Source organism: Seriola dumerili, unplaced genomic scaffold, assembly GCF_002260705.1.
Source record: "Seriola dumerili isolate Sdu_G_001 unplaced genomic scaffold, Sdu_1.0 BDQW01000110.1, whole genome shotgun sequence".
NCBI classification, from domain to species: Eukaryota; Metazoa; Chordata; class Actinopteri; order Carangiformes; family Carangidae; genus Seriola; species Seriola dumerili.
The window spans coordinates 8,872,458-8,990,277 of NW_019174365.1; the positions used below are offsets into that span (position 1 = coordinate 8,872,458).

Below are 117,820 nucleotides of genomic sequence, written 5' to 3' on the forward strand. Positions count from 1 at the left end.
AGAAATTGTAACTATTTTTACACGTAAAATATCTGGTTTTCCCACCACTGATGTCAGGTCTTTTTGAAACTAATTTTCTGAGTATATGGCTTTATTTTCTTGTATCAGTTTACTTTTGGCATTTGACTTAAGCAATTTATCAATTGTCTTCTAAGTTATCAATTTAAAAATCAACTACTAATATGCTACAGGTACACTTCCAACACTCCATTCAAGACATTTTTTGCTAACTGAAATATGCATTAAAGCCACTGGACATGCAACATGTATCTGTAGCCTTCTGGTATCCCTATAGAGAAAATTAAGCATGATCACGTTCCACATGTATGTGACCCAGAACGGAGTGACCAGAGAGATTTGGTCTACCTGTCTGCTTTAGTGAAGAGCAAGACATCCATTGCTATCTAGATTACTATCAAATTTGATGTATTAATAATCCCAGTAGGATGAAATGCATTATTTTGTGCCCACAACCTTTCCTGTGTTTCCATGCTGTCATGAGTTTTTCCTTCAACACTAACCTTAGGCCAAACTCATCTTGCAATATGGTGGATGATTGTGTGGATTCATGTTCTCCAAAATTTTAACCCTTTCTATTGACAGTTTTTCCAGGCCATAATGCCCATTTATGCAACTCAAAATTACAGACATTTCCTTTGATGCCACATTAAAATAGGCAACCTTGTACAAACTGGCTTACAGTGGGTGTTTAATGTCCTCACAAAATGAACATTGATTCTGAGGATTACATGGCATTGTGTTTACTTACCACCTTCATCCTCCCCAGTAAAATAAGAAAGTTATTTAATTACAGAAGCAATGCCTGAATGAGACAATTTATGAAGATGAACCCATAGGTTTCAGAGAGGTATACAATATATTGATAGACCAATATAAGTCTTTATTTATACAATGTTTTAGTGGGGGTTTGACATTTTATAAAGAATTTTTCCATGAAACTGATGAGTCTTAGCATTTTGCATATTTTCCCCTCTCTTCATGTTGCCATTTTCTGCTTTTATAAACATGCCCTTTTATTCTGACTCATGTGCATAGTACCAGCACTTTCCTCAAAATTGTCTGTTTTGCATTTCATGCTGCAAAGAGTTTTCCCAAAGACCTGAACAATTGTGAGAACTTTGTAGTCAGGTTTGCCATATCAGAATGTTACCAAGATATACTTAAAACTTTAATTTCAGCACCACATACAAAAAGTGTTTTAAGATGACAAGGTTGTACACCACTAGTAATCTCTCACATCTATATTTTAAGAAAGAAAACACCAACACTGTATCATAAAATGTTGCATTTATCTCAGTTCATCAGTCTTAAGTCTTTACAGCAATTCCTTATCCCTAGAAAGAAAAATAATTTGATTAGACATTTACAACAAAAAAGTTCACATTAGCAAAGTTTAGAGACTCACCTTTCCATCAAAACATCGCTCTTTACACGTCTTTTCTGCTGGCCTACAAACTTCTGCAGAGCACATGAAATAGATCTGCAGGGGGAAAGTCATTCACCATGAGGAAAATGGTTTGAAAAATTGTCAGAATCTTAGAAAAGGATATTTAAAACTAGAGCACAGACAAACATTTCTAGGCAAGTAGTACATATTACCATATTTTGAGACTCATTTTACCTTTAAAATAATTTCAGTGAAAAGTAAGCTTCCTCCAACTGTATGAATGTAAACACATCTGATGAAGTCACCTCACTTCTGTGTCAGGGCCCCTTTACTCATGCTCATTTGAGAAAGCCACAATGGCTTTCTCAAATGCACTGAGCCAAAACATTATGATCTCTCCTGCCCAACATGCAAGTTGGTCCTTCAAGGCACCTTGTGGTATCTAGTGCCATGAAGTTAGCAACAGATCCTTTACATTTAAGCACACACTACCCCACCCTCAGGATCACCTCACTACTGCTCAGCAGAGCACCCCATAAACCGTCGCCATTCAAAAGATGCTGTGATGCAGCTGCCTGGCCATAACAATTTTGCCCTTGTTGAAGTCAACCTGCACTGTTGTTGCAAGACGACATATCAGCTCAGTGTACGCTGACTCACTTCTTCATCGAGGTACTTGTTTGTCTTTTGATCCATAAACTGGAAAGCGTTGACCATGAAGCGCCTCTGGTGGCGATTTTTGGGAAGGTCACTGACTTTAAGGATGGACACATTTGGGTCATAAGGGTTGGCACACCTACAGAGGCAAACATAACTTACTGATAAGTCTACAGGGCAGGAATATGTTTTTAAATACACATGCAGCAGGTTCACATATTCATGCTTACCCTTCATAAACAAGCACCAGTGCATTCTTTGCAGAGCGAGGGTAAGCTAGACAGTAATTGACGAGAATTACAGCATCTGGTTTGGGAGACTTCAGGCGTAGTTCAAGATACACCGGCTTGCCAAGGAGCAGTCGCAAGGGCTGATGATAAGTGGGCAAGTAACTTGAATATGTCTGATCTGTTGGGATTATACAGACAAGCATACAAACATTCATTTAAAATTGATCAAAATGTAGCTATTTGAGAGCTACATGTGTACAATCCCACTTCAGCCAAATATTACACTTACTGCATTTGGTTTCAAAATAATGCATGAATACCAGACCTTTAGCAATTCTCAGTTGAACACCATATAAGCCATTGGCGATGACTGATGATGGCAAGGCAGAACTTGGGATCTTGACCATATAGCCAATGCTGGCCAGCGACTGGTGAGGAGTGCCCCCTTTGCTGTAGCGGCACTCAACCATGAGCCTACAAAAAAGACATGGGTTAAGAGCATTGTACTAATGTGTATTTATATAAAAAAGGCTTTAAAAAGCATCAGAGTTAAATGTACTGTTTTATCCCACTAACCTGAGTGGATCAGTTCTTGTAATTGCACCATACTTGAGGTTCAGAGCTTGGACAATAGTCTGCACCTCAGCCAGGTAAATCTTTGTATTGCCAACCTCCTGCAGAGAAAAGTCACTTATCTCATCAGGTGGTGACCTCAGTCTATGTTACACAGCATGTATGAAGTACTGCCTGAGGCAGTCACCAAAACAGCCAGTATGTGTAGATATGTTTTATACAGTATTACAAGACTTTTCAAAGAGAACTGTTACTGTTTTTAAGTACAAGACTTCTTCAAAAAGTCTTGTAATACTACAAGTGCCATGTAAGTGCCTCTTGGCACATGATTAAAAATAAATCTAGACACAACATGAATTGATTAACTTGTGACAGTTTTGTCACAATTGCAGGTCACAGTGAGAAGTCCTGTGTCAAAAATGTCATACAATAAAAGTCAACACATCTCTGCTGACAAGTTCAAAATACACACACGCTTTAAAAAAAAGGGGCTGCAGCATCACATTTTGTGACATTTCCCTTCTTTAAAACAAGCAATAGCAATTAAACCCAAGTCAACTGAGAGCCTGCAAGTCTGACAGTCACTACCCTTAACCCAGTTTTGGACATGAACAAGGTGAAGGTGAAGATATGAAGCAGTCCAGCTACAACCCGACATCACTTGAGCAGGAAAAGTGTCATTTTAGCTGAAACGCTGCATTGCAAAAAAGTCAAGCAGGGAGGACAACTTACATAAGCACGAGCTCCACATTCTGTAACTTTGAATTTATAGATGGCAACCTTGTCATTAACAATGACTGGTTTACAGTTTGTACCGGGAATAACAAGCTTGGCGGGGTCTACAGGGATGGATGCAGCGTCATAGCGAATGGCAAAAACAAAGTGTTGATCCCCTGTGCACTCTGAAGTAAGAAAGAGAAAAGTTATGAATACCAGAACTATCAGTTACCCAGTTTCTTGAATACAAAAGTTCTTATTAGAGGATCAACTAAGGAAAGTTCTTGAACAGAAACCTTACCATCCATTGGATAATAGCAGGCAGATGTAGAAGAATCCACACAGCACCCCATCTTTTGACAATCTGAGGAAGATATTCCTGACTGGCCACAAGTCAAGCGCTCCCCTGTCTGGACAGCGCAATCTGAAAAAAGAAACAAGTACAATATAAATAAATAAGTGAATTCCTTTTAAAAACAATCATCTAATTAGAAAAAGTGCCTGTCCAACCAACACAGTTCAGCCCTTCTCAAAAGATAGAGATACAAAGAAAATGCCTTGATCTTATTAAACATGATGTAGATACAGTTTGTAGTCAGCTCATTTGCCGTGTTCACACTCACTTTGTGCCTTTGATGGTCCAGTGGCTGGGTTAGTGCACTTTTGCTTGTGTTGGGGATTGTCACTGGAGCGAGGGAACAGGCCAGGGTCCATATTCAGACTTTCCTCACAAGATGCAGTAGTAACTTGTGTCTGACCGAGCTCATCGATGTACAACAACTGCAGGCTGTAGCTGTCAGTCTGAAATCATTTCAAACAGCTTTTGCATAAGATGAACTGAATTCCAGGTAAGCAAACAAAACTACATTGAGTACAATTACATGTTCTTGTCATTTTAGGATTTAAAAAAAAAAAAAAAAAGTAAATTAAGGCAATTACTTTTCAGTAACTTACATGTTTCACATGGCACCCAGTGAAGGGTACAGTCAAAGTGTTCTTGAGAGGGTTCACTTCATAACCACAAGACTCAGGAGCATCAATGACAGACAGCACATCCTTTGTGCCTGAAGGAGGCAAATAAAGCATAGTAAGTAGAGAACATAAATTCAGCAAAATTAAAGACTTGACCTCAAGTAAGCAGAAAAGTCAAAGCACATACCCAAAACTTTAACTTCACTTAAATAATCTGTTGGCAGAGTAATCTGGAAGCCAGCCTCACTGCAAACAATAGCTAGCCCAGAAGAACTTGGACTGGCACTGCTAGTCCAGCTCCTTGGAGGGGCATCTACAAATTCCATCTGGAATCCACCATCTGCTCCACTGGCCCAATGTCTGGGTCCAAAATCGCCACTCTCCACCTGGAATCCATGGTCAGCAAAAGGGTCAAATTTGTCACTAGTGGCAGCACCTTCAACTTCAGGAAGTGCATCTTCAGGAATTTCTTCTTCACTGTCAAACTCATTGCGGTTATCTGGAGAGGAGCGGGAGAGAGTGTAGGCAATGTCAAAGATTACTTGAGTCAAAAGACCTCCCCATGGAGGCCTTACTAATACAAATAAATAAATAAATAAATAAATAAATATATATATATATATATATATATATACATACATATATATACACACATATACACACTTATATCTGGACCTGAAACAGCCATTATGAAACTAAAACTTTATGATTAATGTAAAAATCTGTGGTCCTACATGTTTTAATTGTTTTATGGAAACTCATTTGAGTATTTTTCTTTTTAAAAGCATGTTACATTACACTCTAAATGAGAGTTTATTGTAGCTGTTAAATGCATCCAGTTGTTTTAAGCATATGATTAAATAAAATGGTGAAAACTGACCACACAATCAGTGCCCTGCTCAGAAGTCAATGCTAATTAAAGATCCGAGATAAAAAAGGCAGTTGGGCTGGTTTAGTTCTGACTACGTAAGGGTAAATGTTATAATATAGTGTATGAGCAGCACAAGTAAAGAGACAAAGTCAGTGAACAGACTGGGTAAAGGACAGCAATGACAGCTTTTTACCTGGCGGCGTAAAGCTAACAGCTTCGCCCCACTGCCCCGTTTCGTAGAAACTGAAGAGCTGAGTGTCGTTGATCGGATACCAGCCCCGGCCTGAAGCCAACAGCAGAGTCCCGGACAGGACCACCAGAAACTCGACCCTGATCCCAGCCATGGATCCAAGCGAAAGCCCTTCGGCAGCTGCTGTACACCGGATAAAGACGCCGCCCGTGACCCCGTAGAAATAGTGGTTTGTTAATTAGTTGCACCTGCAAGCAGCCAATTGAGGCGCTTATTAACGTCTCACTTACGTACATGCAAACCGCCCACGTGTGGTGAGGGAGAGGGCTGGGGAAAAAAAGATAAGCTCGGTGTCATGCTTCTTAGAAAACTTTTTAAAATTTTATGGTTCAAGTGTATGCCATTAATTAGATGTACAACAATTTTGTGGCCTAAATGCATAAAATACAAATTAGACTCAGTTTAGTTTGCAAATATATTTTTGGACACTTTGATACACCCATAGGATCTAATGCAATCAGCTCTTAGGCTTATAATGGTCAGTTTTGGTTAAAACCTTTCCTAGGGGTGTTAATTCAACTATATGTTTATTATTAAGGTTATAGTTAGTGGTAGTGTTGTACGAGGCTGCATCATATTGAAATGGGTTTCCAATATTCTTCCTAAATGTCCTTCCTGGGCAAGACGGTAAAAACTTCAACATATTGCAGTCCGGTTCAACACCACTGCAAACTACAACTTCAATAATAAAACAAACGGCTACATCAATACCTCTCTGACAGTGTCATTAAAAACTGAACATTATTGTCAACTGACTGAGCCGACACTGGACTGCATTAGATTTTACAGGTGGACCTAATAAAGTGGCCACTGAGTCTGTTTTTCAGATATTACTTCTGAATAATTCAGGATTTCAAGATGTAAAGTCACAACATCACATATTCATATTCTTCAAAAGATCTCCAAAAGTAGAATCAGTGCCTCTTGTGGTTGTGTTAAAAGCATAATATTACAAGCTTTATACAGATAGGGTTTATCACACAGATGTTGTCTTGCACTACCTCAGACTGGTCAGTCAGTGTATATGGTGTCTATGGATTATTTCCCGTGACTCAATTTCATATCACAACAAAATGAGTAAAGGCAGCCACCTTTTCCCCACTGATTAAAAACAACAAACAATATCTGTAGAGATTTTACAGAACATCACAGGATTATTACTGGGTTTTTGTGTCAATTATAAAGTTATTTGATAATAAAGCCATAAATCAAACCCTTTCTCATTTTACCCCCTTGAAAAATATATTTTTAAAAGACGTAGAAATATGTTGGTGTGGCCAAAGACTTTATTGCATATATTTCAAGTACACAAACAGCCATGTATTCTACAACTGCACCACAGGTCAAATAAACAGACTATTAAACAGTCTTCATCGTTTGAAACACATTAGGTTTTTCTTTCTTTAAGTCTTATTCTCCAGAGCCAAGAAAAAAAAGAAACAATATAATCAAAAACCTGACAAAGAGAAAATCACTTGTAGGCATTTGCTTTATGTTTGGGCAAAAAGTTGAAATTCTTCGGTACAGGACCCAGAAGCATTTCACTGGAGAAAGGAAAGGGTAAAAAGTTATAATCATAAAACACATTATTTAACTCTTTAATCTTAATGCAGCTTGATACTGAATAGTGTTCTTTTCTTTGTTTTCTGCTCACCTAATCCTGACCCAGTCCCCAACGTTTTGACTCGCCATCAGTGACTCCAGGTAGTTTCTGCCCATGTAGTACGGAGGTCGCTCATTGATTTTCTGAGGCACTCGCTCCAACAAGCCCACAGGAATATATCTGACGAACAGAGAGAGAGAGAGAGATGGTGGAGGAGAGAGAAACATCATCCTCAATTTCTCTCCAATCCACTTTTCAGTAGGTATTCAGTGTGAATCACCAGATTATATTTGATGGTTTTGTTGTTACAGTTTAGAATTTAAGATGCACTGAAAAATACACGCTTTTTGACCTAATTCACTAAAATGGAGCTGTGACAGAAGATCATCCCATCTTCTACTTCTGATGAACACTTTTCCACCACAAAAACTGACAAAGTGAAACTTGTGAGATAAATGCTATTTCCATTATATTCTATTTCAATCTCACCGAGTTTGTAATCGGTTTACGGTATAGTAGTTTTTATATTTTCAGTCAAATCTTGCTGTCACATGCATATGTAGTCACTTTGTGTAGCTTTTAATTCTTAGGAAAAACTGAATTTATGCCCTCTTGACCCATTATCCCCTTCATTCATGAATATCATTTGTTTTGAGTACAAACTTCTGTCCTTCTCTCATTGCGAACGTATCCATAGCAACATAATGCAATTAAGAAAAAGAAATACCAACATTTAAAACCTGCTATGTAAATGCTGTATTACCACAGCATATGAGAAACAGTAATGAATATTGCTCGTTTATACTAGAAGAAAATACAATGTATTGAAGTGCACGGTGGTGCCCACCTGCACATGAAGGACAGCCACTCCAGCATGAAGGTGCGGGTCTTCTCCACGCCTCGAGTGTCGGAGCCCCAGTGCTCCAGACCGAAGTTGGTGAAATCCCTGAGGATGTCCAGTCGCTCACTGGACGAGATGTCCCAGTGTCTGCTCTCCTTTATCTCAGTGAAGATCCAAGGCTTAATGAGAGCACCCCTGAGGAGACGAATGTAAGAACATGCATAACTGGCTGAACCTTTTATTTGATTTTCAAATTAAAGTTCAAGTTCACCACAAAGACAATTGGGATCTGTAATATGGAGTAAATCCTCTTGTCGGGATTCGATTCGGATTTAAAGTAAGAAAGCACAAGAATCGCATTGATAATGATGCACAGCAAATAGCAAATAACAATAATAGCAAATAAATAGGGAGAGGAAAAAATAAAAAATAAGATGGATGGAAGGCAGCGACATGTAAGCCTTCAAGGGTCTGACAATGTATTATTTTATTACGATTTATTATTTATAATATATTTATATGATTTTGTGTATTATTTTCTGTGTACCTTGCAATCATTATACCAGAAACTCCGGTCTCTCTCGCTTTCATGGCATCTTCATAGGACAGAATGTCTCCATTTCCTGGAACAATAAAAACAGGTCACCTTAATTCACCTCATCACCCGCGATAAGTTATTCTTCAATAGCCTGTCAAAGATATTACAACTGTGAGATTGTGTAACTGTATAACTGGATTTTTTTCCCCCATATTAGAGGGGGTTGTTTTTCTAGTATTCGTCTCCTTAAAAACATTTTCCCCCCTTCATCAGCTCTTTTTACAAACTCTTTACAAATCCACATACCAAAAAGTGGGACAGGACTAGCCAGCTCGGAGCAGGTGGTGATATAATCCCAGTCAGCTAATTTGGTGTAGCGCTGCTCTCTGGATCGGCCATGCAACTGCAAGAAAACCACAGCATCAGCTCTATATCATCACAATCTGATGCTGGCACCATGTTTTATTCATTTGAAGATATGAAAATAACAGAGGAGGGACGAGAAACAAAAAAAATTATGCATGACTGACAACAGACAAGGTGCTTGGAAACAGACCTCACGGTGGAATCAGTTTGACAAGGACGCTCGTTTAATAAGAGTGACAAAAAAAATGAGAAATGGAAAGTCATCTTAGATAAACAATCATATCAAGTGTTCTTTAACATTACATTTTAAATTGTGCTCTAATTTGTTGATCGATGTGAGTGAAATTGACAGTGTGCTTCAATATACAGGTCACTGTCAATGAATAAAATGATTCAATATTTTATACACCCAGGGGTGCCCCCGTCCACACGGGCTTACAAGACACTACTCGAAATGAGACTCTTTCATGTTTTTCCACACTTCTGCTGTGACTGTATTAAATATGATTTTCAACGCATGAAGTTAGTAGATACGGTTTCACGCCGCTCAAACCCATCTCTCCTTTTACAGCTGCAATAATGCTTCACATTTATTAATGTTTCTGCTACTAAAACACTTACGGTGATCATGGAGACACCCCATTTTTTCATCTCTGGGATGAGTTTGTGTGCTATGTTGCTCTTCTCCTGAACACCAGTGCGGATCTTGACTGTTAAAGGGACATCAAGGACCTTCAGGAAGAGACACTTGTGTTTTCACTCAGGCTTTGTAATCCAAGACAAAGAAGCACTGTTTTCAAGGTACAGCTGCTATATATTGTCCAATTGTTTTGAATAAATACTAGTATGTCCAACAATAAATCAGAGACTTACACAGTTCATTCCTTTGACTATCTGTTCAAACTTTCTGGTGCGTGTCATCAAGCCGCAGCCTCCGCCCTGATGAGAAAGAGCAAACAAACACCATCTGTCAATGAGTGTTATATCGATGTTGTCAAATGTCTTTGCTTTGCACACTGTATCATAACACACAAAAATTCATCTGAGCTCAGAGGTACCATCATGGTACCGTGTTTGTTCACCAACCTTATTTACTCAGTAAAGGTAACAGTGGGTTTACAATGGCTATGTTTTTTATGTCTGTTTATTGCAGGGACTACCAACCTCTTTTCACTTCATTTTCACATTTGAAGCTTATCCTTTGGATTATAAAAGTGGTTCTGATTTTAAGCTTTAAGGTGGGCCCTTATGTGACCACAGATGACACTAGTTATTGATTAAAAATTTAGCATTACTATGCTAAAAGAAATTCCTTCTAAATATAAAAGTTGATAGGCTGACAGTAGTGTTTGATACAACTTTACAGAGAATGATTGTCATCCTCTTGCCCATGGTGATTGATAATCAAACCAAAGTAGAAGTCTCTGTGGTTTAGATATAGATGAAACTAAATAAACCAGGAAGGTTTGGCAATATCGATTAGAATATCTCCCACACTGTGGTCCATGTGTGTAAAGTTTTTAAAAAAAATTTACACTGCAGGGAGGAAAACATGAAAACCAAACTGGAAGTGTCCATAAATGTGATTGGGGCAACCTGATTAGATAAGAGCTTACCTTCTTGTAGACAAGATCAATGGGGCATCCAGAGTTGATGTCCACAAAGTCAACATCAGTGTTGTTGTTGATAAGCTCTGCACACCTTGTCATGGTGTCGGGGAAGCAGCCCTCCACCTGGAGACACAATATGGATTTCAGATCTGAGACAATCTTCACTCTCAGAGAAACACACTGCCAAATACCACAAGCCGTGTTTATAACCACAACATGAGCAGAGTCGTTCAACAACATCTTTTATGATGACCTCACCTGGACGCCAAAAAGATCTTCACTTTCATGCCTCTTGAGGAGGGCCCACTCTGACTGCTGCCCCTGCAGCAGGTTTGTGCACATGGCCATCTCCCCACAGGTGATGTCTGCACCAAAACGCTTGCACACGCGACGGAAAGGCAGATTTCCACACTGAGGAAAGAGCGGGAAGCTTTTAGTCAGTCCAAAAGCTCATTTAATATAACTTGTTCTCTTAGTAGTCTATCTAACCTGTTTGTTTTTAATTATACATCAAATCAAATGCCCTGCACTTCACTTAAAAATAATAAAATTAATATATTAAAAATAATAAAATGATTGTAAGTTGACACAGTTTTGAATCATTTAACCTATTAACACAGACAATTCAGTCTGGCAGTACTTACAGTTGTTAGAGGAGCAAGGTAGAGCTTGTCTTGAAAGTCCACCTTGAACACAGAAACACAAAAACATACTCCTTATCCATGAACCCACACTAGTGCACCGATTTTATCTCTCTTAAATATTCATCAGTATCAGCTGGCTTTTACCAATTTGAAATTCATTTATTTAGCAAGAAAAATGATTACACAATATCCCTTGTCATATTTAAAATTAGTCACCAAACTACTTATAAAAAATGTAATTTTGGAGGGGAGACAGTTGGTTGAAGATGTACCTGTTTCTTTTCACATGGGCGCAACTTGATGACATCTGCATCAGTCAGTGGGCCAACAGTCTTCACTGGAGGCTGTTTGTCAGGGCTGGACTGCAGCTTGTCACAAAAAAAACATGTAAAAAATAATTGCAAACCCCCATGCGACACTCTACATTTACCTTCATTAGCTGACTGACAGACTGGGAATAAGAGGTAGTGCTCCGAGTAGATGCTTGTACCTGTGTCTCTGCTTCAGTAGACAATAGCTGCTCCCCGACTGTTGGATTTGGAGATACTTCAGCTACACAAGCTTTACCTGTGTGTGTGTATGTGTGTGGGTGTCAAAGAACTGAATTATAAAACCAAATTCATTCAAATTTCACATTTCACACATGGCTGCATTCATTAAATAGGTCTGTGTTTGGAAATATAGGGTATTTAGAAAGTAAACAGAAAGCACGTTTCAATGAGCAGCAACACTGGGTGACTAAGTAGGACTCATACATGCCATTCAACACCTGCTCAACTCAAAAGCAGTAGAAATGCCATGCTTGTTGCTCAACTACAATTAAGTGAACTGATTAAATGAAAGACTCACTGCAGAGACACTTCATATGCACTGCTGATTGCTGCACTTGTGCCAGTGTACATCTAAACCACTTAACAGACTCCTTATAAGACAAAAGAATATGACTGACAGATTCATGCTTAAGAAGGAGCAAAAACCCTGGCAGAATACTAATATTCCTGGGGGGTAGTAGTGTCTCCAATAGATCATGCTGATGTGTGATATATTCAAGTAAATCTATCTAAAACCACTTGAGCCCTCTTACCGTTCCCTTGCTGCTCTTTCTTGTCTCTGTTGTTTGAAAGTGTTTTCAGGTACTCTTCTGACTTTTTGAAGGCCACCGAGCGCTTCCTCAGACGATTCTGGAGGTCTTTACTCAAGCTGTTCTTCACCGGGTTCCTGCCTTCACGAGCCTTAACTAGATCTGTGTTCTCCATGGTTTTGAAGTCAGGTGTCGTGTGCGCCTTGGCGAAGCGGCAGGAGAGACCATAAGCACACTTTCCAAACGTGCCGTAGAGGTAGCAGCTTTGCCCGATGTCAGCAGGCTTAGAGGCCATGTACTCAGCGACGTCATGATGAAAGTGGCATTTGTCTCCAAAGGGACATTCCCTATTGGCCTACATGGACGGGAGAAGTTATGACATGAGCTGTCAGCTGACATAGTGATCGGAGAGCATGTACCGTATATGGCATTTGTGAATGGTCAATTAAAGCTGCATACCTGAATGACTGAGAGACACAGTCGCTTTTCATCATATGCAGTAGGCTTAGTGTGCGGTCTTGACTTATTTTGTCCTCGAAGGCGTTTACCATCTTGCTTCCCCGCCTTAGTCCTTTCTTCAGTGTCTAGTTTGAGCTTTTTAGCCTCTGGTTCCTCCACACAGATCTCCTTTGCCTCCTCAGTTGTGTCATTATCACTGGCCTTTTCTCCTTTTGAGCCCTGCCACTCAGAGTCAATAAACCCATGAAATTTTTCTTTGGTTGTCAGGAATCTGCAATGAAGAAAAAGAAGAAGAAATGAAATCATCCTTCTGTTTCATAGTATGATATGCAACATACCTGAAGAAAGTAGTTCTGTCCCAGTTTTGTTATACACGGTAATTCTAAGCAATTTTTAGTGTGAAGGGTGCTCACACCGGAAAAGAGTTCAGGGAGGAGTAAGAATGAATTCACATCGTATTTAGTCAAATTTGCCCACTTCTATCTATCATTACAAATTACTCTGTTAATGGTAAAATTACTTAAACTGTTACTGATACAAACCAGCCTGTCCTTGTAAAACTTCTGCAAGATATAAATCCATACTGTGTGCAATAAGTTAAGTGCTTTCAGTAAAGACTGTTCAGCCTTTTTGCTGACAGTGTAGTTGTCTTTGCTTCATCAGACAAAGCAGCAGGCAGTGTGAAAGGGTTAGGGGAGGGGGCATCACCTCCAAGTTTGAGTCTGTGCTACTGGGAATAAAGGTGGACTGCTCTATTCAGATTGAGAGCTAGTTGCTGCCCCAACAAGTATCTGAGTATTGTTTACCAGTGAGGACAAGAGCAAGAGACTGGTGTGGTGATACTAGCGCTATAATGGGCATTCGTGTCGAAGTCATGATAAGTAGTAGTAGTGTTTCTCATGTTTGAAGTGATTTCCACCAGTTTCAAGTGCAACTCATGCGATTCTCATAGGTGCCACACATGGCAAGCTGCTTACTGTGGTCTAATGGCAGCTTGACCCTTCACAGCCACATCTGTCCCCTTTTCCTTGTCCTCCGCTGATTTTTCCATCACACCTTCCCCACAGTCCTTGCTCTGAAACACACACGGATACATCAGCTGATCACTGTGGATCAAAATGCAGCACGACAGTAATAATCATCTCCTGATCCTGAGCTGTGAGTATGTCTCGTTCACATTTAACCAGCATATCCTCATAATCAGAATCAGCTATTTTAGGCCAAGTATGTTGTGCATATAAGGAATCTGGCTCTCAATGTACTTGAACACAGTACAAATAATATCATTAAGATGTACATGGACATACAACAAAACTGAACAAAGCTAAATAAGCATATAGATTTGAAAAAAATAAATATATGTATAATTATATGAACATAAACATTTGACAATTGTGTAATCCTGCTGCATCATGTCTCTTACTCGGTTCTGGTAGATTTAACTGTAATCTGTGATCTGAATTAACTTTATCTATGCTCCATTTAACTTCCACATAAATTGGCTGTATGGTCAAATGCAACAATCCATATTAGCAGAGGTACTTACCTTTTACTCATAGGGTTGTCAGGGAAAAACTGCTACTGTGGCATATTTAGCTGCAACGGTGAAATAAACGGACTAATCCAGACTCTGCTAACAAGCTAACAGCTAACGGGGGGCAGCTGACGCTTGCGACACCCTGGACAACAACAGATGTAACTTTATGCTGTTTAAAGGTAACTTGTCAAAAAAAATAAAGTGGACATAAATAAAGTTAAGTTTCACTGCACTTCTGTTTCTCACCCTGAGACGCACAGCAACAATCCAGCAGCGTGAGGAAAAGGTTGTGCAACTGTTGGGCGAGGTCCGTGGTGAACTGGCCGGCGAATATTGGTTCCGCAGAGTACAGTACATATTCCCCAGCCTTCAGACTAAACTATTGAATAATAGATTAAAATATTAAATCATTTTAATGGACGACTGTAGTCAATGGATGGAAACGGATAAAATTACCCCTATTATTTGGATATGTATAATATATATATTTAATTTTCAAAATGGTACACAATCATCTTCTATATTGCAAACAATACCTCACGTTTATATAAGTACATCAAAAGAACAGGAAGTATGGGTGAAACATGTAGTCAGATGTTATGTCTTTGTTTGGACATCACTTTTATTTCAAGATTGCATCTACACATGAATTCAGCTTTCCAACATGTACAGTCATTTACAAACATTTGAACGAGAAAAAAAAATATTCTTACAGCAATGCATACGCATATTGAGTGGGAGGGATTTTTTAGCAGCTGTCATTGTTTCAAAGAGAACATTGTTGTCAATTAACTACTCGATAGTAGAGCTAAAACAGTTAACAGTCTATTAATTGATCAATCAGTCAACATAAAGTCAAGTGACACTTGTTTTGATACTCTATTTGTTGAAGTAATTTTTCTAAAATGCCAAACATTCACAACTTCCATCCAAATGGTGAGGATTTGCTATTTTCTTTATCCTATGTGATTTTAAAATGAATATCTTTGGATTCTGGATGGCTAATTGGACAAAACCAGCAATTTGTCACCATGGGCCGTAGAAAACGTGTGATTGCCATGTTCACTATTTTCTGACATTTTAGAAACCAAACAATTAATCAAGAAAATCCTTTAGCAGATTAATGGATAATGAATTTAGTTCCAGTCCAACAAGATAGAGTGTATTAAAGAATTCCAAAAAAGCAGTCAGAAATGATACTTTAGTGACAAGACAAATTAATAAATGTTGAAACCAGAAGACATGATCATCCTGAAGCTGAAGCTAAAGTAAAAGCAGCCCCCAACTTTGTCTGACATTACAAGCAACTACATTCATTCATCTGGTGAGGCACGAAGTTTTTCTATCTTTGCAAGAAACCGCTTTTTGCTAGAGTCCAGGATGTTGATGCCATTCTTCTGGAAGTCATATCCCACTCTCTTCAGCTCCTCTAGTCGCCCCATAATGTTCTGTGTGCTGTAGTCCAAAACCTTGGGCTTCTCCAGTATCTGCTTCATTGTTATTCCTCCTCTCAGGAGACAGTCCAGTTTAGAGCTCAATGTGCTTGGCCCAATGTACAGAACCATTGGATAGCTACTGATTAGTTTTTTGATGTCAGCTTTCTGACAACCGAGTGACATCATCTTCTGCTGAAGGCTGTTAAAATTATTTTTCAGATACTCATTTGAAAGGTCCAGAATCTCCGCTCCAGGGCCTTTCAAAAGAGCCAGCAGTTCTGAGTCGCTAAACTTAAGAGATGCTCTCAGGTTATCAATGTTTGTCCTGACTCTCTTGGTGCTTCGGATGAGAATGTAAAGGTTTCTGGATATGACAGCTTTGACAAACTGCTCTGGGTTCTTCCCACCAAGCTCTGCACAGATGTCTTCCAGACACTCCACCATCTGCCTGTTGAGCTCTAAACTGTTGGAGAATGTCCGTGGCGCTGTGGTCAGCAGCCGGTGGAGGTCTTTGGCGTCCAGTCCCAGTGAGGACAGAAAAACTATGTTTTTCTCCAAGTTCCCATTATCACTGGACCTGAAGAAAGATTCAGGCGAGCGTTCCAGGATGGTCACAATTTCTGAATCCATCTTGAAGATGTTTCTCCACAGCTCCCAGCGCTGTTCCAAGTGTGCAATCGAGCGAGTGATGGCGCGGGGATAACGGGATATGATGCTGGCGATTATTTTGCGGTTGACACCTTTGCCTTGCAGAAACTGAAAAAGGCCCGTCTCGTTGGTAAAGGCTTTCCGAAGCACCCCAGGCTGGCGCTGGCGTGCCATCTTCACATCAACTCCCATGAGATTTAGGTTCTCCAGCAGAGACTGATTGTCTGGGTTCACCTGAGGCTTCGGCTCATCGCTTCCTGTAGGAGCACTGCAAAGCCTCCTGGGAAGGCATGTTGCTCTCAACTGTACTTTAATGAGCCCAAAGCTGTGCTGCAACGTCACTGATCGATGGAGGCTGATGACAGCCCTCAATCCAGGTACCACTGCCATTTTCAATGAGGGCTACACTGTAACATCACCGCCAGTGTCGGTGGAGCTAAAGGAGGAAAAATAAACACGGCATATTTAATAACACAGAAGTCAAGTCAAAATAACAAAAGAACTCAAACTCAACAAGACTAACTGGTAATAATGAGGACCTCATTTAACCAGCTATGACCCGAGTGTTGCAGTAGTGGTACTCAGATCCTTTACCTTTACAGATGCTTTAAATAAAAGTAGCCGTACCACATTAAAGAAATCCTCAATTTTAAGTCAAAATTAAATTTAGTAAAACCACAGAAAGTATTATCAGTATAATGTCCTTTACTGAGAGTCAGTGGTATACAGGATTTTATGTATGGTACATCTATATTATTAATTATGGGAGTAAGTCTTGATGCATTAACATGTCTGCAGCATTTTAAATGTGATCGCTGGTTGAGCTGGAGATAATTTGAACTTCGAATAATGCAACATATTTGAACTGCTGATGTATTTGAACTCTGAGTCTGCACGGTAACTCATGACTACAGCTGTCAGATAAATATAACGGAGTAAAAAGCGTGAAATAACGAAGTATAAATTGAAAGTTGTCAAGCTTAGCACCTCAAAATTGCACTTCAGCGTGTGGTTCTTGCCCCCACTGCGACGCCCGATGTGAAATTCAAACTCAAAATGTTACTTGCAATACCTTTTAATGATGACTGAATGTAAAGTCTTGGCCAACCAGAGCAGCTTTTATCGCGTACGATTAACTGTCAATTTATCAATGCAGGAAGCCCGTTTGCAGAAATTGAACAAAACCACAGCACATACCATATACACACACATATATATATATATAGTCGTCTGGCTCCTCACAGTCGTCTACTTCCAAGTCGGTGAAAGGGGCATGTTTGCCTTGACAGACCAGAGCGGAAACGTGAAATTTGACCCCCAACGTGAAGTTTGTCGCTAATTACCGCCATCTAGCGTTATGGAGTTAAGAAGGGGTTTCATTTCCAACCACTAGAGAGAGGAAAAGGGCTTAAATGTAGAGGCTACACGTTTCTACCTGAGACTATGACGTAACCATAAACTGATGATAAAAATCTGAAACATTTGGATTAAGATGCCGTTTGAATCGATGGGTTATTTTTTGACACTGATCACATTCATTTTGTTGTGTCCATTCAGGTCAATACATCACAGTGATGAAGTTGGAGCTATTTAAGCAGGATTTTAGAAATTATAGTCCCACTTTGTTGATTAGCCAAATTAATAAATTAAATTTATAAGTAGTATTAATTAAATCAACCAATTCAAGTGTTTAATAATGTTTTCTGTACATTGAATCTCTACGATGGATGCTATGAATGTTCAATGCCAGGGTAATGTGTATGTCATTAGAGGAATTCCCGAAACAATATAAAGGGCAAGACCTCTGTGTTTTCAGTGGTAGCCACAACCCTGTGTAAACCCTGTGTTAATTTGCACAGAATGTACACTGTAAATACATATTCAGTCACTTACAAAACCCTCAGAGTGCAATGGCTTTTTTTAGTCCATTATCACACTTGGCAAGTTTAATGCTTTGCACAATGACAAAAAGAACAAACTTGTAGAGTAGCCTAAATTAGACTGCGGGTTACAGGCATTAAAACCAAATTTTGTGCCAGACATTATCATACAGCAGATGTTATTGTATGCCCATGGGATACAAGAGACCATTTACCATGTGTTGTGGCTCACAGCATGACAGTGACAAACCTGCTGACCCATTACCATCTCTATAACGATGAGTCCCACCACTTATGAATATTTTAATACAACACAGTGATACCGTCATTATGCAAATTAATTTTCACTTCGCTGCTGTAAGATTGTGTATTGGACAAATCAGCTCCGTCCATGACAGGCTGAAAAGAGTCAATTTTGTTTTGTCTCAGTCATCAACAGGACACCATTTATTTTCCATTTATTCATGCAGTTACATTTTTCTCACACTTGTCCAAAGCACTTTTGACCGTATTTGCATAATGATGTGATTGGGAGGAACTCTTATGGCCTACGCTGCTGCCTGGTTAAATAATTTTTAGTATAGGGCAAATGATGAGAGGGGAGAAGTGGAAGAGACAGAGAAAGTTGCAGTTGAATTTGATCGTACATTAACGAGAGGGAGCGAATCAGAGCCCATGGCCACTCTAACTAAACCTAATGCAGTCTAATAAAGCCAGTCATTTCTGTGTCGTGCCAAACATTTGGCCCGTGCCACATGGTATCAGTTCATCTACTGCAACATTATATGCAAGTCTATATTCTTTCAAATATTTATGTCAGAAATTTAAAGTACATTTTACACCGAAGAGGAAAAGAAAAAACATAAATGCTGCAAAAGTTCATCATATAATGAGTTTTTTTCTCATCTCAAAGGCTTTCTCGAAATAACTGGTCAACTTAATGATTCTACTGTGAACAGCCAACTCAGTCTTAATGCATTATCCAAATATACAAAATCAATTCCTGTTTTTATCTTTGCTTTATGTTGAAACCTTAGATGGCTGTTGATTCAAATTTATAGTGTTTAGGGGCATTTGCTTAAAATCCTGGTCAAATGTGGAAGTTGTTTTGGAACGATAAGGCTGCCATTCTCTCTGTTGCAGACACCCATCTCATTTCAAACAGTGTTTATACTGCTAATGACTTAAAAGTAAAGTAAAAGGCTGTCAATTCAACTGATTTTAACCCTGCAAGAAATGATTGTTTGGAGTACTGGGGGCAGCAGAGATCAGGACGGGGAAAAAAAATTGAGCTAAATTGGTGAGTTATTTTCTGTTGTTAAATAGGAGCCGTGGCTGCCATCAGACTGACTTCCACTCTCCCACAGAGGAGTCATGCAAAGCTCCGTTGGTTGGATGGACGCCATGGTATCGGCTGTCAAGGGCAGCAGCTGAGACCAGGCCTCAGCCCCAGGTGTCACCGCTGAGCTTCAAGCTTGTGCTGTGGCCTGGAGGAGCAAGTCCTTTCCTGATGCACAGTTCACTGCTGTTGTGTTTTTAATATTACATGTTATCCTGTCCTGATCCATTTGTTGGGGTCTACTTGGTAAAGTTTCTTGGTTAACTGCTGACACAGGACTCCTACGGTGAATCAATAATTCAGAAACTGACGAAGCTTTCCAATGCTCAGTGGTTCCTGCAGACTTTGTTGCACAAACAGCGAGTGCTCACAGGTGGGCTCAAACAGGTAAGAATGTCCAAAAGAAGATGGGTGGAATTCAAGATCTGCCAGACGATAAGCTGTTCAGCTCCTGTCAGCCGAAGACACAGAGCATCCTCTCCTGCTGCTGCTGCTGCTGCTGGTATGTTTCCAATCAGCAATTTAAGAAGCAGAATAGAAAGCTTCACATTTTGGGAACTTGTGAATTTAGCAGGTTTTCTTTGAGAATTTCATATTTTATAGAAATCATGTTGAGCCACAAGGAAGCAGAATACTTTAATTTAAAGATGTTTGGACAATAACCAGGGCTTTTTAAAATTGAGGACAATTTTTTTTTTTTTCTGTGAATGTAGTTGTTTGTAACAACCTGAGAGGGACTTTACATCCTACAAGTACACATTGCATGAGCTGTGTGTATTATAGACTGAAGATCTTTAATTTGTTTTTAGTAAAAAAAAAAAACCCAACAAAACAATTAAAACAAAGATGCACAAATTAAGTAAACAAGACAGAAAAATTACAACAGCCTTTCTGAAATCCTGCTATGGCCCTGTTTTCTGAATTGCAGCCCACATCACCCATTATTTCAGTGATTAATATAAAAGAATGAATTTATGAAAACAATTCAGTCAGAGTGTCAGTCTAGTTTATCACTGCTGTATACTGTAAACTGTGTCCTGGAAATGTCTGCAGAGCAAATTCAAGGCAAACCTTTCGCTTACAACAAGTGACAATGCATCATCATATCCTGTTTTAATTATATGTGAACTATTTGAAGACTCAGATCACTTCCACATGGAGTCTGTAAGTAAAATATTGGTCATCCTTTCCTTTATCACCCCCCATCTGTCCTAGAAACTGATGCCAGGCTCTCATGTTACCTGCTGTCCCTTTCAGCCGAGACAGCTCAAATGTTTCCTCTTTAAGGAAGTAAATTGCACTATTGTGTGAAACATACCCAGAATAACCCAGTCAACTGTTGTGCTGCAAAATATGAGGTGATGGATGAAGCCTATATTAGGAGAAAACACAGCTTTGAAATGAAAATATTTGGTGTTTAGTCTCAACTGGGACAGCTCAGACAACCTCTCCTCCTGTTACCATAGAAACTGTGCAGACGTTTTAAGCAGAATTCAGGCTGAATATAATACAGGAAAATTTATGACATTATGAAAATGGTAATAAGATATGTTGATTATTGATGATCATTAACAAAATTGCTGTACATCAACTATGACATGTAGGGATTCTGCCATGCCTGTAACTCTATAAAGATTTTACACACAGTATTATGAGCTTTTTTAACATGGTGGATTGTTATACATTAAACTACTTAATAGTATGTAAAGTGGTTATAATTAGTTCTGCTCTTACAGTTCATTCAGAAAGTGTTCAGACCCCTTTAATTTTTTCAAATTTATTATAAAGGAAAAAATGAAATATCGCATTGGCATAAGTATTCAGACCCTGGAAACCTTCATTGCAGCAGATATTTATGTAGACTTTCCCAGATATTTGCCTCAACGGAGTCCTGTCTCTGAGTTCTGCAGAGAGTTTCTCCTCATGGCTTGGTTTTTGCTCTGATAAACCTTTATATAGACAGGTGTGTCTATAGTACATCCATGGCACAAACATACTTGGAAAGCAAATTCCGACATTTATTACGGATCCTGAAGGCACCATTAGTGGAATGACAGTGGGCGTGGCCGTGAAGGCACCTACACGACGTCATCATAGTTGAGTCTCATGTTTACGTGGAAAACATGGCGGCGGACTACCAACAAGGAGACAGCAGCCAGTAAAAAGCGGGTGGAAGTCTCTGACAGCGAGCTTTGAGCCGGACAGACATTTAACCGCTGGCTTAATAGTTTTCTCTCGCTGATATTTCGTATGAAGCAGCTTCCGTCTTGTTTTCGCCACAGGGACAGAGGTGATGGAAGACGAGGAGAGGCAAAAGAAGCTGGAGGCCGGCAAAGCAAAGGTAGGACTCTCTGTCTCTGGTGTTAGCTTAATTCAGTAACACTGCTATTACGGCTGCAAAGTAGTAACTTCATGTTGTTGACAACTTATTTTCTCACAGCTGGGACTGTCAGCTGTTTTCTTACCACTCCCCCCCCCCTTCCCTTCATAACCCCCTCTCAGCTGTCAGTCCCAGCAAACATGCGCCCCGCTCTGACAGCCGGCGGCTGGCTTGCTACAGCTAGCCACAACCTCCTTTGTCATGCTGCATGTCTGAAACGTTACTCCAGTGCTGCCTATTACTTTTCTGAAAGTGACGTGTAGGAGTCTGCACGCAATGCTAACTTAATCTCAAGTCAAGCCGCCACATCGTTGTCAAAGGCTTATAAACCCCAGCTAAAGTGAGACTGACAGGCTGGTGGAACAGGATTTACAGGACATATCCCCACTAGCTAGAACAAACATTGCCCCACATGCCAGACTTGTGCTACCATTGGCGTTATCAATAAGCAGCATCAAGATTTAGGTCAGGACAACCCCCCTCACACCTTTTCACCCTCCTAGCCATCCACCAACTCATGCTACAGAGTAGGGTAATGATGGCTCTGATGTTGCCTTGTAAACCTGGATTTTTATTTTGTCACAGAAATTTGCGTTGTTTGGTCTAATAAATGACAATGAAATAAATGGCAGACTGCTCTGTCTGAGCTATGCACTTATACTGTAGCTTTGACTAGTGAGGTGTTGCATGACCTTGCAGCAGTGTTATTGATAATTGTGTAATCAAACATCATGGGTATGAATTATTCCGAGCAGTGTGTGATGTGCAGACCTCCTTTTGGTCATATAATAGATAGATATACCTTATTATAATACACCCTGAAGACATGTGGCTAATAGGATCAAGCATGTGTACAGCAGAGAGGGGAATTAAATAAAAAATGTTATGATCAGTGTAAAATCTAATTATTCAAGAATTAATCGTGATCACTTTATTTTAACACAAGTACTTGTCACCACTGTTATTAACTATTTCTTACTCTCCAAATTACAAATTTTGTCCAGCAGTGATTTTCTATAAACCTCATGCATTCACAGACATTATAATAAGAGTTGGTGTTGAAACTCCTGACTTCAAAAGGTGCTACAGTCCACTGCAGAGAAGCATCTAATATGCTGTGTCAGGTGTGTCATTTGGTCTCTCCTGGATTCACAGCGGTCCTGGTGCTCTGGCTTTTAGGTTTGCACAGTGGGAGAGACCTTAAGAAAGACCATCTCCCTGGTTATGGCTTTGGCATTTTGGTTTATAAAAGGCCCCTCTGTACTGCAGGGGGATTTCACCGCTGTTTTCTTCACAGCACCGTGTCACCATGTTGTCACATGCAAAGGAGAAACTACACAAGTAATTTAGCTGAATAACACGTTGATAATGGCTTGCAGGGATATCCAAGACATTATTTTTTATTCTCGGCTCCCAAACTCTGGCTGGATCCTGCAAATTTAGATTTAATCCAAGCTGTCATATGATGGAGTCAATTAGCAAGCAATGGGAGTGTTTGGATGATGATGTGAGATCACCTTCTTTAGCTCTTCCAAAATTTAAGAAAACTTGTTTAAAATCTAAAATAAATAATGAGTCTGCATCTTCTGCCTCAAATTCTTTTTTTTCTTTTTTCTCTTTTTTCTTTTTCTTTTTTTTTTTTTTTACAGAAATTGATTTTGGTGATATTTCAGAAGAAATATGACTTTTGTAGAACAGCTGCTGTGATTGTTTGATAAACAGAAGCCAAATCTACTGACAGTGACTGGGTGTTTTTTGTTTCAGGTGTAGGAAGCGTCCATGTCAATGCCTTGAGTGAAGTTAAAACTGTCAGACATCTATTGTATAGCGTGCTTGAAATGATGTCTGTCCCAAGCAAGTGCCTATTGAGTCACACCAGACAATGAGCAAAACACAAATTGTGGGCTGGTGTTTACAAGCTATTGTTCCAAGACATTAGCTGCAGATGTATTGTTCTTTTCACTTTTCTCTTGGAACGTATTGACAAGTGCCTTACCGGCTCCCCTGAGTTTTTGGAGACTCTGCTCTTTAAAAGCACCCATCACTGCAATGATGATGGGTGTAAGATGGTGTAAGATTTTGTGTTAAGTCAAAAGAACTCACAGGCTCCGATACCGTATGGTACCTTTTACAATCACCAAGGGGGGAAGTTTGTGACTTTGACACTCTCTCGTCTTGATATTTTTTCACCAATATGCTTGACATGCTTGCTTCACTAAGTATGAAGTCACTGTATAATGCCACTCATAGGAAGAAAATGTGTAAAATTGTCTGCGTAGTCCAGTGCAGTTACATTTTATCAAGAGAGGCGTTTCATCTGAATGACTGTCACAAGTTAAGGTTGAGATGTTTGCTTATTTTTGTCTATAGATCAGTCTGTCACACTCTGTATGTTGAGCAGCGCTGATATTTAATGTCACTTCGGGGATTAAAGTGGGCCTGTCCATTTGCTGTTGCTGCATTTTCAGGCTCAGAGGGAGGGCACTGCAGTGTTTGCTTGATTTGGCCCAAGGGATGCAGACATGACTCACGGAGAATTGCATGCTTATTTGCTGCTTCTCTGATGTGTCTACCGGGCACAGATAAAAAATATGTTAGTATAGCTTCTGCCATTATGATCATGGGTTGATGTGCTTACTTTGTATCTATGCAGAATTGCCTATCCTCCTGCAAAATGAGGATATGATAATATCTGATGTGTAATATGTAATGCTTCTGTAATGCTTCTGACAACCAACTGTGATGCTGAAAAGACACTTACTGACATTACTTACGAACCAAATTGCAATATGTTATAGCCTCAAACAAACATTTTTATAGTAATACAAGTAGATTTTCTCAGGGTTTCCAAATAGCCTAAAGGTCAGTGTCACTGTCGGACACCGTTAGAGGTTTTGAGGACAGCAAAGGTACAAGTTGATCTACTTAGCTGAGGCCTGAATAGTTAATCCTTCAAGTGACTAAGCATGAACATACTCTGCATCACTCTATGTGATGAATGGACTATGACCATCTTGGCTTATTAACTGGCTTGAATGATGGAGAGTTTTACTTTTGGGCTACAGTCTTTATCACCTGTAATGCAACAACAAAACACTGAATACTTCTGAAACCCTTATTTTGGCATTCTGTGCTGCTTGAGAAGGGATTGCCAGGTGATTAATTGAATGTGATGGTCTAACAGCTGCCCAGTTTTAATTAGCTACAGCCTGGATGATGACTGAACTGAATTTTCTGTGCAGTTCTATAAACAGTCCTGATGACTGAGGGGAGCACTTTACCCTCCTTTGATATTTACAAAGTCTTGTAAAATATTGTAACAGCCAGCATCTTGCAGAGAGCTCTATATGCAGGAAAGTATGGATGTAATCTGAAGATGCTGTTGCTCGCCATAACTGATAACTAATGTACTTAAATCATACCATGTAAGAGGCTGTCTGGGCTTTACTATCAGTATGAGAGAAAATGTTTTCAAATCAGAACTTGTATCTGTTTGCACAAAATAGCTCATTCATAATAGCTTAAAGCCAATAGTTTGCTTTGTTCAGATTTAACTCCTGGGACCAGAATGGTTTTTACAGTTTTTTCAGTCTTTCGTTTTGGTTTATTCGGTCACGCACTACAATTTTTATGCCCGTCTGGTTTGTCAGTTCATAAGCTTGAAAGTGTTCAGTCATGACTGTGTTCCAGATCAGCTGCAGTTTGTTATGGATGGAAATGTATAATGTAATTTGAACAAACTACAATGGCTGAGGGTGAGGACATGTGAAAATCATCTTATAGCCTAGATTTGAACCCAGTTACTGAGCCTGGAACTAGATCATTTTAATAGAGAAAATATTTTGTGATTCATGATTCATGCCAGTGCTGTGCTGTTGTACAGGAAAAGGCAAGTTTTGTTCTCTAAAAGACCCATCAAACAGGGATGAAAATAAGAGAGAGAGAGATAGAGAGAGATAGAGAGAGATAGAGAGAGAGAGAGAGAGAGAGAGAGAGAGAGTTTCTGTCTTTGTTCTACTACCAGTGAAGGTGTGCCTGTAATGCACTGCTTTTTGCAGCTTAGAGGAGCAGCCTTCTCTAGAGACATTTCTTTGTTGCTTGCTGGACTCTGTCGTCTCTGGGGTTGGGAAGGAGACTGTGGCTCCTGTCATTAGGAGGATGATGGTGCACAGGCACCTCAATAATCCTCTGCAGAAGCTGTTAGGATACCTGACAATGATTGTCGCTTGGAGTTCATGACAAAGCAAAGGCATGTAAGATCGTGAAAAAGAGTTTATTTTAGGGAGAAACAAAGGTGAATTGTGGGTCTGCTAAGGAACTTCCAGTTGTTTCAACAATGAAAACAAAAATCTCTAAAAGTTAATCAGGGAGACTTATCGTGATTTTTAGATTACAAAACAACCTCCTCTGCTGTGCACGTGTTTCTGCATTGCATTGCTTCAATGTAATGTACACAGTGCCTTTTTTTGTTTTTCTTCTTTTTGTTTTTTTTTTTCCTTGTTACCAAGTTTAACTCACCATTTATTGGCAACATGCAGTAGGGCTGCACAATATGCAAAAAAAAAATCGGGATTATTTTTGACAAATATTGCTATTCTGATAATGCACAATTCTAGTGGGAATTGTAATTTTTGCTTTTTATTTTCACAGAAAAAATATTTTAAAAAACGACTGTACCAAACCTCAGTGCCCCTTACATCTGGAAAATGTGATTTGTAGGCCGAGGAATCTCTGTACCACAACGTACCATTTATAATGGTACACATTTTACCTTCATCAAAAAATTAGAGCGCTTGTGATTTGGATATTGCATTTGGCCATAATATAATTTTGATATTTTATTGATTCTTTGTTCAGCCCAAATATGCACAGAATTATTGCTGTTACAGGATATAAACCAGATGTAGCTCCACCTGCTGTGTAGACGATGAACCAGGTGGGGCCAACGCAGCTTCAGTTGCTGTTGCTTTGTTTTCAGGACTATCAGCTATTGTTAATGTGTTAACTGGAATGTGTGTGTAAAATGGAGGATATAGGCCCTCACATAGCTGGGTGTTGACTAACACAGTGCTGCTGGCTCTGTCATTGGCACATGACATGACATGGGAGGCTGTGAGCTTCCCTTCTGGGCACCAGACTGCAGGGACATTTTTTAGCAGCATCTTATAGCAGAAATCATAAAATAAACTATAGAACTTCTGTAGTCATTTACTACATTTACAAATAAATTGACATTTATTTGTAAGTTACACTTGTAAACAGTATATGACATAAGCCTCACATGTACTAAACTACTTGCTTTAAAGAGACTTTCTAGAGATAGAGATAGATTTTCTTCTGGGAAGATCATTAACTTTTTGTATGTCACCAAATCATAAAGACTTAAGAGTTATTGATGTTGACTTGTTATTGGTCATCTTTGTAAAGCTGTCATATATTTTTATACTTCTTTTTAGAACATTTTAAATAAGGTTTCTTCTACATATGTAAGTGGGCGATATGGATGGAATCCTCTATGACGGTATGTGTAATTAAAAAATGTCTATCAAATCGACTGAAAAACTGTTTGTGGATAAAATAATCAGACAGTAATATGTGTTTTAATCCAATCCAACAGATTAAAAACTGTATACAAATCCAGTATTGTCATTGATCAGTCCTGGTCATTGATTACAACAAAGCCCATAATCGCCTAATACACCCAGCGTCAATGAAGGGATAGCTGCTGTGGTATTAACCTTATGGTAGAATTTATTTCATGGAAGACATATTTATACAGTCCAGTGATATTATTGTAACATTTCCAACCCTCTTACTGTGTGCTTGTATAATATTCTTCTGTAAAACAGATTTTCCTTATGGTTCTATAATGTCTGTCTAAAGCATAGTATTTAGATTTACATCTGTTTTCAATATGTCAGTCACAACATTGATTTTTGTTGCCCCACCACTTCCATTAACACTAGATTGTCATTACTATTTAGTGGATCTCACAACCTGAGAAAAATCAAACACAGTTTAGTGGATGTTGTTGATGCTGTCAGTCAGCTACTATTAGACACATAAAAAAACAAATAGCCAGTTTATAAAATAAGCTTGTGTAAATGTTTTCAGACAGCAGATGGTGATACACCTACGTAGTCTCTGTTTCCCAGATGGTGATACAGCTACACAGGCTCCCTTCCTCCATATGCTCAGCCAGCGCTCTGGTGTGCCCAGCCAAATAGGGCAGCTATGATAAGCAGCTCAACGAAAGGCCGGGGGTTCCCTAGACTTCTCCGAAACTCAGGGTGATTTTTGCTGGCAGGACCACCGCATATCAAACATTCCTGCTTGTGTGTCATTCTGATTCAGTCAGAAATAAAGGACAGCCTTGTTCTTGTAACATTAAAGCATTGAGTCCCCATTCTGTAAGTCTGCCATCCATTCACATCTCACTCTGTGTGCCCGGGTACTAGATAGATAAAGCTCTTCTGAAAATGCAGATAGGTGGGTATATTTGGACCAGGGGTGGAGCATGTGTGGAGGTGCAGAGGCACAGATCAAGAGCCCTTTGAGCTTTTTAGCCGTGAGTTGTAGGAGGGGGGACGTGATCACTACGCCCACTCTCAGCTCTGTCGTGTCGATCTCTAACCTTTTGTGCAGCATCACCAAACCAGACCTGTCAAAAAGTGCTTGCTTTTGTGCTGGCTTTGCTGCTACAGGAGTGGGGTTTGGTCAGTTTTCAAGCTGAAATGACTCTGATTCTGATGCCAGCTTCTCACATGTCAGGATTTGATTGTTTTGTGATCAGTAAACCGAATATCTTTGGGTATTCAAATAAAACAAGTTATCAGAATACCACCTTCACCCTGGGCTGTGAAAAATTTTAAGGCATTGTTATATTGTTTTTATGTCAAAATAATTGTTGTGCAGCCTTACAGCAAAGTTATTTAAAGTCTGTATACAGTAGTTGACTATACTTAACGGTGGACTCTTGTTAACAGAGCTTCTGTTCACATTCATTGTTTACTGAAATGCATTGTGCGTATCCTTGGGGCCTTACAAAAGTGATCAACACTTTACCTTTCCAAGAAAACATTTGAAAAGCAAATTTTTCAAACATGCTTAAACCTTACTTGCAGTCTTTTTTCCCACATTTTCTGGCATATATCAGTGTTTCTTGGCATATTATCTCCACCTGTGGATCAGTGGAATAGCGTGAAACCAACGGTAGGACATGCATGTAGTTTAAGTCTATGATGTCTGTATTGGGGTAAAGAGGCATTTTCCAGACAGGTGAGCAGGCATTAGCACGGTATCCTTGACAACAGCCTATCTATATCGATGGCAGTCCATGCAGCACCTGCGGTATGACACCTGCAGCCCTGCTGTCTGCCCTGTTTGGCTGACTCTGCCACCTCTTTTCTGTCACCCGTTGCTCATACATAATGGATATCTGTAGTACTAAGAGAGAGAGGGAGAGGGAGAGAGGGAGGGAGAGGGAGAAGGAGAGTGAGTGATACCTCATGGCTAATTGGAAATTAGATTAGTGCTGTACATTTGCTCATATGACACCTCGTAATTATATAAGTGTGTGTGAGTTGGTTGAGGAGGTTGATACGTTTTTTTTAAGCAATAACTAGATGTGAAAAGACATTTCAACATGACACCAACAATGACACTGGAGAAAAAATACAGTATGGAAGTTTCCTTGAAAGAACTTGGTGCTAATTAAAGGAAAATAGAGACAGTATTCAATTAGTAAACTTCCACTATGTGACGACATCCTACACTTCGACATATACGAGGAATGAAGTTTCATATGATACATGAATAATGGAATTAAATTTACTTAAGTGGAGCCATCCTTTTTAAGCAAAAACATATTATGCCAATAACTTGCACCACATTACATAGTCTTTTTTCTTCATGGAAACTTGGATTACAGATCTGTAAAACAAAACATCACATTAACTTTTATCTTTTCAATTTGGATAGAAGAAAAACTGAGATCCAGTGGTTAACTTCACTTTCTGAGTTTCTGTTTGGAGGAAGAATTGTAGACTGTGATTGAGACAGACCGACCAGCCAGTCTGACACTATTGTGGAGAAAATGGAAGATTTATATGAGCTCTAATCCCAAATATGAATCCACAGTAAACACGAGCACTCTCTTTTTCGATTGATATGAAGTGGAGATCGGTACTTCTTCTCCCCAAATAAGTTATTTCTGTCATAAATTTGTGGAAATAAAATTCTAAACAGAAAACAATAGACATCAGTGTTCAAGGCTTTTTTGGTGATGAGTAAAGCAAAGAATCAAATTTTGAAAATGGTAAAGATAATACAACGTGTTATTGGCTGTTTAGACAGATTGTTGACATAGTTTAAAAATGTAATCCCTTTAGTCAGGATTAGCACCTGGCACAGCAAGAGGCATGTGTCGGGTCATATGGACACAGGGAGGGAGGATTCACTCTGAACAAGGAAGACGCCTTTTGGGGCACACAATGTTTCGCTTGAATTTCGCCAAACTGTGCAGACTCAGAGTAGGTTGATATTCGTTGAGTTTGAGTTTTTTTTATTTATTAGAAGTATTAGCTATGGAGGCAGACTAATGAGTTGTGAATCAGGCTAAAGCGGGTGATTATTTCCCTGAAGTCTGAGCATTAGGGTCAGATAAACAACTATCTGGAGGCAACGACTGAGAATGTAGACTAGAGTAATACTTAAAAGGATGGTTGCTGAAGTGTTTGCTAATGCATTTTTACTTCCAAGGACCTTTGAAGTATAAATTGTAATTTTTATCTTTAACGCTTCTTGTTTCCTTCTACCCACTCCAGCTGGCTGAGTACCGCCAGAGAAAAGCTCACGCCGACTCCCAGAAGAAACAGAAAAAGAAGAAGAAAAAGAAGACAGGGGAGGACTCGGAGGGGGATACGCAGGGAAGGGTGGAGGTCCAGCCGGATCAATCTGTGGGAGGAGAGGAGGTCTCAGGCGGAGGGCGAGATGGGTTACAAGAAGGAAATAAAGCCCCACCCACCACGGAGTTTACCTTCGCTAGAACACTGCGGAGTGGAGAGACTGTCAAGCACGACCAGACCTACACCATAGAGGTAGACACTTAACACTTGTTGTTGGAAATATTGACACATACTGAGTTCACATCTATTAATTTCCTTTTAACAAATATTATAGACTTGAACCATATCTTTGTGTTGCTGGACAAACTGTTCAAATCAGGGATCTGTGGCACCAAAAATGACATTTCATAGTTGAGAAAAGCTGCAGTTAATGAACTGCAACTGGACTGGTTGGCAGAAGGCGGTAATTCTATTTTATCAAGATTTAAACAAAGCGATATTGGTGGTTACAAATTTGTTAAGCCAAATACGGTCAATCTTAAGTGCATAAAAGACATTTTGTAACAATGTGACAATTTAAATTTTGTCACGTTATTTTAAGGAATTAATTACTAAATTATGGCTTCACTATGTTCTGCTAGTTTTTGACGACACCTTGAATTATATTCATTCATTTAGTGTCTAAATGCTTTTGCTGGTGGAGCTTTACTGAAAAATACTGATGGGAAGAAGTGACTTTTATGTCTCACCATTAGTGAATCCCTCTACATGCGTGTTCTCGTGCCACAACATTTTTTTTCAGTGATTTGTAAGTCACACAAAGTTGCACTAAATGTATGATATTTATTTATATATCTATCATTAATTGCATTTATGTTGCATTGATGCATTGATTGTTTTTTGGACATGGCTTTTTTTTTAGATTGCAGCAGTTAGATTGCAGTGTTACTTCTATCTTTGATGCTGCACTTCATTTTATTCATGTCATGTCTGATCCTCCTGCACCTAGAAAGTCTGGCTCATCTTATGGCTGTAGTTTTTTATTATTAATGTGTACTTAGCTTATAGGTTATAGTTTTGTTCCTGTTGTCTCCTGGGACGTAAAGAGCCACTGAAAATGTTTATTGAGTTTATTGAATGCAAAGAGTCCAGGTGGAAATGGAGCATTGCAGCTTTATTTGTATTGCGTTACTGAGTAATGATGCTTTGGCGACAGTTCAATGAAGAAGATCTTTTCTCCCTCACTTCTCTTTCTATTGGAAATTCTAGCTATTTTCCTGCTTTTCTGCTTCAATCTGCTTTGTCACTTCTTCTTTCCCATGCTATTAAAATCTCTTTCATTCATTTCTAACGTCACCATATCTGGCCAATGATCTGTCTGCCTACCGTCCTTGAGCCAATCAGGCCTCAGAGGCTGTTCTTTGAATGTCACAGTGTTTCTGTCAGACCTACAAGTGTCTGTTGGTAACCGCAATAAACGTCATTATACACTTTCAATCAACAAAGATTTTAATGAATATCCCCTTAAAGTTTGCTCATTAACGAATTGTGACCAACAAATGTGGATTAAGTGGGGCAGTTGAATAAATTGCCTCTGGTCTCTGGTGAACAGGATGCAACAGGAACAAATTGCCTTTCTGCACTGCAGTTTTGTTTTAAAACATACACGATACAATATGTCTACAGTGAGCTAATTTAGATTTGATTTGGTTGACTTATATGTTAATAATATTTACATTAATCTTTGAGCCAGACTCCAGCAGAGATACTTTGGTTTTTACACATTATGTTGGTGTATTGCTGCTTTCTGGCCATTTTTGTATAAAATACACTCTGTAGCATTGTTGGGTGTAAAGTTTGAAATATTCCAAACTTGTGAAAGTTTTAGTTGTTCTTGGGTTTTGGATGAACTTTCAGCAGCTTAGTTCTCCCTTTGCATAATACATGACTGACAGATAACTTCATCAAGCATGCTTTTTGAACCTTAACACATATTTTTTTGATGCATTCTGTGAATTAAATTCATATCCACAAATACTGCTGTAGCCCCCTTCTAAGCCCTGTTCTTGTGATTTAAAAAATGGTCAGTCAAATAAATCTTTTCCTTCATAAAAACCTTAGAAATTCTGATTCGTATTTGGTCTGTAAGCTTTGCTAACATGCGCAACCTTCAAACCTGAAATGAATTCATTAGATAAATGGAAAAGCTGGAGCCTGGACATTCAGAGGCTCTATAATGGTTCTGATAAATAAATAAATATTCAGGCAGTTACATCGTGTAGAAAATCAGCCATCTAAAAGCGAGACCTGAGAGCTCTTACACATTTTTTTTAATCATCATTCGAGCCCTCTCAGTCTCTTTTTATTGGCACTGCGCAGCCTCTCTTTCCCTGAACCCACTGTACATTTGATGCAGTACATGCCTGCAAAACTACCAGTCGCCATGGAAACAGACAATTGCCTTTAAACAGGCTGAGATGCGTCAGTCCGTACGACCAATTCCTGTGGCCTTGCAACACTTTTCAGCAGACCTTAAGGTTGATTGAATGTTTGAATGTTTGGCTGCATAGCAAGTTTTTTTTTTTTTTTTGTTTTTCTTACCTTGGGAGCAAACCTCATCTGCTGTGTTACGAAAGACTGTCAGACACGCTGTATTTTTCTGCTACACGGACGGGACCTGTTATGCATCAATAACCAATGAAAGTTGTGAATATTAAGAGACCATACAAGGCGGCATGTGTGAATTAATTATGCAAATAAATTGTTTAACCGCTTAAAATTAAATGGTTGGTTTCCCCTCTGTCTTTGTTATTTTTCTCACAACAATTTTTTGTTCTCATCCCAGACAAAACGGTCACGGTGCTTGGTTCTCCGCTTCTTTCTTTGAGCATGAAAGGGTTGCTGTGGAAACACAACAGCATCAAAGTTTTCCGTACTGTCAATACAGTCTTTCACAGTCCTCTGAAAGAGATAAGAATTGAAAGTACAAGTGTGTGGACTCATTGATGCCTGCTAGACATCAGAATTTGCAAGTAAAATTTCCATCAAGCTCTCTTATCAAAGAGGTTATAATAAAATGAAAACATATTTGGGATAGGGTTCAATAGTATTTTATCACATTTAGATACAGTTTCTAATTCACTTATTGAATGTGAATCTTTTCAAATCCCTTATCAAACATTTGTTTTATGTTTCAACATTTGCAAGTAACTAAAGGCTGAAATAACTACAACTTTAAGATGTCTCATCAACTTCAGTTGGCTGAGAGGGCAGAAACTCTGCAGATTTTAATGGCAGCCGAATTAATGTTCAGAAACTAGACACACAACCAGAGAAGGAAATGAGCAGCATCATTTATGAAATTCTCTTTAAATGTATCTGGCACATTTAATTAACAGCTGCAGCTACTCAGTCCAAATACGCAAATACAAATAAGCTACCAATGTGTTTTTCCGATGCTCATTGTGAATAAAAAAAGAGTGAAAGATAAAAAGGTCTGATAAGAGATTTGTTACCGTCAGAGCTTAATGAATCTGGGTACTTCGCTGACTGGAAACTGGATCCAAAATGGATGAGACTGTCAGAGCCAATCCCGAGTCATGTCACGTTACTGGACCAATAATCTACTTTGTGCACTTTGCTGCTAACAGTTTGGGGTGACGTTCAAGTTCCGCGCAATCAATCAAAGCAAAACCTGTGGTTTTTGTTCTGTTCCGGCCCGCACACAGTTTCAATTTATGACCTAAGAACTGCCCTGAAAATAGATTTCAGTGATGGCCGTCATCAGTCTGTGGGAGTGAAAACTGAGCTGTGTGGCAGAAGTAGGTTAGACCCACATTTGAATGCAGAGTGCTTTCTGAAGTAGACTGAACATTTTAGTATGTGCATTTTATATTGCATTTGAAGGTATCTGGAAATGTTAGGACCCTTTTTCATTTCACAATAAGAGACCCCACAACTTAAACTGTATTCAACTGGAATTAAGTGTTTATTTGTGGTTATTGTGATGCAGTAATTTGCCTAGTGTTATGATTTAAATCACTTATGTTATATGGCTATAATAATCTCTTAGTTTTTTTATGCACAGTATTAATGAAATTGCTTTACTTTTGTTTGTTGCAGCCGGAGAGTGAAGTGTCCACTACTGCTGAAGATTATTCCTCAGAGGTGAGATTACTCCTCTCAAAATGTATATCATCACCATTTCTTCAATTTCATGGTAACTCAAATTGTTTTTCACACTGCCAAGTTTACATTAGTGCGCACTAAGCACCACTGCGTACGGCTGCTTATGTGGCTGTGTGTGTCATAGGGGATTTATGGGCTGCGGCTCACTTTCTGTTTTGGAAAATCCTTATTATGAAGCACCCAATGGGGCTGTTTGAAAACTGACTGCCAGAGGATGTGGTTTGCAGAGTTTCACGGACTGAGGAAGATTTAGCATGCGGCTAATTACCTGTCCTTAGTTGTCAAAGTTTTCCATTATTTACATATAGCTTGTTAATTAGTTAGGCGGCATGTTCCTGCTGTTTTCTTTGGAAATGGTGCTGGAGACTGGAAACAAGCGTGGAAGGAAGCAGGTCACTCAGTCAGTCAGTTTCATGACTTATCTCGTCATCAGTATGCGCTGAGTCGGACCGCTTCACAGGTGATAACATGATCATGTGCTGAGAGGATTTGTATTTGGTGCAAAAGTGACTTTTCCTGTTCTTGAACTGTGTCCCCGCCGGCTGCTGTGCACCCCCTCTGACTGTGAGCCAGTCAAATAAAACAGTTGGTGTCAGTATCAGTGGGACAATTCAAAAGCAGCATCATCTGAAATTCTTAAAACTGTTCTTATTTGCTGCTGTTCTGTTGCCTAATGACACTTGACATCGCTGGTTAAAACATTGAAAAAAATTGTTTTTAAAGTAAGAAAATCTAAAACAGCAGTAGGATGATTTAAATATGATTCTATACTTTCAGTAAAACCAACATTTAATAATATTTTTAAAGAAAAATCATCATACAAATCATCAGACTGCCCGGAGATGATTTCTGAAATTATGTGGGCTTTTTCACCGCAGTTCTAAAACCTTAACGTTTCACTGACAGCATTGTGACTTAACAGGTAAATGGGTGCCATGATGTGATGACAGAGAATCTAATGATGTCTTCGAAGGATTTTATCTGGGTACAGTAATCCGATCATGCAGTTCTTTTGGCTCTGCTTTTGGCTTTGCTAGAAAACCGTCTGACTGCTGGATTTGACTCTCTGCTTGCTTAACATTTTAGTCTTCTGCACAAATTTTCTGTAACCCACTAACCATGCCTGTTTTAAGCTGCACTTAACTTGACTATATATACCTACAAACTGCACATGTTAGGTATTTGAAATGTATGGTGTGGGGAAAGGAGAGAAAATTCTCATTTTGGAAGCACAAATGACTGAGGAGTTCAGGGTTTAACGGGGCTTTGTGACATTTTAGAGGTGTAAATTATCTCTCAAATGACGTGAGGGTGAATGATGGAAAAGAAGGGAGAGGACAGTGAAGTGCTTGAAGGAGAGAGGAGAGGAGGTGTTAAACAAAGACCGCCTTTCTTTAGATTCACTGAGGGGATATTCGAAAAGAAGAGTAAGGATGACAGTGAGGTGTCAGGGACGAGTATTAGAGCATTAACCAATACAGAACTGATCTATATGGCTGAATATTGTTTGAAATATATTAGTGCTGCCATAACTCACCATAACATATATGTTTTACATATCATTCATTATTCAAATGAAATTAATGAAATGGTTTTTATTTCTTTGTGTGGGATGAAATCTAGAAATTATTACCAATGTGATCAGCATACTACAGCTTTGCAAATCTGATCTTTTGGCATCTTTTAAAGAGAAAATGTGATACAGTGATATGAAACCACTTCTGCCCCCTTTGTATTTTTATTAAACTTTGCCAATTTGGGACATTGAGTTTGGTCAGACACTGTTTTGGGTTCTAATGGTAGTGAAAAGAAATCTAAGGGATAGAATTACAGCCATAGTTGAACAATGTTGAACTTGGAAGTTTTACCTGTACTGAGGTTATGGTCCTATAAAAAGTGTTATTTTCATTTACAACTATTCTTATTTTTCTTGCAAGAAAGAAATACCAAAGGTAGACATCACTTTGTCTCTGATTTCTGAGTTATTTTGAGAACCCACAGAAATCAGATCTTATTTATTGCCAGCAATCTGTAAAATTCAAGAAACCTTGGAGAGATAAACACATTTTAAAAGCCTTAAAGCCAGACCAACTACTTCATTTGTTTTCCAGCCAGAATTTCCAGGTGTTTAGGTGAATTGAATTTCCTTGCAGGACTTATAAGCATAACATACAACATTGACAGACTCTACTAAACTGCTTTGGGTTATTGGTGTCAGCATTGCATTTTCACAACTTTCCGCGTCTGTAAAGTTGATTTTGCCCACAGCAGTTCCCTGCAACAAAACAAACAAAACCTTTTTAAACAGGAACAGTTGGTAACATCAATATATTTACTACATATTCCTTCATGTGGCTCCTGGCTCTTGTAACTAACTGCTGTTGCTCTGGGGTGGTGACTAAGTGCTAAGCTCACTCCTGAAACCTCATCCTGTATCCTTTATCAAAACCTTGTAAATGCTATGCTAGCTCTTACTGTTTCTTTCCTGTTCAGGAGGAGGTGGAGCCTCTGCAACAGGTGACAAAGCGAGGTACGATGCAGGATATGGAGGATGCACTCGCCGCCAAGACCCAGGCAGTGGAGGAGCTCAGTCGAGAGCTTGAGGAGATCAGGGCTGCCTTTGGTACAGAAGGAGTGCAGCAGGTAGATATTTCATTAAAGTTTACAGTTTTGCCATTTCTTCTGCAATTTTACTTAATCCCATTTTGCTTTAATAGCTGCAGGACTTTGAAGCTGCCCTGAAGCAGCGAGATGGCATCATCACCCAGCTCACAGCCAACCTTCAGCAGGCTCGTGAAGAGAAAGACGAAATCATGAAAGAATTCCTGGAGCTGACAGAACAAAGCCAAAAACTGCATATTCAGTTCCAGCAGGTGGGAAATCAGAAAGCCTTTTTTTTTTTTTTTTGGCCTAAATTATTATGCTATATTCCTCTATTCTATCCTTTCTACACAACAATTATTATTTTGCAGCTTGTTATACCCCTGTCCAATTAGCAATTAATCTGTTTGTCGGGGCGAGCTTGTACATATTATAAACAGGAAGTAAAATGTTTTTTCTTTATTTTTCCAAATTCTGACTGCCTTCCACTGATTAATAATCACAGCTGCAGGCAGGCGAGACACTGAGGAATACCAGCCACAGCAGCACAGCAGCAGATCTTCTGCAGGCCAGGCAGCAGCTCGTCCAGTACCAACAGCAGCTGGAGGAAATGAACATGGAGGTCAGAAAGCACCAGGAGAGGAGCAGCGAACAGCTGGAGCACATCAGCCAGCTCCAGCACAAACTCAGCGAGATCGAGATGGTGAGAAGTTGCCTAGAGTGTTTGATTGTCACAGATGTGTTTGAGACATTTATTCCAATTAAGTTCAAGAGGTCACGGTCAAGTTCTGAATGTTACCTTTTGCTTTCGTTGTAGTCAGGAAGCACATCAGAGGAGTCATTTACACAAAGGATAAGCAAAAAGGACCTGCTGATTGCTGAACAAGAAAAAGTCATTGTGAGTCAGGAGCAGTCGCTGACGGAGTTAAGAACAGCAGAACAGTCTTTAGCACAAACACTGAAAGAGAAAAGTGTGATAATTTCGGAGCAAACTGCAATAATCACAGAACATGAGCGGTCACTGACCCTCCTCAGAGAGGAACTTGCTCATGTGGGAAGGACTACAGATGAGAATATCATCCACCATTCAGATGACAAAGACCTGATCATAGCAGAGCAAGAGAGAGTCATTTCAGAGCGGGACTGCTCTGTCACACAGCTCGAGGATGAGCTTGAGTCCTCTGAAAAACGCCTGCGCGACCTCCAGCAGCGAATGGCTGCAAGAGAATCAGAGCTTGAAAGATGCCTGGATGATTTGGAAATCACTAAGTCTGACTTAGAAAGCTCTAAAAGTGAAATGGAAAGTTGTAAATTAGAACTGGAGAAAGAGCGGGTAGAGTTAGAAAATTGTAAGGGTGAACTCACAACTTCCAGACAGAAAGAGCGAATGTCCTCTAATGAAATCATGCAGCTCATGGGCACGGTGGAGGACCTGCAGAAACGCTGTCACCAGGGCAGCCTGTCTGAGAGTGACACCATCCAAAAAATGCAGGAAGAGAGTGTAAGGAAGCTCGAACTTCTCAGGGCAGAGCTGGATGAGATGTACGGCCAGCAAATTGTTCAGATGAAGCACGAGCTTAATTTGCAAAATGCAGCAAAAGTGGAGCAAATGATTGAGCAACATAGTGCTGAGCTTGAGCTTCTAAAAGCACAACTGTCTCAAAGCTCCACTGCTGAAGTGGACAGTCTCAATGCTAAGATTAAGGAGCTTCAGGAGACATTAGAGCAATCCCAAGCAATGCACGATAAAACCATACATGAGCTAAGCCAGGTCGACCAGGAAAAGTTGAACCTGCAGGTTAGGGTTGAGGATCTTCTGCAAGATCTTCATTCTGCTAAAGAAAAAGTGGAGCTGGTCTCCCACAGTCTTATCTCTCAGGAAAACCAACAAGATGAACTGCAGCGTCTCCAGGAGACAATTGACAATCTGAAGAGCGAATTGGCTGCTGCTCAAGAAGCTGCACAAGAGGCAGAAACAAAACACGAATCAGAAGTAACCAATTACAAGATCAAGTTGGAGATGCTCGAAAGGGAGAAAGATGCTGTGCTGGACCGCATGGCTGAGTCGCAGGAAGCAGAGCTGGAACGACTGAGGACTCAGCTTCTGTTTAGCCACGAGGAAGAGCTCACCCATCTGCGGGAAGAATTGCAGAGGGAGGGCTTCCTGAACACAGAAAACCTTCTCAATGAAGCTGCCATCAAACACGAGAGAGCGTCGGATGAACTGCGCTTTATTTACGAAGAAGAACTGCATTTGTTACGAGGAGAAAAGGCGAGTTTTGCCACAGAGCGAGATGAGCTTTTGCACCAGATTCTTGGCCTGAAAGAAGATCTAAACCTAGCTTTGCACAGCTCCAAAGCAGATGAGCTTGTCCAGCAGCTACAAGAGCTTCAGGTGGAGCTCGAGGAACTTAGAAAGGGAGGAGAAGAACGAGCTAGAATGGAAAACGAAATTCAGGCATTACTGAAGAAGACAGAAGTGCTTGAAAAACAGACAAAGGAGAAAGAACAGTGTTGGGAGAACCAATGCCAAGAACAGGAATTAGAAAAGAAGACGTTAATTGAATCTAATAACACTTTGAAAGAAGAGTTAGACTCAAAAATTATGAAAATTGAGACAGTCACAGCAGAGAAGAATCAAATACAGCAACAAGTAGATGAGCTTAGAGAGGAAATTGAAAAGCAGAGAACTACTTTCTCTTTTGCTGAGAAGAATTTTGATGTGAATTATCAGGAGCTGAAGGAGGAGTACATGTGTCTCATTGAGGCAAAGACACAGTTAGAAGAGAGGACACTGAAGGAGACACTTGAGTTTGAAGCAAAAATTGCCAGCCTTCAGTCACAGATTCAAGAGCTGGAGGAGAGCAGCAGAGATATCAAAATGGAGGACGCAGATACAGATAGCAAAGCTTTGCTAGAAAAAGATACTACTGAGCTAATGGAGAAACTTAATGTTACTTTGAGTGAGAAGGACAGCCTGGCCGGGAGGCTTTCTGAAGTTACAGAGCAACTGATGTTCACAGAGAGCAAAGTGGGACAGCTGGAAGAAGAGCTGGTGGAAGTGAAAAAAGAAAACACAAAGGTCATCGCCCAAAATGAAAGCCTAGGGAAAGAACTGGACAAGAAACAGCAGATTATGAGAGAGCAGACAAGGGGGCAGGATGCCCAGAGAAAAGCTAAGCTCAAGAAAGAAGAGCAAGCTGTTGAGCCAGTTTGTTCTTTTGAGGATCATCACCCTCAGATTCAATCTCTGCACGAGGAGATAAAGGCTCTTCAGTCCCTCTTACGGGCAGCTGAAGCCGAGAGAGACGGCATCCGACAGACCCTGGAGCTCCAGAGGCTTTCACAGACTCCATCTCCAGCAGCAGTCCAGTCCTCGGGGGAGGGACCTGTTGAAGGACGATCCTCCCCGCAAAAGTCCACAGCCTCAGGGTCAAGCAGGCGCAAGAGACGGCAGAGGTCGAAGCAGGAGCGCAAACTGAGCACTCCTCTGACAGAAAGCAGAGAAGAAAGACAAAGGGAGGAGGAAGAGGAGGCAGTGGCAGAGGAAGAGAGAGCTACAAGTGCCGCAGAGCAGGAGATGCAGCCTCAGATGGAGAGCCAGGTTATGTCATGTTCACAGGAGAGGGCCAGCAAGGAGGACTCCACTGACGGGTACCAGGGAGACGGAGACCACACCAACAAACGGGTAGGCACTCGCATGCATCTATTGCATCACTCTTCACTAAAACGTCTTTTCTCTGGCTTTTTTTTTTTTTTTTTTTAAGTCTGACGAAATTACATGTTTGATTGATTCAAGGGCTTTTCAAAAACTGTGCTTGTCAGAAGAAAGCGCAGTTCAAATTGCATGTATCACACTGACAGTTAATGCTGTGATGTCTGATATTGTTATTAGCCTCATTAGAAATGGTGTGCACTGCATTCACAGCCAGATCTAGCTTTAACATTGAGAGAGAATATGACTGAGGTATTTCAGCACTGACATGTTTTCTCTCTAGTGACAAACAGTCATGATTGCAAATTGCCTGAGTGTCTGCAGGCTTGCTCTCAAAGGTAGCGTTGAGCAGCACAGTCAGACTAGTGTGTTAATAGATAGCCATATTTTTTTTTTAAGTTCGTGGAGACCATTCAGGGACATTAAGCAGAGCTATTGCGGGGAGAATAATGTAAAAGAGAAATTGTACACATAGTACAGCCTGCATATAGTGGTGAAGTGTCAAGACTATCGATATTCTGCTCATTTCTACTTTTAAAGGGGCTTTATACAATATGTATGCTTTGCTTTTGTTTGATGCTGCTCTTCCTCAGTCTGAATGTTAACATTGGTTTTAAAAAGGACTGAAAATAAAAAATAGAAGAAAAAAAAGAAAAAGAAGGAAAACAATCACCCACAGTTTTCTGTTAGCTTTGAATCATTGCCGTTGTGTAGAAATGTGTACATTCTAGTTTCTTTCCATCCTGCAGGGAGTGAAGGGTTTGAGGTGAGAAGCCATTTTACCCCAGTCACTTCTGTGTCTGTGTCTCAGTTACACCAAGCAAAAGATAGTTTACAGTGTCTGTCTGCCATTTCACATCCGTGGTTCATATTGTCTTTTGTCACCTCCTGGGTTGGAACACTACACATGGGCCACGATCTTATTTTCAATGTCCTTGACCAAAAACACCTAAAATGCAAGTTTTGAAGTCTTTTAAAATAATTTGAACATTTGCTTTTGATGCTTAGTGACTTAGGAAAATGACATTTTTTTTAGATATGTCTTTGATGTTCCCTTTAAGACGTTCTACATTTGTATAGTCAACACCAGAACTTAGACCAGGTGTTTTTTTAAATGAAGTTCTGTGTATAGTCACACACACATTGACCAACTTCATGTAAAGCTGACACAAGGGCTTCATAAACAACACTCTGGAGAAATCCTTCATGCTGAAACAGAATTGCAACAAAGGTAAAATAGACAATGATCAGAATCTTTTTATTAAAAAATATAGTGGATAGTTTTACTAACAATTTAATTTCTGCACTTACCATAGAGTTCCTCTCCCCTCCCTCTCAGGAAGTGATACATAATGGCTCATCTTGTCTTTCTGTCCATTGACATCATATTTGTCTGCATCTGCACTGGGATAATATTTCAGACAGTTTAAAAAAAAAAAAAAAAACTACATTACTTTTCTTCTGCTTGCTTATGTAGGTGAGCAGACATGGGATGGGCGGCCACCACACAGAGCCTGTCGTGTGTCATGGAGCAGAGGGAGAAGCAGAGACCACTGAGCATGTAAATGCCACTTAAGCTCACATCCTGCCCTTTGCTTTGCAGTGTCACTAGTTGCTTTGATACAGCACATCATACAGTATAAAGGTCAATGGATAGGTGCTCACACAGCTGAAATACAACAGGCCTCATATGGCAACAGTTTTGTATTCTCACCCTAAATCTCTTATTTTTGTGAGGTCTTCACAAAAGAGCTTTTCTTCTTCTTAACCGTGCTAATTTGTCAGAAAATGCTCGTTTCAGCCTGATCATGAAGAGGTTTACTTTAATGAGATTTGATCATTTGCATTATCACTCAAATCACACAAATTAGAACAGTAAAACAAACAACTGTGAAGCTTCAAGTCCTGCAGTCACAAATAAACAGAGGAAAACATAACAACTTGAGCCGTGTCACCAGTCGTGTTAGATGACTCAAAACAATTACAGCTGCCAGTGAAGTGTCATCAGAGCATAGCTGTACTGTGACAGAGATGAAGGAGCAGTAGTTTTACATGAAGTAAAATGCTGAAAACATCTTTCGAAAGCAAAGCAGTCCATGACATTACACTGTTGGTGCAATGGAAGATGATCTTCGACAGCGCCCTGAGGCGGCCGTCAGAGTGACAGAAATGTGTTTGCAACGACTGAACAGTATAAGTTGCTGTACCAAAATATACCAACAAAATCTAAAAACCCGCTGAAATGTAACAGTAAATTGACAGGGTGAACACAATATTTATTTTACCATAAGTTTTTTTTTTAATCAATGTATTTTATTTGACTTAATTTTGACATCATATTAAACACCAAATTAATTAATATTTAGACAGTTTATCATATGACAAGTGTTTTTCCAGCTGTGGAGAAAGGCACAGTATCTGCAACAACTTGTACAACAGGTTTGCACCGCTTGTGAATATCATTTGTACCTAAGAAAAGTTTAGAACGGAGAAACTGCAGAATTTTCTTTAATCTCTCGATGTGCCACTTAAGAACAAAAGTGTTTTGTAAGAGAAGTTGTTTTTTATGGGTTGTAGTAGTCACGGTTATGTTTCTTAGTAAACTTGTACAGCTTTCACCATGGAAAGCAATTCTGTTTTTTATTGTTGTTGGTGTGTATGTCTGTGTGTAGCAGCGGCACATCATAACCCGGCTGCAGTCTGCGTGTTATCTGCATGTTTTTAAGCAGCAGCATCTGAGTGGTCGCAGCTTTGAAAGGCCTCTCTTCACTACACCGTCAGATGTAGCACGGATGAGGATATTGTATCATAACAAAGCAGTTTAAATACAGCCTAATTAAAATGTAGAGTGCACTTTAAAAACATGTGACATCAAAGGTAACAGAATCGTAATTTCATAATTGTGTAACCCTAACGAATCTGCGCTAATGCATAATGCATAATTAGAGAAAGAGGCCTCAACGTGTGCCTTTTGTTCTAGTTTAAAGAAGTGGTAATAGCCAATCTCTCATCCTGGAAACAGATGGCTGCTCTGTCGTAGAAACAGGATTATGTTATTTAATCATTTAGCTTCTCTGATTAGCAAATGGATGCATCATGCTGTGTACTTTAATTTGTAATCAATTATAAGTGATGTGTATAACTCTTCAGTCTCAACAGCATTTTCTTTTTGCCGTTCAGTTTTGTCTGGTTGACCGCTTTTAGGAATATTAAGACAAATGCTCAAACATAAAATCAAATTATATACATGGAAAAGGCTGTTCATTATTGTGTACATTATTCCAACCCTGTTAATGTGATGGTGTCTTCGTGTGTTAAGGGTGAGTGCAAGCTGCAGATGGAGGCCCAGCGCATCAGCCTGTCTCAGATCCACGCCGCCCAGCTCGAACTGCTGCAGGAGGAGACGGACTCCTGCACACACTCTCTGGAGATGAAACTGCAAAAGCGGAAAGATCACGGTGACCTGGGTGAGCAGATGCGTCGTTGTTTGCCTTTGTGTGCATCTGTGTTTGTAGGAAAGCAGCAGTCCCCTCAGGAGCTTTGATCACTCATTCGTGAGGGAGCAGGATTTTGGTGTGCTGGTATACATTGCAATGTTTTTGTATTTGTTTGTTAGAGATGGCTGTGTATTTGTCCGAGAAACACTCAGAACATTTGAAACATTTAATTAAATGTGTCTTATTTTCTGTTTTTTTTTAACAGATGAGCCAAAAATGTTCAAATATCAGAATATGTTACAAATTGTGTCAGAGGAATGCAGTGAGATCATTCAGGTAATTATTGAATACAAATACTGTAGTTTCCTGAATAGATTTCATTAATATGTGTTTCCACATTACTATAACATGCAACCATGTCTCTTTCAGTCTTTTCGAAAGATGTTTGGTGAAGACTTTTTGGAGAGTGTTGATGTGGGCCAGCTGCCTCCTTCAGAGGAAAGACCAGAAACTAGTGAATCCACCCCCATTGTACTGGAGGCCAGAGGTCAATTTTCTTTTTAAAATTAAAAAATTTAAAAAACTGTGGGCGAGTGTAAAATGTCTAAATGTCTGTATATGCACTGTATATCTGTATATAACTCTGTATATTCAAAACCTAGCAACATATTCATATTCATCATCCATAATCAAATAAAAGAGAAGAATCTAAGATGGGGTTAATTAGAATTTCATCTGATAATATACATTGCTTTCTCTTATTGTAGAGCTGTACAGAGACCTTCAGCAGGTGAGGGAGAGGATCGAGCAGGAACATCAGCGACTGTCACAGCTCCAGACTTTGCTGAGAGCTGATGGGAACAAGGTAAGATATGTTGACTGAGTCTTTTGAACGAACAGAGAGGTTGACAGTGTTAACAGAGACACACTAACTGTTCTGTCTGTGTCTCAGATGATGGAATTGCAGATGGCGTACGATGACCTGAAGAGCAGCAGTGAGAAGGAGATCTCTGACCTGCGTGTGCAGGTTGCCACCTTAAGCCCCTCCTCAAGCAAAGGTAAACCTGGAGTTAAACCCACTCATGAAAAATCTAAAGCAAATAATTAAGACTTTAATGTGGAGAGACAGTGGTAAGAAACCTTCACACCCTGCATGTGGATATACTGTAAAACATATACCTGTAAATAGCAAATATCTGTTAACTTTGTAATTGGTTTAAAAAAAAAAAAAAAGACATTCTTGTTGTTGTCGTCTGTGCCCTCATGTCTTACTATATGGAGCTGTGGCCTTTTGCCACGACAGAGGCGCATTTTTCTAGGAAGGAAACTTAAAGTTCCACGTGATTGATTCTAGTCTAAGCTATCCAGTTGAGTATCGTGAATTTGACATTTCACCTCTGTATCGGTCAGATCCAGAGGAGCAGGCTGGTGCACCATCTCCCTCCATAACCAAGGAATTACAGAGGCTGAAGGTTGAGGCTCAGGAGAAGCAGCTGCAGCTGGAGGAGAGTCACAGACAAGAGATGGAGCATCTCAGAGCTCACTACCAGCAGCAGGCCACAGAGACAGAGGAGCGTTACGCCACTGAGCTCTTCATGCTGCAGCAGCGACTGCAGGAGGTCACAGGCTCTGAGACGCACTACAGGTGAAGACACATGACAGATTCTCACAGTTGTCAAAGTTTTCAGACTTAGCAAAGTGCCTTTGTAGAGCAAACCTTACATAGACAATAATTAGGGACTACATTTGAGAAATAAACGTTAACTACAAGAAAAATAAAAGTTTTACTTTCTCTAACGTACATTTTACTATTACATTGCTTTACCACAGAAACCTTTTCAAACTCAAAGTTTCAAAATCCTCATCTCTGTGATGTTTTAACAAATTAAGAGAATATAGCTTTATATTTGTTCCAGCATATCCATTAATTTCTGTAAGTAAGTAGTAAGTCAAAAAATATCCACGGGGGGTGTCGAGTGGCGCAGTGGGTTGAGCAGGCGCCCCATAAGTGGAGGCTACAGTCCTCGCTGCAATCGTCCCCAGTTCGAATCCCGTATCGGACGGCCCTTTACTGCATGTCATTCCCCCTCTCTCTGCCTCCCCATTTCCTGTCCCTCTTTACTATACTATCCAATAAAGGCATAAAAAGCTGTTTGGGAAGAGAAAATGATGGTCGGATAAATTTAACTTAGTATGGTAAACAATTTAGTTTGACTTTCTCTTCCACTGGTTTTTTTCTCTCTCCCATTTACTGTTTTCTTTGAATTAGAAGAACTCATGTTAGCAGTTGTTCACTTGGTTGATTTTTGTAGTGCATGTGTCAGAGGAGTCTAAGCAGACTGAGCTACATGACTTCCTCCAGATCACCTCTAATACAAGCTGGTCTGCACATGCTGTGTAGCACGTGGAAGCTCCCTGACCCAGTTACATTGACAACAACTAATGAAATATTCACTAGGTTGTTTAAAGTGTTATTCATGCCTTTTGTTAGCCCACTAACCTATAAAAGTACCTCTCAGCCATTCCAGATGGCTTTCTGAGGGAAGTGATCAGTGAACCACAGACGTGCTGCATAGGAGACAAGATGAATGAAGCACTACGAAGCACTCAGCAGGAAACTGAATTTGTTTTTTAATGAACTTAAGGTTCACACTGAAATGGCAAAAGTATCAGGTATTTGCTGTGAGGTTTATGTATAAACCACAGGCTGTATATAAAGATGTATAAAGGTCTCCATTTATAGTTTTCAGTATAAACATGTGTATCACACATGGCTTATTACACAGGATATATTCCTTCCTCAGTGCCAAGGAGAAGCTGAGTCCCACTATTGCAATGAAAACTGAGATGCTGCTGCCCTCCACTGTTTGATTTTGTAGATACAGTTACTACTGTGGTTTTCTCAAAACTTTTCTGTCCAACAACCCCGGCTGTGTTCAAGAAAAAGATTCCCAGGCATACAGTAAAATATGGAATCCAATTACAAATATCCAGATACGTTATATGTATATACAGTATAATGTAATATGTTTGTCCACTTACATGGGTTTTGGAGTGTTGGTTGGACAAAATAAGGAATTTGATAATTTGGATTTTAAATTATAATGGGAAATATTCTCTATTTTCAGATATTTTATATACATGTTAATCCTTTAGTCTAGAAATTAATTTGCAGATTAATTGATAATGTAAATAATCATTAGTTGCAGCCCAAATTATGTCATCACTTCAGTTTGTGTTTACTTTAAACTTTTGGAATTTGTATATAATTTTTATATTGTCTTATAAATGTTTTGTTGTTGTTTCTAAGCCAAATTTATTAACTATCAAATGGTATCACAGATAAATATTTAGCTTTAAGTGCTCACAATTGGAAAGCATGTGAGCTTTAGCAAGTTTTGAGTTTTGCACCCGACTCATATGAAAGTAGGTGGGATAGTCTCCGTCGTCATATTGCTGTAGAATTTGTTGGTAGCGACAACCCTGGGTGCATTTATTATTAGTAATACCAGAAACAGTGCCCCCAGTAAGCTGCTTCATGGTCCTTTATAGATTCATTCTTACCTGTAATATAAAACAATTTTGGATACTAGGATATATTTTTTTCTAGAGAGGAGTAAGAAATAACAATCTGTGTCAAACTTTTCAACTTCAATGAGATCCACAGAACAATTCATTTTGACATTGCGTTTTGTCTTTCAGCCTGTCCACAGTTTCAGAGTCCAGCTCTGAGAGGACGGAGGAGCACAGCGAGGAACTAAAGGTTTGGCTCCTACATTTTTGCCCTCATTTAAATCTCCCATGTCAGATGCATCACATCTTAGTATGAGCTAAAACGTGTACATGCATTAAGACGCTATGACAGTAAGGGTGGATGGGAGGGGGCAGTTGCAGCCTTTAGGCTAAAACATGTCCTGAATCCCCAGCTTTGCTCCAGAAGCAGCATCGTGAGTGGACCTATATCTAATGATTAAAAGGGTTGGATGTTACATAACCCGGCACTTTAGCGTGTTACTCATGAACCAAGCGGACTTACTCTAGTTTTGCGGCTGCATTAAAGGAGGATTCTGTCTTGCGTGAAGGAACTGCACTTCATTTAATCCATCTCTCACTCGCATCACACCAACCTCCATCCTTCCTTAGTTTCCGACCTCAAAACTCCACATCCTATGTGTGTGAGGCTCTGACATCCTCATGCCGAGATCAGACAGGAAGATAGTGGGAGATTGAGAAGCGCACAGGAGGAGCGAGAACCGGAGTGGAACTGAAAAAACTGGGCATGATACTCTTTAAGAGATTGTATGTTTGGGTTGGAAAAGTTAAACTTGAGGCGAGTGCTAGCCAAGAAGCTGAGTGACTGTGAAACAGACAAGACAGGGATTCATCATGAGACAGAGCAGTAGTGTCTTAGGGGAAAATATAGCTGTAATGTAATGCAAGACATCTCTTTATCGCGCTATCATCCCTGAGGTCGGAGAGAACAAAATGGTGTATTTATCAGTGGTCAAAGGGTGGGTGGGGTTTGGCTACAGTAAGGAAGACCTGTTTATTTCAGGAACAGTCTTGAGGAACTTTTATTGTCCATAACTTCATATCTTGTTATCTGCCTCATTTTGAAAGACTACAGTCTCCTCTTATTTGGTACATTAATTTTTTTAACTCTTCCTCTCCTCCTCTTTTCTGCTTTCTTCTCTCTTCACAGGACCTGGGTGAAGAGGAATTGTCAGAGGGAGGTGTGGAGTTGCGTTGGGCTGCCAGGTCTGCAGGCCTGACGGCACAGCTGCAGGCACTGAGGAAAGCGCTCTATCACAAGTATCTCCAAGAAGTCGCTGCACTCAAAGAACAGCACAGCAGCGAGCTGAGGAGACTGAGAGAAGAAAAGGGTCAGGAGGGGAAAAGAGAGGAGCGCCAGGAAGGGAGCGGAGAGAAAGAGCAGGATCTCAACGGTATCATCGGCGCTGGAAGCTCCACTGAAAGCCTCGGGGCTGCAGGGCAGGTCGTGTTGGAAGAGAAACAACACTGGCAGAGAGTAGAGGAGGAAGTTGCCAAAGTAGGTGGCCATGCATTTTATATTTTCATGCAACTGTTCTCTGTATTGCCATTATCAATAGAACTGTAGACACTAGACAGTTGTATTATTTTATTGATGTGAAAAGACACATTTGGAGCTGAAACAAACAGTAGACCAATTGGTTAATCATTTAAGACATTTTATTAAACAAAAATGGCCAAAATTAAATTGTTGTAGCTTCTTAAATACAAATATTTTCTGATTTTCTTGGTCTTGTGAGACAGTAAACAAAATATCTTTGGGTGTTAGACTGTTGGTCGGACAAAACAAAACTTCTACAGATGTCATCTCTGCTTTATGGAGTTTCATTTTCACTTTTTTTCTGACGTTTTGAAGACCACAAGTTAAAGAAAACAATCAGCAGAATATTAGCAGATAATGAAGGTAATTATTGCAGCTATAGTTATAGTAGAAACCTGAGAGGTTACTCACAAAGAGAAAGAAAGATCTACAGAGTCATTCTGAAAAATATGAAATGTGATCCTCCATTATGTCACATTATAGAGTCCTTAAAAACTTTTATATCTGTGTTTTCTGACAGGCCATTGTTCAGATGTCAGTGGAGTTTGCACAGCAGACTGAGCTGGCTCGAATCAGCAAGCGTGCCTGCCAGGCGAGCACCTCCATGCAGACCCAGCTAGATGAAGAGGAGGTGGAGGAGAGGGAGAACGAGGAGCGGACTTCCAGAGCTTCTCTCAGCCCAGGAGCCTGGCTGGAGGAGGTGGAGAGGGAGAGGCTGGAAAGGGAGCTGGAAGAGAGGAACGCAGAGATCCGAAAGCTAAAGGAGGAGCTTCAGAAAACTGAAACGGCACCTGAGCAGGTCAGTGTCACTCACTAACTGAGCTGTCAGAACAAAGACTTGATTTACTTTCACCACACTTACTGCCATGTCACTGATTTTTAGATACACTGTCAGTGCAGTGCAGGTGTTGCATCGATTGGACTGAATCTATATACTGTATCATTGATTATGTATGCTCGAGCTGTGATTAATGTTGTTTTCTCTGTTTTTTACCTACTCACTGTGACTTTGTGTCCGTAAGCTACAGTCAGTAAATGTGGTTGAGGCTGTTTTATCTTGCCTTGAGAGCCTGGACCCTGTAGAACAAGACACACACTGTTACTCTCCTGTTTAAGTAGGGAACAGCATCATTATTCTTTCGCTCTTCTATACTTACCTTTATACAATAATCATAATCTTTTAATAATCACACATGAACATAACCAGTTTTAGAGTAAAAACTTCCTCAGAGTCTCTCACAACAGTTTATTGATTAGACAGGGGGAATATTTGTTTATGCACTTCACTCAAAAAAGAATATTTTACACTCTAGATCATGCATACTTTCATCATCTATCTACTTCACATGACCTGATTTCATCATGTTGATTTGGGATTTTCTTTTTTTAAGGCACTGCTCATTTCTTGAAGAGCTAATCCCAGGGCCTGTCAGCCTTTCACTAACCATTTATTGCATGATTAGGCTTTAACTGCGATAGCAGTGGCTGTCAGGTTCAGTATTCTGCGTGAGATCAGTTGCTCCAACACACTCTAGGTGGTGATTCAGATTCATGATAATTTAGTAAAACAACGGTGTAAAGATCCTGTTATTGGTTTAGATTCATTTTAATGATGAGAAAAATATTTTGTCCCAGCTGAGATGTGTACATGCACTATGTTATTCCCTCCTAAATTCTCCAAAATTATGTAATTTCTACAAAAACAAGCACCACCTGACACCTACTGTGGAGTTGATCCACAGAAAATAAAAAGGTTGATAAAGGTGACTTAAAAGGCTAGAAGAATCTGTTGTTAAGAAATCTCCAGTATACAACTTTTTGGACAAACCTCTAATGTTCTCTAATGTAAAAAAATATATAAGGTAGGTCTAATTTCTAACAGTGAAGCTTTGCTTTACAAGTTCACAAAACAAGATGAAAAATCAATTGATGATAGCATGTGGTTTCTATGTATGCACCTTAATGCATAATTAATGTCTTGCAAGCACTTCTACTTTGCCCAGTTTGTTTTCTTCTCGTTTTGGTTGGTTGGTCAATACACTTTTTGACTTCAGTACCACAGTCATATAAATTCAAATCTGTTAAAATATATCATTTTTTCATTGTATCATATTAATGTGTGTAAGGTGGGGAACATGCAGTATAAAAAATTTAACTAACACAATTTACCTTAAACCACAGACCTAAAAGATCAGTCCAGAGTTGAATCAAGGCCTCTCTGACATGTAAACATGTCTGTCTGAAAGTCATGTTTACACCATACTAAATGTTCAGTGCTGAATGTTGTCTATTAGCAAAAACTATAAAAGTGTCACTGAAAACATGTGCATTCATCTGTCTTTGATTGAAACCAGTGCCAGTCTCGGTCATCTGCAGTCTCTGCACTGTGGTCGTGTCTGTGAGACTGGAGCTGCATTTCTGCCTTTTCCCCAGGAGGTGGAGTCACTGTGTCTCAGGTGCACCTGTTGCCATAGCAGCACAAAGATAGTAGTGTTTCTCTGGGCTCCAAGGGAGTTAGAAGTGCGTCTTTGTGTGTGTCTGTGTCCTCGTAAAAGGGCAGTGTGTTTTCTACATGTGCCTTATTTGAATTCACTTTTACTATTGGTCCCACATTCAGCCACACTGTCCACTGCAGTGGAGAGTTTTCAGAGGTCAGTTTATCCAACTGCAACTTTGCAATGACAGGGCTGCTGTCTGTGTTCTCTCTCCTGCCTGTCCAGGCCATTAAGAAGAGAGAAGATGATCAGGAGGAAGAAGAAGATCCAGGCGGGCCGGGAATAAAGCAGGCTTATGAACACAAATCGTCTTCATCGCAGGATGATGGAGAGTCGTCTGACACTGAAAGGTAGTATTGCATTCATCCTGCTCTCTAATCATCTAACAATCAAATCAGCTTTGTGCACATAGAAAAGTTGTTCCTTTATGATAACATGCCGCATGTTTCCTTGTTTTATTTCTGTTCATAAATCAGAAAATATTAATACTGATTTCCAATTGAAGCCATAGTAGGCTCGGTTTTGATTGTGTTACAAATGAATTGTTACTATAACCTCAAGCACTTCTATATCTTTTCTGAGCTACACTTCAGGTATTTAATTTTGGTTGGTATTAACTACATGTTTTCTCTTGTTTTCAGAAACCTGTTGCGTAAGGCCAACGAGAAGCTTAGTCAGGTGCTGGTTGATGTCCTGAAGACAACAGCAGCAGCAGAGGAAACTATGGGCCTCCACATGCAAAGTCTGCGTGATGCTTCCGGTGCAGGGCAGCAGGCTGCACCGCCCCACTCCACTTCACAGAGAGCAACCTGCCAGAGAGTTAACACACAGCCCGTCAGACCTTATACTGCAGGCACGTATCTTAAAGGTTTAGAAATAATTTTGGTAAATGCTGATCTCCCTATCCCAGCAGCAGGTTCAAAAGCCCATCTGTCAATAGAAAGACCTCGGTTTGTGCACTGTACTATAGTTGTTTGTGTGTTACAGTTTTTTAAAAAGCAAAACATCAGAAAATAAGAGTGTAAAGTTTACAAAATTTAATTATGACAACACTTACCTTACAGAATCTCAGTATAGGTCATGAGCTGCTGCAATAGGCCATCGTCAGACTGACCCCAAATCCAGTTTATGACATTTTATAGAGTAGAGCTTAGAATCAGTTTGCATTTATTAAGTCTGTATACCAAAAACATGTGCAAACCAACCCAAGTACTACAAATCTGCTTGAAACCACATTTATTTGGTTTCTCAAATTAGATAGTCACTGTGAGAGAGAGACAGGAAAGTCAGGGAGAGAGAGAGGGGATGACATGCAGCAAAGGGCCACGGGTCGGATTCGAACCCATATCCGCTGTGGTACACGCTCTACCAGGTGAGCCACTGAGGCGCCCCACCTCCCCTGTTGTCTGTTGTACCATGACAACATCATGTTGTTGCATGACCAAAGAGTTAATCCTCCTCTCTTTTTTCATATGGCCTGGAGTTTTTTTTTTTCAGTTTCTATATAGAAAACACACACTTAGTGTATGTGTTTACTCGTGTACAGTTGTCATGCACAAAGTCAACGTGATCACATAATGTGCAAATTGCTGCAAGGACAGTTAGTCCTGTAATTCAGATCTCAGAAAAATATCAAATTCGCCTGCAGTCTGAATTGTTCATTATAAGTGAATGTGGTGACTCCATGGCAGCTACAGACAACAAAGTCTCATGACAACAGTCTAATCCTTTGACAAAATAGTAGCTATGGATTAATTGACCAACCTGCTATTAGGCTCTTTCTTTTTTTTTAAAGTAAAATAAAAAATTCTGAAAATGTGTGACTAAGAAACTCATATCAGCTTCATTCTGGCCTTAACCAGTTCCATGCTTTCTGTTACGTGCATTACAGTATTGCATTATTAACTAGATTTCAGTTTAAATTTAGGTTAAACAAATGTAGTCCCAGTCACCATATGGGACAGATGCCATTGAAATTACACTCATTTAACTGCCATCCATTGTTTTTTTATATGCATTTTCTTAAAAGCCTGCTTTTCCACTGTGCTGCACATGCTACACACTGCTGTAGATATCACTCATAAATTAGTAATCCTATGACCCCAGGCAGATTGTCACAGCTGGTCTTATCACGTGCTTGCATGCAAATTATGGTTGAAATTACATAACTGCATGAGAATTTGTATGTATAGTGGTTGCGTTTATCTAATCATGTTTTGTATGTAAATAACTTTTAAAGTGGGTTAAGCAGCAGTATTACAGTAAAATACACAAAAGCACCAAATACAGAGGGGCAATTGAGAGTTTGAACCATAACCAAACCTCCTGCTGTCATGATATTCCTCTGAAAATGTCAACATGAAGTTACAGAGTCAAATTACTGAAAGTGAATGACGTCATGTGAACTAGCTTAAAGGCAGTCGTGTGAACGTGGTGTACCCATTTGACCTGAATGATGTATGCACCTACACCCTTACTGTGGTTTTTATTTTTCATCTTAAAATAACTATTAGTGACAAAATATCTGAGTGGAGTTTTGCATTAAATCTCAGCTCTGTGTGTGATGCATTTCTGCTCTCTGTTCCTCTGGTCACACCAGGTCACAGTGCAGAAAGTTGGCATAGCAGTGATACCAGCGCAGACGATATGAGTTTGTGGTCTGGGGAGACGGAGGCTCATGAGAGTCTGGAGGTGTCCCAACAGATGATGGACAGTCTGCTGCTGGGGGCGGGGACACAGTTAGAGAACGAGGAATATCTAATGGGCATCAGCAGCCGACTCCAAACGGCTCTGGAGAAGATGTTGATGACCATCACCGACACCACCAACCAGGTACAAACCAAACGTTGTTGGCTAAGTGGTCTGGGATTCGTGTTGTTTGCTTCCATTCTCTGCACTGATTGGCTAGCTCACCTCATTTTTCTTGCCTTAATGCAAATAGCACTTTCTGCTGGCCAAGAAACTTTCATTGTTTTAACCTGAGAAGATAAATTATTCTGTTTTACAAAAATAATTAGTAATTATTTTTTCTGAAATATTCTTTCATATTTTTGCAAACAAGTAGCCAAATCTGAAATATCAAAAAAATGAGCATGAGTTAGCCTTGTCCCAGAGCTTTGAATTGCTGCTCACATATCAGATTTGTTTAGTGATTCACTCAATAAAAGACAGTAAAAGTATCCATTATAAAATATAAATATACATTTATATCAAAACAATTATGAAATAAATAAATGTAAGTTAAAGAAAATTAATGAAGTTAAACGAAAATTCATAAATTCAGTCTGATTGGTTGGCTAGGCATGATATATACAAAAGAAATTAACTGTTTATAGTAGAACTTTCTGGGAAATACATCTAATTGCTTTTTTGCAGAGAAGATTGATACCGCTCTCAGGTGTTTACAGTAAATAAGTAGCTGGAAGCCAGAAGAAGCCAGAAGCTGGTTAGCTTAGCTTAGCATAAAGACTAGAACAGGGAATGAAACAGCTATCTTGGCTCCGCCTGAGGGTAATCCACTTAAACACACATCTAAAGCTGACTGGTTAACACATCTTGTTTGTTTAACCCATACAAGCGGCCAGCAGTATCAATCGTCTTGTCCTGCAAATAAGCATAACTCCCAAATTGTCAAACTATTCATTTAAAAAACTTATTTTGCTCGTTTTAACTTTCCTGATTTACATAGATTAGATAATATTAGAAGAAATTGAGTAAACCAGACGAAGAATTCTAACCAGACATCTGAAGCCACCTTTATATACTTGACACTTTTTTAATACTCGTCACTACAGATGGTTCAATAACCGTCCCTAGTTTAAAACCCCTGGTCAGGTGAAGTGGATTTTTTAGCGAGTTGAGGTTTCAGATGGATTTGTCATGAACGATCCTCTGTGTGTGTGTGTTTGTGCCTAAAAGTTACCAATAAACAGAAAGCTCTAGTGACACATTTAGCTTTTGTCAAAACATTTAAATGCCCACACTCAACACAGTTAACCCCCTATGTGGGTTTCTACGCCCGTTCATGGAGGTATAATGGGGATGAGGTTGCAGAATGTGGCCGGCAACAAAGTTGGCCTGTCTAGAATTCACACACAAAAGAGCTGCCTCATTCCCAGTGGTTGCCTGTAGATACGAGTTGTATTTGCACTGTGCTTTTGTTTGGCTGACCAGCCTATCATAGTCCAGTGAGACAGAACAACTCCACCCCCCCTCAGGCTGTCTATGTAGCGGTGTCAGGCCACAGAGACAGAGCCAGTTTAAGTAGGCCATTGAATGTGTTACTGTAACTCACTGCACAGCGCATCTTCCCGTTGGCTGAAATACACGCATTATTCACGCTGAGATGGGTTTTATCTTGGTGATCTAAAAATAGCTTTAAAGAAATTTCGAGCCGAGCAACACAACATCATTGTCCCTGCATCCATCTGCACTCCAGAGTGCATGTTGGTTGAATGTTGTATTCTATCCAATCATTTTGCATATTTGGGTTTTTAAAGGCTTAATTCAACACATTATCACTACAATAAACCCACACTTTACCTTTTGCTTGGGCATCGTTTCTTTTGCAGTAGATGATAATCAAACTAATTGATTTTGTCAGTTTGTCATTTTTAGAATTATTACATATTATAGCATTGCATTTCATCCACAATTAACATTTTTATACCAGTGACACAGTCACTGAAATCTTGATCTGTGTTTGTGTTACTAAAGAATAGTGCTGAAATAATAAGTTGATTTACTGGCAACAGTTTTGATAACTGATTCATTGTTGAAGCAGTTTTTTTAAGGTAAACGAAAAATGGCAATCTTCTGTGATAGTAAACTGGATATCTTTGAGTTTTGGACCGTTGCCAGGATAAAACAAGAAATTTACATATGACAACATGGATTCAGGGAAAATATCTTATAATTCTTAAATAAAGATTAAAATTTTCAAAAGAGACTTGAAAATGAAAATATTTGTTGTTTGCAGCATCAGTAAGGAACCATCTAGTTTTTACAAGCTGCTTACATGTAACACAGTTTACATCTCTTCCAAGTAAACACAATTAACATCACAATAAACTTGTAATCAACAAAACCACTAATGGTTTATTCAATGATTTTCCTGCTGCTATAGATCCAGTGTACATTAGTCTGTCAGTGAGCCGTGCTGGATCATCATGTCTGGACCGTGAAGCAGCGTCGTGAACAGAGATTGATGTAACGAGCCGCTCAGGAATGTTAAGTGTCTTTGTTGAACTCCTGCTGTAAATTATTTGCTCGGGGAAGGTGTTTACTCACTCATTGCTCACCACCCATAATGCCTTTGAGACGCTTCAGTGAGAGGAGGAAATTGTTCATGTGCGAGTTATGACGGCTGACATGCCAAACAGTAGGTGGGACCGAGAGGCAAAATATTAGAACACTTTAATTGCTTCTTTTTATGGCGATGTAGGGAGGGAATCCGGTTTGACAACTTTTTGTGGAGAGGGTGTGTATTGTCTCTGGTTATTTGTGTCTATGGGGAGGCTGAGTGAGATCTATTTGCAAATCTACCTGGCCCACTGGATTGAAGCCACGCCTGCTTCCCTCCCACTTTTGCTGAACAGTATCCTGCTGTGTGCGATCAGTATAGGAAGTGGAAGAAAGATCCTCCTGTCTGAGTGGGGAAAAGTGACCTGAAAGTCTGGGATTTAACCTTTTTTTTTTTTTTTTTTTTTTAAAGCACATGGGTAGACAGAGGCAAAGTGAGTGTAACAGAGTGACGTACGTAAACCTCGCCTGACAGGAAAGCTATCTGGCATCAGTGAGTAATGTGGTGTGAGCGAGAGGCGTGTGTGGAGAGGGAATGACAGTCCTAGAAGGAAGTAGGAAGGAAAGAGTGAGCGGCTGTCATTTCAACCTCTGCTGGCTGCCGATTGGACTAAACAATTAAAAGGGGCCTCTGGGAGGCTTCCCTGCAGGTCGGGGTTGCTACGGTGGCATAGTATTGTTAATGAATCTCCAGAGAGAGAGCGAAAGAGAGAGAGAGAGAGAGAGAGCTGGAGCAGTCGCGGGGGAGTGAGGTTTACAGAGCGGCATGATATGGTTTTACTCTGAAGAAAGAAGGTCAGAAATAACACAGAGCGAAGGCTGGAGATCTTCAAAGAGGACATGAAGAGGAGAAAAGCTTGCCTTTGTGTTGACATACCTACTGCGGTCATGTTCAGGAATGCCCTTTAAGCTACCGGACCAAGCTGTGGTTTCCACCTGCTGTGGAAGATGACACTTTTTGGTAGAACTATAGAAATTCTCACAGTTGCTGGATGATTTTTTTGTCTCAATATTTACCTGGAACTTGTTCTACCTCAACCAGGCAGCATGTGATTGACGTGAATGTCACTCTCTCCAAATGTTGTTTACTCTTCTTGCGTGTGTGGCAAACACATAGAAACTGTTGCTTGGAGCTATTCATAACGGTCTCTCACTGCTTCATTCCCCACTGGACTTTATTGTCATTTGCGGTTGCACAGCTGAGCCTGTCGGATCATGGCAAATTGAAACGTCTTTTGATGACTCCAGAAAAAGAGCCTCAACGTAACAAAACAAGCTTGGAAGTTCTCCCTTCATTCGTCCATCCTTTACCATGGATTCCTACCGCTCTTACTGGAACTCCAGCATGCACAGCAGCACGTGGTTGGAGGGGGAGGATCAGGATGTGTACGAGGTGGAATCTCGTGTACCCCTTCCCCGACCTTTCCCGGTCTGCAGCACCTTGAACGAGAAAAATGCTGTGGTGGTGCAGACACAGATCTCGCATGTCAATCACAGGACTAATGGTCACTTGCTTAAGGTTATCTCCAAAATCTCCTTGCCCACTCCTCCTTATACAGTAAGTTTTTCAGCTTTAACGCACGACTGTACAGTTTTTAAATTATACATATAGAGGTTTATGCAATTTTAAATAGTCTCGGGGCATGTACTGTTGATTCATATCTTATGGGCAAATTTCCTTACTGCCTTTTTTTTATACAGTTCATGTCTACACATGCAGATGTGATGCAAGATAAATGTTATTCCAAGCAGGAACTTTCTGTGCTGCTTTTGAATCGGTAGGTGAAAGATTGTATGACTTCTATGTGGCAGGATCACTTTACCACTTCCTGCTTCCCGTAATGTTACAGTAAGACCTTTGCTCATGGAGATATGCAAATCTATGGAAAGTAACTGAAATGAACGTGGGCACGCTGGCAGTTAATTGCATAATGATGTCTTTATAGGAGTTTGTCAAGGAAAAGATGCCTTCTGTCACCTGACCAGACAATCGACATAGAAATGTGATGTAATTATCTCAGTGTATTTGTCACATTTGCACACACCTTGTTTTGTTATTGACTTTTGTACCAGTTGCCTAACAGTGATAGCGCACATATGTTGGAGACTGACTGAAAAACATTGCACATTATATATAGAGACAATGAACTGTGTTGTCAAGTCATTTGCAGAAGTGGTATATTCTTAAAGGTGACAACAAAATGCTTTTCTAACTAAGTTAAAAATAAATTGCTTGAGATGATTTATCAATTTTACTTTTCAGCTGCAAATCTTTTAAATGAATCAAACAAAATCTCCCTCTTTCATTGAGTTGACAAAGTCTGTTTTCAAAATGGGCTTGATAATTTGCTTGAAATCAATATCTACTGTATGTATAGACAGCGTCATTTCTGTTATCTGGATATATCACTATATGGCAATTGTATGCAGAATCACATGTAAAATAATCAAATGGATATTGACAGCAATGTGCTGTTTCACTGGTACATTATGTGAAACCAAACCTTCCATATATAAAACAAAAACTAATTTCAGAATTGTTTATTTCCAAATTATAACATGATGTGATCATATCATCAACAGGTAAGTGCAGCTGTACTCCAGACAGTGGATGTCATAATTAGCCCTTTCAGATGATAAACAGATATCTTGTTTGTCACTTCCGTAACGTTGAAGAACCTGCAGTTTTAAAAAAGAATGGTGGAAACTGAAGCAGCAGATACTAGACATCCTGGCTTTCAGTTCCTAGTATGGGTTAAGCTCCAAAAGCAATCAAATTCCACTTCCATTATTGCAGATTGATAGCATCTCTGATTGGCCTTCCTGCCTCCTAAATGCCTGTCTCATACATTATAACTCTGATGACACCATTAGCTGTGAATAGGTGGAGCCGCTTTAGGGCAAGAGGTTAAGATTAAAAACAGTAGAAATTAATGTCTGCTCAGAATATTTAATGCAAAAAAACATTCCCTCCAAACTATTCTGCTTGTGTGACACCATCTCTTTCCCCTCAGCTTGAACATGCCCGGATGACCCAGACCGAGCTGATGCGGGAGTCCTTCCGCCACAACCAGGAGATGAGTGAGCTGCTGCAGAAGCAGGAGGAGCTGCAGGAGAGAGTGTCCGAGGAGGCCCGGGCACGGGAGCAGCTGGCTCTGGAGCTTCACCGTGCTGAGGGTGAGTGGTTTTTTTTTTAGTGTTTTTTTTTTTTTTTTTTCGAGTCTCTTTTTTAAACATGAAAAAACTCAGTTGCATCAGTTTTAGTTTTATTTGAATGTTGATCGGTTTTTATGTGCTCCAGGACGTTTAGCACGGCAGCAGCGTTGAAAGTTCATAGGCCTTCTCAAAGACAAGCAGTCTCTTTATAGCAGGAAATGCAATTTCACTCACAATTTCTCTGTGGATACTAATTGGTGATCTGATAACAGAACTGATTACAGAAAACAGAGAGTGCTGCGTTAGAGAGCATAAGGACCTGAAGAGAAAATACATGTGTGCATGTGTTTGGCGGAGGGAGTGGGGGTGTTACTGGGAGTGAGGGGATCAGCTGTTTGAAAGGGAGAGTAAAGGAGTGTGAAGACCATCTGTGGTGAGAAATCGACAAATGGTAATTAGTGTTTGCTAGTCTGTCTCTGGTTTGTGTTTGAGCAATTGATTATATCTGCATGACAACTACATTTTTGTGTATGGAAGTGAATGTATTGCTGTGGGAACAGAGAAAAATCCTCAAAACAATGACAGTAGGATTTTTTGCAACTTGAGAATTTTTTTTTTTTTTTTTTTTTTGGGGGGGGGCATGCTGTCCCATCCATGTCAGAGACAGCTGGTCCATGAGGGTCAACTGTTACAACCACATCCACTCACACACACACCAAACCCAGTCCACAAGGCTGTTTTCAAGCCTTCTTTAGTAAGTGTACAGTCCAGCAGTCACTTCTTGATCTATGGCTTTTTGGACACACTGAACGATGGTGAGTTCATAGCTATTTCTAATCTTATATTGTTTTTTATTTGGGAAGGATCCTGTTACAATGGTTGTTTTATGGATATCCAACAGAGGTGCTGAAGAATAGCAAATATTTGCCATCATAGAAAAGCTTTATAGTTTTATAGGGCTGACCATCAAAGCCTGAGACCATGTGGCAAACTGTGGAAAATAAAACCAAGAACAACATTAAAGAGATTAAGGCTGTAACAGTTATGTTTATTATCAATTAATTTGCTGATTATTTTCTTGATTATTCATTTAGTCTACAAAACATCAAGAAATGTAGACAGATTTATTGTCAAAGTAAAGCAGCCAAACCTCAGATTTTAGAAGCTGAAACCAGAAACTATTTAACATTTTTGCCTGGAAAATGACTGAAACACAATTTTCAAAATAGTTGCTGATGACTGATCTGGCAGTCGACTGATTGACTCACAGTTGCAGCTTTAACAGAGAAAGAAATGCCACACAGCAAAGAGTTACAGAGCAGCTGTTCCTATATGGTCATGTGGCATGCCTCTTCTTCATTAAGGGAGTGTTTGAAATCTGCTAAGCTGTCTGGTGGACATCTATTTAGGCAAATGCCAATGAATTGAAAGACAAATATTTCTTCTTCTATTGTGTGGATGATACGCGCAGAGGTAAAAGATCAGGGTGTGGCCTTTTCAAACTGGTTTTGAGTTAACCCAAGTGACAGGCTCAACCTGGATGATGTGCTGATTGATGGAACGTATAACATTTCAGTGAATGAGAAGTCTGCCTTTGAACCAGGGAAAAGGTCAAGTGAGATGGCTGTAATGTCGTGATGATGTGTTTTTGTAGAATGAGGAGAGCTCTGTGTGTTTGGTTGGACAATGTGTTTATTTAGCCAGTAATCATGTGCATCTGATAGCTGTGTGTCATGGAGGGATCCCTCCTTAGGCAAACTTTACACACAGCTTTGGTTCCTGCTCACATGTCTGAAATAGAATGATCCCCTGACAGCACAGGTGACATTTACCTTCTGACTCTTTCAGTTTAAAGTCAGATAGGGAGCTCTTTGAGCACACACGAGCTACAAACACGCAGATTCAAGTCAGAAAATATATATATAATATAGATTGTACCTCAGAACTGGCCTCATTCTACACAAAAGTTGCAATTACCGTAAATGAATAAATGGTTTCTGACCAGTCTGTTAGTGTGTGAATACCTCCTCTCCTGTATCTATGAATTGAATGCCATCCTGGTGCATAATGCTTGTTGACCTGTGATAGAGCAGTACAGTAATCATAGAGCTTTGCATTGTGTTTACAGCTCAGTCTCGTACTTCATGTCAAGCAAAATGGGTCAGACACGCTCACTTGTGTTCATCTCTGCGTTTGTATGCATGTTTGTGTGCCTCTGTGTGTTTCTGTGTTTTTGTTTGCCTTTGTGTTGTTGGTAACCTTGGATTTTGTATCCCGCTGTTAAGTGTTCATTCATCTGGATGGCTGCCTTATGAGCATCTGTGTGTACGTGTGTGACTGAAGCTTGACAACAAGGTTTAACCTAATTCCTCTAAATTCTCTTGCTGAGTGATTGCAAGAATGGGGCTGAACGAAAGATGCAAAAACTTTAGAAAGGGGCTGAAATACTCAGAATTTCCCTTTTTATAACCGTCCCCCTCCCCCTTTGTCTACATTCAGGTCTGATCGATGGCTACACAGGTGAACGGGCTGCATTGGAGGAGCAGTTGCGACAGAAGGAAGAGCTCCAGCTGAGCCTCGAGCAAGAGCTGCAGGTGAGGCATTCCAGCTGCAGAGAGGAGGAAAATTAATTACCTTGTTTAAGAGACGGCACATGACCTGACTATGTTGAGAGTCGATTTCTGTATTTTGCCTCTAGCATGGCAGAGTAGTGACTCACGTGTAAGTACAATAACTTCAGGCTGAATTCAGTCTCTGCCAGAAGAAAAAAAAACATAGAATGTGTTTATCTAAAATAAAATCTGGGTCATGAGGTAGTTTTGTTTCTCTTTAGAGTCATATTCATGTATCGTCTACATCTATACTCTACATATTTCATATTGTCAGTAAATCTCATTAAAAGACCAAAACCTACTAACAAGTATTTTCTGTGAAGCCCAAGTCAAATATAGCTTTGCAAGAAAATTTGTTTTGTTTTTTGTGGGACACATTTTGATATAGGCATTATCTCCTGTGCTCTAGCTGAATTATTCTTTTTCCCTGCAGGTTACAAGTAGCCGGCTGCACGAGTTGGAGCAGGAGAGGCTTCAGATGCAGGAGGAGCGGGAGCTGCTGTCACGGCAACAGGACGCTATGAGGGAGCACGCCGGGCCCCGTGAGCTTCGTACGTATCCTAGAACTCCCTTAACGAAGGCGGGAAGAAATTGATATGGAGTTTTAAGTAACCTACAGTATTCACATGTAGTTATTATCCTCATGGTTGAAAGGAAAACATTTGGAGATTAATTTATTCAACATGTTCTGAACATTAAGTGCAAGTGTACATTTTGTTGCCTTGTAGACATCATAGTTAGTCGATCATAAAGAAAAACGGTAGTAGTAAATGAGGAGACAAAAGTAGAAGATCTCCAGAGAACCACAAAGGAGCTGAGGTTTTGAAGAGTACAGTACAGAAGTTGTCATTGTTCCAGCTCCTATTTCAAAGTACTGTATTATCTTATATATTATACTTATATTATATATATATAAGTATTGTGTATGTCATATTGACAGTATACACTTCTATATCTGCATCTATACTGGTTTCAGGGAAAGATGTAAAACACTCATATTGATTTCCTCTGTAGATCTTGTATTGCTGTGGCCCAATAAAAGTGATTAAAAAAGTTTATGAGCATGAAATAAATGGGCAGCATTATCAGTGACAGGGTTAAAGACCAAGGGTCAAAAAGTCGCTAAAATGTTTATTTTGTTGAATGTTGAAAGTAGCAATGCTGAGGAAACTCTTCGGGCTTATCTACATTTCTTAAACACTTGCTGCTGGTTCTTGTGACACAAGTCATAAATTTACAGGTACTTTCCAGGAAGAGCTCTGGAAGCATTAAGCTTGACAAGCTGTATCTGCTAATTTTGCACTATATAACTCCTGTATTATCAAAAAGGTATTCCATGAGTTAATTCACTGATGAAATGGTGAGTATTCTGTATTGAAGGGTATAAACCAGATTGGGCTTTTTCAGGAACCTTTTCCTTTCACAGCATCCTCTCTGCAGAAAAGCACTGCCAGTCTATCTTCACCTTTCTTTCTCCTTTTTTCTAAGAGTTGTCCTGTTCATGACAAAAAAAACAAGAGCATGTTAAACTCCTGTGCTTTCTTATTCTCCTGTAGGCCTAGTTGAAGCTGCAATGGTTGCAGCACCTGAAGCAGGTGTGTCAACTTTGAGCATGGCTCAGTCATATCTATATGTTCTTTTAATTGTCTACTGTAGCTGAGTGACAGTATATTTCTCTAACCCTAATCCAGCAACTCACCAACAAAGCTTGGAGCTTGCTTGCTATGGGCTCACAAACTCACTCAGTTCAATCACTAACCTTCGCTTCAGCTTTTCATTTTGATTGATTTTTGTCCTGGTTTGTCATTTTTAATGTCTTGGAGTCAGTGTTAGCACTCATTTTAGCATGATGAAATGAAAGTAATCTTCAGACATTTATATGTAGTCATTATTTCCTAACTGTCAACCATCTTCACTCTGAGTTAAAGTATCTTTATTTATATTTTAGATCTGTAGATGCTGTGTTTACAGCATTTCTTTGAGTGAGATGATTGGCCGTTCAGGAAGTCCTTCTCCCCTGCCTGTAAATGCTTATTGGGCATGGATATTGCAATGTCTGGACTGTCCACGTGTCTGATCTGTCATTTGCACTCTCTCACCTTGTTACTTTTGCACTAATCCTGCGGGGTTTGGTCCTGGGTGAACCGGCGGGGGTTGTTCACTGGTGACAGCAGGAGGGCAAAGAGGCACCATGATGGGTGGTCATTTTTGGTAACGGGGCATTATGTTGGGAAGCTGACTGAGATGTTAGAAGAGTCTGACGTTAGCCATTTATTCAGATGGTGCGAAGTTATAAAAGTAACCACAGATAATGAAATCAAAGGCTTTTCAAAGAGAAAGTTGACTATTCTTTTGCATGGGAAAGGTGATCACCGTGGCAAAAAGCAAAATTAGCATTAAATCTAATCACAATGCTCACAGACTTCAGACTCTTCAGATCCATCTCAGCATCCTGTTAATAACTGAAATCAAACCTAAATGACTAAATAGCTCAGTTCAACCACCTTTGGTTGCCAGGCAGTGACAGCTAACCTCTCCTCCTTCCTCCATCGTGTCCTGTAGACCTGCTGGAGGAGACGGAGAAGCTGATGAAAGAGAAGGTGGAGGTCCAGCGGCAGGCAGAGAAGGAGAACTCTGACCTCCTGAAGCAGGTGAAGCTGCTGGAAGCAGAGCTGGAGGAACAGGTCAACAGGGTGATCGAGCTGGAGCACGCTCAGAGGACAGAGAGCGGAGACCAGCAACAGCAGATCCAAGCTCTGGAGAAACAGCTGGAGAAGAACAGGAAGTTCCTTGACGTAAGTGACTAACAAAATGAGCTCCACTGTCTGAGGCAGTTTAATTAAATGTTCTAAAGTCTGTGATATCTTTGGTTTTAGATGGATTTTATAGACTAAAAGATTAATTAATAGTGAAAATGAAAGTTAGTTGCAGCCCTTGTTCTGAATATGTTTCCTCTTTGAGGAAAGTTGTGCAAAGTTTATTTTTGTTCTCGTCCACTTGCATCTTATTGTCCCTCATCAGTCAAATGCAAATAACCAAAGAGGCATGAAACAACTTAAATCTATTTTAAAGCTACATACCTTATAAGGTGTATACTGTAATAATGATGAGTGTTTCTCGTGACACACCTCTGATCATTTACTGACACCTTCATAGTCCATCAACAGGTTTAGATAGAAAGGTTATTTTACTTTTTTGACAGTTGACTGTAGGACTGATTTATATTATATTTTATTGGTCAATAAAAGCTTAGCGTTCACTTGCAGGTGGATAACTTGACACAGGGATAAGGCTGCGGCAGGGCTAGCTGTTAACAGCAGATTTAGGCTCAGCCTAGTGGGCCTATCCAAAGCTAAACTGATGGTTTTCATGTTTTTTTTGCGGGGCCTCTCTTGTATTTGTCTAATGAGTTTTGTTCCCATCATCATAAATAGGCCACTTGGCCAGGAGTTGGCATGTGATTGAGTGGATGTGGTTTGAATGTAGATTCCTTTTATTCTGCTCTGCTGTTTTCTGTTATGCTCAAATATTAGATAAGCACATTTGTGAACATGTGATTTTCTGATTATTTAATTAATTATTCATTATTTGGCCCTTCCTTAATCATCGATATAGACACAAACAGTCTTATGTTTCTGCTGTATGCAGTAAAAATGGAAATTTTGATTTCATTTGTGTTTCTATTTTGACAGCTAAAGGTGCAGCATGTTTTTCTGTTTCGTTAATGTACTCATCTTTTTGTGATCAGTTATCGAGGCCTGACAAACCCCATTACTGATCATGTAAATATTTCTTGGGCATTTCATTTTAAGGTCGTCTCCATCTGAGGTTTTACTGGAAAGAAACTTAGTTTTGCCTACATTTGTGGAACTGCTGGCACCTGGATATACCGCTCCTGCCATGTAGTTACATGGGAAGTGTTTTTTTTATAGAAGTCATCAACAGGACAGTATTTCAGTGTATGAGATTAGTCAACTAAAGGTCAATCTACAAATTCTACAAAACTCAAAACATGTTTGTATCTTCTCAACTACAGCTGCTCTTAGAGTCTGACGGTCTCTCTATAACTCTTAATGATGAATTATTTCCTAGTTATGTTATCATCTGCAGGAAAGCAGCATTTACTAACAGTTAAACTCATCTAGCTCGGCCATCAGGCGGCCCTTAAAGCGTACTACTTACTTCAGCTCAGATTTGTGTAGTAAAACATAGACTAGATAGCGGGGAAGAAATACTGAACACATAAACGCCTCCAATCACTAAAAAAATGTTTTTCGAGTAGTTCTTTAACCAGGACTCCAACTTCCCAACAGGTGGATTCAAAATAGAAATTCTTATAACTGTATTCATATAAAAAATATGTATCCCTCTTAGTTTGATACCTTTTTTTTGGTATTCATCATTATTAATTTGACTGTTCTGTCTTTGTTTTGGTGTCCAGGAACAAGCTGTGGACCGAGAACATGAAAGGGACTTCTTCCAGCAGGAGATCCAGAAACTGGAGCAGCAGCTGAAGAATCCGCAGAAGCTTCAGACCGGCTCTGAGCAAAGAAACCAAGAGGTAACAGGAGAAAGCTCTGTGTTCCTCCAGGGGAACAGGCAGTAATAGAGATGTTCATTTTCTGAGCGTAACATTGTTATGGCTACAACACTAAGCTCAGAGTCGCACAGCAGAACAATAGAGCTGGTAGAATTACCTGTGCTGCCTCGAAAGTGATACCAAATAGTGGGAGTGTTACGCAGGGGAAAGAGTGAGATTAATGTTTGTCCTTGTGAACTTTTGTAAGTTGTGTAATAGCGGGTTGTATTTCCATGATCATCAAATACACAAAACACTGGGAGTGAGGTCTAAGACTTGCTAATGTTTATGCAGCTTTTACTCAAATACAAGATTTTGTCTAAAATAAAGCCAGGTGTCTGCATCAGGTGCATTTTGACACAAGGACAATTCAGTTACATCATATGAAATGTGACTGACTCTGATGTCAGGTTTCAGAAGTGAATACTCATGTCAGTTCATGTGACAGTTTACAGGCTAAATTCAAATAATTTTGCTTAAAGCTGCACTAATTGATATTTTTATATGAACAATGGATCAAGTGACTGTGTGATATGAAAGGGGTTGTTTGTAGAGATGAATCACCCAACTCAACGTTTTGGTTTTACTGTCCACAGCTTTCCTGTTTTCTCACAGCGCTCACCTCATTTCTAACCTCAACAGACAGCTGTTTTTTTCTGATAAAAACTCTGTACAGTACCTGCTGAGATTCAAACAGCCGATACACAATGTTAACGACTAACCCTTGAACACCTTTAGAGCCAGATTATTTAGTTAGTTAGAAAACAAAAAGAGCTAAAAGAGAATGAATATTGGGCGGAGATTTGACCAGAAACACGATCAACTTCTGTTTACATCTTGTTCCACAGGTTTTAACCCTGCCTTATTAAAGTTGTCAGCATGGTCACCAAATCACAGAATGATATTTCATCGGTCTCATTCCTCACAGCAGTAACATCCACTGTGCCTGCATTGCTTTTGCTGTTCTGCTCAAGTAGTCATCATTATTTACTGTCACGTTTTTTCTTTTTCTTTTTATCCAAATCACCATCTAGCCACTAGTTCTCTCTGGGCAACGAGAAATGTAATGTTGATCGACGCTGTCATGTCGTGGAATTGCAGCACATTTGAAGCGTCAATTATGTCCTCAAACCAATCGATTAGATCCTTGCCCACCACACCAAAGTAATTTGCTTGTAAGGATTTCACCCTGTTTATAGTCAAGGCGTCTGGTTTGTAATAAAGACAAGAAACTGTGAGATTCAAATGATTCTCCTTTAGATAATATAAAAGAGCACAGTCATCTTTGGAAAATCAGCTGTTCTGGTTTATGGGCCCTCAGTGCATTTCACTTGCCTGATCTGAAACATCACATGACAAGATAAGTCAGTTATTCGTTCAGGGGATAATGACTGATGCTTGATGTCAAAATGTTCTGTCCTTTCATACGATACTGAAAAGTGAAGTATCCTTATATTGCCCCTGCTATTGGTCTTTGACCTGCCTGATGAGAGCAGCATAAAGATCAGAGTGACCAGTTCATTCCCTATTAAGTCAGATATAGACGTGAATAATATCATTTTTGATTGCAGCTTTAACTAGCTATTCGTTCTATGGCTTTCTTGTGTTTGAAGCATAAATTTTATACCCCAGTTGCACCTCTGCTTCAAACTCACAGGCTAATTCCCCTGAGATAACCTCTACCACTTCTATAATTCCCAGAGACTCATGCCACATTTTTATCACTAAGTGCTTTTTTACCCCCCTTTTGCCCTTGAACTCTCCATCCGCTGATCCCTTATGCCTCTGCCTTTTCTCTCCCGTGGCTATTGCAGGTGGACGGAGTAACCTTTAAGGTATTGCTTCTAGCTTCATGTAGAAGTCTCCCCCAGAGAGCAATTAGTGCATTTTAGTAACCCTGCCCATCCCTGTCACGATAAATGACTTGTCCATCTCTGTTACCCCCTTCTTTCGCCGTTCTCCAGTTTGGTCCTTCTCTACTGTATGTCTTTGTCTGGAAGTGTCTGAGCCTCAAACCACCGTCCTTTTCTCACTCTTATCCATCCCCTTGTCTCTCACACAAATGTTTCCATGTAAAAAGAGTAAAATGGTAAAAACAAAGTAAAGTAATCTTAAATTCAAGCTTGGTTTTTGTCAAAATTTTGCATAGTTGAATTCCTAAACTTTTTAATGAAATTTTGAATGTGACAAAGTTTTAGTTCAATATGAAAATTAACAATTCAAAGATATAATCTGTAAAACTAGCTACTTGGCTTGCTTTAACATTAACATTAGCAGTGCTTTTGTAGATTTTTCCTATCTATTCCTCAGATGCCATTTTCAAATATTCAAAAATGAGCAGACCTCTTGCAAGGTTTTTTTTTTTTTTTTTTTTTTCTGAATGTCATGAAAGAAATTGGATAGAAAAACACACTTGTGTTGGCTATATTTTCATCCATAAATGGACCAACAGGGAGTTTTTGGTAAAATAAAGCTTAAAGAAATGTAAATAACCTATTCTGTGCGGAAGTACTCACATGATGAGTCCATCCTTCATTCTAGTCATATTAATATTTGATTAAGTGCTGTATTTCATGTGGCTTACTACAGTTTCATCTTGATTTGAATAGAATCTCAGTTTTCTGTGGCACAAGGTCCATAAAAATGCATTTTATAAATGTCAGTCAGTCCTTGATAAAGCAACATCATCTTCTTGGTTAATTGCAGCAGGGGGGCAGTTTACCATTTAGGTACTGTTTCTGCAAAAAGGACATATCATTATCGTTTCCCAGATCTTAGTACATCCTAAAGGAATCCTCCTCCTGTTGACCCCTCTTCCTCCCCCTCTTCCTCCCCCTCATTGATCTGCTGCTGTTTTCCCGTCTCACAGGTGGATCAGTTACCTGCCAGTCGCCCTCCTGGTTACTGTACTGCTCTGTGGCTTGTGTCCTCCTGAATGAAATTTCTCTCTCCCTTCTGTCCCTGCACCTCTTTTCTCTCCCACCCCCTCCTTTCTCAGGTGGATCAGCTGACATCCCAGCTAGCTGCACATGTACCAGCTATGCTGTAGCAAGTGAACGAATCTCACTGAACGATCACCCCTCTCTCTCCCTCTCCCTCGTCTCTCTCTTTCTCCTCCTCTCGCTACCAGGTGGACCAGCTGACCTCCCAGCTGAAGGAGAAGGCGGATTGGTGCAGTGAGCTGCTGCTCAGCTCAGAGCAGCTGCGTCGTGAGTTGGGAGAGCGCGACGAAGAGATTGACAAGCTGGAGAGCCGCATCCGCGAGCTGGAGCAGGCCCTGCTGGCCAGCGCTGAGTCCCTGGAGAAGGTTAGGAAGGGGAGGGGAGGGGGGGAGGGGGGGATGAAGGATGTTCTTGAGATTAAAGCAGAGACAGCCAAAGAGACAAACCTGAACAGTAGCTGTGAAGCATCGCAGACAATGTGTGTGTATGTGAGAGCATGTAGAGGAGGTGACAGCTAGTGGAGGAACAGGAGGGAGGAGGGACAGGACGCACAAGAGGGAGAACAATGTGTGGGTGGGTCTACTTCAGCTGCCTCGGCAGTTTGCTGTGATGACACTGAGCTATGGCTAGCAACTGTCAAGATTGCCCCCCAGTGTTCGTGGAGGGCTGTGGTGAGTGAACAAAAAGAGCAGCGTAGGAAGTGTTCCTGTTTGCTGTGCTGCTGCTCTGTTGACAAATTGAGTTTCTTTGGCACGATGCAGGATACAATACAATGTTCAGCCTCCTTAAAAATCTATTTGATTACAAGACGTTGCTTTTTCATGTCTTTCTGCACACGTTGTAAATAACTGACCTAAATAGTTGTGTGTCTCTTTTTCTGTGTGCGTGTGTTCGGCAGGTTGAACAAAAGAAGCAGCATGCATCCATCACCGAGACCAGACACTCCACACTGGAGGCTCAGTTGCAGACAGAGAGAGAAGCTCTGGAGCGGAAAGAGAAGGAGGTAGAATGATGTTCAGTTTGTTCTCTGAGGTTTTTCAAAGCAGCCAACCTGCTTAGATCTTTGCTAGTGAAGAGTTTCCTTTAAGTGGATATTCATAAACATTATTATTATTATTTTAAACACTGACACTCATAATGTGCATTTACACATCCTTTGTTTTTGGAAAGTAGTACATTCACGATGATGTGTTTAAAAAATGAAAACAATTGTAATTATCCGGCAAAAGCATTTTTTGCCAATATATTTACAGGTGGCACCTGGATTTCTATTAAAGTTTTAGTAAACCAAGTATTTTCCTTTATGATGCAAAAGACTAGAGCAATAATGTGTTTCCCTGTCGCCTCAGATCGGTAACCTGGAGGAGCAGCTGGAGCAGTTCAGAGAGGAGCTGGAGAACAAGAGCGAGGAGGTGCAGCAGCTTCAGATGCAGCTGGAGATCCAGAGGAAGGAGATCAGCAGCCAGCAGCAGTACCTAGAAACAAGGGACAGCATGCTCCAGGTGAACAGACATCCTGTTGCTCAGATGTTTAAATGTTTATGTTTAAATTGAAATGTGAAGTCTGGCTGTACGATGACAGTGGTTAGCACTGTCAGACAGACAGTGACATACTGTATCAAACGACTGTACTCTTAACACTTTTACTGTTTAATCTAATGTGTCATAGTTTACAAACTGTTCTACTAAAGAGCGAATGATAAACCATTGGTCACTGGTGACTTTAAAACTGTTGACCAGTGTGATATTGTCAGATAAGCTTGTCTTGTACAGCAGAAGTTTTGGCTTAATCATGACACTAAAACTGTTCCCAGCAGATGTAAACAGATATATAACGCTGTTATTTCTATATCACATTAATATTTCTGCTCACAAACTGCAAATTGATTCTTCTTCAGATGGTCTGTTTTTTTATTAGATAAGATATTGGCTCTCTGTTGCTAATTTTAGTTTGCACATTTTTAGGATTTATTACCCATCGTTCTGCCATGTGTGATGCAAGAGTGCCGCTGCAACACATTTCTTCTATGACTCAGTTTTTGAACTTTCAGTAGTCCACCACAAGGCTGAGTCTGAGTGGACTTTTCGCGTGACGTGTTTATTAATAGCCATCACATTATAATCTCTGACTTTTGAAGGTGATGGAGGAGAAGGACAGGGAAATAGCACTTCTTAATGAACAGATCACTAAGCTTCAACACATGGAAACAGCTTCCGATAACAAGGTAACACAATATGTGTATACGAAATAGAACCAAAGTCTATTTCGAATACGCATAGCTCCGTGGTAGTGCATCATTGTGTGTGTTCTCTGGTTTCCTCTTCGCTTTTACTTGTGTTGGCTTCCATTTTTTTTTTTTTTTTTCCATTTTAATGTTTTTTGTTGGGTTGTTTTTTTTGTTTTCTGCTTGTTTTGTCTCGGTAAGTAGATCCACAGCACCATCTTTTGTTGTGAGGTGATCATTTGCTCGTGTGAGGTGGCTTATTAAACCTCTGAGTCTCTGTTATGTGACACAGAAATTTTATTAAAAAAATGCCAGTAAAAACTACATCAAAGGCCTAAAGAGTCTCTCTAAGCACAGCAGGGACTCAGAGGCTTAACCTAGCTGGATAGCCATGGACTCGTCAAATTTGATATTTTCACGGTTTAATAATGTCTGTTTTACTCTGTAGGAAATTGATGAGAGGGATGAGCTGATAAAAGACCTGGAGTCCCAGGTAGAGTGCCTCAGGAGTGAACAAGAGCGCTTGAAGAGGAATAATGAGGAGGAGTTTGACCAACTGAATGCAGTCATAGATAAACTTCAGCAGGAACTGGCCAATATCGAGCAAAAACAGGTCGCAGAGGAAGATGAGGATGACAAGGGTGAGCCGGAGAGCGGTGAATGGGGGCCAGGTAAAGAGGAGTACGATGAAATGAAGCAGAGGATGGACCTTGCCACCAAAGAGCTCGATACACTGAAAACGGAGCACAGTAAACTGTTGGAGACATATCTGCGCTTGAAAGAGAGCGCCGAAGCTTTAGCTGAAACAGAGAAAATGGATGGTTCAGAGGGAGATCTTGAAGAAGCTCTCAGAGAGAAAACTGCAGGACTCGTAGTCATGCAGGCCCAAGTACAAGCTCTAGAGCAGAGCGCAACAAACAGGGTGGAGGAGTTAGGGGTCCGTATCCAGGAGCTTGAAGACTTGGTCGCTGAAAGAGACAGTGAGTTAAGTCGCTGTCGCCTCCTTGTGGAGCAAACGCAAAGCTATGTAGATGGTCTCCAACAGAAGGTCTCCAGTCTGGAGGAAAATCTGAGGGAGAAAGTGGCTGAGGTGCTGGTGAGCCAAGCCACCCTGGAGGCCTTCCAGCAGCAGCAGCAGCAGCAGCAGCAGCAGACACAAGGAACCAAAGAAAGCCAGGACCTGCAGAGAGATGCAGAGCCACATGTGCACGGCTTTGGCGACTTTGGTATTCCCCAAATGGATTTCAGTGGACTGGGTCAAGCAGGACACGTTCCCACTGGAAAGGTTGTCCATCTGACCCAGAGGCTTCGGGAGCTGGAGGTGGGACTCAGTGGGATGCAGAAAGACCAGGAGCTCCAGAAGCAGCTGCTCTCCAGCTCTGAGGAGGAGGTGCTGGAGTACGAGAGGAGGCTGGCTGTGCTCATGGACCTGCTCAGTCAGATGAAGGCCAGGAGTCACCAGATTACTTCACCAGCTGTGGAGGTAAGAGTTCAGCCACTAAGTGTGAAAATACTTAGAGCTTTTAAGCTCAGCCAAGAAATAGTCACGCGCATAACCTCCCATTAAACCACAAATTGTTGTTTTTACTCTTCAGAATCAGTTAGTTTGTGAGCTTCAGAGAAGATTTTGTTACTTTTGGACAGTCGTTAATGCCAAAATAAGCTTGGTCGCTGGTTGTAGCTCCATCTTTGGCAAACAGACATTATTCTGATACTGATCTTCTCATATAACAACTCAGCAGAAAAGTGAATAAGCATTTTTCCCAAAATGTCAAACTATTCCTCTAAAGAGCATCGAGATGACTGTCACTGAAAATGTGCAAATTTGGCTTTGACTTTTCAGCACAACTGTACTTTTTTGTGTACAAATGTGTTTGTACTACACATACTCAGATTTAACTGTCATTTACTGAAGTGTTTTTATTTTAATCGAATTGTTGTTAATGTGTGAAATGTTACTACTTGTATTGAAACTGTCACCAACCATTCAAGTTTCAATCCCTGTTCCAGATTGGACTTTAAAAGGTTATTATTATAAAGGTGATTATTAATTTAAAAAAGAGTGTAAATGAATCTTGTCGGTACCAGGAAGAAGGATGCTTAATCAGTTTCACATGTAGTAAATCCAGGAAACATTAAGGTGTTGTTGAAAATGACAAAAAAGGTCGCAGAAAAAGAAGACAATCTTCAGACACTCTTAGGCAGAGCAAGGAGAAAAGTTTAAAAACCTTTATTTACTCAGGCATACAGAGTTCAAATGCCAGCTGGTTTTGGTTTTCTTCATCAGAACAGATTTAGTACTTTACAAAGACAATACACTGGAATTAAACATAAAACTTGTGGCCACAGTGACGCACTGCACTGAGGTCTTGAAATAAAAAGAAGAATTTAAAGTTGAGTGCAATACTTGTCTTCTTTTCCTATGTGTGCACGATGTGATTAACACCAAATCTATGAACTGAATGGACTCGATATTGGAGCACATTTGTGAATTTTCCCTGCACTCAGCTTAACTACCAAAATACCCAGTGTAGTCGTTCTGATTAAGCATCAGACAGTGAATTGTTGTCTCTCGCACAATACAGCTCTGATAGGTTTGGATCTTTGTGAACTTTTTATCAGGCCTCCTCTGCTGATTACCAGCCGTCTGTGTCGGAGCTGCTTCAGGAGTTGCAGGAGGTTAAAGATGAGACCTCGGCCACCAAAGAGCAGCTTGACAGCTTCAAGGAGAGCAGCAGCAGACTCCAGGAGGAGCTGCAAGTACGTGACATTAAACAGCTTCTCAGTGTTCATACTTATTGTGAGTGTATGTCTGATGCTTGGTGGTGATCAGCTGTTTTTCTTTCTAGGAAAAAACGGCAACAATAGAGAGACTACAGGAGCAACTTCAAAAGGTAAAAAATATGATCCTACACAGTTCACATTTTTTATAACCCAGTATTTTCTCAGAGGCAGGCTTGCTTACTGGCCGTCTAACACTACATCCTGGTCACCTTAGGTATCATCTAGTGGCAGTGAGGAGGTCAAGCTGTCTGAGCTTCAACGGGAACTCATGGAGGCTCAAGATGAAGCAGCAGCCACCAAAGAGGAGCTTAACAGCAGCAGGGAGAGCCTGGAGAAGCTACAGGAGCTGCTGCAGGTACAGAGCCAGGTGGACATACAGTCATGTCCTGCCTCTGGTGCTGAGTTCTGTGAAATCCACCTGAAGAGCCCTCATTGCTGACAAAAACATATTTTTAGGGAGAATATTTCAGGGAAACTGCTCACCCGGCCCTGTCCAGAGGTGACCAAATCCAAAATCTCTCCAGCATCTCTAAAGCTCATTGTTTACCCCACTAACATTAACGTGTTAATTAGTGAGTTTAAAAGGTTCTGGTAGGTGGATTTTCCTTCAAACAGAGCCGGGTTAGATGTTTCCTCCTTTTTCCAGCCTCTCTACTAAGCTAAGCTGACCAGCTGCTGGCCGTAGCTTCATATTTATCATACCTGTATCGTAAAAATGTTGTTTCATCTGTGCTAAAGTAAAATATTAGTTCAGCAACCATGTATATGTATGAAAGTATTTATTTATACACAGTTTACTGACATAAAATTGTGTTTTTAAAGGAGCGGGAAATGACCATTGCCCACCTTAAAGGAGAACTTTTCCAAGTAAGTCAGAAGTGTTAGAACTTAATTTTTTGCTTTGTAATTTGATGATGGACAGTATTATCAGTGTATTTACATTTCTATAGAATTGATTAGATTGTTATCTTTCGTGATACCTGGCTGTATATATAGTGTTTGACTGCCTGCCTGACTGTTCACCAGGTAAAATCTGATGAAGAACGAGCCGACAGGACAGAGCTTCTCCAGGAGCTCCAGGAGGTCAAAAAGGATGCGGAGTCCACCAAAGAAGAACTCAACAGCTACAGGCAGCATAATGAGAAACTGCAGGAGGAGCTCCAAGTCCGTGAAGTCTCCATTTCTGAACTCAAAGAGGAACTCCAGGAGTTGAGAAAGAACGTGGATACCACCAAAGAAGAGCTCAACAGCCACAGGCAGCACAATGAGAAACTCCAGGACGCGCTGCACGTCCGCGAACTGTCCATTTCCAAGCTCAAAGACGAGCTGCAGGAGGTACAAACAGCTTTGATGAAGGCAGCAGACTCTGGTCCTCCATCTCCATCTCCTTCTCCCTCTCCTTCTCCGTCTCCTCAGCCTCAGTCCTCCGCCACCGCCCAGCCCAAGAAAAAGGGAGCCAAACAGCCGGCTGGTAAGGGAAGCAGTGCCAAAGATAAACCATCTCTGTCCAGGAAAAACTCCGCTGCTTCCAGCCAGTCCTCCAACAAATCTCGCAGCTCGCGGCTGAACAGCAGCTCCGAACAGCAACACATGGCTGTAACAGACTCGTTCACACAGACCGAACCTTTCCAAATGTCTGATCTCAGTCCAGAAAGCAAGTCTGCCACCAAAGAGGAGATGGAGGAGGTGATCGGAGAGTTTCAGGAGAAGATCGTGCAGATGCAGGAACTCCACGCCGCAGAAATCCTGGACATGGAGGCTCGGCATATTTCGGAGAGCGAGAACCTGCGGAGGGACACACATGCCCTGGAGGACGAGTGTAAAGCCCTCAAAGCTGTCATTGACAAGCTGCGCTCTACTGAGGTGAGGACAGGAAACAGGAAGGAAGGTGTTTGATAATATTAATGCTGTATACTGTAAGTCAGTTTAGTGTAAGAGAAGTTGCAGATCATTCTGTCTTGTTGACATTATGGAATCTGAAGCCGTTTTTTTGAACTGGTGCGTTTTTCATTTCCTTTCATTCATCACCACAAGGAAACTTCTTCAGACATCTTCACATTGCTAATTTGTTCCAACCAAAAGCCCAAAACCCAAAGATATTCAATATAAAACAGAGAAAAAGTAGCAAAACTTCACATTTGAGAGGATGAAACCAGAATATTTAACATTTAATCAACTAACAATAAATCAATTATCCAGACTGTTACAGATGAAACATCTGTCAATCAGCTGAGCAGTACATTGTTTTAGCTGTGATGAGCTTAAATGCTAACTACCTACTACGTGCAGAGGAGTGTTGCAGTCATCTGTAATACAGAGAAAGAATTATTTGAATCATGTTTCATCCTTTTCAGGCCGCTGCATCAAGACAAGACCGTCCTACGCCACAGTTCAAAGATGGATACACCAGTGGTAAGATACAGCACATTCATAACTCCTGTGACCTTCTGTTAACATTCATGTTTCAAGTGTTTCAAAACTGTTTTTGTCTTTCATTTTTGTTAGTTAAGGATACACTAAAACTAACTGATGAAATATTAATTCCAGCATTCTTTGTGTGTTTCTGGGGTTTTGCTTCAGTAAACAATTGCTGCTGTTAGTTTATGTGGCATTAGAGTTCAGGTTGGGATTTTGTTTTATACTACAACAGTGTTCCCTCAAGAGTATTGTTCTTTCAATTCCCCTTTGATAATAAATCATCAGTTCAAGTTTGTCATGACGTCTCCTATTAATTTCACACGTGAGCAGTGATGATAATTTCCTTGCTGTGATGCTGCACCAGTGCCATGTGAAAACAGTGAGCCTTATATCGTTAGGCAATTGTGAATGCTCTGTAGTCATTAACCATTGTCAGTATTTCTACTTCAAGAGAATTTTTGTGCTCTTGCAGACAGCAGCTCCGACTACAGCCAGCGGACTGGATATGACCTCCCGAGCTTGCAGCAGGAGTTCAGGACGACTCCAGAGGGCGCCAGGAGAGAAACTGATGATCCACTGCCTGACCGGATCAAGGTACAGCCTCCACTTATTAAGGGCCTAGAGCTCTGAAAAATACATTAATGCAGCTGCAGCTGATACCCATTATTCTTACGTCATTGACTGCTGTGGCTGCATTAGGTGAGGCTGACCATATGTGTGTGGTGTGTGATCTGTTTCTCAAGAGTAATTATGTATTCGTGTTGCCTCCTGTATTTGTAAGCATTACTTAAATATGTCTCAGAGGGGTTTTATTTTTTCATTTTTCTCCCGAACTAGAAAAGAATGAAGGCAAACATTTCTGTGTGGTGTTTGTGTTTTTAGATGTTGCTCCGTGAGGTGCACCAGGAGGGCATGCAGGTGCTTTCTCTGTCAGAGCTTCCCCTCTCTGAAGGCGAGCCGGGCGGCCAGTTCAACATCCAAGGCTGGGTGAAGGAAAGAGATGCTTTGCTCGCAACCGTGGAGTCTCTCAAAGGCCTCATCACTCAGATGCAGACACACAGAGAAACACAGGTAGAGGAAACCTGCTGAGAGCCTTCACAAAGCATGACAAGATTTACTCAAATCTCAACCAGTCAGAAACCTAAGAGTTTAAAGTGGCAAGGGTGATTCAGATGTCGAGCTGTCATACTTGTCATTTGAAACGGATGAGTCTCCCTCTGTTTGTGCGCTCATGTGTTGATCCTTGTGTCTCTGACTTGCTGCAGATGTCTGGGAGTGCGGACTGGCGTGCGGCGCTCCTGGATGCAGTAAGGCAGGTGTTTCTGAGGGAACGAAGCGTGCTGAAGAACGCCCTCTACAGCCAGCTGGATCTACTGGACACCAGTGACGCCATCATTTACCTCAATCAGCTGGAGCGCAGACTGGCTGAACAGGTCAGTCACAACGACTGTAAAAAAAGAAAACATTTGTGTTGTAGGAGGTGAGGTAAAATGTAGGAACCAGAGTTTTTGGTGAATGATTCATACGAGGGACTAAAAGTCAAGATTCCTGTTTCTTGTATCCTCTGCTGCTTTGATTTTGACCATGTTTTAACGTAACTGTCACAAGGCCCCCGACTTTATGGAAGTGCAGTACAAAATCAGGGGAGTACCAACTGATGTACATATAAATTGAGAGTAAATGCGCTTTTTAAATGCAACTGAAGGAACAAGACATTCATCTGTTATCTGTTTGCACTAACACATCAGGAGTTAAAAAGTATGTGAACTATGACATTTCATGTTTCTAGAACTATTTATGAACATTAACACCACTTGATGATCTGCCATGATGTGATTTGAATCCAGAGACAGCCTTCTCATGTCGTTCCTCTCCTCTGTTGTTATTTAAAACCTGTCCGTAAGTTGTTGTTTTTGCGATCCTGATACAGGACGCCCACCACAGGGAAGCGATGGGTTCACTCCTCACTGCAGAGAGATCCAGTCTCATCTCTGAGATTCATCAGCTGCGAGGTCAACTAGAGCAACTCCATCAAGGTGAACCTGTTAAAAAAGTGTTCATTGCTCATTATTGCATCAGCTCCACTGAAACATCACACAACCTAATTAACACAGATTTCAGTTTTTTAATTTGACTGAAATCCCATATGTCCTCGTACGTCCTGTGACTGATGTTTTTCTAATTGTCGTCATTCAGGCGTCCAGCCTGCAGTGTCTATGGCTGCTGAATGCAGTGTGAAGGAGCAGAGGGAGGGAGGAGGAGCAGATGGAGCGGCGGAGGCTGACAGGCTGCTGGTGGAGGAGCTGAAGGGTGAACTGTCCCAGACTAAACTAGAGCTGGAGACGACGCTTAAGACTCAGCACAAACACCTGAAAGAGCTGGACACTCTGAGGTTAGACATGATGTTTGCTCACAGATATGTATCCAACACACCTGGATACATTTCAGTAACTGTGAGGGTAAAAATACTTAATAAGACGGAGGCATTTTAACAAGGTATTTCAATGATCGGAGACTTCATAATAACAGTATTTGAAATACTTTGACAGATGTTTAAACACTGTATTTTTAGGTTGTTTGGAAACTTTCTGTGTAGAGCTATAGATAGAAAACATGAGGTGAGATTCGACAAAGTTCCCAGGCCTGAACTGAACCAGGGATGTTGCAGTTATATGGTCTGCAGATTGCCCTCTGCATTGACACTTCCAATCACAGCTGTTTCATTTGACGGACCCAGGTTAAACAAACCTAAGATCATTGTCTATGACTAAAACATCGAGTAGCTCTCCACTCATTAAGATTTTCTTTGTCTACAGGGCAGAGGTATCGAAAAAGGCTGCAGAGGTGGATGCATTCAATGACCAGCTGACAGAGGAGAGGAAGAGAAACAGAGATCTTCAGTGGGCCATGGAGAAGGAGAAATGTCGAACTGGAAGAACTGAGGAGAGTAAGCAAGAAGAGCTGGAGGTAAGAACGGAGTAATCACAGGGGGCACTTTTTAGGATATTTTAGTGTTACCTCAACCATCTCAACTTTCTCACTGTTATATTAAGAAGTTGTATTTCTTATTTTTCTGTCAGGACCTCCACCTCAGTCTGGAGGAGCAGAAGAGCCGTGTGGCCCAGCTGACCGTGAGCCTGGACCAGGAGCGCCAGGCTTTGTTCCAGCTCTCCCAGCAGGCTGAGCAGGAACGTCTGAGTCTCCACAGACGACTCCAGGAGCTCCAGGTCCAGCTGGAAACAGAGCGAGCCAAGGCCCAGGAGATGAGCACTGCGCTGGGGAGAGAGAGGGAGCTACGGACGGGCGTCTCTTCTGGCAGTGAGGAGCCAGTTGAGGAGAGGAAGAGGCTGGAAGAGGAAGGGAGTGTGCTGCGAAGACTGCAGAGGGAGCTGGATGACAAGCATGCACAGGTGGGATATTTGTGGTTTTCTGTACTCTACTGAATTTGCTCCAAACGACCACAAGACAAAGATATAAATGTTGATTAATTGCATTATTGTCAAAAACGTGCTTTTGCTGAGTTTTAAGGGTCACTACCAAAAAAAGGTTTGGAAAAACTGCTAAAATATATTTGTGAAGACCAACTGATATAGTAGAAGTTTAATTGTTTAACATAAAACTTCCTCACAAAATATTTCTGTTAGGGTAGAATAAATCTAACCTTTGTTTGTATTATTAAAAAAATATTTTGCCCAGAAAAACAGTGGTATTTTGACTGAATGAATAAAAAAGTACTTGCAAAAATAGTAGTATATGCCAGACTCACATGCAGCTTTGTAATAGCTGGTGATTTGTTCATACTGCTAACTTTAACATGGAGGACAGATTATATTTGTTTCTTGCAAATACAAGCCTAAAAAGTTACACTTGTACCCTGAATATGATCCACAAAGGTATTTAAATATTTGTTTGATATTCCACCTTAATCCTACATTATTAAGTAACAAACATCTGATTTTTCTTCCTCAGGTGGTGCATCTCCTCAGCCAGGTGGAGGCCGAGAAGCTTGAAGTGGTGCGAAAAGAGGAGGAGATGACTTTGGCAAGTCAGAGGTCGAGACGGGACCAGGAGACGCTGCTGGAGGCTCGGGCTCAGCTGGAGAGCCTGGAAGTACGAATGTCAGCGACCCAGGAGCAGCTGGAGAGAGAGGTGGAGAGGAGGAAAAGCCTGGAGGAAGAGAAGGAGAGACTGGAGGAGAAGTTAACCCGAGCAGGACAAAGGGAAGGGAGCGGACCTCAGCAGGCTGACAGCCACAGTGTAAGTATCACGGAATCACATCATTTTATATATAGTAATATATATAGTTATAGTAATTCTTAAATAGTGCTTTTTTCATCTCGTTTCATGACCCCATATTGTGTTTATCCAAGCAGCAGGCGGCATGGCACAGTGAGTCCACCGACCGCACCAAAGACTGGGTGTTCCAGCAGAAGACTGGAAATGTTCTGTCTGCCAGCTCCAGTCCGTCCTCCCACCAGGAGGTGTCTCCAGCAGGTCACACCAGTGGACCACATCATGGTCCTTGGCGCACAGTCGACAAGATCGTGGGCAAACTCCACCTCATTTCCTCGAAGATCTGCAGCATGGCGAACAAAACTACTGGCAGGTAAATAAAGTGGCTATGATCAGTATTTTTATATTAACAGTGGATCACGTCACTACTTGTTTGTGAAAGGGGTCGCTTGTAGTGAATTATCACCCAGCTCTCAGCTCAGTTGTTCCTCTTAGCATCTTTCAGCTCATTGTTTCAGTTTTATGGCCCTCAGCTGTACTATTTAGGTTTCACTCTGGCCACATCAGCATCTGTTTCAGCAGGTGTTTGCAATGAAAAAGCTTTAATAAATCTACTCTACCTGATCAGGACCAAACAGCAGAGTTAGAGAAGTTAGTGATTAGCTGGTGAGCTTAGTGCAGCATTTAACAGCCAGATGTTTTTCTCAGGAGTTGGTCGAGTTGAGTCCTAAAACAGAGCTAAAAGGAGAGTGAATATTGGACTTACATTTGTCTAGTAGCCTGAAACACAATATCATGCAAGTTATGCAAGTTCATTATATCAACCTAAAAGTTGATAATATGTCAATGTGGCCAAAACAATCTGTTATAACATTAATGCAAATGAGTTAATATCACATTCTTAAAGCTGCTTCATGGCAGCTATCTAACAGTTTGTACAAGTTTATGCGCAACATCAACAAACAGACACAATCCATAAATGCATCATGACATGGAGACCTTTTCTAATGCAGCCTGTAAATTAGCTGTTCATTAACTTGTATATGTTCCTTACAGGCTGACTGCAGAGGTCGACAGTGAAGAGCTGGCCTGGGTGCAGTCCAGTGTCGATGAAGTCATCACTATGCTGCAGCAGTCCCCAGGTCTACCCTCCGTCCCCGAGGTCAGTCAATGTTTTTTTTTTTTTTTGGTTTTAATGGTATCACTTTTACACACTAATTCTGGATTGTCTGACTGCGCAAGACCAAACTAACAAACAAATATGAGGCAGAGATTATTTCACTCACTCAAACAATGAGCAGATGAGCTTGAGTCGACTGTTGATGTTTGTTTTCCAAACATTTGACATCTGTTGTGGTTCACATGTGATTGTGATTGCTTGTCAATCCCCTGTGTGTTTTTTCCCCAGAGCGTGTCCCCGCTGGCAGGAGGCTCCTCCAGCTCCTCCAACTCCCTGACGGAGCGGCTGCTGAGGCAGAACGCCGAGCTGACAGGGTTCGTCAGCCGTCTGACCGAAGAGAAGAACGATCTGAGGAACCACACGCTCCGTTTGGAAGAAGAGCTCCGACGTTACAGGCAGGCTGGATTGGGATCAGGAGACAGCGTGAGTACATGACAGAAAACGTGAGGATAAGAGACTAAAAACAGCTCTGAGATCAGGAGGTTACAGTACTGCAGTGTCTGGAGGACATAGTTTGTTTCTGTGATAATCAAATGTAATAATCTTTATTCTGGGGAATCTTCCCATGTATGTTCAAACAGGCTCAAACATCAACTTTATTTTTGTTTGTACCATGTCATGACTGCCGACTTGAAATAAAATTATTATTATGATTATTTTGTTTCCTCCTGCAGTCCAGCAGCCGGAGAGGAGTGTCAAAAATGGACTCAGCAAGTATGCTGCTCTCCCAGGAGCGGGAAGCTTGGACTAGAGAGAAGGTCCGTCTGGAGAAAGCTCTACATCTGTCTCAGTCCCAGGTGGCCCGACTCAGGGGAGAGATCAGGACCGACACTCTGCGAGAGATAACTGGACCTGAGGCTGACAATGCTGCACTGAAGGTCAGCTCACAGTCACTTTACATCAACCTGTATCTCAGGAGTTTGCAGTTTGTTAACTGTAGTAGCTCTGAGAAAAAGAGTCAGTGTAAACCTGTATTAAATGACGATTGAGAACAAGAAAATGCTGCAATTAATGCTGATGGTTGTGGGGTTTTATGGGAGGATGCTAATCCACTGTTGAGAAAAGCTCATCTGTTTACTCCTTTTCCCTTTTTCTCCCGTCTGTCTACTGCTTACAGAGGATGTATGGGAAGTACCTGAGGTCAGAAAGCTTCCGCAAAGCACTGATCTACCAGAAAAAGTATCTGCTGTTACTGCTGGGAGGTTTCCAGGAGTGTGAGGAAGCCACACTATCGCTGCTCTCCAGGATGGGCAGCCGACCGTCAGTCTCCAGCCTGGAGTCCCTCAGCCAGCGCCGCCGGGGGCTGATGCGCTTCCGATCTGCCGTCCGAGTCTCTATCGCCCTCTCCAGGTAGGTGCTGGCTGTGGGTTCATTGATGTTATAAGTGATGAATTTGGAGAAAGAGAGATTACAACTTTTATTGTCATTTTAATAAAACTAAATGTTTTTTTTCTGTTAATGCAGAATGCGTTTCCTAGTGAAGCGATGGCACAAGGCGACAGGGATGAGCTCCACAGCCTCCTGTGGTGTCAACAAGAATGGAACAGGACAGACATTAGGTAACCAAACCGTAACAGTTTTTTATGGCTCCTACATGCTGGAGAATATAATTTTGATGTAATGTTCAAAACATTTTTCTTTATCACTCTCAGGTACAGAGGCAAGAGATTCACCATATCTTCACCCGGGCAGCGTGGAGATGTACCGAGAGAGAGGCAGCGGAGGAGGAGTCATCTCCAGCAGCAGAGGGAGAAGTGGACGAGAATCCCCCCGATCAGCCATCTCCTCCACTCACCACAGGTACAACTTACAACTAAACTATCAATCATTGTTCTGTGTAAGTCTCTGAAATGGCAAAATAATAACCACTACAATATATCAGCCCCAAGATCCGATAATGGTTTACTTACGTGTTGCGGTGAAATATCGCACCAGTTCTGTGTCTGAAGGAGGTGATCACTGTCGTTTCTGTGCTTTGCAGGTTTCACATGGCCGGAGACCACGGAGCTCTCACCTGTTCCCACCTGCAGAGCTACGACCCCGACCGAGCACTCACTGACTACATCTCCAGACTGGAGGCCCTGCAGAGGAGGCTGGGGAATGTGACATCAGGTAACACTAATGCAGAGTAGCGGGTTTACTTACCCTTAAGACAGGGTTTCTGCAGGAATCAGAGTTTCTTAAACGTCGAGTACACAAGAAACCCTGTTTCTGTACTCGGGGTAGAGGAGGAGAGGAACCTAATTCGCTTAGCTTGTGGAGAAGACAAAGTTTTAGCCTAATTGTGTTTTTTAAAGTATGCTAATGCACTACAAAGACTTAAGTGCAGCAGGATGAAAGGAAAGCATGGTCTGAGACATGGATTAGCCAGTTTTAATTCAAAAGTGACTAAAACTCAGACTGACAATAAGTGGTCTTTAAGAGGCTGCTTAGTGTGCTTAGGTAGTTAGCAGTGGAAAACGATATTAAATGTTCCTGAATTTTTGAGTTTGTCCTTAGATACTTATCTTTGGAAAATGTAACATGCAACAATTAGGATGTTGTATCACCAGTACATGTAAAATAAGATGTGGTACCAAAAGTTTTTGACGCTAAGTTTTGAGTCTTCAGTATTCTTAACAAATAAGTTGTTAAAGTGATATAAACACCACAAGAGCACCACAGTAAACTCATCTGTTGTTTTGTTTCCAGAAACATTGGCTAATTTGGTATTTAAATGTCAGGAAAGAAAAGTCTTAAATTACATTTTTTTTTTTTTTAAACTAAGAATTTTCTGCAGTTTTCACACATATCAGCAACAGACAAAAGAAATGTGTTACTCATGAAGCCATAAAAACCACAGTAGAGGGGTGTTATATGGACCCTCATCAACATGATAAACACAGCTGCATTTTAAGACGACATCTCACACAAACAAAAAATACATGTAAATTATCCTTAACAGTGAATTACTATGCAGAGGACTAAACTTGTAATGTGTAAATGACTTTGTATTACCATAATGCGGTTTTCCCTCCTAAACCAGCCCCATGTTTTGTTATCAAATTGACTTAACTTTTATTTTCTCCGTAGGTGCTTCTTCATATGCTCAATTGCACTTTGGCTTGAGAAGATAGATGCTGACAAGTTACTTTGGCTTGAAGAAACTCAGTTGCCTTTTCTCGTGCTGAGCGCTCTGCTGTTTTCTATCATTCTGGTGTGGACTGTATCTTTCCATGTGGACCAAAACACATTTTTTTATTAGTGTACGACATGTATTCAGGCTTTTTTGTCGCCAGCACTTGAAAAACAGCTATGTTTGTAATTTAATCTGCCTCTTTGTTGTGGATGAACTACAATCATGTATATTTGTCTAATGCTAATTTAAGACCTTGTGATTAATTTATATGTTTGTGTTGTATGGGTGGAGCGTTATGTAGAGAATGTTTGGATTTACTGTTAAGGAGGCTGCTACTGGATATCCTACACTACACTGTGTTTTGTTTAGACCGGACAGACTACAGAGGACATTTGTAGAGAACGTATTTTTGTAAAGCGTAGGAGCTTTGAATTTTCTGGGTATTTTGTCAAAAACTGAAATAAAGAGGACTACATTATTTGAAAGAATGTTGTATTTCTCTTGTTTACCACCTGGCAAGAAAATATTTTATTGGATCTTACAGTAAATCACAGTTTTACATTTTTCTGCAAAGAAACTTCAAATTTTTAAGAGTGAAACTTTTTTTTCTATCAAAACATATTCACAATATATAGTCCGTTTCCTAGTGTTTTACATTGTTCATACCATATGCTTAAGATAAAGGTCAATTTTTCTTTCCAGTTTATTTCATGTATAGTCGTAGTTCAGTTATCCTCTGTTGAAGGTTTCCTTGCAGCCATTTCCCTGTAACGATATTCTTTCATGCAGCCAAAAATATTTAATTTATGCTGTGCAATGAGTTTTTTTTCATGATTTTACTGAGATATAATCTGACAAAACTTCTAAGTCAAATAAAGGCAAAAAGTTGTGAAAGTTACTTTTTAAAGGCATCATATATGGATATTTATGTGCATTTAAAAAAAAAACAGAAACAACAAACTAAAATATACTGTTGAGAAGCACAAACTTGTAATTTGGAATAGTTTAAGAAGTTTTCTATTACTGTGTCAATTTGAACCAGCTCCACTGAACAGCACTGAATTGGTCAAGTAGACAATCGTTAACTCAACGAGGTCCAGCTGGAAAAACAGGTGAAGCACACCCACTATATATGGTAAATCCACACTGGTGTCTTCACTTGTTTTGTCTGATTACACCTCACCCCAGAGACAGTTTGATTGATATCTGTCTCACTGTACTCCTTGTACAGTTGTTACACCTGTTTAGGCTGCAACAACTCACATCTTTATCATTAGTACAGAGTCTGTTGAGCTCACATAATGGCCAACATAGCTTCTCCAGCCTTAAAACTTAGGTAGGTAGGTCTAATTAGCCAAGGTAACTGCAAACAGCTGTGACAGTACATGGGGCTATGGAAAGTACAGCTACTGTAGAAAAAACAACAAATATGGGATGTCTGGATCAGAGCATCAGCAAACATAATGCTGTGCACAAAGGAACAGCATAGCCATTCAGTTTGAGTGTTGATGTTTTTTTGTTTTGTTTTTTTTTGCAAATTTCCCCAACAGGAAAAGGTTGATGGTCTGTCTCAGGAAGCAGGTTTAATAAAGTTAGCGAACCAATGTCACCACAAGGTTTATTAGAAGCCGTTCTGGAGCTTTCGATATATATATCACATGATCTTCCTCAGGACAAACTCCCATCTGCTGATGATGATCATGTGATGCAATTTAAAAAGACTACAACAGCTACTACCTGCTCAACTGTCAACTGCTGTTTCCAAGGTCAAGAGTGAACTTTCATCCACAGGATTATTAAAAGTCTAATGGCTAACCACTTGAAAAAAACCCTATAAATTCTCTTTCAACATAATTCTGGGACACAGAAGAGTAAAACTTTCATCCTGGTTTCACTCTCACACAGTAGTTATTCACTGAATAAAACCTGCCTCATGGGATGAACCCACAGGCTTGATTCAGTCTCCCCTTCGTCAAGGCACTCTATTATTTCTCCATTTCTATTTTTATAAGGATTCACATTGTGAATATGAGCATCAATGTTCAAGTCAGAGTCACACAACTGTATTTTGCTCTGGAAACACAAGTATCTAAAAATTATGTATTTTGTTGACATTCAGAAAAAGGGCTGGACTCAAGAACTAAAGAAAGGAAGCATAAAAACACAGGCTTGATATTTAGATAGAGCAAAGTTCATTCACCTAAAATTTCCTCAATTCAAGTCCCAGGAAGTTAAAGATCCACTTCAAACACTCAGGACGTTGGACTGTTTCCTCCTGTCTGTGCTCCTCGCCTTTCACTGGCTTCCTTCAGCTCTCACTGTTTTCTCCTCTTGTATCTGATGATGGGGTTGTGAGGGGTGTGGATCATTGTGGTGTAGTTGATTGTGGGGAAATATCCGTCCACCAGGTCAAAGTCATACATGCGCAGTAAAGTGGACCAGATGGTTTTGATCTGGACATAGGCGAAGTTCTCCCCGATGCAGCGATGACGTCCTAAGATATGGACAAGAAAAGTATAGTTTTCATTTGGTTTAATAAAGTTCGACTTATGTGCAGCAGCATTTGTTCAGCATTTTATTTCAAGTTTGCTCAGTTTTAAAGCTACAAGGAAATCATATGATTCTTTACACTGAACAGCTTGCTTTGAGATACAGATAAGGAATTGAGCTCTATTTGTCAAGATCATTCTTGTGAGGAAAACAGTAGAATCATTGATCAGGGAAATATTTAAGTGAAAATGTTGCATTATTAACTTCGAAGAAAAAAGATCAACTTTGTTTGACTTAATGAGAGTGATCTTACTGCACAGACAGTGACTTGTCATCATCAGTTAGCATTTGAAAAGTCTGTCCCCAGCACACAAATTGTGACAATATAGCTTGTATAATCCAGCTTTGATCATTATGCCTTTCGGTGTGTACAAGTTATTCTCCTCACCGGCTCCAAACGGCACGTAGGCAAACTTCTCCCCTGCAGCAGGGTTGTCGTTAAGGTAGCGGTCGGGGTGGAACTCCATCCTCTCCGCCCAGGTGTCGTGCAGGCGGTGGTTGACGGTTGGGGAGACGCAGACCTGGTGGCCCACAGGGATAGTGTAGCCTGCTGCAGTCTGCGAATTAAAGAAAAAGGGTCAATACAAACAAAATGTCGGGTGTCATGTGTAATGCACTGTACCACAGGGGGGAACTGTTTTTTCTACAGACTTCATAAAAGAAGGAATGTGGAGAATGTCCTTTGTTCAAATGTTGGAAAGTAGAAATGAGCTGTGACGTGCAACTGGAATGAATGTAGACAATATGTAATCCATGTGGACTTACCTGAGGAGAGCGAGCCATCCTCATCATGGTCATGATGGGCGGGCGGAGACGCAGGGTCTCCTTTAAACAGCGCTCCAACAAACTGAGATCCTTCAGCTGGGGATGACACCAGAACAACATATTAGGATTATTTAAATGATCCTTAGTTCAAAACTTAGTTATTTTACACCACATGTAGAAAATATTTTGAGCATGTCTGTCCCATTTTCAATATTTCCTTTAATAATGTTTTGCCTCTGTTTTATTTTTCTGTGCTGGGTAATAATCAATAAAGGTGATACAAAGGAGGCTTTTCACCTGAGTTCACCCAGTAACGAATGAAAAGGACCAGGTGGGCAAACTTTATTTATTCCTAGTGTTGAAGCAGAACTCTGATATAATGGTGTTTTGAATTTATGTCATAGTCCGTTGTGTGTATTGTACAAAATAAGTTTTAATAATATTTCAGTGATTACAGTTTTTATCCTGATAATACAGCAAATCATATTAACAATAAGCTAAGCACATACCTACGTTGCTCTCCTTCAGGTAAATGGGAGATTCTTACCTGATCAAAGTCGAGTGGAGGCAGGTCTTCTCCACACACAGCTCTCTGCTCAGCGTAGCAGCGCTCCTGCAGAGCCTTGTCTCTGGCCAGGAAGAAACCCATCCAGGCACTGGTGGTGGAGGACGTGTGCTGACCCGCCAGGAGAAGACCAATCAGCATCCCCGCGATCTCGTTATCGTTCAGGGGACGTCCATCTCTGAAGATGGAACACAGTCATTTTGGGATTTAGAAATGATTCAGAGGTTTTGGTGATACTCTGATAGTAATCTCAGTGACCACTGGGACTGCAGCAATACTACATCTTATAGGTGATCAGTGAACCAATTTATTTTGAACTTCTTGAATGACTGAAGATGTCTTACTTGTAGGTGGCATCGATGAGGGTCTGCAGGATGTCGTCCACTTTCTCTCCAGAACTCCTGCGTTTCTGAATCACGTTGAAGAAGATGTTCTTGATCTCTCTGTGAGCTTTGTCCCTCTTCCTATCAAAAGAGAGTTAAATATATATTTTACCCATACTACAGCAGTTTGTACATCATCACCTGTAGAATTGTTTTTACTTCTCTGGTATTGAAATATTTGCTGTTGTTTCTTTTCAGGGATGTCTTTTCTCTAGTCTCAGCCTCATGGCAGATGTGTTCATCTAAAGCTCGTCCAGGCTCCTACCTGAAGCTGGGCAGAGGCAGCCAGCCGGGCAGGAGCCAAGCAGCGTGGCTGAACCCCCCGTCCAGGTCGGCGTAGAGCTGGGCCACTCGCTCATTCAGCATGCTGCGGATCTCCTTCCCATGGAGGCAGCTGCTGGCTGTCAGGATGATCAGCTCAGACAAGGCCTCAAAGAGGTCTGAGACAAGTAAAAGTTCATTCAGTAAGACCCAGCAATAACAATCCAAATCAATCAGATATAATCAATCATATACCTGACATCCCTTGTAAACGGTTCTGTTTGTTTCTATTTGTTCTAGTTGTTAAGTAAATGCATACATGACAAGAGATGACAGTATGTTAACAAAAAAAAGTGACACTACCAAAAACATCACTTTACAGTCTTAATGTACACATCATAAAATAATATTGTTACAACATAAACCACAACTTAAAGTAACCAAAACAAACTAGAAGTGTGATTACAAGTCACAGATTTATTTTCTAGTATTCATGTTTTCAATAATGTGATGTGTAAATGATCTTACTTTTCTCTCCGCTGTCTCCCCATCTCTCAAAATACTCAATGGTCTCTGCCTCAATGATTTTCACATGTTCTTTGAAATGAGCAATGTTCAGTCCGGTCTTCAACATCTTCTTTTGTTCCAGAAAGATCTGCAACATATTAAAGAAAGTGCATATTATAACTGTTTTAATACAACTGCAGTTCATTTTTTAGCAATCATTAACAAAGAAGAATTATAACTTTTCACTGTTTTCCCTCTTTCTTCCTTTTGTACCTATGTGTGTTTTGCTAATGAATTTGATCTGACAGTTTCGATAGACTCACGGGGTTTGGCACATCATACGCTACTCCTTTGCCAAACACTGGGGTGGTGAGTCTGGAGTAGACGTCCTCTGCGTTCAGGTCGTCATTCTTGCTGTTGAACATCAGTGTTGCTGCTTCGCTGCCCAGCAGGTAGGTGAAGGTTTTCCCCACCATGGTGAAACTGAACACAGGGCCGTACTGTGAGAGGAGAGCAGAGATACAAAGGTTAAAATACTGCTTAGGGTTATGACAAACAGTCAGTTTGAGTTGTGATCTAATTCCTCTCCTCTTTTCGCTTTTTTTCTTCTTATGAATTACAAGACAACCTCAGCTTTTCTGGCCTCGAAGGTCTTTTTATCACTTTTTTTATTTACTGGTAACACACCATATGCAGCTGATGATGATGGGTCATAAGCAAGTAGTAATTTTTAAGCGTCATGATCCAAAAAAAAAAAGTTAGGAACTACTGGTTTAAAAAGTGGAAGTCAAAGTCAGTTCAAATTCATCTGTGATCTGTGTCTTTGCATGAGTGCAAACTTAAAGGGCTGCAACTAACAATTATTTTCTTTACTAATTAATACATTTACTAACCTGTCTAGTATTTTCTTGATTAAATTAGTTCTAAAAACCCATTTGAAATTCGAACTGCTTGTTTTTTTCTGACCAACAGTCCAAAACCTAAAGATATTTAGTTTAATGTAATAGAAGAAAAAAAACAGACAAAACTCACATTTGAAATGAATATTGTACTTAAACAATTGATTCATAATCAGAATAGCTGCAGACAAACAGTTTCAATCCTACAACAATACTTACTTTTTCATAGGCATCTTCAAGGAATTCAATGGGACTTTTCCCAAATGCAATGGCATGACCCAGGAAGGGGATGCAGGAGGGAATGTAAGGTGGATATTTCTGCAAAGAGAAATAGTGGATAATGAATACAATAGTTGCATTTCAGCAACTATTTCTGACGCTGATTTTTTTTTCATGTTAACTTACCAAATCCTTGTCGGAGGACTGTCTGAGCAGCATTTTGGAAATATATCCCAGGGTGAGAGTGATGACAGAGGCTGCCAGCACTATGGAGGTCAGGTTGTCGTTCATTTTCCCAACAGTGTCCCCAAGCAGTTTACTGCTAATTTGATACAAGTGCATCGACATGTTATCTCCCTTGGCTGGATATATTACCCAACAAAGACAAGCGTTTCACTCCTCCACCAAAGCCTGGAAGAAAATCGCTGTGTGCCAATTTGAAAACCCTCCGTTGTATCGCGTTAAGTTATTATAGGCTATCAACTTCTCCGACCGTCCAACGGCTGATAACTGTCCCTTGGTCTCTGTTCGTGTTGGGGGACAGTTGGTGATAATACCCCAGTATCTCTACCTGTCAACGCTTGTCCTGCCCCCGCCTGACCAAAGGAGGCTCCCTATTGGCTGTTGACGTCGTGTCTGTCAAGCAACTGCCACTGTGATTGGCTGTCACTACCTGAACCGATGTCTTGCTATATGATGTCATCCCCGGCACGACGACCATCGATTTGTAAGGATTTTTGAGAAGACGTATCTTTTCAATGTGTTTTACACTGCTTCAAACGTATTTCTTTCCCGTAAAACGCATTAACCAACATGGTCAAAAGTTCCACATATTTTCAGTAGCCCAAAGATATGTAAATATACCTGAGTACCAAGACATTGATAATTTATTGGAGAGAAAATTAGCTAAGTTAGCTATCTGCAGTTTACTGCTAGTGTACTTGAGGCAAATCAGTGAGGAGGTAACTTCTACAAATTAGCATTAGTTGAGATGAATGCTAATACAATGGCAAACTGAAACAGCCTTATAGCCATAAGTACGTTTTTTTCTCAAGAAAGGCACAGAGTTAAGTTTAAGAGTTTAGATATGTTGTAAGGCTGAAAAGGAATATTTCAAAGTGAAAAAAATCAGTGCTAACGACCCTGAAAATCAGTTAATTGACTAACGTTTTATTTTATGTCTATCATTTTTCAAATTAAATTGTGTATTGGGCATATCTCATAAATATTATTATGCAATATAAGCATTATGTTCTGTAATATACAATACTACTATATCTACACAATATTGTATTTTTACCACTGGCAATGCTACAAGGTTAATAATGTAATGTAATATTTTTGTTAAGCACTCAAATACAGCAACTTTCAGTGCCATTACAAGACAAAATACTGAGTTGTTACATGATTGCATCTTCTATTTTAACAAAAAAAAAAAAATTCTAATATTCTGTTTTACAACATCTAATGACATCTCTGTCTCCTAGGGGACTTGAGATAATCTGTCTGGATGATACTCAGCAACCATCCTCTTTCCTCAGTTTAACACTATTTGTCTCAACAATCATCTTCATTTTTCATGCAAGTGATATGTTTTACTTTTGTTTTTACTTTAAGATCATTTGGTTTAAAAAATTACAGCAAAAATGAACAAGACAAGCTCATCCATACATCAATCAGTTTATTAAAACAAAACATTAAATAATAAACATATTTACATGCAATGAAAATATATGCCCTGTCAAATTACACAATGTGAAGTTGTGAAAGATATTGGTAAGCCTAATATACAAAAAGATGCAGTTGTGGAGGGGCCGACTTTGCTCTCCATCAAGCGTTATTGCAGTCAAAAGTTTGTAAGAAGAACCTGCACTGGGATCTTTTGCAGCCATGGTTTCTTCAACAGTTTTCAGCCATAGGCGTATTTGTCTGTTACAGTTTTATCATTTGGAGTCATCTGTCCACTCAGCTTCATTAAGAGCTTCACAATAAGGCCAGCCTGTAAAGAAATAATGAACACTTGAGAGACAATATTTTCATACTTTCAATTGCCGTTTTTCATTTTACCACATACAAAAAAATTTCAAAACAAATTTGAATGCCTTGAAATTGGAAATATCCTTGAGTGGTTACCTGTTTTGTGTGCACAATGAAGTTAATTTTGTTGTCACCGCTGTGTATCTGGAAGTACTGGTCAGCATGTCCAAGCTGCCACATGAATGTGCCATATTCTAAACTGATGAGAAGGACCTAGGAGTGCAGATATTTAACAAATTATCATATTAACAGTGCACAGCATGTTCAATTAATACACCAAACGAGACTAAAAAAGGACACCCATATACAACATTATCACGTATTACTCTCCATTCCAAATAGATCAAGCCTATTGATGGGCTTTAAATTGTTGAAATCATAGACTATAACCAGTAACTGAGATATTCCGTCTTAAACTAAACATAAGGGAACAGTTCAACACAAAATACAGCTGTATAGCCCCCTGCAGACACAACAGACATATTCAAAATCATCTGACAAACCACATCGATCACTATGAACTTCCGTCCCCTTGAGTTTAAATCAGATCACAGAGGAAAATTTGGCATTCAAGTTTGAAATACGGCATGTTACCTTGGTCTCCATGTTCATGAGGTGCAACCCCTTCGTGTTGACCCCGACATAGACACGGATGACTTTGTGGTTGCTGGCACTGGCCTTGGTGTAGACCTGGCCCGTAAAGAAAGCTGCTCCATAGGTTGGGATGTCCCAGCAGTTCTGTAGGAAGAGTCGCTGCAGGTGGTGCATCTCTTTGCTCACCCCCTCACTGGTGCTCAGGGCCTGTCGGAGCAGGAGGGAAAAAAGGCATTGAGTCACCTCAGGGAGCAGTTGAGTTTCATTTGAAGAGTGAAAAGAATTTTTACAATGAAAAAACTGAGCGTACTTTGTATTCATGAAGAATCCTGTTGGTCCAGTGGTACGCTTTGCTTTTCACCTTTGATATCGGCACAATAGATTTCAGATTTTCCTCACTGTTGAAAGTAAGACAGAGAAAAGCAGCTTATTCCTTTGAACACCAATCAGGCAGAGTTCGAGTCATTTCTGCACTGTAAAATCACAGTGTTTAAACTGAATTAATGTCTTCTGAATATTATTCATGCAATAGTACTTAAGCCTGACATACCACAGATGAAAAGTTTTATTCGTCATATCAGTGCTAAATGTATTTAAGCATAAACATAATTTGAAAACAGTCTTTTACTTGAGGAATCCTTGCTTGTGCTTCTTGCTCTCATAGTTGCCGTAGATGATCTGCAGGAGGAGGCTGGCCAGAGTGATCAGCTTGCTGTCTGGAGCAGGAAAGAAGCCCTTCAGGAGGCAGTGACGCGCTTCGTCGAACAGGATAAGGATGGCCAGCGGATCATCCACCTGGAACAAGACAGTATGTACCAGAATGACGACTTTCTACGTAACATAAACACCATATATTGAAATTAGTTGCCTCTTGTAAAATGTGCGCTACCTTTTTCTCAATTTCAAGTGGCAGGCGGACATCCCTGCGGAGAAAGAGCTGAGGTGTCTCCCTTTGGGGATCCAGCACTGTCAGGTCTGTCACAATTTCGGTCCAGATCCGCAGGTGCTGAAGGGGCTTATGGTACGGCTTCAGCTGAAGGTCTGACACATAATACACACACACACACACACACACACACACACACACACCAATATTTTCTCTTGTAGTGTTTAGTTGTGGTTGGTGTCATAGCCTTTGGATGAATGTAAGAGCACTTTCAGAACTCGTGTTTAAATTGTGGACTCACGGAGGTTCTCGGAGCAGATCCAGATGGTAAAGTACTGCTGGGTGTCCTGAGAAAGACGCATGCCCTCCATGATCTGCTGTACCGTTGTGTTGTTGCCGTGCTTTAGCTCCACAGAGCGATAAGAGCCGTCCATGCGGTAGATGCGCACCTTCTCATACTGTGGAAAACACACACAGACATCATAAACAAAACCAAGTGAAACAGCTTAGCCCTATGTTATTAAAAACTAGTTTTGAAAAAATTCACCTTGACCTGTGCTTGAGGAAACAGCACCATCTAGTGACACATGTATTTAACCACCATGGAAACATGTCAGACATCGAATAAATGTCAAAAACTTATTTTTCAGTTTCCTCCATGAGCACAACAAAATGTGCACACTCCTGCATCCTTTTCATTTATGTAAGCGAATAATATATATAAGTCATCCGGGCATAACTATTCCTATAGAACAGTTTGGACCACGTGTGCAGATACTAAGGCATAAATATGAATGAAAAAGCCTGACATATCATCAGCAAAAAACGAAAACAAAGTCTCGCAGAAGCTGCAAGGGATCAATTTCAACATGAAAACTCTAACAGCTGGATATGGCTGATGAAGGCACACGCTGCCGTGAGATAGTCGCCATGTTTCCGGAGTAACGGAGTAATCGGTGTCTGATGTGCGACTCACAGGTTTGCTGCTGGCTTGCTGCAGAAGCTTCACCGACTCCTCCCATTCGTTCTGTTTGTTCTCCTCACACACTTGTAGAGGTGATCTCTTCTGTTGGTCTTCTATATGCTGTTGGTAACATTTTCTATTTATTGTCTTCCTATTGTAGCTGTCATGAGATTTACTTTGGTGAATCATGATACACATACGTGTGTGGTAATTTCCAATATCAAGCAAATACTACGCAAGTCAAATTTACAATTAAACTTCTAAAATCTCACACAGACCAGTATAAACAATATCAAATATTCAATACGTCAAACTGTAAACACATTATTGTTGTAAACTGTGTCAACACTGGGAGAAGGCCCTCTGCTTATCATGATGTTTATATTAAGGACAATTTTTTTCAATTCAAGCAAATCAAATCAAATAACATACTAAAGTAGTTAAGGTAAGCAGTCACACTGTTTTGCTGTTTTTTCCAGTTTCTATAATGGATATAATGTTGTTGTATGTTAACGGGTGAAAAAAAAATATTATTCATGATGGACAGTAGTGCATGTTGCTGTAGTATTGACACCAATGTAATGTTGAAATTATAAGAGCCATTTGATAATCATCCACCGCAGCTTTGGGGAAAAAGAAGAGGAGTAAAGTCTAAAGACAACACAAGAATCATATTTCCTACCCGGTCGATCTCAGGGTGCTGCAGGAGGAGTTGCACTATCTCTGCGTGGCCACTTCTGGCTGCAAAGTGCAGAGGGGAGCTGAGCTGGCCGTTCAGCAGGTTCGGATTACAGTTACCCTTCTCCAGCAGAAGCTTGGTTGCTTTGACTTTACCGTGCCTGGATGGAACCAAACAAATACAACTCATCATTAACGGGGCCAAACAAAGTCCAAGGAAAAAAAAAAAAAAAAAAAAAACTTACAGATGCTGCAGACTTCATCAGGCAGCGAGACAAGTGTCAGACTCACCAGCACGCATAGTGAATAGGAGCCCAGTGGTCACTGTCCAGCTGCTTGACTGAGAAACCGCTTTCCAGAAGCTTAGAAAGCAGCTCTGTGTCTCCTTCACAGGCACTGCGGTGGAGAGGAAAATCGTCCACCCACTGGCGCTCCCTGCAGAAACAGGGGAAGTTTGTGTTGCGTATCTGTCTTACAGCATTTTATCACTCATATTTCATGCAAAAAGAAGAAATACAAAGACACAAAGGAGAGTAGAAGTTGTCAGCAGATGGCAGTAACGACAGTGTGGTTCGTTAAGAAGTGAGAACTCCTCACTTGTCTTCTGTCACACAGTTGGGGCCATGTTGCCACTTTTCCCTCTTGGGGATCTGGATCTTGGAGTAGTCCGGGGCTCCCAGCCCAAAGTACGGATTGATGATAACTTTGTCCACCTGTTAAAAAGTACAGATAGATTTTGAGAGTTTATATAATTAAGAAAAAACATCATCTTTATTTAAAATTTCCAAAATTATTACAGCCGAGACACTATCTTTGAGGCATCCCATCTGATCAATCAATGACATCAAATATCCATCAAGTTTCTTGCCTTTCAAGTCTCTTCTGGTATAAAATTAAATCCACCAGATGTCCTAATACAGAAACATCTCCCATCCCAAATACCTCTTTCTAAACGCCACCTTACTGTATGATGAGGGCTCTTACCCGGTTGGTGTACTGCAGATCAGAGCCGTAGAGTGGGTTGAGGATGCACATGTCTGCCTTCTCCAGTGACATCATCTTGCTTTTGATCTCCAGGGCAGTGTAGCCCATGTGCAGACCCTCATCACTCAGTTTGCCCTCGCTGCCGTAGGCCGGGTTGCTGACGTTGGTCTTCACCCGCTCTACGGGTGCTGGCCGGAACAGAGCGGGGATGGCGTGAGGTACGGTGTGCTGCTCTGCTAACCATCTGTGGAAGTCAAAGAGGAAAAGTTAAAGCTGCATACCTTTGCCATTTACTTGCAAAAGGAAGAGCATGTTTTCAAACATATCCTCACTTGTCTAAGGACAGGAGCATCTTGGAGGTGATGGAGCAGAAGTGAGCGCTGGTCTCACTGCACACCCGCATGATGTCCTGGAAGCAGTAGAAGCTTGGGCTCCCAGCGATGTAGACAGGCTTGCTGTTGTCTGTTCGGAAGGACTCATTAATGTACAATATGTGCAGTTTTACAAAAATTCCCAGTTGTAATCTCAGTTTAGATACAAGATACTGTTTTTTGCTCACCTTTAACACTGACTGGCACGACAAAAAGTGAGGCCTCTTTCCCTTCATTGGCTCCATCAAGAGGAAATTTCTTCATGTGCACCACACGTTTTCCTGCAAACCAAAACTGTGTTTAGAACAGTGGTTTCCAAGCCTCTAAAAACTATTTAAATCAGACAGTCTGAGAAGGTAATGTCACCCTTTGGTTGAACTGAATGCAACTCATATACGTGCAGCCGGTGACATGGGGTCATGAATTAGTCATTGCTTCACTTAGGGGATCACAAGGCAAAAAAGTTACTGCAGTGAACCGCTGGTTTACATGTAGTCTTAAACTCATTTACTCATTTTAAAAAGTAGAAATATGCATGAATGCCACAAATGTCTGAGACTCACCTATGAAGCCTTGATTGTTGGATATCGGTCTGATTGTTTCATCAACATAATCCAATATGGATTTGGATTTGTCTCCTCCTGCTTGGATTTTTGTCGCCAGGAGGACTTTCTTTCTTTTCTTCTCCTTCCCTTCCAAAGGCACTTCAATCAACAGGATCTTTACAGGCATCAGATGAAACAAGCAGTGTTTTTATTCATTATATTATATGTTACATTTTAGATTGCCTTCGTCTGCTTTGGACTAGATGTTGAGGAGAGCAGGTGATCAAGTGTCAGATAGCACATTTACCTCGTAGGCTTTGGCTCTGTACTCCTTTGAGCTCAGGCTGACTTGACTCTTTGGCCGAATGACAGCTACAAACACATCCTCGAGGCAGTCTTCGTTGCCCATCGTGCCAACTTTTCCTCAGTCCCGACAAAGCATCCTACACAAAGGCCAAATGCTGTGCAGAGGCATGCCTGACAGAAGATCACAGATGGAGAACATGTTATCAAAACAAACATTTAATTCTGACTGGACTGATATCCAACATGTGCACATTGCGGTTAGAGCTGGGCAAAAACAAATATCATACTAGTTTTCAGTCACTAATAGAAGATCAGTAGTTCTTGAGATGTTGATGCTTTCATACAGTATGTAGGCAGATCTGAACCAGGACTGAGTGTTACTGGTGTCAGAGACAATATATCTAATGTTGAAGCACTTCTCTGGTTTAATTTTGACTTTTTATATGATGATATTTATTTAGTATTTAATTCTAATTTCACTTAGTTAGAAGGACCAGTTAAATACATTTTTTTTTTAAAAACAAAGGAGACACATTTGATAAAACTTAATGTTATAATAAATTACAATTAAACAATATAATTATCAAAGATGTTTAAATGTACCTTTGTTCTTGGCCTTTGCTACTGCTATAGTAAAAATCATTCAGTGGCAGAGAAACTAACTGCAATTGCAGGCCATGATCAGAGACACTCAACATAGTCACACCAGCATTTATATTTATGGCCTTTTATGCATAATGTATAAAGCATATACAACCAACTGTGACACTTGATATTGTGAAGTGTTATGCTGATAGGGCGTCAACTCAGTTATTTTCATTACTGATTACTCTGCCTACTATTTTCTCGTTTCATAGTTTTGTTTTAAAAATGTTCTAATATTAAAATTTGACAAGCTGAACCCTGCCAATGTTTTGCTCTAAAAATTATAAAAATGATTAACAGTTGCTGATTAATTGAATCAATCGTCTTATCAGTTCAACTCTAATGATGCTTTATAACTGTGGTAATAGACTCAGCAACAAGGCATTCTGAACATGTTATATGCGTTAAAGTGAAAGTACTGCACCCAAATGTACAGAAGTAGAGAATAAATAAAATAAAACAGACAACAGGCGAGTAAATCACACCTCGGTTGGCTGTATGAAATATCTTAACAACGGAATATGTTGTTAAGATATAAGATAAACGCGTTTAAATCTTTAAGGTAAAATAATTTTCATAATCATTAGATCAAAAATCAACTTGTTGAATTTGAAGGAAAGTCACGCCCCGGAAACCAAACTCTCTGTTGTCTTTAAACAGTTATTACACCAAGTCTTTTACATACTGTGTTTTACATTACACATCGTGCTGCCGGATCTATCCAGGGTTCATATATGTTCTTCTCCACAACAACCAGGATCAACTTTTACTACTGAACCAGCAGCTGTAGCCGGGATGCTGCTAACTCACATCATCATCGCTTTTCCGCCCGTTGAGCAGCGGAAACTTACCGAAGTCGACGTGACTTGTCCTCAGACGGAGCAAACACAGCCTCTCCCCGCTGTCAGAGAGTGTTGCTGAGTTAAGTTTATCAGTCCGCAGCCGGGACGCTGCTCCGGGTGAACTTCCAGAGCAGATTTATGTTAAAACTGTTCGCAGGCCTTTAATTTGGGGCAGGGCTGCAGAAACAAACAGAGGAATCACGTTACGTTTCATTACAGCAGCTCCGGCTGGAAAACAGAGGACTCTGGCGGTGAGGGGGACTCAGTGCGGGCTGCACAGCAACACAGCATTATGCATAGGCCTAGAACTGTCCCAGTGGAGGTGTTCGTACTACAATTAAACACATACAGACGGTATGTGTTTAATTGTAGAAGCATAGCTCATATTCCATCACTTATGAAACACACCCATGCCTATGGAGGCCCTAAGTGTTCAGTATTAAAGGAACAAATAGTCCTTGAAGAAAAACACAATGAAATGAATGAAAGCAGACAACATATCACTTAAATCATGAAATGATTAAATTGATGTCTAAAAAACAACTTACAGTTATGAAATACTGTTTCATCCCTCATCCTGAAGGACGAAGGATTTGGCTTAAATTTTATGTTATTTTTATTTTGTCACGGATGTTTTTATTTTACAAATTGCCTTCTTCCAAATTCTGTTTTTATTTCACAGAATCATTTACCCTCAAAGATAGTACTATTAATCAATACTGACACTTTTTTCAAACTCTTCATTAAAGAATGTGTTTTATGGCTGCGCTATTTCATGAAATGGAAATACTCCAAATGTTTGCACCTCATTTTGGATGCATTTTCCCAAAATTCAGCCTGACTTTCAAACTCAGTATGTGGTATCTTTGGAAGCTTTGGGATCTCTGTTAGAATTTAAAGTAATGCTTTGGAGGTTTGAAGAATGTTTGGCATCACAGCATGAGGTTGTACTGACAGGAATCACATGCAGGTCAGGGACTAATGACTTCATATGACATTATCTTTTATTACCATGATTGCCCTTTGTTATTGTCTTATGATGATTTGGCATTCTAGCATTTGACCTCTGCAGATTAGCTCAAGTTAATTGTTTCTCTGGTATTATGAAAGCAGTTTCTCTTTCAAATATTTTCAACCAATGTAATAAGAGCTGGTTTTTCTAGAAGAGGCGGGGTTGTGTGTGCTGCGTGGATACATAGTATTAATACATTATACATAATAAATTGTAAAGCATGACTTTGTAATATATAAATTGTTTGTTTTAGTGTAGATAAAATGGATTTCGCAAATGTACAATTTAAACATTTTAATTGAAGCGATTGTATAAAACTTCATCATTTATTGGTATGTAACACTAAGCAGCTGAAACATACAGTGGTCTTTTTTGAAACAAAAAATAACATACAATGTCGATGCAATAACTAAATGCTGCAATATATATATCAGCTGCAGCTCAAGTGCACAAACGCAAACATGACTTTGGTTTATATATATTTGTAATATAATTTGTCTTTTTTATTGGTCCACAGCTGAGAGTACAGATAGTGTTCCCTGTGATGTTGCCTTCAAACCCAGAGGATGTCCTCTCTCTCTGTCGGTCCACGTTCAGGATGACTTGTCTTTGTCTTTGTCTTTGCACTGACTGAGCACCTCCTGCATCTTCTTCTGGATGTCCTCCACCCTCTTAGACCACTTCTCCCGCACCTCATCTTCATCATCCTCTGTAACAGCTGTGTAGCCCATGAGAGCGATGAGGCCCATGTGGAATAGGTGGGAGATGTGTGAACAGCGGTACTCCATGATCTCGCGGTCACCATCGCAGTTTTCCAGATACACCTTCAGCAGGGGTCTTCCAAACACAGAGTTTGTACCCATAACACCACGGTAGTACACGTCCAGGCTCATGTCACTCTTGTCTCTCTCGTATATCTTCTCAAAGGTCTCCATGTAGCGCTGGGAGTTATCTGGATCTTTCTTCACCTGCGCCACCATGCTGTTGAAGGCAGTGTACTGGTGCTTGATGTACTCTTCATACTTGCCATAGGTTTCGTTTACCTCGTCGATGCGAATCTGCCTCAGGCATTGTTGGTTCTTTTGCGAGATGCCCTCTAGCTTGGTGTGGATTGCCTGGAAGTCCTTGTCCAGAGCATGGCCCTCCTCGTCAATCAGGCCCTTGCGAGCCACCCCAACCAGGGAGGAGACGATGCCAAAGATGGGGTCGATGGAGGAGGCAAATGAGGACACCTTCTCGACGCAGCACAGCACCTTGGCTGCAGTTTTCTTAATCTGTCCTGCATCAGCCATCACTGTTACTCTTCTTCTGCCAATTTAAGGTCCACACAATGTGAGTCTGGAGGCTGTAGAGATAAAACAAAACAAAAAAAACAGGCACCATATGTTATGTAAAACTGAATCCATACTCTGCATAGTACCTCAGCATCTGACCACAACCTTTCTAGATATGGTAAACAAGAGCTTAAACTCAAAACTAGGTCACAGAGAGTCAAATATTGCTTCTTCTTGCATTATCCTAAAAAGTAAGTTAGGGCTAACTCTGAGGTTACTGAGCCTGCAGCCCACATGTCACCAGCTGCTGCATGTATGCCATATTGCAAAAGGTGTCATCTTACACTCTAATGTTACTAGCAACAGGTTGCCCACATGGGGGCCTGTGTTGTCTAATGAGACACACAGAGCTTCAATGTGTGAGCAGAGGAGGATACTAGGGCTGGAAGTCAAGAATATTTTCATTATTGATGAGACTTATCATTGTTTTCTTGATTGAGCAGAAAATATCAGATATATATATCAATATAAATCAGAATAGAGTAAAATATGACCAACACAATTTGCCAAAGCCCACATTTACATATTAAAATAACTTATTTTGTTTTACTAATAGTCTGAAACACAATATACTTATTTAAATATCATAAACAACTAAGAAGACCAACAAATATTCTGGAAATTATGAATTTTTAGCACCACAGACCCAAACCCAACTGTAACTGATTTATCCTCATAGCTTTGATATTACTCATCCATCTCAATGTTGTCCTGCTGGAAAAATAACTCAGGAACAACAGTGGGTGTGTCATCATTTGTAGTAACACAAAAAAGACTGGAAATAAACAAATGGTCGTGATCTTCAGTCTATCATCTTTAACAGTGCAAATAAACTCCAGTAGCTATTTGGCAACTTTAACTTTAACTCAAGATGTGGTGCTGTTTTGTTTCAAGCTTGTTTCTCATTTCCTGATTTCTATCCACGCACACATTTGAATACTCAATCATTCACTCACTTCACTTTCATTTCATCATTCCCAGCTGACTAAGCTATCACCTATAATCCAAATATCCTTCAGAGCTGAGATTAAAAAGCACTTACACAGCAGATGTTTACTCACCAGAGATAAAACTGTTGGTATCCCTCTGTCTACTGAAAACGTCTGGCTTTCCTTTCCACCATTTTCCTTCCTAGTCAGAAGAGGGGCCGCCCCCTTCATGCCAAATAAGGGAGCAAACACAAGGAAGTGACTCATGCATACCCTGTGCTGATTGGATGAGGGGAGTTCTTCTAGATGCACTCCAGCTCCAACCACAGCCTGCAACACAGACACTGAATGACAGGGTAGCCTTTTCATTGTGTTGTTGTAATTGTAGGTCCCCACGCCTTCCAAACCAGTATCGGTGACCAAATACCACAGATCATGATCAGGAATCAGTAGTGAAAGAGAATGTCAGAATGTAGTATCAGGAAACACAATCTTTATATCTGAGCATCACTGGCAATGCAGTGAGTTCATTTAATTTCCAATTAGAATTGATAAATAGTAAAGACTGTTACATTTGGTAAAGTCTTTAAGTGGCTACGCTCACAGAGCACACAGATGTAAAGGATGAAGATATATTTAATCTATATTATATATTAATACAGTGGAGATAAATTTAGTTTGCTGTGCTCACAGCATTAAAAATTAAATGTAAACAATAACAGCTACAACTTGTATTGTGCTTGTTTACCTCAATGGAGAAAGCACTTTAAAATTTGCCTGTCATTCACCCATTCACATAGTCTTTTGAAAATAAAACATGGAAACAATGTTGATAGAATGACCAAGCAACAAGGTCATACTGTGCAACTCAAGTGAACGGGTAAATATCAACAAGGCATTGAATATAGCAAAGAATATTTTAAAAAATTCAACAGCAACATCACTTCCCAGAGACAATGTCACAGAAGATGCTGTCAACAACTCTTATAGGGGTTGTTTATATGGAAGAAGAAACTAAGTGACAATTGTTTTATTTATATTAATTAATTACGAAATGAAAGATGTGATGGTCTAAATTATGTTTCTCAGCCTTCTTTGCCTTCTTGACTCAGTATCAGAATCAGCCTTTAAAAGTCTCAACATGTAATTTGTGCATAATTGTAAAATTCACTCCCCTCCTCTGATCATTAAAACCCCTGGACTCTCTGACATGTGACAGTTGGAGAAGCACAGGTGTAAATAATGAAATGAATGATGGTGAAATTTCATGTAGCAGCTTAAGTTTCAGGGTCCTAGCATTTGTTCATGCTGACTCTCTGTCACACAGTACTAGGACACACAGAGCCATTGTTAATGTGAGCAGTAACACCTGTGCTGTGTTGTGTTTCCTCGTATGTTTAAAGTTAAAAGGTAAAACGTCTTCCGTGGAAAAAGATATCGTCGCAGTTCATCTCCCACATGGCATGCTGAGAGTGTCAAGAGCTTTTTTTTTTTGGAGGACGACTTTATTGTAAGAGAGGCCTCTATGAAGTTCAACATATTCTTTTTGTTTGATTCAGTGTTTTTGTGGTGCTGACAGTAAAACTCAAAAAATTAAAATTTATACTCAACTCTTAAATTTATAACTTTATACTATACTATACTGCTCTCTGGCGTTGCCCCATAGGGTTATGTCATATCCTTGACTAATGTCAAAAATGACACCCATAGAAAACAGGAAGCTGTTTTCTGTGGGTGTCTGTGGTAGAGGTATGTTGACCTTAATGACCTTGCATCTTGTTTGTCTTCCTCTTGCCTCTTGTGAATAATCTGTTCCCATGTTACATTACATTAAAATACTATTTGATGTAAACTTCACTAGAGGCTTCAAGAACAAACAATTAACAGCCACATAATATATTTTCTGTGTCAGATTTATTAACAGTATAGGTGATACACGGAGAAACACTTACCATTAGTTTTATTTTATAGAAATGTTGATGTTTGCAATGATTTGGCAAAAGGTTAAGTAAAACACCTGTAGCAGTATGGGCCTGCAATCTTGCTGTGACTTTAATTAGTGCTGCAGAATCAGCCTATCTCTGCTTGGGGCGCAGTCTATAAAGGTGGGTGGTTGTGTACTGAGAGTCCTTTTGCTCTGAAGCTCTTGGGTGCCCTGCCCTTCCCCCTAATCACGGCACCTGTTCGTCTCACCTGATCGCCTCACAGCCGGATCGCCCGGCTCGCTGCTCCCTGGTATGTTGCAGTTGCACGCTTTGTTGTGCTGTTTTTAAAGTTTTGCGGTTGCCATCAAGGTCGGCTTTTGTCTCCTAAATACAGTTCCCCGCTGGGAACCTTCCCTCTCCTTCATCGGACTTGATCACGGGATCCTGAGTGTTTCTCTCCCGTATCTCCTCATGGCTTAGGTGTTTCTCCTCCTCACCTTTGTGACGCTCATTCACCCCCCCCCCCCCCCCCCCCCCCCCCCCCCCCCCCCCGCGCCGCTGTCGGCTGGCTGCTGTTTTGCCAGCTGTTTGGCGTGGCTGATCATCCAGCCTACATCCAACTTTAAATCGTCGACTGTGCTGTTCTGGCAGTAAGTTGGTTGACGTCTTTACCCTGGTGCCCAATGTATGTATTTTAGGATTTTACATAACATTTGGACTGAACTTTATTGGTAATTTTTTGTTCCGTGTTCGTTTTTTTGATTGCATGTAGCCTATTGAGGGTCAATCACTTTCGAAATTACTTTTGCTTGTGTGGGTTGCTTTGCTTGTTTTCTTTTTTTTTGTTTGATTATTTTTGGTTAGTTATTAGTAGTATTGTGGTTTAATTGTTTTGCATGTTTAGTAGATTGATCGTTTCTAGATTACTTTTGAGTAATTTTGTTTCTTTGTTTGTCAGTTTTCTTTTGTTTGGATTTGTGTGGTTTGCTTAGCCATATGTGTTTAATTGATTTAACCCAATTTTGCTATTTGCTTTTTCTTTGTGTATTTTTTGGGTTGCCTTAGGGATGTGTGTGTGGGTATGAATGTGAGTGTGCAAAACATTTTATTGAGAAATTGTTAAAATAACAGACTGTTAATAAAAATTAATTGTACTCTGGACCCAGTCTCAAGCCCTCATTAGTAAACGAACTTGTGTGTTTTAATCACTGTGTAAAGGGTTAACCTAATTCTCCAGGTGCAATTCCTGGAGTGGCGTTGTTGGCAACTGATAATCAATTCAATGTAATAACTTTCTTATCAGCTGATTTGATCAAAATTGTCGTACAGTATTCAATTTCCTTCTAGTATTCACCCTTCTTAGCCCTGCTTGCCACACACCAAACACCAACGTTGCCTTTAACCTGGATTCACCTGGCCGGATTATTTTTTAAAAATTGCAGGAATGTCAGGAATATTTTTGCATACTCTGTGTATGCAACCTGTATTTACAGCTAACCAAATATTCAACAGGACAAGGACAAGCCTGTTGTGTAATGTTTGACCTCCCACATAGTGATATGAGACAAAATGGGAAAACATCTGCAGATTTTTCCAAGTAATATTTTCTCTCTCTCTCTCTCTCTCTCTCTCACTCACTCACTCACTCACTCACTCACTCACTCACTCACTCACTCACTCACTCACTCACTCACTCACTCACTCACTCACTCACACACACACACACACACACACACACACACCCACACACACACCAGTTAAACTCTCCCTGACCCCTCAAAGCTCAGGACCTCATGCTCCCTCTGCCTGTGTCCTATGAGGGGTCAGACTGTGCTGAGGTGAAGGAATCTGTGGCATACTTGTCCAAAAATGTTAATTTCAAGCATATTTGTTTGATTTTGTTCATGCAGTGCTCTCTTGCATTTTCTCTGATCCAGTAGGCGTCCGGCAGATAGACTGTTCTCATAAATACAGTACATATTGTGCTGCTTCTTGCACTACATTATCAGGTGGTTTTCTCTTTTATCCCCCATCAATCCTCTGATTCAACACTTGTAATACAATTGTGTTTAACAGATTTGTGCATATTAGTTGCTGCCAGGTTTCAGGAAAAGGTAATGAACATCCAGCTTGATGACAATTAATCTTTCCACCACTGACGGGTAGGAACATTTGGTAGGAAATGTTTACTGATAGGTAAGAGCCAAGAAAGTTTTTTGCAGGGACATTTGTTGGATGATGTTGACCTGGACAGATCAGATATGTGGATGTGAATGTGGCTATCAGTTCTTTGGTAACAACTGAGATAAGAGTGTTCTGGGAAAAAAGGTCTATCAGGCCAGATTTGGTGTTGTTTTGTTCCTGTTTTGAGTGTTTAAAAGAGAGATGATTTTTGTGTTAGAGTGGGATGTCACTTGCCAATTTACTGAGTGTTGTGCGTAACTGTACCCTCTGTGTGCACGTTGAAAAACTGCACCACAGCGCAGAGGGAAATGTACTTTTTCCTCCATAACATTCATCTGACAGCCAATGTTACTAGTTACTTTTCATTATCAAGATTTTGCATAAAAGAACACAGTACATTGTTAAAGATGAAGCTGGTGCTTCTCAACCTTTTGGCTCAGGCCTCAGATTTATCTTTGGAGCGAGCTGATCCCTGATCCCTGGGTTGGGAACCATTAGACTAAACTACTTCTATACTAACTCTATATAAAGTAGTTAATATAGTGACCTCAGCTACAACAGTAACACCCTTACTACAGTACACAGTGATGCATCAGTATTAACTAAAAGTGTTGTATATAATAAAATAAATAACCACAGGTGCCATTTTGCTGTAGAATGAATACTTTTACTTTTGGTAGTTAAAGTACATTTCTCTGATAATACTTATGTACTTTTACAAAAGTAAGATTTTGAACTTTGACCTGCAATGATATATTTTAATATTGCGATATCACTACATTTACTTCAGTTAATGATCCATGTGCTTTCTCCACCACTGCAATCACTACTATACATTTCCTAGTGCAACAAATACAAAAAATACATAATTTTCTCATTCTGACAAACTAATGTCTTATAACTTCATGAATTTTGTGCATTTGTATCACTGCTGCAGTGTAAAAAGCTGTATTGCATTGATTCCCATCATGGTGCTTGCCAGTTAAGTTTTTGTGGAACTTGGCAGCTAATTTATACTTTAATATATAAGGACGTGTTATATATTGGGGTTGGAGCCTTCAGTAGGTTTGGTACTTTGTCAAGGTTGCTGTTGTGGATTTTAGCCTGAGAACAGAGAGAAACTGGAGCACACCGATCAGCTTGCAGTGTCTAGTTTGTAGGAAAACATATGTACAGCAACAGAAGTGCAAGTTGATCTGTATGATCTTGTTTCACACCTTTCTGAAAATCAAGCTTTGTCTTAGAGGCAACAGATGCCCTTGCTGGATGACGTGATAATGTTTTCTTGTGATGCTCCAGAGATGAAAAAGCCTCCATACAAACTACATCAATTTGTGTTTTTTTTTAACACCAGGATCAAGTCAAACACCTTGAATTTCCCCTCAATCACCAGATACACAATTTTGTACATAACACCTTGTTTTGTGTCGTTTCCTGCCATTTAATTTGTTTTATTAATTTAATATTATTCTTTTTGGTTCTGCACCTGCAGAACCTCATGTTGGATTGTGTCATTTGTTTATCTACTGTTCTGTGTTGCATGTAGGTTGTTTATGACCAAACCAATTGAATCTCTATATAAACTTCAGGACTTACGTATATCACGTAATTAGCTGTTCTGAAGACATAAAATACTCTTCCTCCTTTTTACTTAATATTCTCTCTTTTGGTTGTTTCTTTTATTTTGTCCACCTCTTATAATTTGATTAAAACTGTGGGCAGTCACAGTGAGCCAGACCAAAAGTCAAAAAATGTTGTATGCAAAAATATGTATGTAGACCTTACTTCAGTTTTTAAAATTGAAAGTTTTCTCTGTTGGAATTCTTATATCAATATTGAGCCTATTTTTGGTGCTTTCACTAACTGATAAGAAACACTGTGGGAAATCTCTCAGCTGCAGTTTATACACATGCCCACCCCCCCACCCCCCCTCTCCCATGTAAGAAATCATTTAAAAGTTTTTTAGAAGTCTTAAAAGTCTTTCTACTAAAATAATAAACCAGGGCAAGAAGTCAGAAAGTGGAGTCTAGGCATCTTTTTGCAGTGGCCTGATTCATTTTGTCCTCCTCCTTGTCTTGATTTGAAAAACAGGAAAACATTGTGTCAGTCTATGATGCAATGTGTTTCTGAAACGCGATAAATGAGGGACGTGACCAGATGAATACCCTCGCACACACACCACACCCTCACGCACAAACACACCCCTCTACTCGCACCCCAGCATGCTAACATAGAGCTCAGCTCCTCTGTGGTATTTCCCACAATAACATCCCGGGTCGACACACCAACTCTGTCATTTTGTTTCTGACCCCGCCGCTCCTCTCTCTGTCCCTTTTTCTGTCCGTCATCTCCAGGCACCCGGACCAGTCTGAGGACGAACACCTCCTGGTTACAGGTAGGAACCGGAGCAAACCAGAGCAGCACATGAACACATCAGCAGGTCTGACACAGCAGCAATGGATGGTTTGGTTCAGTTTTGGGATTAGAAAGCTTTAAGCCTGCCATTGAATTTGCCTGGAGGGGTGAGCTGAGGTCGACCTCCTGGACCGGGATCGAATTGTTTCCACTGTTTGTTGGGTTTTTTATATTGGCTGAAATACCTTCATGCTGGGAGAGTGCTTTTTTCTTTTTCTTTTTTTTTATAAGTATACAGGTGCATACTTGCCTGGGAGAGAAATAGAGTTGAGGGGAAATTGAGTTTTATTTCAGGCACTTTAATTTAACTAAGCATCCTGTAATCAGGAGTGCAGAGGTCAAAGTCAGAGAGAGAGAAAGACTCAGCGATATTTATCAATTGAGTAAAGGTTTCAAAAGTTTTGTTTGTATTAGCCCTACGACACTAGCAAGCATATGATGTGTTTACAATAATTTCTCAAGTGATTGTTAACATCTTGGTTGTGTCGCATCAACTTTAAGACAGGAAAATACTCCATAGCAGTAGAATGATTTTAAAAAAACCTGAAGGATTCATTGAGTCAGTCTGAACAGGTGCAGTGTGACTGAAGTTGTATTATTTTTGTCTTTACCTTTGATGATCATAGACCCTTGATCAGACGTGAGAAATCATCATGATTAACATCAGAGGACGCCCAGTGAAAATGCAGAAGATGTTCACTGAGCTGATGGTCCTTCTGGGGTGAGTATGTTGAAATCATGCCACAGATGGATCAACAGACTGATTTCCAGTGTAATATCTATTCCCATTTTAGGTTTGAATTCAATTCAGCAAAACTATATCCACGCACAAGCAATTGTTCTAAGAACATCTCCACCAGATCAGCAAACACACTCACAATGAATAAGAAAAGAAAGAAAAAATACTGTTGATCACAAAAGCAGAGACCAATCAAAGGTTTAAAGCAAAAAAAAATACACAAATACATTTATAAATAGATATAAATATCCAAAAATGTCCAAAAAAAAAACAAAAGGTAATGAAATTGTAGAAAAGCAATAATTTCCCATGAAAAATTATCCATTTTTAGAATCTATAGCACATTATTGGCTGGACCGCAACAGCAGGGCCAGCCCTATAATCTGGAATGTCCCTGACTGACTGAGTGATGATATTTCCACTATTGGTCAGCTGAGTGCCTTGTCACTGAGTTTGAGTCTCTGGATCAAACAGGTTCTATTTATGAAGGACAAAAAAAGACATGAGTATAAATAAATAACATTAATAATAAATGCCTAAACGAATAATTAAATATGCAAATAAATGCAAAGGTTGCTGAGTGGGCAACACTGGAAAGGCAAAGCTCCTGTGTATCAGTCAACACAGTAGTAGTGGATCCATCCAATCAATCACACCGCTATAACTAATCTGGTTTTAGACTGAGGAAGGACCGCCTACCTAATTAACATACGGACACAGAAATAAAAACATAAATGTAGAAATCCAAAAATAAATAAATAAATGTAGAAATATAGAAATAGCCATTTTTATTGCCAAAATGTTTTTATTTTGCATTTATTTTTGTATTTAATTTATTGATTTCTTCTGATGAAAACTTACCAGGTGGCTGATGTTTAAAGGTTGATGCATTTACTGGACAAAATATGTTTCTGACAAACGTCTCCTACATTGTAGAGTCATTGGTTTGAGTTACAGTGCCATTCAGAGACCTGACTATGATGACACACCCAACCCGGAGTTCTTCAACCCGTCCTGGATGGCCAGTATTCCTGATGATCAGCCGCTGTCTGAGGTCACCATGCCTGGGACCCACAACACCATGGCTCTGTACGGCGGTGTGTATGCTGAATGCCAGACCTGGAGCCTGGCCTCTCAGCTCCAGGCAGGTGCTCGCTTTCTGGACATCCGTGTGCGCCACTTCAAGGGGAACCTCACCATCCATCATGGGGTGTCCTATCAGCGGGCGCACTTTGGCCATGTGCTGGAGGGTGTAGCTGACTTCCTACAAGAGTATCCCAGTGAGACTGTACTGATGCGTGTAAAGGAAGAGTTCAGTGAGACGAATGACATCTATGGTGCTGTGGTAGACTTTATCCACCGCTATGCTCACTGGGATCTGCTGTGGCACAGCCGGCTCGTGCCATCCATGGGAGAGGCCCGAGGGAAACTCATCATCTTGCAAGACTTTTCTGGGCCAGACTTGGGGATGCGCTATAGATCCCTGGACATAGCAGACAACTGGAGGGTATGAAAAGTTATGAATTGATATAAACTGCTTTTTTAAATGAATGCTCTTTATTGAATTTGATAGTTCTCACCCTACTACCACGCCAACAGGCTACAACATTACATTTTAAGTGTGGAAAAAAAAACTAAATAATCTGAATTATAATTTTAGAAAAAAGATAAATACATGCAGAGATAATGTGTTGATACAGATCATTCATAAGACTTAATACCTGCACATAAGAGTCACTCCAATTTTTTATTCCATTGACTGTGGTTTCCATATTTACCTTAGGTTAGTAGAATTATGGTAAATTTGATTGTGTTTTCTTTACATGACACATTACATCTTTCCACCACAAGGCATGAGAAGGGACTTTTGGATTTTTTCCCAATGAATTAGGATAAGACGACAGGCTGACAGACAGGTGAATGCAACAGCATTGTAAATATTGGTAGAGCAGCCCACTCTGGTTTTACATTGAAAATTCCTGTAAAACATTCAATAGGTATAAGGTGAGCATTGCTTAAACCCAGAAGTTATGCAAATCAGGGCACAACCAAAGTGTGTGAGTTAGAGGAAATGCTTTTGAACTAAAATTTTTGGGTGACTTAAAGTTTACTGCTCTATATAGGTTCCCACACTTCTGCACGTGGAGGAGAAATGGCAAAGTGTCTATGAACACCTGGAGACTGCACCTGCAGGAGACCAGGCCCAGATCTTTCTCACCTACAGCAGTGGAGCTGGTGTGTTTGCGTACCCCAGAGCCGTCGCTCAGCGCATCAATGCACAACTGTACAACTACCTTAAGTCCAAGAAAGACCTGAACCAGCGCCTTGGAATCATATGCATGGACTTCCCTGCTGCTCCCATTATTCAAATGATCATTGACTTCCAACTAGAGTTCATGAAGAGCAGACAGGCCTTTAACTCAGTTCCTAGCAAGGCAAGTTTGAAATATACAATTTCTTCACTGAGAAAGAGGAGGAACAAAGATTTCGATATTAATATCTGAGTGAAAGTCAACCATGTATAGGGAACTGATCAATGACTGTACAATCAATAAGGTATCACTATGGACACCAAATACGGCAGTTGTAGCTTGGATGCAATAGTGAGGTGTAACTTTACTACCCTACTGTAATGAATATGATTTTAATTATTATAAAATTATACCTCAGATGGAACTTGTCATTGTGTCATTCACCATAGAAACAAAATAAAAATCACATCAAATTAATCAGAAGTGGCAATATGCAAAATTTTGTGCAGTAATTAACTGCTGTGGGAGTGTATTACAATTGCTATTTTCACACTTCTTGTGAATATATGTCACTAGCCAGGTCATTGCGTACCTGTGGTAAAGCCCAGATAAGCCAAATAAATAACTATTTACCATTCTAGCTGGAGGAATGAACACCGGTCCAATACCTGAGACAGAGGTTTATTGACTTTGCAGGGGTCGCTGCCAGGTTGTGTGGCTTTGTGTCTCTTTGAACAGCCATCAGGAGTTGTGTTTGAGCCAGGGTGGATGGAAGGAGTGACATTTCATTGTCACAGGGTGGCAGTGTGGCTACAGGGGTGCTTAGCACCAGACTGTGTTGGTACTAACATCCTGTACTGGCTCAATAGGGAGGTGTGTCAACCTTGTGTGTCACAAACCCATAACTGTCACACTGCTGTTTCACTATGATTTACTGCAATTGAGCCACATTGTTATTGAAGCAGAAAGCTAATTTCACTATGTGTTTATTATCTTTGCTTGGTTCACTGTTACTTTTAAAAACAGTGTTTTTTTTTAATTCATTTTATTCAACACTTTTAAAAGGGCACTCTGCAAATTTTACAAGTTAAAGGGGAGCTCTGCTGATTTTACACATCAAAGTGTGTTCACAAGTATTGGGGAGTTCTACTGCACATGTGAAAAAAAGTTGCATAAATCGTTTTGTGGCTCCAGAGGGAGCTGCACAAAATCTGATGTCCCTTGAGTCAGCATTGGTTGGGGCAGAGGACTACAAGTTTGACAATGAACAAAATCTGGGGGTATAGAGTCAGCAAGAAGTGAGTTTACCAGACCTCTGTTGTCTGCTCCTCATCTCTGCTAGAGGCTAGCAACTTGAATTTACATTAGCTGCTGCTAACATAGCATTTCTGAATCTCCAACCTATATAATATTGCATGATATTCAAATAAAACCACCTAATAAGACTTTATTATTTACAAAGAAAACCAAAACCAGCAATAAGCAGGTACACTGAGTTCTAAGTGTGCAACCGCTCTACAGTAAATAGTAGATGACATATTAGACGTGATGAAATTGCAAACATTGTGTTAACCACACTGATGAGAGCTGATAACACAGATCTTCCTGATTGTGCATTGTGAATGCATGTGCATCACCAAGTCTTTCCTGTGCTACATTACTTTGACTGAGCCCTCATGCTGCACCATGCATTCCCATTGAGATGTACTGATTATGTCTTAAAATTTAAAATTTCAGAAAAAGTGATCTGCAAGAGAAACAGGATACCATGTGAATGGTGTGTGGCTTAAAACACGCTTTGCATGTAGATGATTTATATCAGATAACAATTTTGTCATCAGTTCCTCTTAGTTAGATGCAGAGAGTATTGCGAAACAATGCTCTGCCTTGAGGCAATGTGCCCTAACATCCTGCCAAAGCAGCAGAGGATATTAACAAAGTGTCAACTAATGCAGGCTCATGCGTATTTCTACATTTAGTGAATACTGGAGTGTCTTTAAAGTGTCTCCATCCACAGCTGGACAGGTACAGTATAACACTGCTGCTGCAGCTTTCCTTGTTGATATATTATGACTTATAACTCCTTCTTTCTCTGCAGAAAACATGATCCCTTCTCCACAGGAGGATTTCAGGCCTCAAAGTGCCATTGCGATTTCAACAATTGGTTAGAGTACTTTTCTCCATCATGTTCATGCCTTCATTTTGCATTATTATTATATTATATATTATTTATATTATTATACCCTCTCCCTTTTCCATGTAGTTGTGGTGAATATAATTTGGTGGATGATTATGATTGCAGCCATTGGATTGGGTAGGTGTATTATTTTGTGATTTTTGGCAGCAAGCAGTATGTTTTGGCATCTTATTCTTGGGCCAAATGTCAAATATTCACATTGTTGCTCTGCTGCATCACAGGGGCCACAAATATCAACAATTGTCCAATACAGCCCAACATCCCCATCTACCTGATAGTGTTGGGAGCTGTCAGCCTCGTCTCTTTTACTCTGACCTACACCAAGAGCACCTGGAAAGATGGCGCTATCTTCATCCTGAGCTCGGTCTGCGTGGCCTTCCTGCACCTCTTCACTTTCTGCTGGTTCATCGCAGGTTTGAGAAACTGTCAGAAAGATGTTACATCTCTTCAGACTCTAAATTCTTGTATGAAATCATGCAGTGATGGAAATTGAATTTGTGCAGGAATTTTACAATTTGCTTGAGTATTCGCATTTCATGCTACTTTATACTTCTATTCTACTATAGTTCAATGGAAACAGTAAATAAAATAATTCAAATTAGGCTTAAAATGTCACCATTGAAAACATTTTCTTCAGTTTGACAGTTCTGAACATTTTGCAGCTGAACTATGTGATAAGAAGAGATGAGAAGAGAGGAAGATAATTGAGATAGCTGAGTAATAATGAAATAAAAGTAATCGGTTAATTTAATGAATATCATTCTACGATCACATCCTACTGAGACTCATGAAATGTTACATGAATATCAACTGTGCATATTTTAAGATGTTTTCTTGATTTTCATTTATTTAGTCGTGGTTTTAATGTTAA

At 40.2% G+C, this 117,820-nt stretch overlaps 8 protein-coding genes and 1 long non-coding RNA gene across 10 annotated transcripts; 3 read left to right on the forward strand and 6 right to left on the reverse strand.

Annotated features, from left to right (window-relative positions):
- Positions 1 to 1,349: 1,349 nt before the first annotated feature.
- LOC111223123 (zona pellucida sperm-binding protein 4-like) lies at positions 1,350 to 5,772 on the reverse strand. Its single transcript, XM_022747151.1, has 12 exons — positions 5,622 to 5,772; positions 4,745 to 5,056; positions 4,540 to 4,649; positions 4,209 to 4,386; positions 3,887 to 4,009; positions 3,601 to 3,770; positions 2,872 to 2,969; positions 2,621 to 2,769; positions 2,296 to 2,473; positions 2,069 to 2,204; positions 1,427 to 1,501; positions 1,350 to 1,355 (listed from the first exon to the last, which is right to left on the reverse strand). The coding sequence occupies exons 1-12, from the start codon at positions 5,770 to 5,772 to the stop codon at positions 1,350 to 1,352; spliced, it is 1,686 nt and encodes a 561-aa protein (XP_022602872.1).
- A 1,185-nt stretch (positions 5,773 to 6,957) lies between these two features.
- On the reverse strand, positions 6,958 to 14,647 carry dus3l (dihydrouridine synthase 3 like). Its single transcript, XM_022747305.1, has 16 exons — positions 14,367 to 14,647; positions 13,798 to 13,895; positions 12,821 to 13,091; positions 12,365 to 12,716; positions 11,771 to 11,847; positions 11,553 to 11,648; positions 11,281 to 11,322; positions 10,895 to 11,047; positions 10,643 to 10,759; positions 9,900 to 9,965; positions 9,648 to 9,758; positions 8,967 to 9,063; positions 8,670 to 8,745; positions 8,129 to 8,317; positions 7,333 to 7,461; positions 6,958 to 7,222 (listed from the first exon to the last, which is right to left on the reverse strand). The coding sequence occupies exons 2-16, from the start codon at positions 13,869 to 13,871 to the stop codon at positions 7,150 to 7,152; spliced, it is 1,923 nt and encodes a 640-aa protein (XP_022603026.1). The 5' UTR covers positions 13,872 to 13,895; positions 14,367 to 14,647; the 3' UTR covers positions 6,958 to 7,149.
- A 326-nt stretch (positions 14,648 to 14,973) lies between these two features.
- Positions 14,974 to 17,716, reverse strand: mterf1 (mitochondrial transcription termination factor 1). Of its 2 annotated transcripts, none has more exons than XM_022747398.1 (2): positions 17,639 to 17,716; positions 14,974 to 16,877 (listed from the first exon to the last, which is right to left on the reverse strand). In XM_022747398.1, exon 2 carries the CDS (start codon positions 16,829 to 16,831, stop codon positions 15,671 to 15,673), a length of 1,161 nt encoding a protein of 386 aa, XP_022603119.1. In that variant the 5' UTR covers positions 16,832 to 16,877; positions 17,639 to 17,716; the 3' UTR covers positions 14,974 to 15,670. The 2 variants fall into 2 exon arrangements, with proteins under 2 accessions (XP_022603119.1, XP_022603120.1); XM_022747399.1 differs by having other exon boundaries at positions 17,514 to 17,689.
- Positions 17,717 to 21,785: 4,069 nt separating this feature from the next.
- akap9 (A-kinase anchoring protein 9) lies at positions 21,786 to 87,938 on the forward strand. Its single transcript, XM_022747152.1, has 55 exons — positions 21,786 to 22,001; positions 30,866 to 31,138; positions 35,009 to 35,053; positions 35,997 to 36,059; positions 37,568 to 37,717; positions 37,792 to 37,947; positions 38,181 to 38,378; positions 38,493 to 38,894; positions 39,000 to 41,066; positions 41,298 to 41,363; positions 44,710 to 44,857; positions 45,093 to 45,163; positions 45,257 to 45,374; positions 45,595 to 45,692; positions 45,780 to 45,885; positions 46,238 to 46,472; positions 48,530 to 48,590; positions 49,530 to 49,877; positions 50,440 to 50,718; positions 52,640 to 52,764; positions 53,056 to 53,174; positions 55,014 to 55,246; positions 60,730 to 60,892; positions 63,371 to 63,465; positions 63,917 to 64,034; positions 66,046 to 66,278; positions 67,925 to 68,044; positions 71,193 to 71,345; positions 71,903 to 72,007; positions 72,354 to 72,506; positions 73,142 to 73,228; positions 73,677 to 74,711; positions 75,851 to 75,988; positions 76,078 to 76,122; positions 76,227 to 76,367; positions 76,835 to 76,879; positions 77,039 to 77,875; positions 78,367 to 78,424; positions 78,903 to 79,024; positions 79,313 to 79,501; positions 79,696 to 79,863; positions 80,361 to 80,466; positions 80,627 to 80,822; positions 81,247 to 81,397; positions 81,511 to 81,840; positions 82,400 to 82,687; positions 82,804 to 83,036; positions 83,720 to 83,825; positions 84,072 to 84,270; positions 84,534 to 84,721; positions 84,961 to 85,193; positions 85,308 to 85,402; positions 85,496 to 85,643; positions 85,825 to 85,955; positions 86,916 to 87,938. Exons 1-55 carry the CDS (start codon positions 21,954 to 21,956, stop codon positions 86,957 to 86,959), a joined length of 11,862 nt encoding a protein of 3,953 aa, XP_022602873.1. The 5' UTR covers positions 21,786 to 21,953; the 3' UTR covers positions 86,960 to 87,938.
- On the forward strand, positions 44,830 to 45,306 carry LOC111222972. The gene is made up of 3 exons (XR_002665156.1): positions 44,830 to 44,857; positions 45,093 to 45,163; positions 45,257 to 45,306. It is a non-coding gene; the product is annotated as an uncharacterized LOC111222972 (long non-coding RNA).
- Positions 87,939 to 89,130: 1,192 nt separating the features above from the next.
- On the reverse strand, positions 89,131 to 93,672 carry LOC111222971 (lanosterol 14-alpha demethylase). The gene is made up of 10 exons (XM_022746912.1): positions 93,297 to 93,672; positions 93,111 to 93,209; positions 92,316 to 92,492; positions 92,014 to 92,140; positions 91,490 to 91,664; positions 91,186 to 91,305; positions 90,824 to 91,019; positions 90,277 to 90,372; positions 89,900 to 90,068; positions 89,131 to 89,455 (listed from the first exon to the last, which is right to left on the reverse strand). Exons 1-10 carry the CDS (start codon positions 93,456 to 93,458, stop codon positions 89,277 to 89,279), a joined length of 1,500 nt encoding a protein of 499 aa, XP_022602633.1. The 5' UTR covers positions 93,459 to 93,672; the 3' UTR covers positions 89,131 to 89,276.
- Positions 93,673 to 94,796: 1,124 nt separating this feature from the next.
- On the reverse strand, positions 94,797 to 102,138 carry krit1 (KRIT1, ankyrin repeat containing). The gene is made up of 17 exons (XM_022747272.1): positions 101,972 to 102,138; positions 100,477 to 100,646; positions 100,188 to 100,344; positions 99,813 to 99,905; positions 99,586 to 99,715; positions 99,254 to 99,497; positions 98,867 to 98,982; positions 98,561 to 98,704; positions 98,274 to 98,430; positions 97,604 to 97,711; positions 96,929 to 97,085; positions 96,631 to 96,782; positions 96,370 to 96,536; positions 96,052 to 96,139; positions 95,742 to 95,948; positions 95,244 to 95,360; positions 94,797 to 95,109 (listed from the first exon to the last, which is right to left on the reverse strand). Exons 2-17 carry the CDS (start codon positions 100,576 to 100,578, stop codon positions 95,020 to 95,022), a joined length of 2,229 nt encoding a protein of 742 aa, XP_022602993.1. The 5' UTR covers positions 100,579 to 100,646; positions 101,972 to 102,138; the 3' UTR covers positions 94,797 to 95,019.
- Positions 102,139 to 103,253: 1,115 nt separating this feature from the next.
- LOC111223397 lies at positions 103,254 to 105,455 on the reverse strand. The gene is made up of 2 exons (XM_022747522.1): positions 105,370 to 105,455; positions 103,254 to 104,319 (listed from the first exon to the last, which is right to left on the reverse strand). The coding sequence occupies exon 2, from the start codon at positions 104,264 to 104,266 to the stop codon at positions 103,568 to 103,570; it is 699 nt and encodes a 232-aa protein (XP_022603243.1). The 5' UTR covers positions 104,267 to 104,319; positions 105,370 to 105,455; the 3' UTR covers positions 103,254 to 103,567.
- A 6,067-nt stretch (positions 105,456 to 111,522) lies between these two features.
- On the forward strand, positions 111,523 to 115,171 carry LOC111223493 (1-phosphatidylinositol phosphodiesterase-like). The gene is made up of 4 exons (XM_022747661.1): positions 111,523 to 111,741; positions 112,388 to 112,482; positions 113,437 to 114,007; positions 114,624 to 115,171. Exons 2-4 carry the CDS (start codon positions 112,415 to 112,417, stop codon positions 115,002 to 115,004), a joined length of 1,020 nt encoding a protein of 339 aa, XP_022603382.1. The 5' UTR covers positions 111,523 to 111,741; positions 112,388 to 112,414; the 3' UTR covers positions 115,005 to 115,171.
- Positions 115,172 to 117,820: the final 2,649 nt, after the last annotated feature.

Coding starts and splice junctions, on each gene's coding strand:
- LOC111223123 (XM_022747151.1), bottom strand. CDS start 5,772: ATGGCTGGGATCAGGGTCGAGTTTCTGGTGGTCCTGTCCGGGACTCTG. Junction 5,057..5,621: donor TGTTAGCTTTACGCCGCCAG/GTAAAAAGCTGT, acceptor GCTCCTCTCCAG/ATAACCGCAATGAGTTTGAC. Junction 1,502..2,068: donor ACAAGTACCTCGATGAAGAA/GTGAGTCAGCGT, acceptor TTCCCCCTGCAG/ATCTATTTCATGTGCTCTGC.
- dus3l (XM_022747305.1), bottom strand. CDS start 13,871: ATGGAAAAATCAGCGGAGGACAAGGAAAAGGGGACAGATGTGGCTGTG. Junction 9,966..10,642: donor TTGATCTTGTCTACAAGAAG/GTAAGCTCTTAT, acceptor CTTTCTCATCAG/GGCGGAGGCTGCGGCTTGAT. Junction 7,223..7,332: donor GGGGACTGGGTCAGGATTAG/GTGAGCAGAAAA, acceptor TCCTTTCTCCAG/TGAAATGCTTCTGGGTCCTG.
- mterf1 (XM_022747398.1), bottom strand. CDS start 16,831: ATGGCAGTGGTACCTGGATTGAGGGCTGTCATCAGCCTCCATCGATCA.
- akap9 (XM_022747152.1), top strand. CDS start 21,954: ATGGAAGACGAGGAGAGGCAAAAGAAGCTGGAGGCCGGCAAAGCAAAG. Junction 35,054..35,996: donor CTGAAGATTATTCCTCAGAG/GTGAGATTACTC, acceptor GTGACTTAACAG/GTAAATGGGTGCCATGATGT. Junction 72,008..72,353: donor TGGAGCGGAAAGAGAAGGAG/GTAGAATGATGT, acceptor CTGTCGCCTCAG/ATCGGTAACCTGGAGGAGCA.
- LOC111222971 (XM_022746912.1), bottom strand. CDS start 93,458: ATGTCGATGCACTTGTATCAAATTAGCAGTAAACTGCTTGGGGACACT. Junction 92,141..92,315: donor CGTATGATGTGCCAAACCCC/GTGAGTCTATCG, acceptor AATATGTTGCAG/ATCTTTCTGGAACAAAAGAA. Junction 89,456..89,899: donor CTACGTGCCGTTTGGAGCCG/GTGAGGAGAATA, acceptor TCCATATCTTAG/GACGTCATCGCTGCATCGGG.
- krit1 (XM_022747272.1), bottom strand. CDS start 100,578: ATGGGCAACGAAGACTGCCTCGAGGATGTGTTTGTAGCTGTCATTCGG. Junction 100,345..100,476: donor ACAGAGCCAAAGCCTACGAG/GTAAATGTGCTA, acceptor ATGCCTGTAAAG/ATCCTGTTGATTGAAGTGCC. Junction 95,361..95,741: donor TCATGAACATGGAGACCAAG/GTAACATGCCGT, acceptor CTGCACTCCTAG/GTCCTTCTCATCAGTTTAGA.
- LOC111223397 (XM_022747522.1), bottom strand. CDS start 104,266: ATGGCTGATGCAGGACAGATTAAGAAAACTGCAGCCAAGGTGCTGTGC.
- LOC111223493 (XM_022747661.1), top strand. CDS start 112,415: ATGATTAACATCAGAGGACGCCCAGTGAAAATGCAGAAGATGTTCACT. Junction 112,483..113,436: donor GAGCTGATGGTCCTTCTGGG/GTGAGTATGTTG, acceptor CCTACATTGTAG/AGTCATTGGTTTGAGTTACA. Junction 114,008..114,623: donor ACATAGCAGACAACTGGAGG/GTATGAAAAGTT, acceptor TGCTCTATATAG/GTTCCCACACTTCTGCACGT.